Raw genomic sequence first — 127,231 nt, forward strand, 5'->3', positions numbered from 1 at the left:
AGAAGCCCAGTACATGTGGGAGAGTGCACAGAGAAGCAGTTTATTTAAGGAAGGAGTGAAAAGCCAACCAGTCCATCCTAAAGGAGATCAGTCCTGAGTGCTCATTGGAAGGACTGATGTTGAAGGTGAAACTCCAAAACTTTGCCACCTGATGCAAAGAACTGACTCAATGGAAAAGACCTTGATGTTGGGAAAGATTGAGGGCAGGAGGAGAAGGGGAAGACAGAGGATGAGATGGTTGGATGGCATCACTGACTCAATGGACATGAGTTTGGGTGAACTCTGGGAATTGGCGATGGACAGGGAGGCCTGGCGTGCTATGGTTCATGGGGTCGCAAAGAGTCGGACAAGACTGAGCGACTGAACTGAAGTAACAGAAAATCATACACTCAAATAATAGTGTGAGCATCCTCGTGAATAGTGGTACCTTAGGTTGTTAATATGGGGTTAATCTTCCAGGGTTTGGGTGAGGGTGACTCTCCTTTTCTTCCCCTAGGATTGCATCATCAGTGGTTCCTCATTTGGGCTTCCACCAGCCATCATTTTGAATCTTTCCTGTGAGCACCTAAAGAAAACCTCCGTTGAGGAGGTGTGGGGTGTGGGTGGGGCAAAACCACAATTCAAATGATATTATAATGACATTGCAATGTGACCAAGGTTACTAGAGGATGGCTTGAGACCCCCTCAGTGCATGTGTCAGGCTGGGCAGTCTGCTTTAGCCCAGAAATGAGGGGGCCATGGTGAGCTGCTTTGTCTTTTAATCCTGTTATCAGCAACCTGTACCTTTTCATTTGTTCATGGTCCACTGTTTCCAAGGTCAGAGTTTCTTGCTCAGATGCCACTAAGTTTCTGTTTTAGATTCCATTCTGTGCGTCATGGCCTCATTAAGTGCTCTTCCTTCCCTTAGTGCCTGTAGGTGAGGAGGCTGTCCTTGGTCCCCACCCTGTCTTCATGCCTCAGGCAGGTGACTCAGAGGCAGAGCTGGAGCTGAGAAGGAGGAGTCCAGGCACCAGAACAAAATTAAGGACTGGATTCAGTGCAGAGAAACCGCTGGGGAACAAGAGGAAAAACACGTGGCCATCTGGGACTGGGGTGGTGAGGAGGATGGTGCTGTGCTGAGTGGCCTTGGAAGGTAGAGATACTGTCTCTGAAGGGAAGCCAAGTCTGTTTGTAAAAGTGAAGTGAAAGTGAAAGTCGCTCAGTCGCTCCTTGTGACCTCATGAAATTCTCCAGGCTAAAATACTGGAGTGGGTAGCCTTTCCCTTCTCCAGGGGATCTTCCCGACCCAGGGATCAAACCCAGGTCTCCCACATTGCAGGCAGATTCTTTACCAGCTGAGCCACCAGGGAAGCCCAGGAACACTGGAGTGGGTAGCCTATCCCTTCTCCAGCGGATCTTCCCGACCCAGGAATCAAACAGGGGTCTCCTGCATTGCAGGCAGATTCTTTACTGACTGAGCTATGAGAGAAGTCTGTTTACCCTGCTGTGTAATAGGTGTGTCTCCCTCCAGGGTCAGGTCTGCCAGGCTGACTGCACATTTTAACTGGGGTTTCCTAAGCTCTCCTGCAGCACGCTCCATCCCACATGCAGGCCTTGCCTGGCCATCCTCACGCCCCCTGTGGGAACTGGAGCTCAGGGCCCGACACAAGCGCTGGTTCTCTGGCTCCAGCCACGGAGAGTAAAGCTGTCCCGTGTCTCTGAGCCCGCAGTCTCCCATCTCTGCCAACATGTGTGAACATATGGTCGCTTGTCCTGTTAGCTTGCCAGGGGTGAGAGTTTTAGACCCTTGACAGGTCTCAACAGTCAGTAGGGTTTGGAAGTGCTCTTCACCTTCCTTAGCTTGAGCCCTGAAATAGTTTAAAAGAGACTACAGTCACTCAAGGCACCAGCAAACGTGGCCTGTCTCTGCGCGCTCTCCTCACTGTAGCGAGCATTCAGTGGGAAGAGCCTTGGCCTTTGTGAGTAGGTCTCTGGCATCCCTTGCTGCCCTGTTTCCCAGGGTCTCTAGCATAAAGGATGGAGAGGTTTAATTTCTAGTTGTACACATGTAATCAGATTTTGGATTTGATAATGATGCCTAGTTTTAACCTTTTTTGTCACGTTTGTGGAGGGTCATTGTATGATCATTTGGTTTAGATTGCACAATTTTTGTCATCAATGGCTACTACCATCTCACATGGATACTGACACCTGCTTTGAACTGGGTTTGAGTTTTTCTGTGCTTAGATTTGGCTGCCATGAAACATGTCATGCATGTTTACGGCTTGCCTGGAGGTGACACTTTGCTTGACAAGCTAATATCTCTGAAAGCAAAAGTGTTAGTCACTCAGTCATGTCCAACTCTTTGTGATCCCATGGACTGTAGCCCACCAGGCTCCACTGTCCATGGGTTTTCCAGGCAAGAATACTGGAGTGGGTTTCCATTTCCTATTCCAGGGGATATTCCCAACCCAGGGATCAAACTCCATCTCTTGTATCCCTGCATTGCAGGTGGATTCTTTACTATTGAGCTACCAGGGACGTCTCATTTTTGATAGAGTATAACATTTCAATGCACTTTCCAACATAAAGCCTCTACAGGTTTTCCTCAGTAAAAGATCTGTAAAAAAATTATACAAATGAACTTATTTGCAAAAGAGAAATAGACTCACAGACATAGAAAACCAATTCATGGTTACAAAATGAGATAGAGGTGATGGGAGATATAAATCAAGAATCTGGAATTAACATATATATATAAAATTGATAAACAATAAGGATTTACGATTGAGCACAGGGAACTATTCAATAGCTTGTATAAACTGTAATGGAAAAGAATATGAAAAAGAAAACACACATATAAAAATAACTGAATCACTTTGCTATACACTTAAAACTAACACAACATTGTAAATTAACTATACCTCAAAAAAAAAATCTTTATGGAAAGCATGGAAATGTGCTATGTCCAGGATTTCTCTGAGAAAAAGATATCCTAAAGATGGATGGGAACGGTATTGTAAAGACATTTTATTAAACTTTTCCAGATGTTGGCAGTGTTTTGTAACACACAGTATTGGAGAATTTGGAAATAATTGAGACCCTGACAATTTTAGGTCTGGTTGTTGATTCTACCACGTGTAACTCTGGTTATCTAACTACTTTTAAGAGTATTTTAATTTTTTAAAGTTGCTGAACAGCCTTGTTGTTTAGTCGCTAAGTCATGTCCGATTTTCTGTGACCCTGTAGACTGTAGCCCTCCAAGCTCCTCTGTCCATGGATTTTCCCAAGTAAGAATACTGGAGGGGGTTGCCATTTCCTTCTCCAGGAGATCTTTCTGACTCAGGGATCAAATCCATATGTCCTGCTTGTCAGTTGGATTCTTTACCTTGAAATGATGTAGCTTAGGAGTACACACTAAAAAATGAATTAAGGGTTAGCACTAAAAACTCTGCCTCTCTGCCAGTCTATTGAGAGAGTCACACAGGGACTCTACCATTGGTTGTCAATGGTCAAGACTCACTTTCATTACCACTGACTGATGCCAGTTCCTTTTCTCCATGTGTGGCTAGTAGAGGAAATCTCCTTTGGTTTATGCTTTACCAACGGTCAACTGTAAGGAAGCAGATGATAAGACTGACATATAGGGAGAAATTAGGAGTATAAAACAATGTTAAGAAAAAGGCAGCAGACATGAATTGCTTCAGGAACATCCTTGCAATTACGCTGGCTCCAAAATACGTGGTGATAAAACTCAGGTTTTGGAGAAGGCAACGGCACCCCACTCCAGTACTCTTGCCTGGAAAATTCTACGGATGGAGGAGCCTGGTAGGCTACAGTCCATGGGGTCACTACGAGTTGGACACGATTGAGCGACTTCACTTTCTCTTTTCACTTTCATGCATTGGAGAAGGAAATGGCAACCCACTCCAGTGTTCTTGCCTAGAGAGTCATGCTGAGAACAAATACACACAGCTAAAATGTAAATTATAAATCAACAGTTTTTACCCTAAAGTTCTTCATAGCAACTTTATGATTCTAGTTTTCTTCGGAAATATATAGGACAAATTGAAATACCAAAACTTAAGCAACAAATCATATTTATACCAGACATTATTATTCACTCTAAGGAGAAATAATTAGGAACAAAATATTTTATACATATGAAAAGAACATCCTTTTTGCCTAAGGTCACAGTATTTATTTGAATACTTTCAAGGATATTATAAAGTTTATGAATTTGACTTGGGGCGATTTGTAAAACATCAATTAGCTGCAGGTTGTTTTGTTTATGCCTCACATTTGATTGAATTCATGTAGAGTCTGACACTTTGTTATTTCCACTCTTCCTCCATGTTTTATTACTTTTATTACTTAAGTTTTGCTTAACTCTTATAAAATCTTCTATATGTAATTCTTCAGATACATTATGCATGATGCGCTTCAGCCCACAGGAAACACCAGTGTGGTCTTAGGTCATTTGATTTATCAGAGCCTTGATTTCTTTATAATATTGAAACAAGGACAGTTATTGTGCAAACCACTGGAAGGATTCCAGATGATACATACAGAGCATGGTGGCAGCTTCCACGGTGGGGGTGAGGGGGGGTGTTGGGGAGGCGACTGGTGGATCAATCTACCCTATTCTGCAGGCATTCACCCCCCTCCTGGGACCCCTCCCACCTGCACTCCTGGAAGAAGTGGGAAACTGGTCACATGACATCTCCATCTTTCGTGAACGGACTCAACATGGGTCCACAGAGGGTGATACTTACCTTTGGACTCAACATGGGTCCACAGAGGGTGATACTTACCTTTCTTCCTCGCTCATGACTGCTTTCTTCCGTGACTGGTCTTCCTGACAAAACCCTGCTGGACCTGTATTGAACTTGGGAGTAAGTGCTTCTTATGAATGGACCTATGAGTTCAGGCTTTCTTCCTTGAAGATTTAATGTATAGCCCTGAGGAAACCAAGAGGAACAGTTTTCATAGGAAGAGAGAGAAATATGAACTTCAGGGAATGGTTTGCTAAGAGGGAAGGAGAAGAAAGGAAAGAATACCAAAATACAGGAAAAAAGGCATTTTTGCTTTCTCTTCCCTAAATAAACAAGATCATCAATAACAACAAAATTTTAAAAATCAATAATTTGAAGGAAAGTTACATTAAGCGTGAATGTAAAAGACTTCAATTTAATTTATAACTTAGCTTATGAAAATGACAAGTAAACCAATATGATGGCGTAATCAGATTATTCCTTAGATATCCAGGTGATATTACAGGGCAAAGCTGTGAATGCCTAACTCAGGAGAGCTCCCCTGCCGTGAGAGCCAATGGCAGGAGACACATGATACCTGGTGGTCCCAGAGGGATATGCCTGTGTCCTAAGTCCTTAAGTGGTGGCAGTGGGAGATGGGGTAATGACAAAGGGAAGGAAAAAGGATTAAAGCGTGTCCTAAAGGTGCTCATCTAAAAAGACATAGGGTAGTTAGCCTGCAGAGAGCTAAATCTGAGGCGATATTAACAATGATCTGAGTTTGGTTGGGTTTAATTTTGTTCCCTTTAAAACACACACGCACACACCCCCCAGGTGTAGACGGTGGGGGAAAAGGAGAAATAAGACACCATTCCTACTCTCAGGATTTTAACTTTCTTATTGGAAAGCTTATTTTTACATAGAAGACATAAAGACTAATTTAGATCAGATCAGATCAGTCACTCAGTCATGTCCAACTCTGCGACCTCATGAATCGCAGCACGCCAGGCCTCCCTGTCCATCACCAACTCCCAGAGTTCACCCAGACTCATGTCCATCGAGTCAGTGATGCCATCCAGCCATCTCATCCTCTGTCATCCCCTTCTCCTCCTGCCCCCAATCCCTCCCAGCATCAGAGTCTTTTCCAATGAGTCAACTCTTCACATGAGGTGGCCAAAGTACTGGAGTTTCAGCTTTAGCATCATTCCTTCCAAAGAAATCCCAGGGCTGATCTCCTTCAGAATGGACTGGTTGGATCTCTTTGCAGTCCAAGGGACTCTCAAGAGTCTTCTCCAACACCACAGTTCAAAAGCATCAATTCTTCGGCGCTCAGCCTTCTTCACAGTCCAACTCTCACATCCATGCATGACCACAGGAAAAACCATAGCCTTGACTAGACGAACCTTTGTTGGCAAAGTAATGTCTCTGCTTTTGAATATGCTATCTAGGTTGGTCATAACTTTCCTTCCAAGGAGTAAGCGTCTTTTAATTTCATGGCTGCAGTCACCATCTGTAGTGATTTTGGAGCCCAGAAAAATAAAATCTGACACTGTTTCCACTGTTTCCCCATCTATTTCCAAAGAAGTGGTAGGATCGGATGCCATGATCTTCGTTTTCTGAATGTTGAGTTTTAAGCCAACTTTTTCACTCTCCACTTTCACTTTCATCAAGAGGCTTTTGAGTTCCTCTTCACTTTCTGCCATAAGGGTGGTGTCATCTGCATATCTGAGGTTATTGATATTTCTCCCTGCAATCTTGATTCCAGCTTGTGTTTCTTCCAGTCCAGCGTTTCTCATGATGTACTCTGCATAGAAGTTACATAAACAGGGTGACAATATACAGCCTTGACGTACTCCTTTTCCTATTTGGAACCAGTCTGTTGTTCCATGTCCAGTTCTAACTGTTGCTTCCTGACCTGCATACAAATTTCTCAAGAGGCAGATCAGGTGGTCTGGTATTCCCATCTCTTTCAGAATTTTCCACAGTTTCTTGTGATCCACACAGTCAAAGGCTTTGGCATAGTCAATAAAGCAGAAATAGATGTTTTTCTGGAACTCTCTTGCTTTTTCCATGATCCAGTGGATGTTGGCAATTTGATCTCTGGTTCCTCTTCCTTTTCTAAAACCAGCTTGAACATCAGGAAGTTCACGGTTCACATATTGCTGAAGCCTGGCTTGGAGAACTTTGAGCATTACTTTACTAGCGTGTGAGATGAGTGCAATTGTGTGGTAGTTTGAGCATTCTTTGGCATTGCCTTTCTTTGAGATTGGAATGAAAATTGACCTCTTCCAGTCCTGTGGCCACTGCTGAGTTTTCCAAATTTGCTGGCATATTGAGTGCAGCACTTTCACAGCATCATCTTTCAGGTTTTGAAATAGCTCAACTGGAATTCCATCACCTCCACTAGCTTTGTTCGTAGTGATGCTTTCTAAGGCCCACTTGACTTCACATTCCAGGATGTCTGGCTCTAGGTCAGTGATCACACCATCATGATTATCTGGGTCGTGAAGATCTTTTTTGTACAGTTCTTCTGTGTATTCTTGCCATCTCTTCTTAGTATCTTCTGCTTCTGTTAGGGCCTTACCATTTCTGTCCTTTATTGAGCTCATCTTTGCATGAAATGTTCCTTTGGTATCTCTGATTTTCTTGAAGCGATCCCTAGTCTTTCCCATTCTGTTGTTTTCCTCTATTTCTTTGCATTGATCGCTGAAGAAGGCTTTCTTATCTCTTCTTGATATTCTTTGGAACTCTGCATTCAGATGTTTATATCTTTCCTTTTTTCCTTTGCTTTTTGCTTCTCTTCTTTTCACAGCTATCTGTAAGGCCTCCCCACACAGCCATTTTGCTTTTTTGCATTTCTTTTCCATGGGGATGGTCTTGATCCCTGTCTCCTGTACAATGTCACGAACCTCATTCCATAGTTCATCAGGCACTCTATCTATCAGATCTAGGCCCTTAAATCTATTTCTCACTTCCACTGTATAATCATAAGGGATTTGATTTAGTTCATACCTGAATGATCTAGTGGTTCCCCCTACTTTCTTCAATTTAAGTCTGAATTTGGCAATAAGGAGTTCATGGTCTGAGCCACAGTCAGCTCCTGGTCTTGTTTTTGCTGACTATATAGAGCTTCTCCATCTTTGGCTGCAAAGAGTATAATCAATCTGATTTCGGTGTTGACCATCTGGTGATGTCCATGTGTAGAGTCTTCTCTTGTGTTGTTTAAAGACTAATTTAAAGACAATATAAATCAGTAACATTATTGCCTATTTTTGTACTGTTTAGTTTTCTTATTTAAAAGATCATAATGCCTAGGGTAGAGAAGCTAGGAGTTGAAAACTATGGATAGGAAAATACTGATCACCCCTAATCCCTGAGCAACCCCTCTTTTGAGTTCAGATAGCATCTCTGCTCTCCCTCTGGGTTCTGACTTCTTCTCAGCCCACAGATGTGGTCAGACTTTCCTTGTCTTTACAGAGGGGACAACTGTGTCCTCCTCTCTCAGTTACTGTGTGATTAAATACGTTAATATAGGTAAAAAGAGGAGTGCTTAGCATGTACCAGACACCATACACTTGCTATTTTAAGGTTATTATCATTTTTAAAAGTTTATTTATTTTTGGCTGCCCTGGGCTTTGGTTGCTGGGTACCAGCTTTCTCTAATTGCGGTTAGTGGGGGCTTCTCTTGTTGCAGAGCAAGGGGGGCTTCCGTAGTTGTGGTGCAAGGGCTTCGTTGCCCCACAGCATGTGGGATCTTCCCAGACCAGGGATCGAACCCATGTTGCCTGCTTTGGCAGGCGGATTCTTAACCACTGGACCACCAGGAAGTCCTAAAGTTATTATTTATAAAAGAAGCAAAAACGAAATCTGTTGAGTAGGTCCTATCATCCTGGAACCACTATCTTAGCTTCTCCATCCCTGATTCCCTGTCTTGACACCATTCTCTTCCCTCCCCTCAGTGGTCAGGCAATGCAAACCCACTCTCATGCTTTCCTAGGGCAGCTCAGCCTCCATAGTCACCTCCACTCTCTGCCAGCATCCACCTGCCTTGCTACCCTGGTCAGTCGAAGTCCACAACTGAGCCTTTTCACCTTTTCTGGAAATTAAAAAAAAAAAACCCAATCTTTAGCAACAATGCTCTGCCATCTCCTGTCAGACTTTACCCATGGGCATCTAGGCTTAAGCCTTTCCGTCTGCCTGTCTGCCCAGACCTAATCCATGCCCAGTAAGCTCTTTCTTTATGAACTTTATCAACATCTGCTTGTACTGTCAGCCTCACTGTGTGGCTGCTTGTCCTGCCAAACAGATGGCAGAGACCCACAGTGCTTACTTTTGTATCTCAAGAGCTTATATCATGGATGTTGGTCAAACTGAGTTAAAGTCATGGGTTATTGCTTAGGGAACTTACTATTAATATTTGCTACTGGGTCAGGTATATTGTCTTCACTTCTCTGCGCCATTTTAAGGTTCTTATTTTGAGTTGGGAGTTTGCCTTCTTCAGTCGTGATTACTATGCAGTGTTTAAAACTGTGGTCCTCCGCATCATAGGTGCTTCCTAAATCCTTCTGAAATGATAATCGGTTTACCTTTGTAGGGTACTTGACACTCTCCTGCCTGGATGAGCTTGGGTCTCACAGTGAACCCCTGAGGGGGTCCTTACTGGGCAGAAAACGAAGCCACCTCTGTGGTTTCCAGACCAGTGAAGGACATTACTGGTGGAACAAGGGGGTAGCAAGTCCAAGTCTCCTGATTTTAGGTGCCTCTGCCTTTTCCACTATACGCTCCTGCCTGGGGAATGGAATGTGACATTATTCATTGCAAATAGCTTTTCCCATGAGCAATCAGAATGCAGAACACAGAAACAACCTAAATGTCCAGTGACAGGTGAGTGGATAGAGAAGATGCGGTGCATAAACACAATGGACTATTACTCAGCCGTGGTGAAGAATGCAGTAATGCCATGGATGCAACTAGAGATTATCATGCTAAGTGAAGTAATCCAGAAAGAGAAAGACAAATGCCATATGATGTTACTCATGTGTGGAATCTAAAATACGACACAAATTAACCTACCTATGAAACAGAACCGGGCTCACAGAGGTAGAGAATAGACTTTGGTTACCGAGGAGGGATGTGGGAGAGGGATGAATTGGGGGTTGGGGATTAGCAGATGCAGACTATTATATATAGAATGGATAAGCACCAAGATCCTACTGTACAGTACAGGGAACTATATTCAATATCCTGTGATAAACTATAATGGAAAAGAATATTTTAAAAAGTATACATATTGTATATATATATGTACACATATATATAATAGAATCACTTTGTTGTACATCAGAAATTAACACAACATTGTAAATCAACTGTACTCCAATTTAAAAAATGCTCAAAAAAAAAAAAAAGAGAGAGAGAGAGAAGAACACATGGCTAGAAGTTAGGGTAGAAGGAGCTTCATGTAGGCGGGTGGGCTTGCTTGATAGGGACTCTGAAGGGTGCTCAGAGGGAAGATATATCCATGCAGGGGAAAGTCAGGTATTACAATTGCTTTCACTATTTTTCACTTGATAAAACAGTGGTACTTATTTTATTTATTTTTAAATAAAATTCGTTTTTAAAGGTGACACATGAATGGCTAGTATACAAATTACAGTTGAATTTGTTGCCAGTGACTCTGGACACAGGAGTTTCAGAGTGATAGGGCTTTGTAGGCAACACAGCAAAACCCTGAGGCTTTTTATAATCTTTCAATTTCTTTTTTTTTTTAATTTTATGATTATTTATAGCCCAGTGAGGGTCACCTTACTTGGTGGATTTTCTTTTCCTTGTAAAATAACTGCTCTCAGTAACACACCAAGGAGCTGTCACTGAGCCTCTGGATATGACATCAAAGTTATTTATTTCTTGCTTTCTGTGTTTATAGTATGTATTTATGGACAACTTTATTATGGTACAAATCTGTAGCCAAATGACATTTCCCAGTACTGTACCACAAGACAGATTTCTAGTGGTTACTCCTGTGAGTCTTGTAATAATGTTTTACACGTTCTTCTGACTTTCAACAGCGTCCTGTCAGATAACAAAGCTTATAAGAACATCTGTGGTGATGAAAGCCTTGTGGGGCTGCAATTTCTCCACTTGTGCTTCCGAAACCAGCCCTCTGTAGCAAGTTCCACTTGAAGAGGCCAATATTTCTAGGTCATTTATTCTTTTATTGCTTCTTTGCTATTTCGTTCTACTTGACAGAATAGGTTTTAGGAAATCTGCCATGGGCATGCTGATTTCCACTTGGGTTGTTCCGGCTACACTGCATTTTCCCGGCCTCCCTTTTGAGCTACACTCCAGCGCTCATTTCACTGTTCATAACAACTCCAGTTTCAAATCTCCTCCCTGCACACAACACGTCTGCTGTTCTTGGCCGTAAGCCTTCACTCTTGCAGCCTGAAGCCATCACTTAGCATGTACCAGGATTCTTTTAGGCTGTTATTTTTTAAAAGTAAGTGAAAACGAACGTCTCTCAGTCGTCTCCAACTCTTTGTGACCCCATGGACTATACAGTCCATGGAATTCTCCAGGCCAGGGTGGCTTCTTTCCCAGCTAAGCCACCAGGGAAGCCCAAGAATACTGGAGTGGGTAGCCTATCCGTTCTCCAGGGGATCTTCCTGACCCAGAAATTGAACTGGGGTGTCCTGCATTGCAGGTGGATTCTTTCCCAACTGAGTATCAGGGAAGCCCTTTGAAAGTCATGTAGATCTTTATTTACTGATCAGCTTTCCCCCAAGGAAATGAAAGCATTGCTAACTGGTTATGCCATTGACTCTTCCTAGCCTCTGACTTCAGGCAGACTACCTGACTACAGGCAGGCTTTGTAGTCTAATACTGATACTAAAGGGAAAAAATAACTTGCGATTGAAGTGGCAGCAAATTCCTTGTGTGTCCTAGGGAAGGCATCGTGCTTCCTTTGCCCTGGCTCCTGGCATCAGGCACCTGGTGGTCCCCATGTCGTGATGGAATTCTCAAACTGAGAAGGCTTTGCAGACAACAGTTAAGTTTCTCCTGGACCTGTGCCAGCCTAGGATCAAAGCTCTTACTTCTACCTTCTCCCTGGCAGCAAATGGATTGCTGATTTGTTTTCCAGTGACAAAATATGAATGTGGTCAGCAGCCTAATAAAAGAGAGTCATAAACACTGTTAGAGCCCTCATTTGTTTACTTACTAAATGGGTAAATTAGTTTTCTTAACCCCTAAGTCCATAATGACACACAAATCATATTTCAAAAAGTGAAGTCATTTTTTATATATACACCTGTATACCTGAAACTGTCACTACATTGTTAATCAACTGTGTGCTTTGCTTAGTTGCTTGGTTGTATCCGACTCTTTGTGACCCCACAGATAGTAGCTTGCCAGGCTCCTCTGTCCCTGGGGATTCTCCAGGCAAGAATACTGGAGTGGGCTTCCATGCCCTCCTCCAGGGGATCTTCCCAACCCAGGGATCGAACCCAGGTCTCCAGCATTGCAGGCGGATTCTTTACCATCTGAAGCACCAGGGAAGCCCAAGAATATGAAGTGAGTAGCTTATCCTTTCTCTAGCGGAACTTCCTGACCCAGGAATTGACCCAGGAGACTGGGGTCTCCTGCATTGCAGGCTGATTCTTTACCACTTGAGCTACCAGGGATGCCCTAATTGACTATGCTGCTGCTGCTGCTGCTAAGTCACTTAAGTCATTTCTGACTCTGTGCAACCCCATAGACGGCAGCCCACCAGACTTCCCTGTCCCTGGGATTCTCCAGGCAAGAACACTGGAGTGGGTTGCCATTTCCTTCTCCAAAGCATGAAGGTGAAAAGTGAAAGTGAAGTTGCCTAGTCGTGTCCGACTCTTTGAGACCCCATGGGCTGCAGTCCATCAGGCTCCTCCGTCCATGGGATTTTCCAGGCAAGAGTACTGGAGCTAATTGACTATACTATAACATAAAAGTTAAAAAAGGTGAAGGCACGCCTTTGACATAATTCAATACATGCCTCTCATCACGATGCCTCTGAGGTTCTGTCCTCCTTATTCCAATTGCCTTGTCACTCCTTATAGCCTTGTCTGCCTGTAAAATCTGATTCATTCCTCAAGGTCAAGTTAAAGTGTCACTTTGTCTGTGAAATGTTCTAGAATCTTTCTGGAAAGTATCAGTTACTTTTGCCTTTCTGTCTCTAGAGCACTTTGTGGTTCTGCTTATTTTCATTGAGGGGTCCTTTAATGCTAAAGTGTGCTTCAGTTTTAGGGTGTGTGTGTCCTTCTTTGAGGACAGATAAGGCATTATTTGGCTCTGAAAGTTTCTTTACTACTCAGCACTGTGATTTAAATACGCTGTTGGCTGAAGTGTTGACTGCTGATGAATATACAAGGCTGGCTGCAGGAGGTCATAAAGAAAGAGAGATTATAAATAATCAAGGTCCCTAACCTGTGAGAGTTTAAAATTCGAGACAAATTTTGATATGAATAGAACCACTTGAAAATATAGAGAAGATCTTTACTACCACTTTTTGTAGTTTCAGTAAAATCACCCATGAAACAAATCTTTGGACACAGTGAGGGCACCAAGTTTGTGGTCTATATAAGGACAAATTTTATCAGCTCTTGGGGTTTTTAGCTTGGGGATTTATTTATTCATTTTTTAATATTTGCAATATAGACCATATTTTTATACTTTTAAAATGTGGACAAATGAGCGAAACCGGGAAGTAATTACACTACCGTAGAAGCTTGGGGTTTGTGAAGAAAGGAAAATAATTGTGTAGGATTAGATGCACAGTAAGGTGGAAAATGTACTTAAGATCATTGCTCATGTGTGTGTGTGTGTGTGTGTGGACTCAGAAACAACAAATTATAGGATGGACATTGGCTCTGGTGTCAGATAAACCCAAGCTGAGTTTTGGCGTCTCATCTGGAGTGTCCTTTAGCAAGTTTTCTAACTTCTTTCAGCCTCACCTCACTTGTAAAATGGCGATAACGGTGAGCTGCGTAGACTGAGAGGATAACACCTTTTCAAGCATGAGGCAGTTCCTGGCATAGCAGAGGGATCTCTTCTCCTACTCCCTCCTTATATTGCATTTTTAGAAAAAGGCCTGGAAGCCTGGGAGAAACCCTTCGTGGAGGCAGACTGGGTGACACCAGCGGCCCCCCTCAGCCTCTGTCAGCGTCCTGTGCTCCCTGCCCAGCAGTCCTGCTGGTCCATCCCGGACGGACCTCTGCCTGGAATCCCTGAGTGCTCTATTACTAGAGCCCTTTCAGCTTGTGGGGGCGCTAAGGTCAGCCCTCGAGGACAAAGACTCTTTATCACCTGCCCACGCGTCAGTCGCCATTGCTATTCCTGTCATCAGTGGAGGCTCCAAGGGTATTTGAATTGCCCGGAAGGCAAGAGGCAGGGCTCCCCCGTGGTGGCCCTTGCTGCCTCCGGAATGTCTGCCACGCCTCTGCTGCTTTGCGGTTAGTCAGTTGGTTGTGAGTTTAAGGTCCCATGTGGCTTTGAGTGAGAAAAGGAATGTCTTTCAAAAAACCATGGACTGCTGGAAGAGTCTGCCCCAGTTACTCAAAGGTTCCTTTCTCTGCAGTTATTTTCTCTTTCGAGGTTACTGCAGTTAGAATTAAAAGCTGTAATCTTGACTTCAGGGCTGAGTTCTTACACTGGACTTTGCTTTCTATTCTGTACACGACACATCTTTGCATTTAAATTTTGGGGAAGAAAGTGTGTAAGTTCTTTGCGACGTGCATTTATGGAAATCATGAAGCTGTGTAGAATATGATCACAACTTGCACATAGAAGAGGAACTGAAAAAACATTCTAAATGGTAATACTGAGTTGTCTCAATGAGTGATTTCCCCCCCCTTTTTTCATTCTCTATCTCTATTTTCTACTTTTCTGTGTGTGTTGTGCTTAATCGCGCAGTCATGTCCAACTCTTTGCAATCCCATGGACTGTTGCCTGCCAGGCTCCTGTGTCCATGGGGATTCTCCAGGCAAGAATACTGGAGTGGTCGCCATGCCCTCCTCCAGGGGATCTACCCAACCTAGGGATTGAACCCGAGTCTCCCGCACTGCAGGCAGATTATTTACCACCTGAGCCATCAGGGAAGCCCTTTTCTATAGTGATCACATATTCTAAAATGAAGAAACCAAATATATATAGAGAGAGTAAGGAGAGAAAGAGTAAGCAGCAGTTTCACTGTTTTATGGTGATGGATGGCATTGCCTTTTCTGTGTATCTGCTAAAGATTCAATCAATAGACTGGGGTACCTCTGTTGTTACCATGAACTTAGGCAGCTCCCTTCCACCTTCACCCATTTATTCAGCAGGAAAACAGGACAGTCACATCTGTCTTGTTGGATTGCTTTGAGATACAAAGGATATTAGGATGATGAATGTTCTTGAAAAACCACAGTGCTTTATGAAAGAGATGGTTTTATTGATGCTCAAGTGACCTTATGGAACACATTAAGAGCAGTTTTGTAGGAGGAAGAATCATAAAACAGTCAAAGATGTGCATATGGAAGGGAAGAGGGGGCTTTCAATTGGTTTACTTTGATCATTGTGGGTGGATTTTCCACCAGTGGAATATCATCTAGGAGTTTTTAGCTTCTAGCACAACCACACAACCCACACAAGGAAAGCTTTTCTAAGGTGATCTTAAGGAGCCATCACTTGTCCCAGCAGAGTGGGACTGAGTGATAGAATTAAGTCGAGGAGAGTGAGTTACAGCAACAAAAACATTTATGGCTGAAATTTATTACGTTCTAGTCACCATGTTAAACTCTAGTTTAACTCTTATAACATACCTATTAGGTAGATGCTTTTATCACTCATGTTTACACATGGGAAAGCTGAGTTACAGGGAAATTAATGACATCTTCAGGGTTTCCCAGCTTAAAAAGGTTAGTGCTGAGATTTGAACCTAACTAGTTTGCTCTATCTGGAGAAGGCAATGGCACCCCACTCCAGTACTCTTGCCTGGAAAATCCCATGGACAGAGGAGCCTGCTAGGCTGCAGTCCATGGGGCCGCTAAGAGTCGGACACGACTGAGCGACTTCACTTTCACTTTTCACTTTCATGCATTGGAGAAGGAAATGGCAACCCACTCCAGTGCTCTTGCCTGGAGAATCCCAGGGACAGAGGAGCCTGGTGGGCTTCTGTCTATGGGGTCGCACAGAGTCGGACACGACTGATGCGACTTAGCAGCAGCAGCAGCAGTTTGATCTATAACCCACCCTGTTAACCTTGGGGATGACCTGCTTAGTGATAAGGCTCAATTTGGTGGTGGTGAGAGGTGGAGAGAGTGGATGACTCGCCTCTCGGGGCAGAATTAAATTTAGTTTACTTAGTGTTTACTGGGTGTCTTTGTCCTTCAATAGACTTTCTGAACAATCAGTGTGCATTGTATTTGTACATTTACTCTGAGAGCAACTCCAAAATGGAATCAATTATAATACTCCATTGCATACATTTAGAGAATAACCAAGAACGGGATGCTTGCTTAAAATCAAAAGTTGTCTCCTTTAAGCCTGGAAATTAGATCCTAGTCTGATGCCTTAGTTTAGGTTTCGAATTTCAGGATTACACTGCCATCTAGCGCAGACAAAACATTTTCCCAGAGTGTGGAAGCTAGTGAATATACATAAAATTTCGTGGGATGCAACATTAAATGATGTTTACTTAAGGGTTCTTTCATAAAAGAGAAAGAATGATTTCATAATCAAGGATCTTTCTATATATACTTATAAAGGATAACATGGAATTCAGGAACACACTTTCTATTTAATAGGTGGTAATAGTATAGAAGGGAAGGCTTGAGTTCCTTTACTTCATTTAATTTCAAGTAAATTTCTTTAACATATACCCAATAAAGAAATTAGTGCAGTTGTTTTTTTTTTCTTCCATGAGCTTGAAAGTTCCTGTAAGTCTTATGAGTTCAACTGATAATTATTTTAAAAATTTATTCTGCAAATACTTATTAAATGCTACAGCCCATGTTAGCTGTGAAAAGAAAAAGTAGCTTAACGGAGCTGAAAACGTTTTTTTATGAGCAGCCTTTCTTGGCCAGTAGCAGCAGTGGCACCCAGGAGCTTGTTAGAAATGTAGATTCTATGCCCATCTAAAATCTCCGGAATCAGAAACTCTGGGGCTTAAAACCCCAGGAGGCGGTTTTAACAAGCCATTCAGGTGGTTCTGGTATGCCTTTGGGAACAACTGTTAGAAAAGGAAATTATAGTATGTAGAAAAATATGCTGAGGGACCAGAAAGTGAAGTTATTTGGAAGTAGAAGGAGAGGCTCAGGAGGTGTATTAGCTTCCACAAACTGAAGACCCACAACGTAGCAGATGTAGCAATATGTATTGGAGGCACATACACGGTGCAGGGGAGTTGATTTTTCTCTTTCTTGGGGACATGGAAATGCCCATATTAGTATTTCAGAGGAAGCAAAAGTAGCATGCTTGAAGACTTGGGGTAGGGATGGAGTTTGTGTTAAATAACACATTCTTGTATTAATGGTCCATGACAAGAACACATTTATTTGTTAGGGATTTCAGAGAGAAATGGCTTTCCTCATGGGGCTCTATTTGCTTGCTACATATGATTAGGCTATGATTACAAGTATAGAATCAAAATAAGTGGATTAAAAGTAGCGCTTTGATTGTGGACAGATTTCTTTATAGTAAAAATAACCCAACACAAAACTGCGGAGGTCCTAGTTTTAGCAACTCTCTGATTATTAATCACCTCTCAGACAGATTTCTATGATAAATTTCAGGCTCTCACTGTGGCTAATCTGTGGCAACCTCACACAACTGGTATGTGCCCTTAGGCATTTTGGGTCTTTTATTTTTAAAGATAAGAGAGATGGAAGAAAACTTAAACCTAGATACTATTTGGAAACCAGTTTTTAAAGTGCCTCTTCTTTGTTTTAAACTATAATGTAATTAAATGTGGGACTCGTGGCATCTTTAAAGTTATAAGGTAATGGCAATGTCACTTCAAATGGATACTTTTAAAAAAGACATTCATGTAAAAAACAAGGAACTTGTCCTGCTATTCAAGAGTCTTATTGGGCATCTCAACAATTGTGCCCCATACCAGGAAATAAGAGGAAAGATACCTCTTGGCATTTCTACTGCCTACTATATCTTAATCCAGTGTTTTTCAAACCATGAGGTGCAACCCATTAGATGGTCCTGAAATCAGTTTATTGAGTTGATCATCATCACTAAAAAATGTAATAGGATAAAGCAGAAAATAGAACATACCACAATTACATATGTAAGTACTGTCTTCTGAAACTTCTGTTTCAGCTGTGCATATTTATCAAATCCATTTAATCTATCTTTCAAGAAATGCCAGAACCATCTTTCTCAAGACACACTTAAAAAAGTTGTTTTTGTCCATAACCTCGTCACTCATTTGCTTGTGTGTGTGTGTGTTAGTTGCTTAGTCGTGTCTGACTCTTTGCAACCCCATAGACCGCAGCCCACCAGGCCCCTCTGTCCATGGGATTCTCCAGACAAGAACACTGGAGTGGCTTGCCATTTCCTTCTCCAAAAGAAACTATAGAAAGAAAGAAAGTGAAGTCACTCAGTCATGTCTGACTCTTTGCCACCCCATGGACTGTAGCCTACGAGGCTCCTCCATCCATGGAATTTTCCAGGCAAGAGTACTGGAGTGGGTTGCTATTTCCTTCTCCATGTGACTTGTTTGCTTAACAGCCAGAATTAAAGTCCAGACTCCAAGATTTTCAAGATCCCCTACTCATCTCCTCCCCTATGGTCCTCCTAATTGCATTTTAGAAAGTATCACCATCTACTCAGTTACTCAAACTTCCACTCCCCCATCCAGTCCTTTTCTAATGTACCACTCGTCAGTCTTACCTCTCCACTCTCGCCTTGTCTGAGTCAAAATTTACCCTCTCAGATAAGACTTTTCTCACTCCTCAGTCTCGACCAGCCTCCAAACCAACCCCTCTCTTCTTCTAGCACACTTTGCCATCTTTTTTAATTTTGAAAATGACAGTTTCAGCTTGAATTATCTTGTTTATTCTTGTAAACATCTTTAGTATCTGTCTCCCCACAAGCTCAGTTGGTAAAGAATCCACCTGCAATGCAGGAGACCTGGGTTTGATCCCTGGGTTGGGAAGATCCCCTGGAGAAGGGATAGGCTACCCACTCCAGTATTCTCGCCTGGAGAATTCCGTGGACTATATAGTCCCTGCAGTCACAAAGAGTCAGACACGACTGAGCGAGTTTCACATACACACATCCCCACCAGCATGTAAGCTACCCAGGGCAGGGATCTGGTCTTGCTCTGTCCTATTTATGTGCTGAGGTCAGTTCAGGGCTCATGGTAGAAAAGTCAGAAACAAATACTTACCAAGTGAGGAACCTCTCTGGTGTTCCAGCAGTTAAGATTGTGTTTGAAATGCAGGGGCATAGGTTCAATCCCTGACCAGGGAACTACATCCCATATGTCACAACTAAGAGCTTGCATGCTGCAACTAAAGATCCTGCATGCTGCGATGAAGATCAAAGATCCCGCATGCTACAACCAAGACCTAGAGCAGCCAAATAAATAAAGAGGAATATATATATATATATTCACCAAGTGAAAGAGTTCCAGAACTAAACTTGTTATTCCTGAAATATTCTATTTGACCTTTCTGTCATGATTTCTATTGTTTCTTCTGCCCCAAATGTACTGTACCTGTTTGTTCTCTTAGTAGGCATCTATTCATCCTTTAAGATTTCATCTCCTTGAGAGTTCCTGGCTCAAGATAGCAGTGTAGGAAGATCTTGAGCTCACCTCCTCTGTCAGACACACTGAATCTGCAACTACACTTGGAGTAGTTTTCTCTGAAATGCACCTTCAAGTTGGTTGAACAGAGCCTCTACAAGAAGGGATAAAAGGGAAGCATTGAGATGGATAGGAGAAGCAGAGACACAGTCACACACACACACACACACACACACACACACACACACCTCGCTCTAGGAGCAGTGATCCAAAGTGGAGATGTGTCTAAAAAACAAAAACAAAAACAGAATTTTCCTCTAAGGAGTGAGGGGTTCATGTTCCACATTAGGAACCCCCAAATCTTATGTCCTGCAATAGGAGAGAAGAAGTCTTCAAATGCCTGGGATTGAAAAACAATGGGAATTATGTCAGGAAGACCATAGTTCTGTAGGGAAAGAAGAATCCATTCTTAAAGGGCTCATGCACAGATTCAGTCACCCTGGGATCCAGAGTAAGAAAACCAGTTTGAAAAGTGTCTGAACCGTACATGAAGGAGCCCCACTTACTAATCCTAAAGCATCAGCTGTATAGACAGGGACCTGTTGTGACCCTCTCTGGGATATTATTCTACCTACTAATGCAAGTGCTGATAGGAGCCACTTTGTAACCCTCCTGCTAATGTGCTAGTGCACCTGCTGAGTACCCCCAAGCATGCCAATGCCACAGCTATGTCATAGCTGAGCTAGCTGAGAGCACCCTCCACGCCCACACCCATGCCACAGAAAGTAGGCATGCCCAGACCACACCGGGGATGCCTCTTGAGCACCCAGCTCTGGTGGCTAGGGTAGGTTGTACTTCTGGGCCCTATGGGACTTTAACCCAAGGCCACTCCTTCAAGATTGGCAGAAGTAGCTGATTTGCCTAATGCATAGAAACAAGTACAGAGAATCAGGCAAAATGAAGAAATACAGGAATAAGTCAAATAAAATAACAAAGCAAAACTGCAGGAAAAAAATCTTTATAACATGGAGATCAGCAATTTAGCTGATAAAGGATTCAAAATATTGGTCATAGGGATGTTCACCAAATTTGGAATGGAAGAATGGATGGATCACAGTGAGAATTTCAACAAAGCGACAGAAAATATAAGAAAATATCAAATAGAACTTATAGACTGGAAGAACACAATTACTGAACTGAAAAATACAACAGAGGGATTCAACAGCAGACTGGACAAAGTGGAAGAATAGATCACTGAACTGGAAGACAAAGTAATGGAACTTAGAGCAGAAAAGAAAAAAAGAAATTAAAAAAGTAAAGGTACTGGAAGAAACACAAGCTGGAATCAAGATTGCCAGGAGAAATATCAATAACCTCAGATATGCAGATGACACCACCCTTATGGCAGAAAGTGAAGAGGAACTAAAAAGCCTCTTGATGAAAGTGAAAGGGGAGAGTGAAAAAGTTGGCTTAAAGCTCAACATTCAGAAAAAAAAGATCATGGCATCCGGTCCCATCACTTCATGGGAAATAGATGGGGAAACAGTGGAAACAGTGTCAGACTTCAGTTTTCTGGGCTCCCAAATCACTGCAGATGGTGACTGCAGCCATGAAATTAAAAGACGCTTACTCCTTGGAAGGAAAGTTATGACCAACCTAGATAGCATATTCAAAAGCAGAGACATTTCTTTGCCAACAAATGTTCGTCTAGTCAAGGCTATGGTTTTTCCTGTGGTCATGTATGGATGTGAGAGTTGGACTGTGAAGGAGGCTGAGCACTGAAGAATTGATGCTTTTGAACTGTGGTGTTGGAGAAGACTCTTGAGAGTCCCTTGGACTGCAAGGAGATCCAACCAGTCCATTCTGAAGGAGATCAGCCCTGGGATTTCTTTGGAAGGAATGATGCTGAAACTGAAACTCCAGTACTTTGGCCACCTCATGTGAAGAGTTGACTCATTGCAAAAGACTCTGATGCTGGGAGGGATTGGGGGCAAGAGGAGAAGGGGATGACAGAGGATGAGATGGACACGACTGAGCGACTGATCTGATCTGAAAGGTACTCTAAGGAACCTTTGGGACAACATCAAGCAGACTAGCATTTATTCTCAGTTCAGTTCAGTTCAGTTCAGTCGCTCAGTCGTGTCCGACTCTTTGCGACCCCATGAATCACAGCATGCCAGGCCTCCCTGTCCATCACCAACTCCCAGAGTTCACCCAGACTCATGTCCATCGAGTCAGTGATGCCATCCAGCCATGTCATCCTCTGTCGTCCCCTTCTCCTCCTGCCCCCAATCCCTACCAGCATCAAAGTCTTTTCCAATGAGACAACTCTTCGCATGAGGTGGCCAAAGTACTGGAGTTTCAGCTTTAGAATCATTCCTTCCAAAGAAATCCCAGGGCTGATCTTCAGAATGGACTGGTTGGATCTCCTTGCAGTCCAAGGGACTCTCAAGAGTCTTCTCCAACACCACAGTTCAAAAGCATCAATTCTTCAGTGCTCAGCCTCCTTCACAGTCCAACTCTCACATCCATACATGACCACAGGAAAAACCATAGCCTTGACTAGATGAACATTTGTTGGCAAAGTAACCTCTCTGCTTTTGAATATGCTATCTAGGTTGGTCATAACTTTCCTTCCAAGGAGTAAGCGTCTTTTAATTTCATGGCTGCAGTCATCATCTGCAGTGACTTGGGAGCCCAGAAAACTGAAGTCTGACACTGTTTCCACTGTTTCCCCATCTATTTCCCATGAAGTGATGGGACCGGATGCCATGATCTTCGTTTTCTGAATGTTGAGCTTTAAGCCAACTTTTTCACTCTCCAGTTTCAGTGGTTCAAAATAGCAAAGAAGAGAGAAGGCCATAAAACTTTTTTGAATAAAAAAATGGTCGAGCACCCCCACCATAATTTTGGGAAGGAAATAGACATCCAGGTCTAGGGACCCCAGAGAGTTCCAAATAACTTGAACCCATAGAGACAGACTAAGACATATTATAATGAAAATGGAAAGAATTAAAAATAGTGAGGGAATCTTAAAAGCAAAAAAAGAAAAATACTTTGTTATAAACAAGGGAAACTCCATAAGACTATCAGCATATTTTTTAGCAGAAACTTTGTAGGCCAAAAGGGAGTGGCATGAAATATTTAAAGTGGTCAAAGGCGGGGGGCCTTAACCAAGAATTCTCTATCTGGCAAGTTATCTTTCAGAATTAAAGGAGAGATTAAGAATTTTCCAGATAAGGAAAACCTAAAGAAGTTCATCACCACTAAACAAGAAATGTTAAAGGGACTAAAAAGTCATATCTGACTATTTGCGAGCCCACGGACTGCAGCACACCAGGCCTCCCTGTCCTTCACCATCTCCTGGAGCTTGCTCAAACTCATGTCCATTGAGTTGGTGATGCCATTCAACCACGTCGTGCTCTGCTGTCCCTTTCTCCTCCTGCCTTCAATCTTTCTGAGTATCAGAGACTTTCTTAATGAGTTGGCTCCTTGCATCAGGTGGCCAATGTACTGGAGTTTCAGCTTCAGCATATGTCCTTACAGTGAATATTCAGGATTGATTTCTTTTAGGATTGACTGGTTGGATCTCCTTGTAGTTCAAGGGTTTCTCAAGAGTGTTCTCCAATATCACAGTTCGAAAGCATCAATTCTCTGGCATTCAGCCTTCTTTATAATACAATTCTCACAACCATACATGCTTACTGAAAAAACCAAAGCTTTGACTAGATGGACCTTTGTTGGCAAAATAATGTCTCTGCTTTTTAATATGCTGTCTAGATTTGCCATAGTTTTTCTTCCAAGAAGCAAGCATCTTTTAATTTCATGGCTGCATTCATGGTCCTCAGCGATTTTGTAGCCCAAGAAAATAAAGTCTGTCACTATTTCCATTGTTTCCCCATCTATTTGCCATGAAGTGATGGGACAAGGTGCATGATCTTAGTTTTTTGAATGTTGAGTTTTAAGCCAGGTTTTTCACTCTCCTCTTTCACTTTCATCAAGAGGCTCTTTAGTTCCTTTTTGCTTTCTACCATAAGGGTGGTATCATCTGCATATCTGAGTTTATTGATATTTCTCCTGGCAATCTTGATTCCAGCTTGTGCTTTATCCAGCCTGGCATTTCGCATGAGGTACTCTGCATATAAATTAAATAAGCAGGGTGACAATATACAGCTTTGACATACTCCTTTCCCAAACTAAATAGAAACAGTATTAATAAATAACAAAAGACATACTAAAGTAAAAAATCTTACCAGAAAAGGTATTTTAATAGTAAATGTAATGGCTTAATCACTTAAAGGGAAGTATGAAGGTTAAGAGACAAAAGTTCTAAAGTGAACTGAAACTACAATAATTAAGTGATGCATTAAATGAAAACATATAAAAGGTGATGTCAAAAATATAAAACCTGGTGGGGGAAGTAAAGATGTAAAGTTATGGAACATGTTCAAATTTAAGTTATCAACTTACAACAGACCATGATATACATAAAATATTATAAGTGAACCCCACAGTGACCACAAATCAAAAGTGTATAGTAAAAACACACAAAAAATGAGAAAGCAAATTAAACATTATGCTAAAGAAAGCACTCAAACCCTAAGGGAAGAAAGAAAGAGAAGAAGAAAAGGAACAGAGAAGAAATATAAAAATGGCCAGAGAAGATTAACAAAATGGCAGTAAGCACATTCTGTCAATAATTACTTTAAATGCAAATGCAATACATTCTCCAATTAAGATATACAGTAGCTAAGTGAATAAGAAAATAAAACCCATTGATATGTTGCCCATGGGAGACTCACTTCAGAAGGAAAGACACACTCAACTGAAAGTGAAGGAATGGACAAAGAGATTCCATGACAATGGGAAGGGGAAAGAAACTGACAGAGATATATTCATATGAGACAAAATAGACCTTAAAACAAAGACTGTAATAAAAGTCAAAGGAGGGCATTGCATAATGATGATGAGTCAATCCAGAAAGAAGATATAAGACTTATACATATATATGAACCTAATATAGGAACACCAAAATAGATAAAAGTTAGTGAACTTATAGGAAGAAATTGACAGCACTACAAAAATAGTAGGGGACTTTAACACCCTATTTATATCAATGAATAGTGAGCATCATGACAAAAAATCAGTAGGGAAGCTTTTGCCTTAAGTAGCACATTAATCTGGAGAAGGAAATGGCAACCCACTCCAGTACTCTTGCCTGGAAAATCCCTTGGACGGAGGAGCCTGGTAGGCTGCAGTCCATGGGGTCGCACAGAGTCGGACACGACTGATGCGACTTAGCAGCAGCAGCAGCAGCACATTAATCAGATAGACTAAATATCTGTAAATAAGGAACAGAGGAAGAAATACAAGAACTGATTAATGTATATTCTGCTGCTGTTAGATGGCATGTTCTAGCAGAATACATATTCATCTCAATTGCATATGGACCTTTTTCCAAGATAGATCACATTAGATCACAAAAAAAGTCTCAATAAATTTAAGAAAATTGAAATCATATCAAGCATCTCTTCTGATCACTATGGTATAAAATTAAAAATTAATTACAAGAAGAAAACTGAAAAAAAAAGTGGAGATTAAACAATATGCTACTGAATTACCAAAGGCTCATTCAAGAAATCAAAAGAGAAATTAAAAAATACCTAGAGAATAGTGAAAAGAGAAATATGACATACCAAAATCTATGGGATACAGCAAAAGAGGTTCTAAGAGGGAAGTTCATAGTAATATAGGCCTATCTCAGAAGACAAGAAAAGGTCTCAAATAAACAATCTAACTTTTTATCTATTAATAAAAGATCTAGAAAAAGAACAGATGAAGCCTTAAGTTAGTAGAAGGAAGGAAATAATAAAGATCATAGCAGAAGTAAATGAAATAGAGACTAAAAAGACAGCAGAAAAGATCAATAAAACTATTAATAAAAGTTGATTCTTTGAGATGATAAGCAAAATTGGCAAGCCTTTAGCTAGACAAACCAGTTAAAAAAGAGTGACTATTCAAATAAAATTAGAAATGAAAGAGAAGTTATAACTGATACCACATATATACAAAAGACCGCAAGAGACTAGTATAAACAGTTATAAGCCAACAAAATTGAACAACTTGGAAGAAAAGGATAAATTTCTAGAAATATACAATCTGCCAAAACTGCATCATGATGAAAAAAAAAATCGGAATAAACTGGTTACTACTAATGACATAGAAATCAGTGATCAAAAATCTTCCAGTAAACAAAAGTCTAGGACCAGATCTCTTCACTGATGAATTCTACCAAGCATTCAAAGAAGACTTAATATCTATATGTCTAAAATTCTTCCAAAGAATTGAAGAGTAAAGAATGCTTCCAAACTCATTTTATGAGGCCAGCATAACCTTGATACCAAAACCATACAAGGACAACACAGAAAAGAAAATTACAGGCCAATATTCTAGATGCTGAAGAATTGATGTTTTTGAACTGTGGTGCTGGAGAAGACTCTTGAGAGTGCCTTGGACTGCAAGGAGATCCAATCAGTCCATCCTAAAGGAAATCCGTCCTGGGTGTTCATTGGAAGGACTGATGCTGAAACTGAAACTCCAATACTTTGGCCACCTGATGAGAGGAACTGACTCTTTGAAAAAGACCCTGATGCTGAGGAAGATCGAAGGCAGGAGGAGAAGGGGACAACAGAGGATGAGATGGTTGGATGGCTTCACTGACTCGATGGACATGAGTTTGAGCAAGCTCCAGGAGTTGGTGATGGACAGGGAAGCCTGGCGTGCTACAGTCCATGGGGTCACAAAGAGTCAGATACGACTGAGTGATGGAACTGAACTGAACTGAACTGATGTAGACACATATATGGACAATTAATTTATGACAGGGGATCCAGGGAGAAATGAGAGTCTCTTCAATAAAGGGTGTTAAGAGAACTGGACAACCACATGCAAAGAATGAGACTAGACACCTGTCTTACACCACACACAAAAATTACCTCAAAATGGGTTAAAGAGTTGAATACAAGACCTGAAATCACAACACTCCTAGGAGAAGACATATACAGTAAAACTCCTTGACATCGTTCTTAGCAATGCTTTTGTGGATCTGACTCCAAAGGCAAGAGATACAAAAGCAAAAGTAAACATACGGGGCTGAATCAAACAAAAAGCTTCTGCACAGTGAAGGAATCCATTATCAAATGAAAAGGTAACCTATGGAATGGGAGAGGGTATTTACAAATAAAATATCTACCTATTAGAAAGGCTATTCTCAAAAAGATAAGAAATAAATGTTGGCAAGGATGTGGAAAAAAAAGGACCCCTCTTAAACTGATGATGGGACTATAAATTGGTTGCAGCCACTAATTAAAAACACATACTTACCCCCATGTTTGTTGCAGTACTATTTACAATAGTCAAGATATGAGAATAATCCATATCTATCAATGGATGAATGGATAAAGAAGGTGTGTTACATAAATACAATGGAACATTGTATACTTAGCTATCAGATCAGATCAGATCAGTCGCTCAGTCGTTTCCGACTCTTTGCGACCCCATGAATCGCAGCACGCCAGGCCTCCCTGTCCATCACCAACTCCCGGAGTTTACTCAGACTCACGTCCATCGAGTCAGTGATGCCATCCAGCCATCTCATCCTCTGTCATCCCCTTCTCCTCTTGCCTCCAATCCCTCCCAGAATCAGAGTCTTTTCCAACGAGTCAACTCTTTGCATGAGGTGGCCAAAGTACTGGAGTTTCAGCGTCAGCATCATTCCTTCCAAAGAAATCCCAGGGCTGATCTCCTTCAGAATGGACCGGTTGGATCTCCTTGCAATGCAAGGGACTCTCAAGAGTCTTCTCCAACACCACAGTTCAAAAGCATACTTAGCTACAAAAAGAATGAAATCTTGGCATTTGTGACAACATGAATGGACCTGGGAAGTACTATTCTAAGTGAAACAAAGAAGAAGAAAGACAAATACTATATGATTTCACTCTTATATGGAGTCTGAAAAAAACATCAAACAAACAAAGGAAAAAAAAATCATAAATGCAGAGAACAAATTGGTGGTTACCAAAAGGCAATGCCAAAGAATGCTCAAACTACCACACAATTGCACTCATCTCACACGCTAGTAAAGTAATGCTCAAAATTCTCCAAGCCAGGCTTCAGCAATATGTGAACCGTGAACTTCCTGATGTTCAAGCTGGTTTTAGAAAAGGAAAAGGAACCAGAGATCAAATTGCCAACATCCGCTGGATCATGGAAAAAGCAAGAGAGTTCCAGAAAAACATCTATTTCTGCTTTATTGACTATGCCAAAGCCTTTGACTGTGTGGATCACAAGAAACTGTGGGAAATCCTGAAAGAGATGGGAATACCAGACCACCTGATCTGCCTCTTGAGAAATTTGTATGCAGGTCAGGAAGCAACAGTTAGAACTGGACATGGAACAACAGACTGGTTCCAAATAGGAAAAGGAGTACGTCAAGGCTGTATATTGTCACCCTGTTTATTTAACTTATATGCACAGTACATCATGAGAAATGCTGGACTGGAAGAAACACAAGCTGGAATCAAGATTGCTGGGAGAAATATCAATAACCTCAGATATGCAGATGACACCACCCTTATGGCAGAAAGTGAAGAGGACTAAAAAGCCTCTTGATGAAAGTGAAAGGGGAGAGTGAAAAAGTTGGCTTAAAGCTCAACATTCAGAAAAAGAAGATCATGGCATCCGGTCCCATCACTTCATGGGAAATAGATGGGGAAACAGTGGAAACAGTGTCAGACTTTAGTTTTCTGGGCTCCAAAATCACTGCAGATGGTGACTGCAGCCATGAAATTAAAGGACACTTACTCCTTGGAAGGAAAGTTATGATCAACCTAGATAGCATATTCAAAAGCAGAGACATTACTTTGCCAACAAAGGTTCGTCTAGTCAAGGCTATGGTTTTTCCTGTGGTCATGTATGGATGTGAGAGTTGGACTGTGAAGGAGGCTGAGCACTGAAGAATTGATGCTTTTGAACTGTGGTGTTGGAGAAGACTCTTGAGAGTCCCTTGGACTGCAAGGAGATCCAACCAGTCCATTCTGAAGGAGATCAGCCCTGGGATTTCTTTGGAAGGAATGATGCTACAGCTGAAACTCCAGTACTTTGGCCACCTCATTCGAAGAGTTGACTCATTGGAAAAGACTCTGATGCTCGGAGGGATTGGGGGCAGGAGGAGAAGGGGATGACAGAGGATGAGATGGCTGGATGGCATCACTGACTCGATGGACATGAGTCTGAGTGAACTCCAGGAGTTAGTGATGGACAGGGAGGCCTGGCGTGCTGCGATTCATGGGGTCGCAAAGAGTAGGAAACGACTGAGCGACTGATCTGATCTGATCTGATCTGAAAGAGGCAGAGGGTTGGAGGGTCAGCAAAATGGATAAAGGGTCAATTGTGTGTTTTTTTTTTTTTTAACTGAGAAACTTCTCAGTGCTCCTGGATTGAGTTCATACTTGTTTTCAGTGATGGTGCAGCCTCTTTGACTTGTTATTTCACAGTCATTCTTACATTTGACTCCCCACTGAGCCATGATCTTCCTCAGGGCAAGGTTGTATTTATTCGTACTTTTTCTCTCTTCAACTCCTGACACTTGGTAGCAGTGACATATACTTGGGAAGAAGTGTTTGTCGAATGACTGAGTGAACATGAAGAAAGTAGATGATCAAGGAAGATGATTATTTGTGATGATGTTCCCTAATTTAAACTGTAAGTAAATGAAATTCTGGGTGGATAGAAAGGAAAATATCAGTGTGTATATATGTTATGTAGAGCACAGTGTTTTGAGGGGGGTTAAGAGAGGTTAAGGCACAATTATTCTGTATCAAATACTTTTGTCTATAAAATGGATCATTTAAAATATCAAGCTGTCTTGGTGCATTTACAGCCTGACATAAATAACTAGATTTCATTTCCATGTGGTTTTTCAGGATTAGAACTATAAGGTACAGTGAGGCAATAGAGTTAATGATGAAAAAACTTGTGTACCTGTGACTTTAGGCTGCAGCATGACCAGATGGGAATAGTGCAGGGTTTATACTGCTCCCTTTGAGACCCTAATGGCATATGAGTCATTCAGTCCTGTCCAACTGTTTGTGATCTCATGGACTGTAGTCTGCCAGGCTCCTCTCTGTCCATGGGATTCTCCAGGCAAGAATACTGGAGTGGGTTGCCATTTCCTTCTCCAGGGGATTTTCCCGACCCAGGAATGGATCCTGGGTCTCTGGCATTGTAGGCAGACTCTTTATAGTCTGAGCCACAATGATAGTGGTTAATGTCATATTAGGAAATATGACTAATAGAAATTGGGGGTGGGAGGAGGAGGGAAAAAGTGTCCTTAAATATGCATGTTAGATAAAAATATCTTTTTATCTTTTAAAAATATTTTATATTTATATATATATTTTAAAATATATTTTTTCTCTGGATTTACATTTTTTTCTTAATAGAGTAGCTGCTTGCTCTTCACCACCTTAAATAAAACTGCCAAGCTGGAAATATACCAAACCACTTATAAGCAAACCCATTTTCTTCTCTATTCTTTTATCTTTTTATTAAAAGTTTGCCTTCAGATCCCAGCTATAGAAGATTCTTCAAAGTGAGATGGGGCAGGAGCAAAAGCAGAGGTGAGATTTCTAAAACACTTAACAAAAGAATTTCTCAAAAACCATAATTCCATGGGGAAACTTGCCAGTTCTTTCCTGGAGTAATATATTAGAGGACTTGTTTAGCAAATAGATAACTTCAGTGGAGCGGGTGCTTTTGGAGAAAGCCCTTTTCCCTATGGATCTAGGGTTGGCTTACCTTGTGTGATTTTTGGGATGTCAAGATGTCTCCTTTGATGTCCTACCAGTAGAGGGTCAATTCTATTTTAATCATAATTTTCTCTGAATTTTATTAAAGCAATTTTAAAGTTTATTGGCAGCAGATAAAAGCTGATATTACAACCTGGTCTGTGTTGGTTTCTGCCATATAAAGGAGACCTAACACTGATTTTGTATGGGAAGCATATGCCCCGTGAATTACACAGAGCATAATTAGGTTACTAACAGGAGAATTGGGACCCATATGGCCCTTTAGAAGCAGAAGTCAGAAGGTAGCAGAGATGAGGATTTCTGTGCTTTCTAACTGAGATGCTGTGCAATAGAAGGTTCTTTTTATAACTAGAAACCAGTGTAGGATTTCATCATGTCATTTGGCTCATTCAAAAGCTTTTTATGCTGTTCTAAGAATAGCTGTGATAATGCAACCCCCACTTTGATCGCTTTGACCCAGTTTGTCATATTTGTGTAATAGCACTTACTGGGTTGCATCTTGATGTCACTCTTTATTTACTCATGGAAATGTGGGCTCTTCTAGGTCAAGGGCTCCAGCTTATGCAGCAGAGTTTTTATGTCCTCAGTGTGAACACACTCTTACTTGAGAGTGAGTCATTGTTGATGTCTCTAAAGACTAAGTGAGGTTTATCTAGAGAGTCAGTTCTCTGGGCTAGTAAACTGCTCCATTTATATAAGATACCCCCTGGTTGACTTTTAAGAGTAGGCTAAGGCAGGACCATCTGTAATTCTGTGACTCAACCAAAATGGCTGCCCAGGGAAATCGTCTTGGATAGATGGAAGGAGAATGACAGGGATGCATGGAAAACTCCAAACAACATGAGGAAACGGATGTCCCAGCGCTGTGGGGAGACAGGACTCCAACAGGTAGGTCACGAGTAGAAAAGCAATGGAAAGCAAATGGGTGGTGGAGTTTGCCTAGCTCGCATCTCCTTAACGAAACCCTTCAGTGAGCTGAGGGAGGCAGAAGAGGAAAGAATTTTTTTTTTTTTTTTTTGAGGTGGGGCAAGGGGAACAAAAAAATACATAAGAAGAAACACTGTTTATTTTGCAGTGAAACAAAAAGTTAGTTTATTTAAAAATTAAAGAAATGTCGAGGAAGCAAAACTACTTCATGCTAGATACCATGGCTCATTAGGACTTTTAGATCCTCTGTCCCTGAAAATCCTTGAGTTTGGGCTGGACCGTCCTGAGTGGGTGGGGTGGGGACTCACTCTTGACCTGCTCAGGTTCTGGGAGAAGGTGGGTATGTCTGACACGGGACTGATAGAAATCTCTCTCTCCAGATCTGTGTTCCTTGTAACTTGCACTCAACTTGTTTTTAGAGCATAAGATGTCACTGATTTCCAAGAATATTCTGCTCAACTAGTACTGTTACCATAGAGTTTAGGAAGAAATAAGACCTGGGGCTTGAGATTTTATCAGGCTCTCTAGCCAACAAGTGCAGAGAGCTCACAAGTGTTGAGTAAATTAGCCGTGCAACGTTGAAGTTACAAGTTACTTCATTTTCTGTGCCTCAGTTGTCTCACCTCTAAAGTGGAAATAATGTTAGTCTTACCTTATAATGTCACGAACACTAAATGTTATCAGGCTTCAAGTACTTTCAGTAGAGGGGAACACGTGGTGAAATATTAACTCAATGACAATGACTCAATATTAACATCAATGACAATGATGATGGGAATAATGATGGTTCTCCTGAACCAGGTGCAAGACTCTGCTTGTATTCCAATTTAATTCTCTAAACAACTATTTGGGGGTAACTATTTTCAACTTGTTTTGCAGTTAAGGCAACAGAGCGACAGACATATTAACTAATTTGCTGGAGGACATCTAACTGAAGTGTGTCAGAACAAACGGAGATTCAGAACAAGGTTGACTGGGCACCGGGGCCCGTGTGAACCCCCACATCCCTACTTTGCTCTAAAAGCTTCCACTGTATTCCTATAGCAGTTCTCAAAGTTTCCACTGTGTCCTTATAGCAGCTTGCCTGTGAACTTCTCCACATCCTGATTTTTTTTTCTTTTCAGCAAATGTTCCCTTGCTAGTCCCTCCTTCAGTATAACCTCGTTAGCTTTGGGGACACACCCCTGACTAGGCCTGGCCTTACTGGGCGGCATCTCCCCACCCCTTCCCTCTGCTTTGGCTTAAAGTAGCACCAGATGCCTCTGGTCCACTCCCTTTGCTTTTAGCCCTCACAAGGGCAGGAGGGACCAAGGCTGGCCTGGAACTCAGCCCTGGGGTGGCACTGAAGGGGTCTTGGGGGAGTATCGACTCCCCTACAGTCCCATCTTCACTGGGACTGTTGACAACGAAGGAAAGCCAATTGGGAAAATGAAGAGCTTATGGTAAGAGTTTGAGATGGAGAACAGTGGCGGGGAGACTGGACTGGGGGTGCTCAGAGTCAGGGGTCTGTGTTTTTACAGTAGTGTTAACAGGGGAGGAGAAGAGTGGGGGGAGGGGAGAGGCGAGAGGAGGGAGATGGAGAGATAGACCAGAGAGCAAGAAAAGAGCGAAAACGAGAGAGAAGAGAGACAGCCGCCGAAATGGAGAGGCAGAGAAAGATAAAAGAACGCAGAGACAGAGATAGAGGTGTAGAAACAGCAAGACGTGTAGGTATGGAGAAAGCAAGGCAGGAAAAACCAGTCATCTCGTGATCATTTTAGAATAGGAGTTGGGAAATTGAGAATTCATTAATTCTCTCAATTGAATTTAATAAAGAAAATGGAAAAAAATAAACTAGGCTGAGGACCAGTCACCTGCATTCATCTGGTGTGCCACTTTTAAAATAGTGACATAGTCCCCACCTGGAAGGACTCCTGTTTGAGACATTTTTCTTCTCTCCTCTTTAGGAAAATTCCGGTTCTCTTCTTTGTATGCAGTTTCCTGGGGACCTGGGCATCAGTGACTGTCAAGCGTCGCCCAAGTAAGAGGTCCCAGTTTCTCGATTTCAAAATACTACCTGTTCCCTGAAAGGACTAGGCAGGTCTGTGGCTGAGCGAGGCAGCCAGGGTCCTTCCTTCACACCCTCCTTCAATCCTGCTTTGGCTGTGGGTGTATTTTATGGCCGTGTTCAGTGCTGCATATGGAGAAGTCCTGGCTGTGACCACAGTTGGGCAGGAAGCCTAACCTGTGTCTAGCCCAGCACCTACCTGGTTCTGTTAGATGGATGGGTGGATGGATGAATAGATAGAAGCCAATAATCTGAGGTCAGATGAGGTGTAAAGAGTATGTTTGACGGACTGAAATTGCAGGCCAAAGCTATGTAACTGGAAAATGCTTTTTCTGAAATCTAGGAAGTGTCTGTCACCAGGTGAGTCTCAGAGGGCACTGGGTTTGGACAGTTACAAGAAGGCTTTTGTGTTGTTGAAAAAAGTGGCCCTCCCTACAATCTTTTACTTGCTAAGAAGCACCAAATTTCATTCTAGGATTTTTCATCCTCCTTGTGATTGAGGGTTTAATTCGCATGATTTCTTTTTTTTTTTAATTTTATTTTATTTTTAAACTTTACATAATTGTATTAGTTTTGCCAAATATCAAAATGAATCCGCCACAGGTATACATGTGTTCCCCATCCTGAACCCTCCTCCCTCCTCCCTCCCCATACCATCCCTCTGGGTTGTCCCAGTGCACCAGCCCCAAGCATCCAGTATCGTGCATCGAACCTGGACTGGCAACTCGTTTCATACATGATATTTTACATGTTTCAATGCCATTCTCCCAAATCTTCCCACCCTCTCCCTCTCTCTCAGAGTCCATAAGACTGTTCTATTTCTTTTCTTCTCCTCACTACTCTCCCCCATTCTAAGATGCTGGTAATATTCTAGTTGGAACACTTATTTGATCTCTTAGAAGAAATTTATGAAATCAAGTACATTCTCTCTATTTATGTAGGCTTAGGGAATCCTGAGAAATTCTCAGCTCCTTCCTCTACTTGACAAAGACTCTTAAGAACTCCACTCTTCAGAAGTACCATTGAATTGGCTCTGGATTCTCTTGGGATCTCTAAAATTTGTGGTGCTTAAAGCAATATATTCTAGCCCAAACCAAATAGGGTTCTGACACTGTGCCATTCAGAACATCATGCAGATGTGGTTCCAAAAAGAACAAATTCCAAACTTCCCCAAAGGGAACATGTTATTAAAGCAACTTTATGTCTTCAACCCAGGATGGGTTGAATATGAATAAGTTATAACCACAGAGTTGTAGAGTTAAAGCCAAATATACTACTAGTCATGAAGCTGTTTAGTATAATATTGCACTTTAAATAGTTGCTCAGCTCTTATTATTATTGGTATATTCCTATGATCTCTGTAGGGGTTGAGGGAAGATGACATGCTATCTCCTTTGCAGGGTTCCCTGTTAATTCAAATTCCAATGGTGAAAATGAACTCTGTCCAAAGGTCAGGATTGGACAAGATGATTTACCAGGTGAGTAGCAGTGTATCATATTGACAATGCATGCTTTCTATGAATCTACCTGATACATCTTTTATTTGGAAAGGCTCTGGAGAGGAATGAAACTAGTCTCATTTCACTTTTATCTTGTGTTCCCTTTCTGTAGGATTTGACTTGATTTCTCAGTTCCAGATAGATAAAGCAGCATCCAGAAAGGCTATCCAGAGGGTAGTTGGATCAACTGCCTTACAGGTGGCTTACAAGTTGGGAAATAATGTAGACTTCAGGATTCCAACCAGGTAATATAAAAAAAAATACTTGATTTAGTTATTAGCTTCAAACACAGTTTAAAAAATGAAAATCTATCCCATGTTAGAGAGTCTTTCCCAGCTCAATATTTCTTGGATCATGATTTTATTTAAAGATGAAGGAATTTATTTACCTACCTATCTTTAGTGCCCAAATATGTGAATGCTTTTCATGTTTTCAGTGTGTAATTTACTTTCCATTCCAGGAAAAAAAATCACTGAGACTATTATACATTGATTCAGGACATGTTCTTATTACTTTGCTCTCTGTTTTTCTATAATTTGTCTGGTTTTTGCCTGAAAGGACCCTCTGTGAAAAGTGCCAGGGGTTAAGCATAAATTTAACTAGAAACCACCCAGTGGTTAGAAGGCTCACAATGGAGCTGTTCAAGTATCCCGGTGCTGAAATAGATCCACACATCCAATGCTTGGCTCCTGGCAGGACCCAGACAAAACTAAAACTAGAATAATGATAAGGGAAACAATGGCAGTGATAATACTTTAAAAAATCCTGTGTCTCCTTCTTTGGAGCTAAGCTTTTTCTTATTTAAATCATTTATAACCAAGATGTTTTAATGCATGTGTAGGTATTGAGTCATGACATTGTTATGAATGAGCTTCAGGGTTTTCAGCTTTATATCACCTAAATACCTTAAACGTGATGTTGATGCTGAATGAATGTTTTAGGTAAAAAATGTCGTTAAGATTTCTTTAGTACATGAACAAGAAAATTAAGACATCGATAGAAATTAAGATGTAAAGGTAAATAATGACTAATTAGAAGAGCAAAAGAATATCATAGAAATGCTAAGTGTTAATAATAATGAAAATTTTGGTAAAATTAAAATATTCTGATATAGTTCCAGATTGCATATAGAAATTCATGTTTTGAACATGTTATATTTTATAAAACAATAATAGTACACTGTATAAGCTCTTTTTCTAGATTTACTAATCAACATTAAATAGCATCCTTATTACAATTTTGTGGTGGGGACATTTTTATCCATATTTTATGGAAGAGCAAACTGAGGCCAGAAAGTTGAAGTTGCTTGCATAACTTGTCACAGGGTGAGGAGGTGCTGAGAGGATTGAAATCCAGACAGAATTGATTCAGTGGCTGTGCCTTTAACCACTACCCAATAGTAACCCTGGAAACCAGTTGCCTTTGGAAAGATTAACATTTGGATTTTTCATATATTTTCTTTTCATGTACAGAAGAGCTGGATGTATTCTTAAATAAGTTTAGAATACTCTGATTTTTATTTCTTTAATAAAATAATTGAACATGACACCAGATCCTTAATGCTGACCTTTCTTCTCTAAATTTAAGGTACTGTCTGGACTGTCATTAACTCTAAGTTCAGAGGTGGAGGCCACGCAGCCTTCCTTCCTCCCCCTTGTCTTTCTTGTTTTTCTTTAAGCACCAAAAGTGGTCACGAAATATTTTTCATAGGCTACAACTAATGTCCCATAGTCTCTATCATTCTGACTCCCTGTCCCCACAAAGACTAAAGGCTCTTGTTTTACTTATTAAGGAAGAAGGAGGAAGGAAGTAGAAGAAGAGAGTAGGAGGAAAAAAAAAAAAAAGGGAAGGAGGAGAACCAGGGCTGAGATGGATGGAGCCCCTTGGGCAAGTTGCTTAAACTGTCTTTGACCCAGTTCCCACAGGTTAGAATTAGGAATAATACTAGCAATGCCACCGGTTGCCATGAAGAGTGAATATTGCTAAACTGAGAGGGCTCCAGGAGAGCCGGGTGCACAGGGGCATTGGTGAAGTGTTTGCTGTAATAGTGGAGAGCACTAGAGGGCAGAGGTGCTGATGCGGCCTTTTCCTTAGTGGACTCTTTCTTTTTGAGTTGCCCTGCACCAACCAAATGAAGTCGCTCAGTTGTGTCTGACTCTTTGTGACCCCATGGACTTAGCCTACCAGGCTCCTCCGTCCATGGGATTTTCCAGGCAATAGTACTGGAGTGGGTTGCCATTTCCTTCTCCAGGGGATCTTCCCAACCCAGGGATTGAACCCAGGTCTCCCGAATTGTAGGCAGATGCTTTACCATCTGAGCCACCAGGGAAGTCCAAGCAGTCCTGCTTTAAAAAGGCAGAAACTGGAATTGTTCTCAAACCATGCATGCAGTAGACCATCTTGACTTTTAAGGGGATTTCTGTGCTGGAGAATATAGGCTGATCTTCATGGGAGGAAGACTATAGCACATGGAGCTAACATGATAGAATCATAATTTGTGGTTATTTATCTTTCCATTTTTTAAAAATATTCATGACCACATAATTTTGATGCTTTTAATTCTTTATTTTAGGCATAAGAGTTTTACATTCTCATCTCGTGCTTCAGATATGTTGTGTTTGCAGCAACAAATACAATTTTTAGCTTTTCATGGGTTAAGGTCATAAACAAATGTTCCATGGTCCAAGGACTTCTTATCTTTTATTCAAACTGTATGATTCTCCTCTTAAGATATTCTGTACAGATTGTAACATAATGAAATTAATCATTTGTAGATTCAGCCTCTTTTAAATTATGTATGCTGTCGAGTTTACTTATCGATGTGCATAGCATATTTTTAAGAACAGAATCTTAAGTATCCAAAAAAGACAATAGGACTAACTGTTCTATGAATTAGGCTTGTGAGAACTTTAAATGGTCTTAGGTATATACAAGTACATGTACGTATATAACCAATCTGAACACTAAAAGGAATTTTCTCTTCTCATCATGTTTCTCCTCTTACCTTTTAATGCATTAACTTAGTTTGAAAGATTAATAACATGACAATCTTGATTATATTGTATACACACATATTATATTCACATATATGGAGAGAGAGAGAGTTGGATACTCTTGACTTAATATGTCCATAAATGAATTGTTTTCTAGTGACCCCAACCACCTCCCATTTAAAAAAAAAGAAAACAACTTGACATGACCAAGTCAGAAGTAAATGAAGACATTTTATCATATCCTACCTTCAACATAATCTCTTTGCTTATTTAGCAGGAAAAATTTGATGAAGCACAAATTGGGAGACATCCCTCAGTTAACCTCCTAATGTCTTTGCAAAGGAGTCATGTGAAGAAGTTACTGTGGCCTCTAGAATCAAAACAAATAGAGCTGTTTTCTTTGATGAAATTCTACGGCCTTCCCCAGTACATCTTTAAACAAATAATAGGTGACACATAAAGTTTTTTAAAAGCCTAGGAAGTCAATGGTTTAAGTAAGAGGAGACAAAGCATTAGGGTCTATCCTTTTTCTTGGGAAACCTCACACCTCAACAACTATTTTTAACTACCTGTCCCAATTCTTTAAGTATCCAGTTAAATTCACATCAATTATTGAAAAGAATACTCAAAAGACTATATCTGTTATTTAAATTGCAAAATTGCCAAATTTCACCATTGAATAAAACTTTAAAAATGTATCTCCTAGTTCTAAATTAATTTAGTTGGTTAAATGAGATGTATAATGTTCTGTAAGGTTTTATAATTACACAGTAGGCAGTATCTTAAACTGTCATTAGTGAACCTCTTAGTTTAGAGGGCTCTCTGGAATAGGTATAGTCGAAAAATCTTAAGGGAAATAACTTACATTAAAAAATATTGAAATATGTATGTTAAACATCCCCATCTGGGGAAAATAGGATAGTAAATAGTTGCTGTATATGTTTTTTCCTCTTTAGCTCCAAAGTGAATCTTTTTAAATGTACATGTTTAAACCTCCCATGCACATGACAGATATAAAATATATGTAGAGAATTGAAAGGTTTTCAAAGAGAATAATAAGCATCACCAGTGACCAGTTAAAAATAAAAGCTGCAAAGGAAACCCACCCAGTCTTATGAATAAAAGCCAGTCATGTTAGAAAACAATGGCTAAAAGAAGTACTTGGATGATAAGAGTACTCAAAAGAAAATTTTCCATTTTTTGTTAGTTTTGTAAACCTAACAAAACAATGACATTTGTTGACCTAGTTGGCCCATTTTATTGAAGATTTGCAAAAATATTTGAAATGAAAGAAGTTATATGTTTGCTTATGCTATAATAAAGATGATAAAATTTTATAGCTAAAGACAGAAAATCATAGCAAGTTGAATATTTTCACTTATAGCTAAATATTCCTGGAACTGACATATGTTTTGGTTTAGGAATTTCTGACCCCAGCAATATGTCTTAATGTAACTGGCATTGCACATATGGCAACACAATGCATTTATATGTGTTGGGGCTTTCCAGGTGGCTCAATGGGAAAACAATCTGCCTGCAATGCAGAGACCTGGGTTTGATCCCTGGGTTGGAAAGATTCCCCCAGAGAAGGAACTGGCAACCCACTCCAGTATTCTTGCCTGGAAATCCCATGGACAAAAGAGCCTGGCAGGCTACCGTCCATGGGGTTGCAGGAGTCAGACATGATTAAATGACCATGACCATCACCATATTAGTTTGTAATAAATAAACCACTATCCACTTAAATATTTCTTCTTATCTTTTCTTCTTTACACAGAAAGTTAAAAGTGAAAATGAAGTTGCTTAGTGATGTCCGACTCTTTGCGACCCCATGGACTGTAGCCTACCAGGCTCCTCTGTCCGTGGGATTTTCCAGTACCGAAAAATAATACTGGAGTGGATTGCCACTTCCTTCTCCAGGGGATCTTCCCAACACAGGGATCGAACCCCAGTCTCCCACATTGTAGACAGACTCTTTACTGTCTGAGCCACTTGGAAGGCTTCTTTACACAGAAGAGGACTATAAATTGGAGTATGATCTGAAGGAAGGTTATCTGAGGCTTTGGGTCCTGGTCCATAACTGTTTTAAGCAATGTCAAACAAAATTAATTGGTATCTAGTTTTCCTAAACTTCCCTGGTGGCTCAGATGATAAGGCGTCTGCCTACAATGCAGGAGACCTGGGTTCAATCCCTGGGTTGGGAAGATCCTCTGGAAAAGGAAATGACAACCCACTCCAGTACTCTTGCCTGGAAAATCCCATGGACGGAGGAGCATGGTAGGCTATAGTCCATGGGGTTGCAAAGAGTCGGACATGACTGAGCGACTTCACTTTTCCTAAGATTTATCCTTCGCTTAATAATTTCTCTATGCTTATGAGGAGGAAAGTAGAATGATACAACCTTGAAGATAGAGATGTGAAGGTGATATTTACATTTACTAGGTCCTGATTTTTAAAAGTGTGGTCTTCAGCCTTGAGCCACTTGGTTTCAAGAGAAGACCACCTAAGTAGCTGATGCTGCTCCAGACGGCTGCCTCCAAAGATGAGGAGGATGCAGGAGGGACACTGACATCTTATTGCTGCCACTTAAAGCAGTAAATTAGGAAGGGGCCACCGTTTTAACTGGCAGATTGGGGAACAACTGGGTTGCAATAGAGAAGTAAGAACTGGTCACATTTACCTTGTCCCATGTCCACTGACAAGCAACCAGCTGTCACTTTAACTTCATACTTTGAAGATCCTGGAAAAGACAAACATGCTCAGTGTGAAGGGACTGATCTCACATCTGCAAGTGACCGATCCTCAAAATGCTTATGTGAGTCTAGGTTATATTTAGGGAGGAGAAGATCCAAACAGTCATGAAAATAACAAATAATCTTAACATGTTACATCAAAATAAAATTTTAAGAATCTGCTTTAATTAAACATGTAAATTGGTAGAGCTGATTTGGACTTCAAATGTTCTCTTCTGTCATTTGTGGAAGAAAGTGGCCAAGAACTTTGCAAGAATGTGTTTTTTGGCAGAATGTGTTTTTGAGGTGGGATTGCTGAACAGTAGCTCTTTAGGTAGCATAAATAGTAACACTGTTGAAATTATGTGGCATTTGGGGACCTTCCTTAGCTATGAGGGAGTTTTTTATTTAATGTGTATTTTAAGATGGAACTTTAATGCACATGAATGGACTTCAGTAAAGGTCTTTATGAACAGTCATAAAAGAACAGCTAGCACATGGGTTTCACACTGCGATGTTTCCATAGGTCTAGAATCTAAAATAGCATAATTAGGAAATATGGTAATACACCTGAATACAAAAAACAAGAGTTATATTTACTGTCTTACAATTTTACTCAGGCATTTATATCCCAATGGGCTGCCTGAAGAATACTCCTTTCTAACCACTTTTCGGATGACTGGAAGCACACTTGAAAAGCACTGGAGCATTTGGCAGATTCAGGATTCCTCAGGGAAGGAGCAAGTTGGCGTGAAGATTAATGGCCAAACAAAATCTGTTTCATTTTCATACAAGGGGCTGGATGGAAGTCTCCAAACTGCAGCCTTTTCGAATTTGCCCTCCTTGTTCGATTCCCAGTGGCATAAGATCATGATTGGCGTGGAAAGGAGCAGTGCGACTCTTTTCGTTGACTGCAACAGGATTGAGTCCTTACCTATAAAGCCAAGAGGTCCAATCGATGTCGATGGCTTTGCTGTGCTGGGAAAACTTGTGGATAATCCTCAAGTTTCTGTTCCGGTAAGTATACAGCCATACGCTAAGGGAGATTAAGATGAATCCAGAATGGTGAAAATTAAGACCTCAGCATCTTTAAAAATCACCCAGGTATCTTAAACAATGGGCAGTTATTCACTTTTAAAAGGTTTTTCAATCAGTTTTTTAAAACGTCTTTAGTGCCTCTTTTGAGCGTAGCATGGAATGGGGAAGCAGAGCCAGTTGAGTAGACAGCTCCTGGTCCCGAGTAGCTGAAAGCCTACTTGGAAGATGCTACATGACCACCTGGAGCACCCAGAATCCTTTGAGGCAACCTGCAAAAACCCACACTGGTGTGATACATATTATGTATAAATAACCAATGGCCATATTCAAAGTAAGGTTAAGATGAATGGTAAATTTAGTTAATCAAGAATCCCATTCTTCTCAGAAGCAATGGAGCTTGACATGGAAGGATTTGAATTGGTAAAAGAAGAGGAGAAAGTGCATTCTAGCTGAGAGCAAAAGAATGAAAGGAAAAAGAGATAGAAAGGAAATAAACCATGTTCACAGATCAGGAGCCTGGATGGTTTGGATGAAGTGTACATGTAAAAATGTGAGTATGTGTGTGAGGGGACGTAGAGGGGCAGAGGTAGTAATTGCAGCATGTGAAAGGTGAGGTTAGGAAGTCATATGGTATCTGACCCAGAAGATGTAGAAATGATGTAGATGGCACTGGTAAGTTGCTTCAGTCGTGTCCGACTCTGCGACCACATAGACGGCAGCCCACCAGGCTCCCCTGTCACTGGGATTCTCCAGGCAAGAACACTGGAGTGGGTTGCTATTTCCTTCTCCAGTAGATGGCACAATATTTCTTTATTTAGAAGTGGTCAAGTCTTGCTTGACATATTATGAAAGCAAAGGATTTTAGAGCTCTGTGATTTTGCCATAGAGACCTATGGACATAAAGATAAGGGATTACATAAGCACACGTAAACTTGTGCCAACTAGTACCATATAGTTCTATCATTTTGAATTGTTAAACTTGCACTGAGTTATCCTTTAAAAGGATATTATATAATATTACAGAAATTTAAAAACTAAATCTTACAGGGCAAGTGATCTTCTGGAAAAAACTAAAGAATTTAGAGCTCAATAAATAAGTGCTTGATCCTCTACACTCTCTGCTCTCTCTCTGGTACAGAGTTGTTAAATTCAAGTCACAGAACTCATATCATGGAGTGCAGCAGGGGTGACACAATGATTCTGAATGGTTCCTGCACGCTTCTCCAAAGAAAGAAAGGTTAGCGGGCATCTCAGTAATGGAATTACTCAAATAACCTATTTTCAAGGGAAGAATTGTGATTAGTGTGAAGGGTAGTGTGAAATGTCTATATTCTGTGATGGACAGGAAGCAATTTATAACTGCCACATTACCGCTCTGGCTTGTAGACACTCGAGCAAGTATTTCTCGAGCTAATGAGTTATCACACCTCAAGTGGCTGGGTTAGAAAGCCAATGGGACCACCGGTGTGCCCTCTTGAAATTTTGTGCAGCAAGATCTTTGCAATGGCACTGGAGTGGTTTTCAGACAACACAGCCTCTGCCATGTTTGTGTCACTTCTGGACCATGAGTGAGGGGAAGGGAAGGAGACTTTAGAGTACATTTTCACTGTGATGAATATCAATTGGGCACTTGTATAATTGATTTAATTCACTGTTCTTCAAAAATATGTCATTATTATAATTCTGAAATCTACATGCTGCTGCTGTTCCTGAGTCACTTCAGTTGTGTTCGACTCTGTGCGACCCCATAGACAGCAGTCCACCAGGCTCCCTCATCCCTGGGATTGTCCAGGCAAGAACACTGGAGTGGGTTGCCATTTCCTTCTCCAATGCATGAAAGTGAAAAGTGAAAGTGAAGTCGCTCAGTCGTGTCCGACCCTCAGCGACCCCATGGACTGCAGCCTACCAGGCTCCTCTGTCCATGGGATTTTCCAGGCAAGAGTACTGGAGTGGGGTGCCATTGCCTTCTCCAAATCTACATGCTAGGAATCTACATGCTAGGAAGCTGTTAAGCTGTCTAATGGCCATAGCAGTAAAGTCGTAGTATTATTAATTATGTTATAGTCTAGCCAGTCACAGCTAACTGTGGGTTATCTGCCAAGTATAGTCTCACATCATGGTGGAGAACAGTTAGGACCAGTTATCTTTGATTTTATTCTGCCATGTGCAGGAATGCAATGAAATATCTGGCAGCTGGAGTTACGTTTGCCTTTGGTCCACCAAGGAGCTTTTCAGAATCAGCACACTGTCCATGTTAAAAGTGTTTGCAACAGGCATGAGCAATTTTTTCCTTTCATACTGAATTCTGACTCCATCACAAGGAAACACAAAAGAGACTTGAGCCTAAAGTCTCATTAAAGTTCCGTATTTGATGATGTGGTGCAGTGACTAAAATAGATCAAGGTTATAGGCCCTCCAAACCCTACTTACACCCAAGGATAGGCAGTGACAATGTCAACTTCAAAAGTGAAAGTGAAAGTGAAGTCGCTCAGTCGTGTCCGACTCTTTGCAACCCCATGGACTGTAGCCTACCAGCTCCTCCGTCCATGGAATTTTCCAGGCGAGAATACTGGAGTGGGTTGCCATTTTCTTCTCCAGGGGATCTTCCTGACCCAGGGATCAAACCTGGGTCTCCTGCATTGCAGGCAGACAGTTTACTATCTGAGCCACCTGGGAAGCCCAAAGTTGTCACCAAAATGTATTCCTCAATTTTTACCCTGTATAAGACAAAGAAGTAGAAGATTCTACATAAGTAAACCCTATTTATGCCTTTTTAGCATCTTAATACCCCTAATATACCAATTTAAAGTTTTAAAAGTGCTTTTTTTTCTCTCTCATTAACTTACTTTATCCTTTCAATAATTTCATAAGATAGCAAGCACAGATAGGATTAGCTCCATTTTTTCAGTTGAAGACACAATCTCATGTAGATTTCTTGGCTTGTGACAAACATCTAGCCTTCCCTATTTTCTCTGTGCCAACTAACTTCCCTTTGAGAAAAATAGAAATATGTGTAACCACATATCGTTCTTTATAAAGGATATCATCATTTTCATTTTGGAAGGTATTTGTGATTTGCATAAGTTTTTAGAATCTTCTTTGCAGGACAAATAAGATTCTTTTCTAAAAGAAGGAAGTTCACACAGTGGAAACATGTCCTCAGACATCGGTCACACTCGTGCTCACTTAGTGAACTCTCACTGTGTGCCTCTATACTGGGTGCACGGGCTGCAAGCCACAGGTCTCCTTCTCCCAGGTCCTGGGGGATGAGTGGCTGAGACGGGTGAGCAATGATAATGGAACCCGACTAGGACCAGGAAAGTGGATGAAGGGACAGTTTCCTCATTCACATCAGGGCAGGCAGGCATAGGAGTGAAGTCCAGGGCTGTTTCCTAGGGGAGGGGCCTGTGAGAGGAATTCAGGGGTGAACAGACTTATCCAGGATGAGATAAATCCAGTGTTCTAGGGAAAGGGACTCTCACATGGGAATTCCCATATTTATGAACTCTCCTCTTTTCTAGCTTCATTGATTTCCCCGCACTCCTCCTCACTCTTCTAGACTAAGAAGAGTCAAATACTCATGTGAGTCTCCAGACAAACCCAAATGCCCATGAGTTGTCCCTACACTCTTGTTTTTAGTTTGTGGTCTGTGATCTGCTCCCTTTAGCTGTAATCTGAAGTTGCTGGCAGTTACTGGTCCCTTGGAAGACTTACAGTGGTGAATGATGCTATCTGAGTATTCTGAGGGGTAGGAGACATGAACTGCTGGGGCACTTCCCTCTGGATTGGAGACAGCAAATATTCAGTATTACTTGTGAGAAATTTTAAATTAAAGTGAAATGTGCCAATAGCACAAAAGTGACAAGTTGCAGAGTATTTTTCCATTTTTCTTCATGAAATTGGATTCCTTCTAATCTTTGACACTCTACATGAATACTTTTTTCAGGATCAGCACTTGCTTTTCTTTAGAAAAGCAAACATTCCTTCTAAAGGTATTAATTGATGTCAAAAGGTAGCCCTCGGAACTGCATAATGAAAATGCAGTGGAAAATGACATTTGATGGAGCGCTGACGCTAAGAGACTCATTTATATTGCTCTTGTTTGTGATTTCTCCCAATCTAGCCCAACTTTTGTCTCTTTCTCTTTTCTAAATTGGAAAAGGGAACCAATTTAAGGAGGTTTCAAGACAGCTGCTCACATGCACTACAACTCAAACGCCTTCACATCATTCATGGTTATTTAGTGGGCTCAGAGCGTTTATATTTTTCCCAATGTACTGCTATAATACATGGTTAGTTTGATTTCATAGCAATAAATTCCATATTTTCTATTTGCCTTTGTGCCCATATTTTAGGTTGGTGCCATTTATTTCTCTGCAAAGCTCAGTTTCCTGGCATCATACCATAAAAACATGTGATTTTATGGCAGGTTCTTTACTGTTTCTTGTCAGCAAGATTGCCCAGGAGAGTTATTTGGCACAGCTCTATTAGAAAACAAAGTTAGCCTTTCTACCTTTTCAGGATATGCACTAGGGGTTTGGGCTTATTTGAAAGCCCAAATGATGAAAGCCCAAAGGATGAAAGTATATATGGCTTTATAAATACATGATTCAAATCCTTTATCTTATGCATGTTTTGAATAAACCAATGCAGAAAACATGATTAATCAGACAGATACAATGCTTTTAAAAGTATATTTCAAATGGGTTGCACTATGTTACTTTTGTTAAATTCAGAGAAAATATGATTAGCAAAACTCGTGATGCAGAAGCCACATCCTTCTCTCTACCCCACAGAATTAAATCATACTAACTTCCCAACTGTAAAAACAAACAGAGCTTCATGAATGATAACATGGGAAAGATAAACTATGAGGTTGTGATTAATATCATTTCTGGTGTTTGAAAATATTATAGGAAAGTTATGTTTTTAGTGATTTAAGAAATGCATGATATCTACTGTACAAAATATCTAAGCTATTAAGTTTTATTATTATGTTGCTTTTGACAGGTACTTTTTAAAAATCCTCTTTCAATTGAAAGTATTAAATACAAGAGAAATGATACTGTTACCTGTACATGTCCATCAGTTCAGTTCAGTCGAGTCGCTCAGTCGTGTCCGACTCTTTGCGACCCCATGGACTGCAGCACGCCAGGCCTCCCTGTCCATCAGCAACTTCCAGAGTCCACCCAAACTCATGTCCATTGAGTCAGTGATGCCATCCAGCCACCTCATTCTCTGTCGTTCCCTTCTCCTCCCACCTTCAATCTTTTCAAACATCAGGGTCTTTTCAAACGAGTCAGCTCTTCGCATCAGGTGGCCAAAGTATTGGAGTTTCAGCTTCAACATCAAAATACTTTTTATAACTCTTTGGTGTTGTGATTTGATGAGAATATTTTTGAATGCTGTCAAGTTTTTCGAGATAAAGCCTGCTACACTGTAGACCACATTAACAACATCAGCTAGATTTTCCACTAGGTGGCAATGAAACAAGAGGAACACACAGAAAAAAGAGCTGCTTGCAGAGGAGAAGCCATGATGGGCACAGATGCTAAGGATAACTAGAGTAAAACCTAAATGATGGACAAACTTGCTTTCAATGGAAAATTGAAAATATGAAAATTTTTACTGGCCTCAGCTATGCCCAGACTGTTGCAACTGAAAACAATCAGTGTTATTAGTATTTCTATTTTTCTTAAAATGTATACAGGCTAAGAACATACAGAAATCTTTGTCATGTCTTCCGGGTGGCTAGAAGGCAAGAGATTAATTCAATGGCATTTTTACTTCCCTTCATGTCAGTCTCTGTGTGGTTAGTTTCTTAGGTTACAACATGGTTTCCATAGAATCCTGGTCTTTCAAAGATATACAAAACTAAGTCTATGACTAAGTCTATGTAGTTCAAACCTCTCAGTTTATACATGAAGGACTTGAAACCCAGACAGGGGAAGAGGCTTTCCCTAAGCTGTAATCAAACCAGAAGGCAAATACTATCAATTCTTTCTTTATTTTTTATCAATATCTATGTGCACATTTAATATTCAACAACTACTTATTAAACATCTGCTAAGTTATAGGCAGAAATTGAAGCTACAGTGGTGCTTGCACTCATCCTAGGGAGAGGAGACAGAGATAGGTGAGTAAATGCGTAGATTTATATTATTACCAGGTGGTCATAAATGCTATGGAGAAAAAAGAAGAAAATTGGAGTGCTTGGAGAGAGGACCTCCTTGAGGGAAAAAAAACACAAACAAAACATTTAGTAGAAACCTGAAGGAGCTGGGGGAGTGAGCATATATATGTGATCTAGGGGAGGAGGATTTCAAGAAGAGAGAATGAGTTAAAAACCTGGTGTTGGTGTTGTCCTCTGTGTCTGAAGCAAGCCTGGACACCAGCGTGTCTGGGATGAGATGGAGAGAAGCCTGTCCTGAGGCTAGAGAGGGACCAGACACGAGAGTGGGGAGCAGGTCAACACGCTGGCTTTCTGGCCACGAGTGAGATGGAGAGCTGGCAGATGATTTCAAATAGATAAACAATGTGTTTTCTTCTTTTTAAAACATCTCTTTGGCTGAATTTTGACAACGTATTGTAGGGGGAGAAAAGGACAGGGCATTTAGGGGCTTCTTAGGAGGAGATCCTTTTTTTGAAGTATAGTTGATTTGCAATATTGCATTAGTTTCAAGGATGCAGTAGAATGAGTCAGTCTTTTTTGAGATAGTCTTTTTTCCTCTATAGGTTATTATGAGATGTTGGATGTAATTCCCTGTGCTATACAGTAAATCCTTGTTGCTTATCTACTTTATGTATAGTAGTTTGTGGGCTTCCCTGATAGCTCAGTTGGTAAAGAATCCACCCACAATGCAAGAGACCCCAGTTTGATTCCTGGGTTGGGGAGATTCGCTGGAGAAGGGACAGGCTACCCGCTCCAGTATTCTGGCCTGGAGAATTCCATGGACTGTATAGTCCATGGGGTTGCAAAGACTTGGACACAACTGAGCAACTTTCACTTTCACTTGTATTAGTTTTTAGATTCCACATAAAAGCTATATTTGTCTTTCTCTGTCTGACTTACTTCTAAAAGCATAACATTCTGTAGGCCCATCCACGTTGATGCAAATGCAAAATTTCATTCTTTTTTTGTGGCTAATATTCTATTGCGTGTATGTGTGTACCACATCTTCTTAAGCCAATTGTCTGTTGATGGGCACTTGAATTGTTTCCACATCTTGGCTATTGTAAATAGAGCTGCTAGGAACATTGGCTTTACATTTTTTCTGGGTATATACCCAGGATTGGGATTGCTGGATCATATGGTAGGTCTATTTTTGCTTTTTTCAAAGGAAACTCCATACTGTTTTCCTTAGTGATTGAGCCACTTTACATTCCTACCAACAATGTAGGAGAATTCTCTTTTCTGTACACCCTCTTCAGCATATATTACTTGTAGACTTTTTGGTTGGTGATGGTCATTCTGACCAGTGTGAAGTGATATCTAATTGCAGTTTTGATTTGCATTTCCCTAATAATTAGTGGCATTGAGCATCTTTTCCTGTGCCTGTTGGCCATCTGTGTGTTTTCTTTGGGAAAATGTCAGAAGACCTAAGTAGACCAACTCATTTTTTGATTGAATTGCTTGTTTTTTCCATATTGTGTTACATGAACTGTTTGTTTATTTTGGATATTAATCTCTTGTAAGTTGCAGTCTTTGCCAATGTTCTTTCCCAATTTCTAGTTTGTCTTTTCATTTTATGTTGGTGGTTTTCTTTCTGTGCAAAAGCTTGTAAGTTTGATTAGGTCCCACTTGTTTTCTTTTGCCTTTATTTCTTTTGCCTTGGGAGGCTGATCTAAGCAAATATTGTTATGATTTTTGTCAAATAATATTTTGCTTATTTTCTCTTCTAGAGAAACCATGTTATGGTTTCAGGTATTATATTTAGGTCTTTAAGCTTTCTTAAGTTTTTTTGTATATGGTATGAGGGAATATTCTAATTTCATTGATGCTTATGTGGCTGTCCAACTTTCCCAGCACTGCTTGTTGAAAATACTGTGCTTTCTCCACCGCATTCTTACATTCTTTGTTGTAGATTAACAGCTTACTGACTGGTTTATTTCCAGGCTCACTATTCTGTTACACTGAGCTATGTGTTTGTCTTTGGGTCAATACAACACTGTTTTGATTACTGTAGCTTTGTAATATAGTCTGAAGTCTGGATGGGTTATATCTCCAAATTCTCAAGATTGACTTAGCAATTCTGTGTCTTTTATGGTTCCATATAAAATTTAGGATTATTTGTTTTAGTTCCATGAACAATGTCATGGGTATTTTGATAGGGATTGCATTAAACCTGTGGATTGCTTTGGGTAGTATGGCTATTTTAACAATATTAATTCTTCCAATCCAAGAGCTTGGGATATCTTTCCATTTCTTTGTATCACCTTCAATTTCCTTATCAGTGTTTTATAATTTTAAGAGTATAGCTCTTTCACCTTCTTGGTTTAAGTTTATTCTTGGGTATTTTTTCTTTTGATGCAATTTTAAACAGGATTTTTTTTACTTCCTCTTTCAGACATTTTATTATTAATGTAAAAAACAAAAGATTTCTGTATATTAATTTATATCCTGTTATCTTGCTGAATTCATTTCTTAACTCTAATAGATCTTGTGTAGAGACTTTAGGGTTCTCTATACAGAGTATCCAGAGAAGGCAATGGCACCCCACTCCAGTATTCTTGCCTGGAAAATCCCATGGACGGAGGAGCCTGGTAGGCTGCAGTCCATGAGGTCGCTAAGAGTCGGACACGACTGAGCGACTTCACTTTGACTTTTCACTTCATGCATTGGAGAAGGAAATGGCAACCCACTCCAGTGTTCTTGCCTGGAGAATCCCAGGGATGGGGGAGCCTGGTGGGCTGCCATCTATGGGGTCACACAGAGTCGGACACGACTGAAGTGACTTAGCAGCAGCAGCAGCATACAGAGTATCATGTCCTCTGCAGCTAGTGACAGTTTTGCTTCTTCCTTTCCTATTCAGATACTTTTATTTCTTTTTCTAGTCTGATTGCTGTGGCTAGGGCTTCCAGTAATATGTTGAATAGAAGTCATAAGAGTGGTCATCCTTGACTTGCTCCTGAATTCAATAGGAAAGCTTTCAACTTTGCACTTTTGAGTATTATGTTGGCTGTGAGCTTGTCATAAATGGCCTTTATTATGTTGAGATATGTTCCCTCTGTACCAAATTTGAAACACATTTTTTTTCATGAATGGATGCTTAATTTTGTCAAATGCCTTTTCTGCTTCTATTGAGATGATTGTGTTATTTTAATCCTTTGTTTTGTTACTGTGGTGCATTGCATTGATTGATTTGTGTATGTTGACCCATCCTTGTGACCCTAGAACGAATCCAACTTGATCATGGCATATGATTCTTTTTATGTATTGTTGGACTTGATTTTTTAATATTTTGTTGAGGAAAACAAAATATTTTGTTTTTGTATACATATTCATCAAAAAATGGCCTGTAATTTCCTTTTTTGGTAGCATCTTTATCTGGTTTTGTATCAGGGTGATGGTGGCCTCATAGAATGAGTTTGGGAGTGCTCTCTCCTCTTCAATTTCTTGAAACAGTTTGAGAAGGTATAAGTTCTTCTCTGTATGTTTGGTAGAGTTCCCCACTGAAGCCATCTGGTCTTGTATTTTTGTTTGCTTGGAGTATTTTATTATTATAGATTCTATTTCACTTCTAGTGATAGATCTGTTCAAATGATCTGTTTCTTCTTGACCTAGTCTTGTCAGGCTTTATGTTTTTAGAACTTGTCCATTTCTTCTAGGTTCAATTTTTTGGTAATAACTGTTCATAGAATACTCTTACAACTTTTAGAATTTCTGTGTTATTGGTTGTTATGTCTCCTTTTTCATTTCTTTTTTGTTTAATTATGTCTTCTCTCTTTTCTTCTTTGTGAGCCTGGTTAGAGATTTGTCAATTGTGTTTGTTAAGAGGAGCTGTTAAGAGACTAGTACAATAGTTCTGGCAGGGATGGTCTGGGTTAGAACAAGCCTGTAGTGATGGAGGTGGTGCAAAGTCATCAGATCCTGATATAATATTTTTGGAGTAAAGCAAATGAAATTTTATGTGTAAGAGAGAAGGAATCATGCACGATTCCAATATTTTTGGTGTAATTGGAAGCATAGAGTCTCCATTTATAGAGACATAAAAAACTGTGGGGGAAGAGCAGGTGTCAGTGAGAATATCAGGTGTTGATTTGGAATATCTGTTTGATAAGGAGATTGATACCTTAGTGAAGATGCTGAGCAGGTAGTTAGATATGTTCTGGAGTTCAAGAGATAGGTCCAGCAGGGAATAGAACTCTGGGGGCTGTAAGTATATATGTATTTAAAGCCATGGACCAAATGAGAGTTGAGTGTAATAGAGAGACTCTAAAGTTGAGGCCCAAAACGACCAACATTTAGAATTTACTGAGGTGAGGATGATTCTGTCAAGAGCCCAATACGAGCAGCCCCTGGTGGAGGAGACAGCCAGGATGTTGTGGTACTTGGAAAGTTGGTGGAAAATAGTATTCCAGGGAGAATAGAAAGGTCAACTCATTCAAATGCTGTAGATGGGACAAATAAGATGAGGACTTACAGTTAACCACTGGATTTAGAAACCAATGGAGCTGATCTTGAGGAAAGATCCACTGGAGTATTGGGAGTGAAAGCCCAGTCAGAAAGGGTTGAAGAGAGAATGGAAGGGAGAGGAATTGGAAGCAATGAACATGGACCACTCTTTTGAGCTCTGTATGAAGGGGAGCAGGAAACAAGATGGTAGCTGAAGGGGCATGTAGCACAAAAGGAGGATACGCAGGACACCTCGCCAGAACTCAGAGTGCAACTCTTCTTGTTACTCTGCTACGGTAACCACCTTAGGCCTCAAAGGACCAGCATTTATTACCACATCATCTTCCTCAAATGCCCTTCTATGGCAATCCACTCCAGTACTATTGCCTGAAAAATCCCAAGGACAGAGGGGCCTTGCAGGCTACAGTCCATGGGGTCGCAAAGAGTCGGACGCGACTGAGTGACTTCACTTCCCTCATCTCATCCCTATAGCAAAAAATCTTTGATGACAATCCTGTAATTATCTACTCAATAATATTCAAATTATTTTCCTTAGAATTCAAGGGGGAAAATTCTTTGCTACAGCGAGTCTGTCCCTTCTCTCTGCGTAACTTTCCTTGTGCCTAATTATTGTCACCTCCTTCACCTTCCTGATCTCTGCTTAGGAAAACCTTACATGCCCTTTAGGTCCCTACTCAAGTATTCCAGATTATATGACCCCCCGCCTTGTTGATGGCTTTAGCCAGAAATATATCTTTCTCATCTTTGTATTTATTGTCAAAGCGCTTTTCAGCTTAGTTAGTGTCCTATAGACTAAATGTTTTTGTGTCTTCCATAGTGAAGAATGTGAAGCATATGAATGTGTTATATGAAGATATGTTGAGTTAAAAATGAGCAAATGTAAAACATATTTAACCACATTCCAGCACTATGTCTGGAACTGCACGGCCTAATCTACATAGACTTAGGGGGATTTTCGATTTCGTGGCAACTCAGAGCCTCCTGCTCAGTTGCCAGGAAGCTTCACCCCTTATGATGGCAGAAACCAGTATTTCTTCATTAACTAAAAAGCAGCATGAAATCTGTGAATTTAAGTAATTTTTTTAAACCTTTTTTGTACTGTCTAGAAGGCAATGGCACCCCCACTCCAGTACTCTTGCCTGGAAAATTCCATGGACAGAGGAGCCTGGTACGCTGCAGTCCATGGGGTCGCGAAGAGTCAGACACGACTGAGCGACTTCACTTTCACTTTTCACTTTCATGCATTGGAGAAGGAAATGGCAACCCACTCCAGTGTTTTTGCCTGGAGAATCCCAGGGACAGGGGAACCTGGTGGGCTGCTGTCTATGGGGTCGCACAGAGTCGGACACGACTGAAGCGACTTAGCAGCAGCAGCAGCAGCAGACAAATGAAACATATCTCATGTTTAAGAATTTATCTTTGAAGAGCTAGGTTTTAGGCATTGTATATAAAATTCAATAATTCAGTTTGCAAAAAAAATTAAGCCTTGTTCCATTCTCCTTAATATTGAGCTAAGTCCCATAGTTTGTCATTAGAATTCTCTTTCAGGAGGAAAAGATAGTTGTCTGCTATTAGTTTTTATTTAATTTTTATGAAAGGCCTAAGTACTTTATTAATATTTATTGATAGCCTAGAAAAATAAGTAAAAATCTCTAGCCCTAATAAGAGTTAAGAGTTGGGGCCAAAATTCCATGTTTTAATGTGTTGTCCTCTGGACCCTACTCTAGCTTAGGGAATCGAATTACACCTTTTATGGAAAAGAATTGGGTAATGATGAATTTGGGCTGGTGTAAGGTAGCTTACACTCACACAACTATTTTTCTTGAAACAATGCAGAAAAATTTTATGTTGAGAAGGATAGGTTGGCCTAGGGCACTTTATGTTCTGCTTAAGAGATTTATAAAAAACATTTTACTTTTTATTTCTCTTCTAGAATTTTTTCTCAAGTGTCCCATACTGTAATTCCATTGTGGAAAGGAAAATATCTGTGGTTTGTCTAGAATATTTCTTTAGTGCTTGGCTTCTACTGGGACTTCAAAAGTAAAAGACTAAATTAAAATATTTATCACACATATTTCATCCATGGGTATTCAAAGAGAAGAATGATTGCAGGTTTGAAAATGAGATGTGTGGAAATCAACGTTTTAGATGTATAATGAAAGTGACTTTTACCAGGACATTCTGCCAATCCGCCTTCAAAATAATTAACATGGAAATTGGAATTAATATTGCATGCCCCCAAACAGTTATTGTATAGTGCGTAGGTGGTGGTTATGTGGAAGCAGAGATGTGTTCAGAAACCTCTGACCTGGCTGGCACTCTGTCACAACCCGCCTGTATTCACAGATGAATTCCATTTCATTCCCTTTTATCCTGCATCACAACTGCCCCAGGCATACTTACACAGCTGTACCCATTTATCCAGAGAGGATTACACTTCTGAGAAAATAGCTTAATGAATTATTTTGCATTTGCAAGAAGTAACTTAAATGAACTATCTGTACAACGGATATAGGTTTCCTGGTTAATCATATAATTAAACTTTCTCAAGGTGTTTAAGGTATGAATTCTTTTTGAGAATCAAAATATCACACGCATACAGTGAATGCCAGTTTGGTATCAATTTCCCAAGGACTTAGTGAATAACATTGATGAGTGGTCTCTTCTATTCTGAGAGTTAGGGATGGGGAGACACCTTTTCTTATTTTGGTAAAATACTTATCTGGTCATTAAGGAAGAAAAATCACGTTTCTTATATGTCATATTTTGTCATACACGTGAATATGTAACTGCATATAGAAGCAGCCGCTAATTTGAGGAGCAACAGCAGAAATTTTGTTTCTGGATATATTTCTATAAGAAGCATGCAAATAGGGAATTCTTTCGTCTTATGGAAATTTCTTAGTCTAGTTCTGAAGTTTTCTAGTACCTGTTGGAAACAAATTCATGCAGTTTATATTTCTAGATCTGTCTTTTCTATTCATCTTTAATGCAAATGTTCAATCACTAAGTGCTGGGGTTACCTGCTTGAAAAATCATACTTCATTCTGGAGATAGGATGTGTTCTTCCGGGAGGCTGACCTTATTTTCAAGTCAGGCACATTTGGAATTCCAGTTCTGACATTTACTAGCTATGTGACCTGTGGCAAATGATTTAACCTCTCTGAGCCCCTTTACCCATATATGACTGGCCTCCAAGAGCTGCTGGAGGTGGTGCCTCGTGTTTAGCAATTATTAAGGGAAAGGCTGGTCCATTCTTTCTTTTATCTTCCTTTTAAAGCTTCCACTGCAGTTTAGAACAGAACCAAAATAAAATCCCTCCCAAGCAAATGACTATTCTTATTAAAAATAAAGTGTTTAATTAAAGTGATTCCTTAGCTGCAGGATACTGTGTGGTTTGGAACGCAGTTCCTTTGTAGGATGTCAATATGCTATTGTAAAATAATTCACATCAAGAATACATAACTGTGTATACTGATCTGTCATCGTTTTCATACAATTTGTAGATACCTTTCCATCTCAAAATATGTCTTGATTTAGCTTTCTTTTCATCCCAATTAATTCATTTTCCTAGTTGTCCACATTTTCTGGAGAAAAGGCATGGGAGGGTTGAGGGAAACAAGAAAAACAGGAAGAGGAGAACTCCAGGGCAATTAGAATCATATGAGAAGGGGCATCAGCGTGGGAACGTCAAAGCTTCATGTCTTATTTTCACCCCTTTATAAAATGCAAAGCCTCCTTTTGTTTAACTTTCCCTTCCTCTGTGGGTAGAAGGGAAGGGAGTTCATCTTTCATTCTTTTCAAACTTCCCTTGGGTACACCAATCTTTTTATACCTTCTCGCCTGAGGCTTTCAGATTCAGACCTGGCCATTCTTCCTTTTTTCTATTTCTTTCCTATCCTACTTTTCTCTCTCCCTTAGCACCTGCTAAAATGTAAGAAGCTGTCAGGACACCTGACTTTTAGTTGTCTAGGAAATTTATCTCTCCTCAACCAATGAAAATGTAAGTATTATGCAAAGTTCAAGTATTTTTTATTTTCTTGTTTTTTCTCTGAGTCTTAGATTTCTCTCATTCCTCCCACTTCTAGATCTTATTTGCATTTTAGGCAGAGACACCCCATGGCCAATATCTATCATGTATATTCTCCCAGGGACCAAGTTCCCTTTTTCTATTTCATTCCTGGTGCCACCTCTTTGCTGTCTGCTTCTAATCTTTTCCTGAGTGAAATCTTATTGAATATGTCCTCTGTGAAGTTCAGTAGGCCTCGGTTCCCATCCAGACTCTGACATTTATTGGCTTGTGCCTAGAACAGTTATGGCTTCTCTCTGAGACTCAGTTTAATAGAATCTACCTCTTGATGGTTGTGGTGGGAACAGAAATAGGAAGTAAATATCCCTGGTGGGTTTCCTGCCTAGGGCTCTGCTGGAGCAATGCAGAGCTAAGTCATCTACATCCAATGATGGGAGAAACGTGGGAAGGATTTCCAGCCCATTCCTCCTGGAAAAACTGTATTCAAGGAACAAGAGTCCTAGTCCGCTGAGATGAATTGATGACCTGACTCAACAGTTGGACCACATTTACCATCGCATCTCCCTTTTAAATGACCCACTTCTGTTCTCCAAAGAGACCTAACTGACTGGCTGCTGTCTTTCTCCAGTTTGAACTTCAATGGATGCTGATCCATTGTGACCCCCTGAGACCCAGGAGAGAAACTTGCAATGAGCTGCCAGCCAGGATCACGGTGAGTCCCTAGACTACCTGCAAAGGCCACTTGGCAGCCAGCTTACCTCTCTACACCGCCGCAAACTCTCCCCGTCCTCACTGTTTGTCTGAGTCCAGGCTTTTGCTGCACAGGCCAGATATTGAAGAAGCGCGGGTCCCACCCACAGTCTGACGGGTAGAAACCACTTGCACGGGGGAGGAGGGCGGCGGAAGGGGTATGGACCCAGCTTGGGTGGCTTACGACCCTCCCCAGCCCCCGGACCCCTCACCCCTCAGCCTCTCTCCAGGAAAATGCCCGTCGACTACTCAAGCCCTCGGTGGCACACAGGCCACCTGAGAAGACTCTGGGAACCTCGAGAGGTCCCCAGGGGCGGGTGGGGCGGAGGCGGGGAAAGGGTTAAGGGGGACTGTTGTCATTCTATCCGTCCTCTGGACCGCCAGCTCTCCTCCAATCCCCGGGACCCTCTCCGGGGCCGTTCATAAACAGGAGGAACTCACGCCTCCTGGGCCGGCGCCCCCTCGCATCCCCGGCTCCCGGGGGCGCTCTTGGCGGGGACAAGCGCCACTGCGCGCTCGGCGGGCATGGCTTGGGCGGCGTCGCGCCACGGGGCCCTCGGGCTACGACTGCTGCTGTCGGGGCTCTGCTTGTGCGCGGCTCAAGTAAGTTGTGCGCGGGTTTAGGGGGGCAGCCTTCTCACTGTCTCCCCCCTCTTCTCTTCTTTCCTCCAGACCATCGACCAGGTAAGCCCGGGGCAAGAAGCCCTGGCGTTTTCCAAGTGCTCGCAGGGCGAGGCGGGGGTGCCTCCGTCGGGGAAAGCGCGCGGAGATGCGGAGCATCCCGCGGGCCGCGCGGCTCCGTGCATCCTCGGGCCATGCATCTGCAGCGAGCAACGTGGGAGGCGGGGGCCCGAGGGGACACCCCGAGGTTCCGAGAACGGGCGCCCCCTCACCGACCGGGCCCCACACTGCAGGCTCGGGCCGCAGAGGCCCGAGGAGGATGGAGGCCGGGGCTTTAATTTTCAGCCGTGCTTCCCTCCTCCCTCCGTCCCCTCCCCGCCCCTGGTCCCGGGCGGCCCGGCCCGGGAGAGGCGTGATACCAGGCAAGCCCGTATCCCGCCTGCGTGGACTCGGCGGCCCGGGCTCACCTCGGAATTTCGGCTGCACTGGGCAGGGGGGGGGGGGGGGGGGGGGGCGGCGCCGTTTGAGGTTTCACTTACAAAGACCCCATTGTAACCTGTCTGGTCACCGGGAGTTTAGAAAAACCAAGATTTCCTGATGAAAGAAGCCTTTTTTTTTTTTTTCAATTCAGAAGAGAAAAAACCTAAAATTCCCACATTTCCTAAAACGCGTCCAAACTTTTAGAGGCCAGCCTTCCGTCGAGCGCCATCAAAGCGGAGCTATTTGCAACAGATAAAAGGGGTCACAACCGGGGGTTGGCCTGAAATTTGGCGTCTTTCTGAAGCGAGGTGCATAGACATCCTCGCAGAGGAGGATCTGAAGAGAGGCCGGGCCCTCGCCGGGTTTCTCGGCCTCGCCTGTCTCTCCCTAAGAGGGCCCCCCAGTTTTCTTCTGAACGCAGACAGATCTACAAAACCATCCTGGAGTTGATCTGGGGTGGCGCGCCTCGGTTCTGAGCTGCCTCACTTTATCCAAAAGGCTGACCTGCATTTCCTGATTAAATTCAGGAATTCAGTGATCACCATCTTCATGATCCAACCCCATGAGTAAGAGGCCCCCTCTTCCCCACAAAACCCGTTGGGTTGAAAGCTCCATAGACGGGAGGACCCCACTCTGGGGGCCCAGATTCTGCTCTCACCTCACTGTCAGCCTCGTTCAGAACCTCGAGGAGGGGAAGCAACCGCGGTTCCTTGGAAGTCTGGTCTACGCGTGTTACGCTGGGCTTGAACCCGGCCTCCACGAAGCACTGTCTTTGCGGGGAGGCGGCGGGCTCGGGCCCACCTTCTTGTGCTTGCTCCCCGTGCCCCCCTAACCCGCGTGTGCTCTTTTGTCAGAGGGGCCCCCCAGGTGAGCAGGGTCCTCCGGGGCCGCCGGGTCCCCCTGGAGTCCCGGGCATCGACGGCATCGACGTAAGTGCCCACCTCCAGCCCCTGCTCCTCTCCCAGCGGCCCGGGTGGGTTTTTTCCAGAGGTCCCGAAGCCCCCTACCCAGAGGCGGGATGGGACGTGGATGAGGGCTGGGAGTGGGGCCTAGACGCCTGAGGACTGCGGAGGGAGGCGGTCCTGCGTCCCGTGGCCCCTGGAGGTTGATCACAGCTCCGTACCACCTGTCCTGTCCCTGTCCCGGAGGGGCCCCAGCACCCTCCACTCACCCACTGCCCTGCTTTCCCTCTTGCCTTCCAGGGTGATCGCGGTCCGAAGGGTCCTCCGGGCCCCCCGGTAAGTACATCAGCGCTTTGGCTCTCCACTTCCTTCCTTCCTTCCATCCAATGTGGTCTGCAGACCACACTGCATCCGATGAGGCTCAACTTTGCCCCATTTTCTCCCCCCTCCTCTCCCCCTCCCTGCCAGGGTCCCCCTGGAGAGCCGGGGAAACCAGGAGCTCCAGGCAAGCCTGGCACACCGGGTGCCGACGTGAGTAGTGGGTGCTGGGGGCGTGAAGCCAGGCCCAGTGTGTGTGTGTGTGTGGCGGGGGGGGGGGGGGGGGGGGGCGGAGAGAGAGAGAGAGAGAGAGAGAGAGAGAGCAGCGTGCAGGCGGTTGTGGTCCAAGCTAAAGCGAGACTGGCTCTGATCGTGGCGGTGCCCTCGGGCTCGGCGCTGAAACGCGGTTTCTGCGCGAGCGTCTGCGGAGCGTGGAGGGGCCCCGAGGAGCGCAGCACTGGCCTGTCCTCCTCTCTGCTCTGGGAGCAGCGGTGGGTACCCGTTTCTGCCTCTCAGCGGCTACTCCCCACTCACCCCATTGGGGGGTGCTGGGGCTTCGCTCTTGTCCTTTCCCCGGCACTCACTAAGTGAGTTTAGGGAAAGGGCCTGCAGGCAGGGGAGGGACAGAGTCCCCCTAAGCCCCGAGGAAGAGACCAGAGAAAGGCTGGGGGAGAGCCTGCCCGGGGCGGGAGAGTGGGGTGGGGCTGGTCCTACACTGGACACGGGGCACGCGGACACATGTGCACCCACGGCTGATTCATGTCACTGGATGGCAAAAAAAGCTGCAGTATTGTAATTAGCCTCCAATTAAAAAAAAAAATCTAGAGAAATCCAGCTCAGAAGACTCGGACTTGATGGTTTCTAGAATGTAAGTAAAAAAAACAAAAAAAAAACCCAAACCTAGCTCTCTGTCTTTCCTCCAGCGTTTCCTTGGTTCACAGTTACTGACAGAAACAAGCTGACTAGGGTTGCTTGAAGCCGGGGAACCAGCAGCCGCCCCCCAACATACCCAGTCACACACCTGCCTCCCGCCATGGGAGGCAAGCTCAGATGCTGAGCTGTGTGGTAAACCCGACACTAGTTAACATTTCTTCAGGGAAAAGGACTTCAGGGCTCTCATCTCCTCTCTCCCTACACTGGACTGTTGAGAGTTTACTGAGGGCTACTCCTTGACTTTCCGGCTGGGATACAAAGTAAAGTGATACCTGGACCTCTGCTCTCAGAAAACAGACAGTGCTGGATTCCGCAAGTTATGTTTCAAGTTACCAACTTATATGATTTCCCCAAACTAAAGACTTTTCTAAATCAAAGCCCTTGAAAACCTATGATTATAGATTCTGAGAACTTTTGGCTAGAGTTTAAGACAGAGTCTTCATTTTGAGAAAAAGAAAAAGAGCTAGATGTTAGTGGTTATTAAGATGTGCTTTCTTTATCAAGATTAGTATAATGGGGATATTTGTCTATGCTAGGGACTAAACAGCAACACAACAACAATTCATTGCTTTAGCAGACTGACTTTGTTTTATACTTAAAAGATCCTAGTTTGAACTTCCTATGTAGGCAAAGTGGCAGTGCATGAGGTCACTAGGGACTAATGTTTGGATAACGCAAACTGAATATCAGCCCAATATTTGCAAAATATGAACAGAAATTATATAACTTGTTTGCTATCAAACATCTCTTTGAAACACAGTGAATTAGTTGGAACTGTTGCATCCAAATAAAAAAGTCTGATGAATGCAAATAAACCAGTAGGTTAGGTTTATTTCTGCATTCCTTTCAACCTTGGACCTTGTTTTATGTGAAAAGAAAATGGATGATTAAATGACTTTATTATTATTATTATTAATTTTTGGCATGGTTGAAACATAAATGAATGACCTGAAGTCTTGTCTTACGATTGAGTTGAATAATTTCAGACAAAGGACTAGACTTGTCTGTGTCTGGGTTTCATGGTGCTTTTGTAGCAGGCTCAACAAATTCTTCTTCCTCTAGTACCATAAAATCATAAAGACAATGCCTGGTTTTACTTTATAGTTTCCACGCTTAAACAGAAATAGGATAAAAAAGAAAATTCTTCAAAGTCTTTAGAAGTACAATGTAACTAATAATTGCTAGTACTTTTTTATGTTGTTTATAACTGCAGTATCATAGCATAGATTTCCATTTCCAAATAAGATTTCCAAAGTTAAAAGGTGTAAAATAGTAAGGTTTCTTACATCATAGAACTTTGGCTCTGTAAGATCCTCAGGGAGAAACTGATAAGGGCATTTAATCAATTTTCTGGGATGGCAGAGAAAAGCAACAGAAAAAGAAAAAAGAAAAAGGAAGGAGAGAAAAAAGTAAGAAGTTCATGCATGTGCCAGTATTTTAGACATTTCTTAGAACTAAGCAAAAAATTAACTATACTAATGTGCATTTGTGTAGAACTTCTTTTAAAGTGCAGTCACAAACATGCTGCATTTTTTGGTAGTGTTAACACATGGTTAATCAGATGTTTTGTTTGGAAGAATCTGAAAAGAATACGGCTTAAAGGTTATTATCCTGAATTAAGTGGATTTTTGACAGAAAAGGTAAATGAGTCATGGCAGCTAGTCTTGTAGGATTATGGCTTGGGTCTCCTGAACCGAGTGGTGGAATGCTGGAAGGAAATTAATAGTGAGGGCTGCTTGCTTTGCCAAGCAGCAGTGGGAAATTTCAGAATACAGTGGCCTTTAATTTTATCCCGTATAGAACCTTATCTTCATAAACATTAATATGAAAGCAATTTTTTCTGCCACTGGCAATATATTCCTCTGTCACTTCTTTGACAGATAAGAATGATTGCAAATTGGAGTTTTATGCATATGTTTGTAAATGGAAGTTGTGAGAGACTTACATACATATAAAACTCTTCTTTTCTTTAGTTTAAGTTGATTCTTTTCCCTTATAGACACATAACATTAAAGAAATCCAAGCTTGGTTGCAAGCTCTGTACTCAAAGGACAACTGTGCTGTTATCATTAATAACTTATACTCTTACAGGCACTTATGTTGTGGCATGCTTAGTGAGCTCTAAGAGCTCTAAAAGAGTATTTTTTTTCCATTCTTATAGCATCTGTCTAAGATACAGAAAAGAGGAATTAGAATTAAGTACATGAGTTATAGTTCAGTTACGCTATTTTATAGGAGAGAGATTAGAACATCCTCTGAATGTATTACAACTATTATCTGTGATGTTATATGATTAGGATAGTGAGTAATAAAGAAGTTATTCTGAAAGGCAGTGTAAGGGGAAATAGTTAGGCATCAGAGAAATGTGAGGGGGCTGTGAAGCACAGTGCCTGTGGTTAATACCCAGATTTTTTGCTTGTTTTTTTTTTTTTTTTTTTTCAGAATCTCTTCTGAATGAGATTTTAAGCTCCCAGAGAGCAGGAAATGTTACTTCATTAGCTTCTAGGATAATCTGACTACATAATAATGATAATAATAAGAAAAGCTAACATTTACTTAGCATCTGCTGTTCCAGGCATGGTTGTAAACACTCTGTGTACACTATCCCAGTAAATCTTCAAAGTTGCCATGTGAGATAGATATTAACATTATACCCGTTTTACAGATTAGGAAACTGAGGCTCTATGCAGTTGAGTAACTTGCCTATAGTGGCCTAGTACTAAGTGGCAGAGCTGGGATTTGAACTAAAAATAAAGATGATGTGGAGCGACAGGTGTGAAATCCCTCCACCCAGTAGGCTAGCCCACATCTCCTGTTCAGTAGCCTTCTGTAATCTTCTGTGCTGCGTGTGTTAGATGCTCGGGCAGTGTGCTCAGATTGTAATGGACATGGAGTCCTGTCCTCACAGAGCCTATGCTTTAATGCATGGCTGTGCCACAACACAGTTCACTAGATTGGACGCCAGAATACATTTTCATTAACTCACGGCCTCCTTGTGATTAGATGTGGTTTACCATGTCTGGCGTGCTGCGATTCATGGGGTCGCAAAGAGTCGGACACGGCTGAGCGACTGATCTGATCTGATCTGATCTACCATGTCTTATGGAAGACAGTTGAGACAAGGAGTATCTGGAAGCAGCCTCCAGGTTATTCAGCCACTCTGCTTCTTTATTATGTAGCTGAAGTTCTGCCTTATGTAGTAGCTGCTGCTGCTGCTGCTAAGTCGCCTCAGTCGTGTCCGACTCTGTGCGACCCCAGAGAGGGCAGCCCAGTAGGCTCCTCTGTCCCTGGGGTTCTCCAGGCAAGAATACTGGAGTGGGTATGTAGTAGCTACTGCCCTCCAACTTTGCCAGTGGTTTTAGCTCCTGAGTAAAGGTGGTTAGTTGGCAGTGTGTGTGGGAACTGACCAGGACGGGTCTTGGAGGGTATATGCGTGAAGTGGGCATTGGAAGTCCCTTTAGTCAGACCTGCCCTGAGGTTTATAAAACCCTTGTGCCATATGTATTTACAGAGAGCTCCTGGGGTATGGTTTATTTGCTCACATACAGAAGCCAGTGTTCCATTACCACAAGTGCTCAGCAACTAAGATGTTAAGGCCTGTTCCCAAGTTAGAGCATTGTAATTGTACTAGAGAGACTGAAAATCAAAGTCTGTCAAAAATCCTTCCATGTGTGTTTAATAGCTTTCTTCTTTGGTAAATTTCCAATAATGAATTTTGTCAACTCACTCTTTTCTATTTCCTTTGATTCAGTCTTTGGAGTTACGAAGGAAATTAATTGATGCAGAGAAATGTAAAAATGGTGGCTGGTGAAATAGTTTTCTATATAAGTTACATGAATGCATTTTATTGATATTTATGCAGACTGACAGATTAAATATGCACTTTGGTGATTCATTTTTAAGTCAGACTTACATATTTTCAAGGAATTCCTCAATATCATTTTAATTTTTTTCAAAGTCTTGCTAATAGATTTTACAAGTTATTTCTATATACATGTGTATATGTGTATGTGCATAATGTATGTATATATTTACATATATAGGTACATATAATTGTATTTTGTAGGGTATAATTTCAATATTGTATTATAAATGACATCTAAAATAAAGGAAAAACTAAAAAGATAAAAATGTGTCTTCATCCAATGTGGAAATTAAGATATACATGTAGTATTATCATGGTTTGATATCTATTTTATATTAGGATGATGATAAAATGGTTGGAAGTGATGCTTGAATAACTACTTTAGCATTACATGTGATGTTATAAAAGTGTTTTACAGTAATGGACTTAGAGTCTACATACTGAGTGGCACACATGAAAATGTATATTTAATTGTAGCTATTTCACTAAAAGAGATAACCTAGAAACATACTCTCAAATGATTCAACTTTAAAAGTTAATGTTTTCCATAAGCAGTTGTCATTGCTAGGAGATAACTGAGGGGCTTTAGGTAGCTAAAAGGCAACAATGAGATTGATTAGTTTTAATCACTATTGAAGGAACATTTTAACTCTCAAGATGTTATTGAGAGCTACAGAGACATACATATATAAAGCATTTTGCTTTATAAATGAACTCAAGAGATGCATAACATGGCTAATGGCAAAGCCAAGTCCTGTTGTCCCATTCAGTTCAGTTCAGTTCTGTCACTCAGTCGTGTCCGACTCTTTGCAACCCCATGGACTGCGCAGCACGTCAGGCTTCCCTGTCCATCACCAACTCCCAGAGTTTACTCAAACTCACGTCCATTGTGTCAGTGATGCCATCCAACCACCTCATCCTCTGCCATCCCCTTCTCCTCCTGCCTTCAATCTTTCCCAGCATCAGGGTCTTTTCCAATGAGTCAGCTCTTTGCATCTTCGCATTGGGTGGCAAAAGTATTGGAGTTGTCCCATTAGACTTACCTATTAGAACACTGTAATTATTACTTCCCATTTTTTCAAAGCGGAGACAAAAAATACTAAATTATCAAATCCTGTGATAAACAGTGCATTTAGTAGGAAGTTATGAACAGGATACAATTTATTAACAGAAAGTAACTATAACAGTCAGATGTAATGTCAGACATTACCTTTGAGTGGGAATATAGAAAGGTTTTTCTTTATAAAGACTTGCACCATACGTAGGTAAACTATCCTGCATGTAATTAATAAATAAAATGGAATTATCCACTTACTGGCTTGCCTAAGAATGTTGTATTAGTTCTAATACCATCTTGCTTTGTTAGGGATTAACAGGTCCTGATGGATCCCCCGGCTCTGTTGGACCAAGAGGACAAAAAGTAAGTTAGCCACCTGGTACTAATTGCTGGTATCAATTAAATGCGGAAGCATAATTTTATTGTAGTGTTTCCAAATCAGTTAACAGATTAGTTGTGAAGTGGCTGAAATACACTTGTTCAACCAAAATCATGTTTTATAACAGTTGAACTAAATTGCATTCAAACAGTAAGATGGAGTGTTTTAATGATTTTAATATTTATGAAGTTTGCATACTTACATACTCATGCTAAAAAAGCTAAGTACAATGGAGCTATTTTTATTTTTAGGGAGAACCTGGTGTGCCAGGACCTCGTGGATTTCCAGTAAGTAAATGTGATTTATAGTCTGCCTTTAGGTAAAGTTCTGCCATTGTGAAATTTTTTAATTTAGTTTTCTACATAATATACATCACAAAGAGATATGGCTATCTGCTATGACAAGCATTCTGACTATGAGTAGAAAATTTCAGAGCAATTGGAATGTATGGTGTAAAATACGTACATCTGTTTGCAGGTGGCATTTACCAATGGAAATTACTCCCTCTCTGTTCCCATTGATGGAAACTGTATCTCATGTAACAGCAGCAAATCTGAGTATTTGGTGTTTAGACCTCGGCATCACGCCACTTTCTTCACAACTGGTTTTATGTCTAATGAAATACCAGCCATGTTATCACCCACCTGCTTCCCTGGCGAGTCTTTTTCCACATTGCACAATCCACCAGACTTGTGTTATTTCTAGCCAGAGGAGAACTGGATTCTCAGCCTGCTGGTTTTTTTTTTTCTATTTGTTCTTCATTCCTTTTTTGTTCTTGCTATTAATCTGTGTTTTTCCTCTTTGTTTTCTATTTGCACTGCTTCCTTTGCCATATTTCATCTTTTCCATTATAAGTCTATTTTCAGAGGTGAAGAGTTTGCTGGCTTTCCTCCCACATTTTTAACTCAGAGCTCAGCATCTTATAGAGATGCCTTTTAAAAAATCCATCAAATCTCTAGGTCTCTTGATAATGAAATAACTTATTGATTACTTTGGTATCTTCAAGCATAACATTTATTTCCCACATTGATCCACATATTATAATGTTCAAATAGAAGTAATTTTTCAAAGAATGCCTTGAAAACTCCCCATTTACCATTGAAACATATTGCTCGTGTGAAATTCATGCTTGTTGTGGCTGCCTAAATAATTAGAAATAATAGCATCATTATCAGAGGATGTGATTCCCCTGGATGCTTCATATATGGATGGATATTTTAGAAAATATCTAAGTCTATCTTAGATATTTCTGTCTAGAAAATACGAAGTCTGAAAGTACAAGCTGTCAGGAATATGGTGTCAGAGACAACTGTGCATATGAGGGATTCAAGCCCACAGAGGGGAGAGAATGGTGAGGAGGCCCAAGGCTGGGAGACTGAGCCTGAAGGCAGCGGTGCTCAGTTTTATTAAATTCAACCAGCACAGAGTCAGAGCTCCTTGTGTGCTGGGCCCTGTGCTTGGAATTGAGGCTTGGAGGCTGCATAAGGCATGGTTTCAATCCCTGGTTACGCACAGTTTGATGTTGCTCAAGAGATAGTAAATGTAAGGGAGTGGGAGACAGAATGACTGGTTTTAAAATAAAATTCAGCATAAATGAGGATCCCACTGGAGGTCATTTCAGAAGTGACACCGTTTTGTTTTCCATTTCTACTAGATTTGGTGTCTGGACACATAGCCTTACCTGTCAAGGGATGTGTTCCTAAACACTTTGGTTCTCCCCTTCCTCTCTGTGCTAAATGTTTGGGCAATTTCCAAATTCCAAATTGGAATTTGTTATAAATTTTATAGCAATGTTGTCTTACTTTTAATGTCGGTTTCTTATAAAACACGACAAATGATATCATTTCTATGTGGAAGCTAAAATATGCTCCAAGTGAACTTCTTTACAAAACAGAAATAGACTCACAGGCATAGAAAACAAGCTTGTGGTTACAAAAGAGGAAAGGAAGGGAGGGATAAATTAGGAATTTGGGATTAACAAATAGAAACTGCTGCTGCTGCTGCTGCTAAGTACTTCAGTTGTGTCCGACTCTGTGCGACCCCATAGACAGCAGCCCACCAGGCTCCCCCGTCCCTGGGATTCTCCAGGCAAGAACACTGGAGTGGGTTGCCATTTCCTTCTCCAATGCATGAAAGTGAAAAGTGAAAGTGAAGTCACTTCAGTTGTGTCTGACTCTGTGCAACCCCATAGACGGCAGCCCACCAGGCTCCTCCGTCCATGGGATTTTCCAAGCAAAAGTACTGGAGTGGGGTGCTATTGCCTTCTCCAACAAATAGAAACTACTGCATATAAAATAGATAAACAACAAGGACCTACGGTATAGCACATGTTCACTATTTTGTAATAAACTAAAGTGGGAAGGAATGTGAAAAAGTCCAGTTGTGATATGCCTCTTTGTGAGGAATGGTAAATTCTCCTGACAGCAAGCATGGATGACCTCTTTACTTGCTGTGCTAAGTCACTTAGTCGTGTCTGACTCTGTGCAATGCTATGGACTATTATAATGTTAGGCTCCTCTGTCCATGGGATTCTTCAGGCAAGAATACTGGAGTAGCTTGTCTTTACTTTGCTTTTCTTTAAAAAAAAAAAAAAATGTTTGAAAAAAATACTACAGGCTAGCTACAGGCTAGACATCAAAAGAACATTTGAGGAGCTGAAGCAAGCTTCTTCATTTAGAAGTGGGGCCGAGTTTGCTGGGTAAGGATACCCAGTCCTTTCTTTTCGAATGAGCATTTTATGTTTATTTAGGGATAGACTTTGTAGTTTATTTTTGAACTGAGTTAGTTCTGTATTTGCAGAAGTAACTCTGTAGGTACTTCTGTAACTACTGTATTTACATGAAGTATGGGTCCTGTATCACAGCAACTTTTATTTTAACCTTTTAGGGCCGTGGTATTCCTGGACCTCCTGTAAGTATGGTCTCTTGCTTTGTTTCACGTAGTCTATGAGAACGGCCTGTTCTCAGATCCCAACCTTCGTCTCCAGTCGGCGCTCTATCAGTGGTGTTGACAGTGTCCCCCCTTAGGGATCTTCGGTGGCTACTATGACAGCACCCCTATTCTACTAAAAGTATTTTATTAAGAAATTGCTGTTAATTTAAGAAATTTCCATTTTAAGTAATTACTCTTCGGTCAGATGAGTTGCTGTCTCATTGGAAGCCAAAGCTAGCACAGACCCATCATTCTGAGTCAGTTGTTTATTGTATTTGATATCACTTGTCATAAATTGTGAAAACATCATAAATCACCATGTCCCTCTAATTTGTTGATTTCAGGGTCCTCCTGGGGGAGCAGGACTCCCTGGAGAGCTTGGCCGTGTGGGACCGATTGTGAGTACCAGACACAGAAACACAGCGCGTTGATAGATGTTTGCTGACTTAATAGGAGGTGTTACCGGGGACGGCAAACTGCCCTATGTGTGTTTCCCCTGCAAATCCAAGACACGGCAGATAAGTTGAATTCCAGTTTATAATGCGGATGGGGACCAGGGTAATAATGCTATCTCATTTTTGTAGAGTGATTTTAATTTTTCCCCCCAAAGTTCTCAGCTGAACTTTTCTTCCCAACTTCTAGAATTAGTGATTAAGCCAAGAAGTGTCGCCTTCATTTTACAGACTCAGTTGGGATTGGGATCCAGTGTCTTTTGTATGAGTTTCTCTGTATGAAATGAGTGAATAGTCTAAAATCATTCCCAGGTGCATTTATGTTAGCATCATAAAATCATAATCGAACCAACAGAACATTAGTCAATTGAGAGCTGAACTGCATGGGAGAAGTTGATGTTAATATTCAATAAATATTTCAAAAATCTTGAAGTAGTGATGCTATCTGAAGAATCGATAATAGTAAATCCATTGAAAGTAGGAGCCACATATATACCTATCTAGTTTCTCTGTAGGTGCTGCTGTTTGATAAATTTATTTACTGAATGCAAGAATGTGTATAAAATGATTATAAAGTGGATTGTAAGATGCTTTTGGAAGGACAAGGTGTGCGGGGAGGAAGCGCTGGTGATTAAGTCTAGCTGGAATCCACTTTCATCTGAATGGCGTATTTAGCCATCTTTGCTCTTCTGTAGCATTTGCAAGTGAGTGCGGTGACCTACTGAGGGACAGCTTCCGGGTAAAGAGTCCAGCGCTGACTGGCCCTGAGAGGTTGCCTTCCTGTTCACAGTTTCAGGCCGGCATGAGCTGCCCTTAGCTGGGCGGCGCTGGCAGTAGCGACTATTCTGGTTCCCCTGAATATCAACTAGAAAAATGCATAGTGTTTCCAGAGTAAAGTGATCAGTGTATAGAGAAGAACTGGCTCTTTTCCCCAAGTCTACCTCTGCCTTCTCTTACTTCAATGAGGCAGGAACTCCTTTATTCTTCTAGCTTTGTGGGACTAATTGGATTGCGGGTCACCCACTGATTTTGGTGGCAGGCCTATGCAGGCTGAGCTCTGCAGGGTGTGTTGGAATGCCAGTTTCTCACACCTCACCTGTTTTGTGCACTGTGTCTTGACGTGTGTATAACCGCTGTGTCACAATTTTCAAATAACTTAGGGCGACCCTGGGAAAAGAGGACCACCTGGCCCCCCTGGCCCCCCGGGACCCAGTGTAAGTTGTTTGCAGTTTGAATTTCTCTGTGTCTGAAGGTTGGGATTATAGAACCCTAAGAGCCAAAAATGAAAGGGCTTTTAAATTGAATCATTGTCCTAAAATTTCAAAATGGCTATGATATTTTCACTCATTCAGAGCATGATCTTTTAAGGCCAGTATAGTTGAGAAATCACAATAATTTGAAAGGTGATTTTCAAGGGAATGGTTTATACATTATATTTGAAGTGCTTTGAGGCTTTTGACTTCTCAAATAGTCAAAACTTGGACATATAAAAGGAACATTTTCAAATGAACTAGTTTTTATCAAGGATTTACACAATGAGCAGTTTACAAAATGAGGTTAATTGGGAGATAATCCATATTTTTAACATGATTCAGAATTGTCCATATTTTCTATTCTGTCATTTTACTTCTCTTCAATCCTGTGAAAGAAATAATGTACTAAAATTTAGATTTCTCCAAACAGAATAGACCCATGAGTGAAGTTTCTAGAATATTAGCATATCTTAGACTATTTATTCCTTATAGCTTATTGAAAAAATACATTTACTATATTTGTCAAATGAACATTTTATTATTAGTAGTGAATTAAATATTTCACTATATTCTTAACTTTAACATTTTCTTTACTTTAGGGAACAATTGGCTTTCATGATGGAGATCCATTGGTAAGACATTTTCCTTTGAATAAAATACAGTTTTAAGTCAAAGATCAGGAATTCTCTTTAGAAGATGAATTCTCTTTAAGATGATCTTGCTAGAATACATTGTATTTTCAAGTTTTATTTTACTCAGATCGGAGAGCAATTTGTTGGGCTGGTGGACTGGTCACTTATACATACTCACACTAACTTTTTCATTATAGAATTATCTTTCTTTTTCCATAATCTTTTTCACTTTATGGAGGTGACCTGCCTTTCACCAGAGCACTCCAATTTTAGAAGATCTAAGTCCACTAATACTCTCTGAGACTTGTTTTACTTATAGACTGATATTCGAACAGTGTAGGAAAACTGAACTAAATGCAGTTTTGGTCCATTTGTTGTGGGGGACGTGACCTTTAGGACAGAGCTGTTGGATTGGAGGGGGAGAGGTTGGTCTGCAAATGTTTTATTTCTTGAACAAATTGAATCTGAAATAATATGGAAAAATAGTAGTATTCATTAAATCTGGATGGTGGATACATGGGGAAAGGGTTTGTTATGTTCTCTGTATGTTTCTGTAAGCTAGGAATATTTCTGAGTTTACAAGTAAATAAAAAAGGAAAGAGTAGTCAGAGTTATTTAATGAATAGGCTTGCATTGGGATTCTGCCCCTGGAAACCCTAAAAGATGTATCATTTTATCACGAAGCAGAGGCTCTCAGTTACTCTCTTTCTGTTTCTCTGGCAGTGTCCCAATTCCTGCCCACCGGGTCGTTCGGGATACCCAGGTCTGCCAGGCATGAGGGTAAGACAATAATGTCCGTGCTGTATTCTGTCTTTAAGAGTATGATCCATACGAAAAACAGAGGCTTTCCTTGAAGCGTTGACCTTGCTCGTGCACAGACCCCACTCTGATGGGTTAGGCAAGTCTGTTGCTTATTCGGTGGCTTTGTCTGTGGTCCTTTTTCAGTCCTGGAAGTTCCCACTGGTACTCTGACAGCTATCCCTAACAAGACACAGATACTTGGCTATTCAGTGCTTCTGTTTCTCAGGGAAGATATATCAATGAAATGCACTGGATTGAGAGACTCTAGAACGCCAGATGAAGGTTCAGAAGTTTACTCCAATAGTGAGAGACGGGGGCCAGGGACTGTACATATAATGTATTTCAAACTGTTTTAGTCAAAATAAATTGGAAAAACTGTGCAAAATAGAGGGGAAAAAAAGACACTTTCCAAATGTGTTTTTCTCTCATGCTGCCATCATAATTGCTTCAAAATTACCCATTGGAATAAAGAAATAAATACCAAATGCTGGGGTTAATCGGCTTTCTCTCTCTAGTCTATGAGTCTGAAATGATTTTGAAAAATTCCGGATCAGGGGAGTTGTGCCAAGATCCAAAAGACTCCAAGGCAATGGGTTTCCCATTGCAGTTTTCTCTAAGGTTAGCTTGAGTGTGTGCCCATAATGCAGAAGACGGGGTCCTGGATGGGTGTCTTATTTTTCATGGAAACTTGAACCTTGGAACAAGAAAGGTTTTCAGGACAAAACTCTAATAGACAATGTTTGGAATGTTTATTTCACATTTATTTCATGTTACTGATCCAAAGTGTTAGGACAGGTGTCCTGACAGTGAAAGATGGGAGTTTCTTGTGCTTTGCAGCCTTTGCTGACTGCTGTTTATAGCTGTATATTTGCACTTAAAAAGAGACATTACTTTGCTAACAAATGTCCATCTAGTCAAGGCTGTGGTTTTTCCAGTAGTCGTGTATGAACGTGAGAGTTGGACCATAAAGAAAGCTGAGTGCTGAAGAATTGATGCTTTTGAACTGTGGTGTTGGAGAAGACTCTTGAGAGTCCCTTGGACTGCAAGGAGATCAAACCAGTCCATCCTAAAGGAAATCAGTCCTGGGTTTTCATTGGTAGGACTGATGTTGAAGCTGAAACTCCAACACTTTGGCTACCTCATGTGAAGAGTTGACTCACTGGAAAAGACCCTGATGCTGGGAGGGACTGGGGGCGGGAGGAGAAGGGGACGACAGAGGATGAGATGGCTGGATGGGATCACTGACTGAATGAACATGAGTTTGAGTGAACTCCAGGTGTTGGTGATAGACAGGGAGGCCTGGTGTGCTGCAGTCCATGGAGTCTCAAAGAGTTGGACACAACTGAGTGACTGAACTGAACTGAATTTGTACTTAAACTGTGCACAAGAAGAGGCAGAAAGTTGTACATCTGGGGAAGCCCTTCTGCCTCGAGTAAGGCCATGGGTGCAGAGGAGGAAGAGGGTTTTCAGAGGAGGCTCTGGAGAGCAGGGGGCAGCTGGTCTGGTGGGTCAGCGGTCCACCTCTGGAGAATGAGTTACTGATGTTGGAGGAGACCCAGCTGTAAGAGGAAGTTGGGGAAGAAGGGATCTAGACACCAGCAGGCAGTGTCATTATCTAGTTACTGACCTAGGCAAAGGAGAGTTTGTTATTTGAGGACAGAGTTTGTTAACTGAAACTGATACCTATTATGTACAGTCGTGTAGTACGCATGGTGTTTTAAAATTCTTCTAAGGCTGTCATTTCTTTGTGACATAACCTTTCTCTTAGCAGCACGTTGACTTACATTTAGGGGAGCAAGGTCACTTTATGAGCCATCTGACCACTTTCTGTGTCAAATCCAACACATTTATTTATTTCTCATGTATTTTATGAGAAATAAATATGTATTTTTGCATTTGTTAGGGTCATAAAGGAGCTAAAGGAGAGATTGGTGAACCTGGAAGACAAGGTCACAAGGTAAGGACAGGAATATTTAGTGGGTACATTGTGATTAAGAGGTTGTAATGACCTTCATTGTAAGGGCTTATAAGGAATAACAAAGCATGATTTTTGCCCCTTCCTTTTCCAATGATGATTGACAAGTTCTCAGTAGATGCATCAATATTCTGACTAAGCATCATATCCTAAGGTTGTTCAGTTACAAAAAAAGAACAAAGAAAGCACCATACACTTTCATTCCTTCCTGTGTTGCTATCCCTCACTTTCCTTTTCTAATCAATAACACTCAGCTCTTTTCCTTGATGCTTTTGATAGTCAAATGTTATTCAAGCTGGTTGTTCCGCTCCACTAGACAAAATTTTATGACAAGTGTAAAATTTTATGACAAGTGTTGCTGAGACAAGCAAACAGGGAATTTGATAATTGGCTTATAGCCTCGCAAGTTCTGAAATAATTTTTGTTTCTGACTTCATTTCAATATAACTTAGGCTTTGAGTCATCTGGAAGTTAGCAATAGCACTTATATTGTTTTTTGGGTAGAAACTTGGAATCCACAGCACAACTTATCGTGGAGCTAGCGTGTCCTGCAAGGCTGAAATTTAAAGTAAGGTGACCTATTTGTCTTTTTTCGTCCACTAGGATGAAATCGCCTTAGAGTAACTAAGAATTTGACTTCTTATATGGTAGAATACTTGTCCCTGTAAATTCCATAATATTTTTACAAAGTCAAACTGTTCTTATTAATGTAGGTCATCTAGACTTTGTTGAATATGTCCATTTACACCTTTACAGGCTGGCAGAAGTCTGTCTTTCAAGGTTAAGAGCTTGAGAAGAAATTTATTAATATCTTCAGGCACTAATATTCTTGAATTCCTTCGGAAAAACTATTGAACAATCTCAGATAATGAAGATAAATAAACCAATTTCCTGTACCATATTACAGTGTGAACTTACATTTTAAAAGTCTTTTATTACTTAGGCTCTGAATAGTTGAGCCATTTTATTCATCTGGCATATCACAGGTGGATTCTTGATGACAAACTGGAGAAAATTATAAAAACATCAAGTATTTTGGATGTTTTTCTGTGTGCCCGTTCCTCCATTGAATTTTTAAATTTGTAACAAAAAAATCAACAAATATTTATTAATCCCTGTTATGTGCCAGGGTTTATTCTAAGGGCTAAGGGCACAGAAATGAATAAATATGTCTGATGTGGCTAATTTAAGTATGAGATATCCATATAATGGAATATTGTCTAACCACAGAAACAGAATATTAAACCACACTGAAAGACACCTCGAGGTGATATGTATAGTAAAGCAGATTTAGTGGACTTCTGCTGTTTTGATGCCCTGAATCCTTTCCTCTCTTTTTGGTGACCCCTTCTCTTTGGGAAACTTCCACTTCCCCATCCCATGGGGTTTGGGAATGAAATAGTCAATCAGAGGTCTCTCTACTCACCTATGAAACTAGTATTTTTGAGACCTATGCAAGCCAGTTATCTGAACTTCTTAAGTGGGGAACCTGCAAAATTCTTGGTGTGGTAGGTAACTGGCCAAAATTTTCATGAAAAAACTTTTCATAGTTAAAAATTGTTGACTGTTCCTTTAATTTATTTCACATGCCTATGTCCCTCAAACTTTCAGTGGCTGTCTTTGACAATTGATCTATGAAGATAATATAACTCCTTGAAAATGAAACCTGAAAGGGCTAATGGATGCATTTAGTTGTGAACTGAAAGCAGAAAGATGAAGAATTAAGACTAGGGTCTTGAAGTTTGCTTTCAGATTCACAATTCTGCATTGAATTTACTCCACAAATTAGTTAATGAATATTTTAAAAAATTGGTTATGAATCTAAGAATGAACCATCAAAAAAACTTTCAGTAGAATGATAATAAATTGCTATTCCTAAATTTGTCATTTAGCTTTATGGTTATTGATTAGTTACTGTGTGCTTTTCGCCTGTTGGTAAAATATTTAAATCGACTATGTTACTCTAAGTTTTAACAAGAATCAGTAGGAAAATACCCCAAGATCTACTAATGAAAAATTATAATCACTGTTGTTTTATACTTAGGTGGGGAAATACAAGTAGTATTTAATTATACATGTTTTGATTATCCACTCCATGAACTAACAAAATACACTATAAAAGACTCTCAGAGTTTATTCAGAAATCAAGTGTAAATGATTTAGGTATAGCCTAGTTCTTTGCTTTGTGTGGCCAAATGTTCTGTATTAATACTGCTACTAATTTCTTTTGGTATTTCTTTGTGTATGTGTGAAAAAAAAAATCTCCAAATACAAAGTTGCAGCCTGTGGAACAAGAAAATGAGTGAATTGAAGCATGTAATAAACAATAGAATTGGATTTTAATCTACTATTATGTACATATATTAAACATCAAGATATTTTTCTAATAACTAACTTCACAATTTAAGTTATTTGTTACCATAGGAAATGTAGGGTAGTGTATCTATTATAAAAAGCAAAATCCTAGTCAGAGAGAAAATGACTTTTTCAGAATCCATAAAGTAATCTTTCTGAAAGAAATAGTAGTACTTGGATTTCTGTTTAGAATATCCTAACATTTAAAAATATATCAGAGGGACTTCCCTGGTGGTCCAGGCCCTGGGACCGACCCAGTGCAATTCAGGGAGCCTGAGTTTGATCCCTCATCAAGGAGCTAGATCTCACATGCTGCAGCTGAAATCTGGTACAGCCAAATAAATAAATAAAGTAAAAACACATGTATCAGAGATCATATAACTGATATAAAAAGTCAAAGGAATAACTAGAAAACATGATGAAAGAGGAGTCCATCGGTAGTAGCCACCAGATACTCAAAATACCTTAGAACACACTTAAGTATTCAATCTGAAGAAAAGAACAAAACTTTATTGATGGAAAGAAACAGGAAACATTTTGACCAAATCAGAAGATATACTGAGTTCCACAATGGAAAGATTCAGTATTGTAAAGATTATTTCTGTATATATTCTATTAATTTAATGAAGTTCTAATACAAAGCAAGCAGCCTTTTTTGGTGAAGATCCGCCCAACAATTCTAAAGTTCATGTCTAAGGGTATACATTTAGGAAAACCTGAAAAAGAGTAACTGTAAATGAAAAATAAGAGTAAATTAATTCTCCCAACCAAAGATTAAAATGTGTTATAGAATCTCAATAATTAAAATGTTGTGGTGTTGACAACATCATATAGTAAACCAGTAGAGCTTAATAGGAAGTCTACAAACAAGTATATTTATCAATTTAATACATGTTAAAGATGAATTTTCCAACCTATGTGGGGAGAATTTATTATTCAGTAAATGCTATTGAATAGAGTGCCAGTAAGAAGGAAAATAGAAGGGGAAAAAGGGGAAGCAAAGACAGATTTTCTCTTCTTGGGCTCTAAAATCACTGCAGATGGTAACTGCAGCCCTGAAAATAGAAGATGCTTGCTTCTTGGAAGGAAAGCTGTGACAAACCTAGACAGTGTATTAAAAAACAAAGTCATCACTTTGCCGACAGAGGTCCATCTAGTGAAAGCTATGGTTTTTTCAGTGGTCATGTATGGATGTGAGTGTTGGACCATGAAGAAGACTGAGCGCCAAAGAACTGATGCTTTCAGACTGTGATGCTGGAAAAGACTTTGAGAGTCTCTTGGACAGTGAGGAGATCAAACCAGTCCATCCTACAGGAAATCAACCCTGAATATTCATTGGAAGGATTGGTGCTGAAGCTGAAGCTCCAATACTGTGGCTACCTGATGCGAAGAGCCGACTCATTAGAAAAGACTCTGATGCTGGGAAAGATTGAAGGCAAAAGGAGAAGAGGGCAGCAGAGGATGAGACGGTTGGATGACATCACTGATTCAAAGGACATGAACCTGAGCAAACTCCGGGAGGCAGTGAGGGACAGGGAAGCCTGGCGTGCTACAGTCCATGGAGTCACAAAGAGTCAGACACGACTTAGCGACTGTATAACAACAGGAAGAAGGAAAAAAGAGATTTCTACTTTATGTTTATATAAAAATAAATTACTGATAATTGAAGATTTCTACATAAGAAATTAAATGATATGTATAAAATTACTAGAAGAAAAATATAGATGAATATTTATTTATTTTTGGGAGGCAGATAAGGCTTTTATAAGGGTGACACCAAAGGTAGAAGTCATGGAAGAAAAGACTGATTTAAATAAATTAAAAAATTGTGCATGGTGTGAAAACTGTAATAAAAAATTAAAATGAAAATCATAATAGAAATATAGTTTATGGAAAAGTTTGTGTAGTGTGGTCACACTTCCCTAATAATACACCCACCACACACACACACACAGTACCTGAATGCATACACACCCTTCCTCTGTGTCTCAGTGTCTGTCTCTTCCTCCCTCCCTCTCCTCCTCTCTCCCTCTTTAGGAAAATTTTGGAAAGAATAGCATCTAAAATGTTACTGGTGTTTATAGTTGAAAAGTGGGATTGGGGTGACTTTATTTCTATACTTGTTTGTATTTTCTGAATAGTCTTCAGTTAATATGAATTACTCTTATAAAATGATTTAAGAAAGTATAATAGACTAATTCAGGGGGTGCAGAGTTAGACTGAGCCCACTTCAGGTCAATTCCTGGAATAGCATTTGAAGCCCTACTCTGTGTTGCTTTTCAGGGTGAAGAAGGGGACCAGGGTGAACTGGGAGAAGTTGGAGCTCAAGGACCTCCGGTTAAGTATTTTTCAGTCTTACGCTGCATGATCCCAGTGGTCACTGGAGGATGTCATTACTTCTGCAGTTTGGGAGAGGACATGCAAAAATATTTCTGTAAAATTCACAGTTTTTTCACTTTTTATATAAAATACAGCATCTGTCAAGGAACATACAGATTTGTAAAAAGTATGCTTTTTGGAATATTTATGCAAAAGCTCTCCTTGAGAGATAATACATGTCATTCCCATGTCTCTGCTATTGACTCAAATATTTCTGCAATTCTTTATGATTTATGTTCAGAGTCAGGAAGTGAGCCGCAGTCAGTAAGGGAGCCTCTTTAATCTGATTTGGCCACATCTCATTTTGTGTCCTGAGCTGATCATCTTGAAATGTATATTTTAGGCCGTTCCTAACTGTTCTACAGAGACTGTAGACTGGGACTGACCTGGATGTAAAACAGAGCTGGTGTAGGGGCAGTGAGAGCACAGGGAAATGACTGGCCTAGAGCCCATTTGTCTTAAGCCAGTGTGGACAGTTAGCAAGTTGTCTGGAAGTGGCCAGCCCGCTTTCCTGATGGCGTGTCTGCCCCTGTTGTTCCCCAGGGAGCATGTCTACAGCATCTGTTTCTAGATCCCTGCAGCTGTGGGGCCAGAAGTCTAGAATGGTAACATTCAGGATTGAAGCGGATTCTAGAAATAACACCTTGCATCCTCAGTTTGAGGATTACCCACTGCTGTGCCTGAGAAGGGATAATAAGATGGGCTCCTACTGCCCCAAACTGAAATTCAGAGTATCTTTTATTGTAGAAACAGTGTAACAAAGAGTGATAGCAAGTGATTGATGGAGACCCCAGCTATATCTATAGGAAGAAGCTTTCCTGGGCTACCTCGGGAGCCCAATTGCCTTGGATGGCATACATTGGTGGGGACAAGTTACTCCAAGGTTTAAAATCACTACCCTGTGACATGTAACCAAGTTACAAACCACAGAGGAGGCAAAGGTGGCAGTGAATTCTGTGTGTGAGTTAAAAGTCAAAAATACTTTATCATAATTCTTTTATGCTAATGGTATTTTCTTTTTGTGTTCAGTCATTATTCCAGATTTGTATAAATCTCCAGAATTTTTAAAAAAGAGTTTTATCACCAGCAGAATTCCTTTTGGATTTTTCTTCTAACTTAGGAAAGCGTGTCTCTCTTCTCATTGTTACTTTTGGTTATGATAGCATCCTTCTTCTGGATCAGCTTTTGTGATGACATCAAAGCATATGTGCTTCAGCTCAAAGAATGTACTTCTCTCTCTTTTTGTTTACTTTTCAAGGGAGCTCAAGGTTTGAGAGGCATCACCGGCGTAGCTGGCGAGAAAGGGGAAAAGGTAAGATGATGGTGCTGATCATCAAAATAAATACACCTAAATGTTTATGTTTTGGGCCGTTTAAGAATATCTTCTTATCTTCAACAGCATCACATTTTTTTTATCTCTTATTGGGTGCTTTGTAGAAGTTTGGTTAGATTCTTACATTTCTGTTATAAACATAGATGATAGAAATGAGTCATCCACAGGATACTTGTTATGTACTGTGTATCTGAAGTTATTGAGGGTAAGCAGGGGTAAGCAGGCTGTTGTATGTCCTATCTTGTTATTGTCAGTAGCTGACACTGACAGAGTACCTGGGGTGCAGGGCAGAGGCGGAGGAGGGTGGAGAAGGGGAAGACAGAGTGCCTGGCCAGACGGAGGAGGCGTGGTCATTGGTGGAGAGGGCAGGGCGGGGGTTGCTTGGCTGAGTGGATAACAAATGTGAAAATGGCTCAAACTTGAACGTTCATGATGAGCTCAGAAATGTTTCTTGCTCTGTGTGCGTGTGTTTACATGAGTGAGGGGGTGTGTCTAACCCCTCGGATTTTAAAAAAACGGTCTGCACTTTTTAAGAAAGTCTACTAAGAAAACCCGTTTGTAGGGCTTCAGAAAATTAAGAGAGAAGGCAGCGGCAACCCACTTCAGTACTATTGCTTGGAAAATCCCATGGACGGAGGAGCCTGGTAGGCTGCAGTCCATGGGGTGCCTAGGAGTCGGACACGACTGAGCGACTTCACTTTCATGCATTGGAGAAGGAAATGGCAACCCACTCCAGTATTCTTGCCTGGAGAATCCCAGGGACGGAGGAGCCTGGTGGGCTGCCGTCTATGGGGTCGCACAGAGTCGGACACGACTGAAGCGACTTAGCAGTAGCAGCAGCAGCAGAAAATTAAGAAGAAGGCACTTTGCCCATCACCCCGTCTGACCCTCACCTTATTCTTCACAGAACCTCTGAAACTAATCCTTGTTGCTCTAGACAGAAGCACACAGCCTGTCATTCACAACCAGAAAAGGAGAACGTGCACACTGCAGGCGCTCAGTAAAAGAACTCCAACCTTCTAAGAAAACAGATGCACAGTTTTGTGGATTGAAGGAATTGCTTTGTGAATAAGCAGTGAATAATTCCTTCAGTGTCATTTTTTTTCAACTTTTTCTCTGTCTCTTTAGGTTTTCTCATTGTACTTGGCTCCCTCTTTCATCTCCTGTGGAACGTTTCTTTTCTAAAAGCATCCTGTTTTTAAAAACATACTTTTATATTTCTGTATTCATGTTACCTTAGGTCACATTTTGTCGGTGCTCTTCTGTTACCAAGTAACAAATCCCATTTATTTTGAAGTTGCGGATACCCAGGCTTTTGCTTGTTTTCTGGGTTTAAATCATCTCCTAAAATATGTGACCCTTATTTTGGAATCAGTTACCGTTGTTGATGTGCTCTTTATTTGAGGTATTTTGCTACTTGGTAGTTTTCAAAATTTTCTCATTGCCTCTGACTGTGGTCAGATTGCTTTCGGTAAAAAGAAAAAAAGCTCTTCTGGTGACCTCAGACCCATGCTGTGGTTACCTAGTAACAGCAGTTTAGGTCTGAGCTGGTGCTGAACAGCAATGAGAGAGAGAGAGAAAGAGAGAGGCATCAAAGCCTTTCTGTAATACGAGGGCCGGCTCTGCTACCTCCGAGCAACACGAGCTATGAATTCAAAGGCTTTTTCAGGTCTCCCAAACTTCTTCCTTCCTGGTGGATGGAGAACACTTTCTGCTCTATTCCAGTTTTTAGGGATGAAAGAGTTTCAAGGCTCTGTAGGTATCTCTGCTTCTTCTTTGATTCTACCCATGCCTGAACCTTCTATCAAAGGTTTTCTAATTTTTAATTCTTATTGCAGACACCATCCACCTGGTTTTCTTGGCTTAACATCTACCCAATACCTTTGTGACTGTTTTTTTTTTTTTTTTTTTTTTTTAATTTCTTTCATCATCTCCTTCTCCCAAGCCTGTTCATTAGGAGAGGGATTGTTCTCTTCAAGTGCCCATCTGCCTTCTCATACAAGTGGTAAATGAGAAAAAGATTTCAACAAGGGGAGGGGGCTGTATTTTTACCATGTAGCATAGATGGAGAGCACTAAAATCCCCATATTTTTGTTTTGAAATCATGTTTTGATCCTTATAATGAAAATAAGGAGGGGATGTGTACCACAGATAAGGAAGTCAGAGATAATTTCAGGATAATTAGATTTATCAAGCTCTGTAGTTTTTAGCCAGCATCACTTGGTAGGGTGAAGCTATTGTGGAGAAAACAGATCAATTCACTTTACACAAACTGAACCTACTGTCTATTCAGGGTGGAAGAGGGGATGCTCACATCTTTTTTGCACTTTATTCCTCCAAATCACAAGCCTGGAGTCCTGATTCTAAATCTGGGTGGGAATCCAGAGTCACGGAAATCTCTCTCCTGGGTGTGGCAGCTGCGGGGTCCAGGGCAACTGCTATTTAGGTGGCGCCTTGGTCTTCATCATCAATGAATTCCCACTGCGGTCCTAGGAACCCCAGAGCATGATGATCAAACCTTCCCAATAGGCTTTCCAGGTTCTCTCAGTAAGTAGCTCACATCAGCAATCAGGAGTGGGTATTGTGTTTGTTCATTTAAGATATCCAAGGTGGTATCAAAGATTGGGTGTAGTACTTTTGATGGAATGAGAAGATGTAAACTAGTGTTTTCACCACTGAGGTTTCTGATTAAATACTCCTTGGGTTCACTGATGAATATCAGGATATACTGCAACACAAGACACAAAGCCTCTTTCTTATCTGGCTGTTGAAATTCTTTAGAAAGACTGAAATACCCTTAGCATGCATGACTGATCTCGAGTTCATTTTTGTTGTCTTGTTTATTTGCAGGGTGCTCGGGGTTTAGATGGAGAACCTGGGCCTCAAGGGCTCCCTGGTGCACCTGTAAGTACTTTTCATGGGATCCACTGATAGATTTTTTAGCAATGATCAATGGTAGATTTTTTTGCTATTAATATATGTATGTATGTATGTGTGCAGGTATCATTATATATGAATCAAGTGGAAAAATGGGCAATAGTTTTTGTATTTACTAAAATTTTAAAAATTAAGTCAAGCATCTTTCTTTTTTTCTTTTGTAAAGAGAAATGTTCTTCTGACTTGACATGGGTCTTGTTTTTCTCATAAGTTTAGTCAAATTGTTTTTTTTTTTTTTTTTTGCTTGCTGTGTTTTTCCCTTTCACTCTGGTTGCCAGGATGCCAGGAGTCACAGTAACTCTCTCATTTTAATTTCTTGGGTAGTTCTATGCTTTTCCTCTCATATGATTTCTGATCTAATTATTTGATATTTTGATGGCCATGTGTAGATGTGTCCTTATTGTGGACTGCCTCACACCTTTTCTGGAAGTAAATAAACCAAAAATGGTTCATTGATACTCACTCATACCACTTTAAAAAGTTGAAAAGGTGTAAGTGAAATAGAATTTCCAACTGTCAAGGTCCAGTGGGAAAGAAAGAATGTAATTGGGGGATAACCTCATAAGATCAACCTGCAGACATGGTGTGCCAAGCAGACCTTAGAGGAAGGTGGACCTGCAGACATGTGTGAGGTGGGATAGAGCAGCAAGGACAGGTGGGGAGCAGCCCTGTTGGGGTGATGGGGTTGTGCTGCTGTAGGGCTGCCACTGCCTGAGTGTGGAGCTCCTGTTAGAAGATGAGCTGGAATAGACAAGGCAGAAGCTCGTTATAGAATGTTTTATGCCAATCCGGGCAATCGTAAGTGATCTGGTAGCAATCGGAAGCTGTTTGAGGTTTCAGAGCAGCTCAGCAATTCAACCAAAGCCATATTTTAGGAAGACACATCCTCTCATCTGTTACCGCCTGACCATGTATCAGCATCAGCTGGATAGTTCTGACAGAAATCATTATTATTGACTTGGGAAGTAAGTAAAATACAAAGAAAAGGTTGGCAACTCATCCAAACCTCAACCCACCATGATAGTCAGTGAGGCTAGAGGATGTGTGGACAAAGTTCCTGATGTCAAGGCTACCTGCAGTGTGGACCCTGATTTTATTATACCTATTTATCCAAAGAGTGCAGAAGCATTATGCATTTACAATGAAACCGATTGACATGTAAGTCTTGGTGATCTTTATGGTAATATCAATTTTTAGGAGAATATAGTTTTTATAAAAAGGTTTCTTGAGGCATCCATGATAAATCAAAGCCATTGAGATGAAAGAGCAATGTAAGATAATTTGGATAGAATTTTATCATTTCAAAAGACTATCAATAAGTTACTTCTGCTCACATGAACACAATTTTATTTTCATGCAGGGTGACCAAGGACAGCGAGGACCTCCAGGAGAAATAGGTCCCAAGGGAGACAGAGTGAGTCGAATCTGCGTTAATCACCACCAGCATGGAGGTCGTGCGGATCTCCTTGACGTGACCTGAGTACACGTGGTAACTGTCTCTGTTCTGTCTCCTCCCTCTGCCCTGCAGGGGCCACAAGGTTCTCCAGGAATTCCTGGTCTCCCTGGGCCCAAAGGGGACACGGTAGGTCCTGAGTTGTAGTAGTCATCAAGCTCTTTCTTCAAAGTGGTTATCGTAATAAAACTCTAGAAAAGAATGAAAGGAAGAGGGATGTGTTTCTAAGGGAAACTGTGTTTCTTTGTGCATCTTTAGGGCTTGCCAGGTGTGGATGGCCGTGACGGGATACCTGGAATGCCGGGAACAAAGGTAGGCATGCAATTTAGTCTCAGGGTGATGAGGTGGTCTCCTCCCTGGCCCGCCAAGGAGCTTCCATCACTATGTCACTGGGACATTTACTGAGCTGGCTTTGGCTTTTTTCCCTCCTTCTAGTTTTTTACATCAAGGGTCAATTCAAAATACTTTTTAGAAGTCAGAAAGAGAAAGGCAAACACCATATAATATCACTTACATGTGGGATCTAAAATATGGCACAAATGAACTTATCTACCAGCCAGAAACAGACCCACAGACATGGAGAACAGACTTGTGGTTGCCATGGGGGAGGGAAGAACTAGCAGTTTGGGGTTGGTGGATGCAAACTATTATATATAGAATGGATAAACAATAAGATCCTACTGTATAGCACAGGGAACTATATTGAGTCTCCTGGGATAAGCCATAATGGAAAAGAATATTAAAAAGAATCTACACATGTGTATATTAGTCACTTTGTTGTACAGCAGAAATTAATACAGCATTGTAAATCAACTATACTTCAATTAAAAAAAAACACAACAAAAAGAATGTTTGCTTATTTTCAGAAGCTCAGTAAAACTGCCTTGTTGATGAATGTAGGCAGAAGGAAATCACATATTTTGATGGCATTTCCATCCTAAGTCCTATCCCACCTTCCCATCCTGAGCAAGGTCACATTATAAAAGTGCACGTAAGGTCAGCTATGCAGATAACCCTTTTGCTTAGAAGGTTTTTGTCTTTCCTTTTCTTAAAGACAATCGTTCATCCAGGTTCAACAAAAACTTTTTTTTTCAGGGGGAACCAGGGAAACCCGGGCCTCCTGGTGAAGCAGGTTTGCAGGGGTTACCTGTAAGTATTTGAGTATTTAAATGTTGATTGTTTTATATACATATTTTGAACATGCGCATTTGGGGGAGAAAACATGTATGTTTTGATAAGTTCTGGGGAAGAAAAGATGCTTTAATTTTGTGTTTTTACAGTTGTACATTTTTGTACTTTTTCTCCAAAAAACTAGTTATTTCTCCAATAACCACACTAAGATTTAGCTTTATATTTTGCATCCATTCCTCTGTTTAGTTCACTCAGTTTTCTTTATATCATTTCACCAACCATGAGCTGTGGTCTGGGCTTCATACTTCCTCCTACTTTAACTAGTTCTGAAGCCCTAGGACCGGGGTTGAGCCATAAGGTTGAGAGTATGTTCGGGGAACCATGTGAGCCATAAGATTTTTCTTTAGATTGTGTGCTATTTTGAATTATTCAAATTGGTGTTTTCCTGCATTACTGTGGCAGGAAGTTCATGTGGATTAACCTATGTGTTTTCTTGGCTCTTTGGAGGCACATATTTCAAGTTAAAGGGGCTTCTTGGTAGTATTGAGGACTGCCCTCTGGTTTATTATGATATCTGACACTTTAAAAATAATCAGAGAATATTAGGCCTCCAGATAGCACCAAATCTCAGTTAGACCCAGGATTTTCCTGCCATTCTGTTTTTCTACTTGCAGCTGAGCTTTACTGACAGGTTCCTGTTTTGTATTCTGTACATGAAATCATGCCAGGAAGAGTTCCTGTTGACCTGAAAATAGTACCAGATACTAATTTGGAAGTTCATCCTTAAAAAGTAACTTTAGTTTAGAGCTAGAATTTGCTTCCAGGGTGTTCAGACACAACAAGCCAAAGTCTTGTGGCTTGTGGATAGGTCTGTATCTTGTGGATAGATCTGTAGTCTGTGGCTTGTGGATATTGTGGATAGGTCTGTAAGTTCAGAATTGGGAAACTCGGGAGGCCCTCCCTGGCACTGCAGCTTTGAGGTTGTCATGATGCCCTCAGCCCCTTGGCAGTGTGCAGTGGGCTTGGCATCTCACGGTTTTCAGATGAGGTGATTGAACACACGTTCCATGTGCATTCTTTCAGGGTATACCTGGACTTCCTGGTGCAAAGGGTGTTGCTGGTGAAAAGGTAAAAGATGAAAACTTTGCAGTTAATATTTTTCTCTATTTTTATTCTTTTACTGAGCTATTTTATCATTTAAAATAGTTCCAACCTGCCTTTGAATTTATATTTGACCTTAAGGAGAAATCAAAGAGAACTGCAGCTGCAGAAAGAGTACTTTGACAAAGTGTTACTGATCAGACTTCCTTCTTGAAAGAGTCATCCTTTGCCACTGTAAAACAGAGGTTTCATTGCTCTTTACCACTTAAAATAGGGAAGGTATTATTAAACGACAGAGGTTTTGTCAATGAATATTAAAATGATTTAGCTGAAACTTAAAGATATTAAGCATATTGTTCACAGAATAATCAATGTTAGGTGCTTATATGCAAGCACTTAAAAACAATAGTTAAAAGAAAAATTTGCAAAATATAGCTTTACTTTAAATAAAACAGATTCACTGTGACTAATGTAGAATTACGTGGCTCCAGCCTTTCGGTCATAGTGGCCCAGACAGTCTTGAGCTGAGGTGCCCCCCAGTAGCAGACCATGAGCAATTGATGGTGGAGATGGCATCCCAGATACCTGCTCTCCCCGGAGCTCGCGGGCACCTCCCTTGTTTCCTCATGCTGGCACGATCCTGTACAATTTTAGTGGTGTCATTGTTAGGTTAAAATGGCTCAAAGAAGTGTATTGGAGGTGGAAATGATAAAGAAAGGCATATATAACTAATATTGTAAAAAAAGAAAAAGCCTCTCTTATTCTTGTCTGGCTAAAGGCCTTCCTGTTTTGACATTTGACCTTCACTTTTTAACATTTTTGACACCTTATCATACTTCCAGGAATGATAAAACAGTATCCTAAATCTAAAGAACTTTGATGTATACACCAAGAAAGAGAGTCCACATCCTCCCAAGTTCTCAGGGTAAAATCAGGAAGTTAATGCTGTCTAAGAGTAGGAAAGACCCGGTCTGCGCAAGTCAGGATGATCGTTCTGCTTATTTACTTTCTGAATTAGTCTGAATTACTGTGTTCTACCTTCAGGGTAACACAGGTGCTCCAGGGAAGCCCGGTCAATTGGGGAATTCTGGCAAACCGGTAAGATCCTAAGTTCCCTTTTCAAGCCTTGTAACCTGTTGTCATGGCGAAGCAAAGGGTTGGGGAGTTTAACTCTTTCTCTGCCTGCCTTCTTCATAACAGGGCCGCCAGGGGCCGCCCGGAGAAGTGGGACCCCGAGGACCCCGGGGCCTTTCTGTGAGTATTCCTTCTCTGCAGACCCCTCCCAGACTGCCTCCTCTGCTCCCCTCTCTCTCCCTCCTTTCTTCCTTTATTCATTCCTCCAGTCACTCATCCACAAATGCCTTCTGACATTTGCTAATCCCGATTAACCAATGAAACAGGAATGCTATTTAGATATACAATATGCTTTTTTTCTCCAGAAAGTGGAAATAAAGATGAAATATTTAAAAAAAAGAAACATGATGAACCTTTCTACTCTTGTCCCATGTTGAAGGAAGTATTTTACGATAATATAAAACAGCTCTATTGAGATATTCTTCATATACTATATAAGTCACCCGTTTAAAGTGTACGATCCATCGAGGTTAGTGCATTTGCACAACTGTGCAGCCGTCACCACAGTCTGCTTTAAAATGTTTCCATCACCTCAAAAAGAAACTCAGATCCACTTGCAGATTCAACATTTCCCCTCCTTCCCTTTTAACACTAGAAAACCAGTCATTCACTTTCTATGGATTTGCCTGTTCTGGAAATTTCATATAAATAAAATCATGCAATATGTGGATTTTTTAATGACTGGCTTCTCTCAGCATAATGCTTCACGGTTCTTCTGTGCTGCACCATGTATCAGTACTTAATGCCTTTTCATTGTCAAATAACATTCAATTCTATCAGTTCAGGTCAGTTCAGTCACTCAGTCGTGTCTGACTCTCTGCAACCCCACGGACTGCAGCACACCAGGCCTCCCTGTCCATCACCAACTCCCGGAGCCTACTCAAACTCATGTCCATTCACTTCTATAGACATACCTTATTTTAGTCATCCATTCAGCCATTGATGGGCATTTGGATTATTTCCACTTTTGGTCCTTATGAATAATGCTGCTGTGAACATTTTTCTACAGGTAGAAAATGTAGACTTTTTTGTGCAGACTTGTTTTACTTCTTTTGAGTACCTATGTAGGAGAGGAGTTTCTGGGTCATGCAGTAACTCTGTTAATCGTTTGAGAACCTACCATGCTTCTTTCAGTTGAGTTTGTGCATTTATTTTGCAGCAAACATAGCTATGTACATTTTCTCACTAGATACATTCCTAGTGATCTTAGAGAATGACCTTAACCCTTAGAGAGGAACCGATGCACTCAATTTTAACTTTAAAAGATTCTTCCTTGTCTTCATTTTAAGTTCTTGTTTTCAAAGCCTGCTGGGTAACAAAAACAACTCCAAGTGAGGACACAGAAACGTTTCCAGGCATCATTGTTGCTTGTTTTCCCACTTTATTTTTTTTTGATTGAAGGATAATTGCTTTGCAGAATTTTGTGGTATTCTGTCATACACCAACAAGAATCAGCCATAGGTACACCACCGTTACATTTTAAAGAGCGTTTCTTGAGCATGTGAGTGAGGGTTTTCGTGCTTCAGAAAAGTGAAATACCCCAGTTGAGAGTGGAGCTTCTATCATATATCTGTCCACTGGCTTCTATCAGGCGGTTTCCGGACGTTTCTCTGCAGCCAAAGAAGCTAGCTCCTGCCCCTCACGCCTCACTTACCCTTTTCTCCTCTGTTGCTGGAAGTCTATGGATTTCTAATTAAAATACTTTCCCTAAGTTGACTGTCAAAGGAATGAGGTCAGAGCTCGATCGCATTTCTAAAATCACAAGAAGATTGAACACTGTGGGGGAGGGGCTCTGGAGCTTTAGAAAAGTGGACTGCATGTGTCATATTCGTGTTATAGAGCAGAAAATTGAGTGCAGTGCTGCTGATGGCGGGACCCCTGCAGATGGCAGGGCCCTGCTGATGGCGGGACCCCCTGCAGATGGCGGGGCCCCCTGCTGATGGCGGGACCCCCTGCAGATGGCGGGGCCCCTGCTGATGGCGGGACCCCCTGCAGATGGCGGGGCCCCTGCTGATGGCGGGACCACACACTAAACACAAGCCTCACGGGTGGAGCAGGCTTGGCCCATCCCCAGCTCCGGGCCATGGGGTGTAGAAACCAATAGACTTAAGCTGGGCTGCAGAAAGAGATGGGTTGGGGACGGTGTTTCATCCTCTCATGGTGGGGAGGCAACTCAGAGGGAGTGATGGCTGTGTAAGTTTTCAAGCCTCACTGCAATTTTGATGGTTCAGTTTCTGTAAGCATCTGTATTCTTCCCACCATTGCCCTTGTGTGTGCATACTTAGACACTTGAGTCATGTCGGACTCTTTGCCATCTGGGCTGTAGCCCTCCAGGCTCCTCTATGCATGGGATTCTCCAGGCAAGACTACTGGAGTGGGTTTCCATGCCCTCCTCCAGGGGATCTTCCCAGCCCAGGGATCAAACCTGCGTCTCTTACATCTCCTTCGCTGGCAGGCAGGTTCTTTACTGTTTGCATCACCTGGGAAACCCTGTCTCCTCACTGAGGCTTGAAGCCACGGTATTCCTCCTCTATCACGTTCCTACCTGCAGGGGGACCTACTCATCCGACCACCGCGTCTTTATGGCCTCCCATCTGCCTCTTCTTCTGAAGCCCGTTTCCCACCTCTCCCCACTCCTGGCCCTCCTGCGCCAGCTGAGGCGGTTCCCTGCTGCTTTCTGCATCATTTGCTGACTTGCCTTCCCTGCTCACATCTTTCCTTCTCTGCCCGTGTCTCCCAGCAGGATGCTGTTGGTCTTTAGGCCAGGATAGTTGTTCCTGCTCCAGGACTCTGGCACAGGGGGAGTGTCCTGCATCGCCAAAACTCCACTGTGTCCCCACAGTCCTGGGAGCAAACTCAAAAGCCTGGAGAAGCATAGGACTCCACATCTGCATGCATCTCCAGGATGATCTTTGTAAAGCACAGTTTCCGTTATCTCTTCTCTCCTTTGTTTAAAAACCTTCAGTGGGTTTCCACGGACAATGAAAGAGTCTGAAATCCTACAGCATCTGTTTGTACCCTAGTTTTATTTCCCCTTTCTCCTTTGCTCAGAGCCCGTGTTCCAGCTAAGCTTGACTTTGCTAACTCCCAAACACTCTTAGTTCCAGCTAAGCTTGACCAAGCTAATTCCCAAACGCTTCTTAGTCTGCCTGTTTATACTTTGTGATACCCTGCAACTGGGCTGGATTTTTCCCCTATTTCTTTAACTCAGCATCCCATGTGTCCTCCTAGATATGACTGAAGTGTTAGTTCTGCAATAGAGTCATCTCTTATGATGCCCTACTCCTCTGAGAGACATGATCTCTCCTTATTCTGACCCTGTAACCCTTGGTCTCTTGTTGCCCTCATGGTGTGGACACTGCAGAGAGGCAGGGACATGTCTGATCCATGTTTGTGTCTCCGTGTCTTTTTATTCAGGGCCCACTCTAAGGTTGTGCTCGATAAAGATTCCTTGAGATGCATTGGATGGGAGGGATGATAACTCAAGCCATGCTGCTTCTGTTCATGATAACTCACTTCTCACCTACTATAAATTTTTCAGAAGAGTATTATGGGAGGTTATAAATATTACCATTCTGGAGCAGAATTTTAACACCAAACCTACTTACCGAAAGAGGCATTTGTTCTTTCATTTTACATCATTAAATTCATTTTCATAGGTAAGTTCATGCCATGTCAACTATTTTTCACAACTTTGATCAGTTTTTCCTGCAAATCTCAAGGTGGGAAGCTGAGTAGAAGAAATGAAACCCACTTCTGATGTCCTATGAAAGAATCAAGGCTAACTGAAATATGTCTTTGAAGTTAAGTTGTGTTCCCCACTTTCCTCACCATTTCACCAACTTCTGCCAATGCCACAGCAAAAAATATTGGCGTTTTGGCCTCTCTAGTGAGTACACATGAGCACATGTCTTTCCCACTTGGCTTGTGTTTCTGGCTTTTTCCGTTACACTGCTCTGCAGGGTCTACACCTGCATCTGGGGGACTCCGGTTTAGAGCCAGCAGGTGGCTGGGACCTCTGCTTTGGTGTTACTGAGTAGTGGCTCCTGGTCCATTTTTCTCTTCCAGGCTCCTCAGAACTTGTCAGAGCGTTTGTCTAGTGGGTTAGGTTTGCTCTGCTCTTGTGATTTTGACTGGGATGAGTGCCATGCTGATCTAGCCCAGGTTTTCTGAAGTTGATGCTCTCCTGGAGTGTGTGTAGAAGCCTGTCTCCTTTCTCTTGAAGTCCCCTACCCCAACCCCATCAGCAGTAGCTTCAACACAGAGGTCCCACTTGGTATGCTGTTGAGTGATCTGCGCCACCTTCCTGCCCCACCAGGCTCTGGAACACTCCAGAACACTCCTGTCAGTGCTTTATGGACCAGCTGTGATGGTTACAGTGTGAGCAGATTGTGGTCTGCCTCTGTGTGTGAGGAGATATTTAAACCTGCATTAGAGAGAAGTATAAACTATCCAATGTGGTAAAACTGCATAGATTAAAAAAATATTTTTATGGCAAAATTATCCTTGTAGTAGGATTAATATGATCTGCAAGTGTTACTATGAAAATGATTTGTAAAAGCAACAGTCTTTAGGAATCATAACTGATCTTCTAGGTTAAACATATTTTTGCCAGAAATCAGCACTTAGGGTATAATGCAGACTAAGTATGGTGATAGTTTCCCTCTTCCGAAACTGCAAAGGTACTGAGGATAATGTTCATTCTTCAGCTAGTTAGCATTTAGGGTAATCGAGCAGATGTATCAGCCAACACAATCTAGAGCACAGCAGAGTAAAGCCCACTCTTTTGGTAAAATAATTATGACAGCCCAAATGTAATAAAATTGATTCTTTTCTGTGATATTTTAAAGTCTGATAGTTCCATTTTAAAAGGGAGACTTCTGTATTGAAGTATCCATTTGGATTTATTGAAATGAGCTTTGCAAAGTAGCTGCTAGTGTTTGCTTATAAAAAGAGTGCCTTCTTGGTGATCAATGGTCTTGACAGAAACTCAAAAAATGAGGACTAGAGACATTTTTCCCCAAGCATGACTTGTGCTTTTAAAGAAATTTGGGAGGTTTGAAAGGCAAAGAACATGTAATGAATCATTTGATTGAAAACCATAGTTTTGACTGATGTCTTTATTCCTTGGATAAAACCTTGGATGAGCATAGTAACTAGCATATCTGTGGTGTTTACTATGAGCTGGATATTGTACTAAGTGCTTCATATATCTATTTAATCCTCTCAAAACCCATTTAACAGATGAGGAAACAGATAAAGAGCTTCCCTGTAGCTTAGATGGTAAAGAATCTGCCTGCAATGCAGGAGTCCCAGGTTCGATCCCTGGGTCAAAAAGATCTCCTGGAGAAAGGGATTGGCAACCCACTCCAGTGTTCTTGCCTGGAAAACCCCATGGACAGAGAAGCCTGGCAGTACAGTCCATGGGGTCGTGACTGAGTGGCTAACACTATTGTTACTAGCACAGAAGGGTTGAGTTGCCTGCCTGGACTGAGCTGGTGCACAGCAGAGCTGGACTTCAGACCCGGTCCTAGGGCTGAGTGTCCAGATCCTCACCTCCACCCTCCAGTACCTCCAAAGTCAAGGCTGTGCTGGATATCATTTATTTGAAGTTATCTTGGCAAATTCTAATAACACAAAACATATTTAGCAAATTTAAGAGTTTAGTGTTTATGGAACTTCTGCAGTGAGCATTCAACAGAAGTCTAAGTAAAGCTGGTGAAGACATTCAAACAGAACACAACCCCCAACAGATTCCTAGGTCTTACCCAGACCTTCAGAATCAGGACTTGGGGCTGAAGGGTGGGCGGTGGAGGGGAATGGAGAGGTGGGGTGGTGAAGACATCAGTGAAATATATTTCTAACAACTGCTTAGGGGATTCCGATGCTCGGGCAGAGTTGGCAATTACTGGTAGAAATCTGCATCTTTTTTAAAGCTTTGATTGACTTCTTAAATAGAGATGAATTGGCAGATGTATCTTAACATGTTGGAGATACATATGGTGGCTCAGAGCACTCAAGAGAAAAAATAGAGCATTTTCTTAATGGTCTTCACATTTTCAGTGGTAGGATTTTGCCTTTTGTTCTGGTTCCTTCCAATTCTCTTGTTAAAAGCCATGACTTTTGTCATGAGGTTTGCAATATCAGCCATGTGGCAGAATAACTATTTCCCTACCAACCTCCCTGGCCACATCTGAAAATATGGCTTCACTACAGCTGTTGAAACATTAGAGATTTATCATTTATTTAGCACACATGTGGTTACCAGGTTAGGGTGAATGGCTCCCTGCAGGATGTATTTAGTTTAACCTATGTTTTTAAAGATTACTGTTTCTGTCTTGATTGCTCATGCTCATCTTAGTTACAGGTGAAATTAAAGAACTAAGGGGAAGAATATGCATGTTTTTAGAACACATAGAAATCTTCAGAATGGCCATGAGAATATCTTGCCCTAACATTTATAGCTGTTTGGTCATTGTGAAAATAAACATTAACTTTTTCACAGTGAAATAATTTCTATAGAAATGCCTAAGTTCAGAATGGCATAGGACAGAAGTAAAATGAAAACAAAGCCCCACATGTCATGTATTTGTGCAGGGGCGGGACAGTGAGTGCTCACCATGTCACCCACCCCTCCCTCGGACCTGTGTGTGGCCCTGTTGTGGCTGTGGGTCAGCCGTGTGGGCTACCTAGGTTGGGTTCTGAGCTCTTTATTGGTTTTACCAAGGGCTGCTGGGGCTTGGAAAAGACTAGGAACTGGATAATACCAGCTCGTGAAAGACAGAGAAAATAAGATTCTCTGCTGGAATTGTATTTGCCTGAATTTGCCTGGAATTGTATTTGCCTGAAAAGATGATTAATCTCTCCAAAAAGTAAGTGAAAGTTACATAATCCTTTATTTTCGTTTAGCCCTTTGGTTTGTGGAAGACAAAAAAAGGTATATCAATCATCTTTGTCTGGGATAGGGTGGCATAATGGTTCATTTACTTAGAAATGAATACTTGAGGTTGTGTCAAGAACCTTGCTTTCCCTTTCTGACATGATTAATTATCTTTTCCACCAGTGACTATTAGTTGTTCTGTGAATTAAGGTCATTTTATCCCAATGATGTTTAGGATTTTAATCAGGATGCAATTCAGAAATAATTAGAAAATGCCAGTAGAGCAGATATACTGAAGAAAATCTACCTTGAACTTCAAAGTTCTGGAGCAAAGTAATGGGGTAAAACCCAACCTTTCTGTGTAGAGACACAAAGAAGAATCTATTATAGTGGCTAGCTTTCACCTGACTTGCCTCTTTCCAGCATCTGTCCTCATGAGGCACTGCTTTGGGCTTCCAGGCTGCTCATAAGGGTTAAGGATCAATGTGTCATTCAGATTCATACATTAGACAGAACATTCATATGAAAGTTTTTGTAAAACACTTAACTGTCCTTCACTATCTCTCGGAGTTTGCTCAAACTCATGTCTGTTGAGCTGGTGATGCCATCCAACCATCCTCTGTCACTCCCTTCTCCCCTTCTCAATCCTTCCCAGACTCAGGGTCTTTTCCAATGAGTTGGCTGCTCTTAACATCAGGTGGCCTAAGTATTGGAGCTTCAGCTTTAGCTTAAAGCACTTAAGAACATTTTGTTTAAATCACCTATAAGTCATAAGAAATGGCTGTCATGAAATTATAGCTCATAGAGGCTTGTAATTTGGCTGACATTTCTTGATCCTTTAGAGCAATTGAAAATGCAGAAAGTTTATGGCTCTTGACATTTTGTTCTTTTTATAGATGAATGAATAGTGTATGGGTCAAATCAGGATAATCTTATCAGAAGCACTTATAAATATCAAGCATTAATATGAAGTTGTCATATCATTTTAAACACAAACAAACTCAAAAGACTACTTTCATTTTCATGTACATCATCCAGGAAATGTAATTATTTATCCAGCAACCTCAGCGTTCAACTTAGTTGAACTTTCATTAGAAATGAAACAAGCTTTTAGCAGATTTCATAAAAGTGTATGAAATTCTCAGGGAAAGAAATGGAAGAATTCATATGATTCCTTTCCTCAAAGAGCTTAGTGTTTCCAATAAAAAAATGAAATTAGTTCACAGAATGAAATTAGAGTGTTCTTCTGGTGCAACTACATTATAAATTGTACTTTCCAAAGTCTTTAATCTTTTAAGACATATGTAGAATGAGTGGCTCAAAGAATTATTTCGGAAACTTTATGAATTTCCTCTACATGTGTCCTTTTGAAGTTGCAGAGGTAATTTAAAGGCAAACATCTCTGTCCTGAGTCTTTTCACTCTTCTGAGGTTCAAGGTCATTTGCCAGCTACTGCTTTAAAATGTACTGTAGACCTGAGATTTACTCTGGGTTTTAGACAATTATGTGGAATTCAAAATTTTACTATGCCTATACCTCTAGAACACATAGTCTAAATGAGAGGATAAAGCGTGTACACAAATAACCATAATCTAAGTTGGATGGTGATGTACGTGCTGAAAATTCCTAATTGCTACTTCCTGTAGATGTTTCAGGAGTGATGTCTATCAAACAGTCTCTATTCACAATGAGCAGCGTTAGGCCTTTCAGAGCTCAGGATGAACACTGAGGAGGTTGCAGACAGTTTATACAAAGATCTCTGTCTTCAGTCGAAGACGGGGAGAATACTTTGGTGACCTTTATATATGTGTAGACAGAAACCTAGGTAGCTTGATTGCTTTGTTGATGTAGTAAACATACATTTGCATTTCGGCAGACTGCCTGGTTGACTGTCCTGCTTGTGTGTTTCTAGGGCAGCAGAGGTGAAGTAGGACCAGTGGGACCCCCAGGGCCACCGGGTAAACTGGTAAGTAGCATTTCTAGTCCTCAGCAGTGGATTTGCTTTATGCAAAACATAATAAAATTTTACAAGGGAGCAAAGAGAGAAAAGCAATTTGCAACAGGTAATCGAATCATCCTTGTTTGGTTTCTGTTCCTATGTGAATGTGTGAAATGTAAATGAGGAATTTCAAATTAAATCTAGGAGACCCTCAGAGGGTATTTTAATCAGTGTGGTTTGTAGCATTTATTTTAAAACTGGGGGAGATACGAAGTGCTCCATTTGGCCATGGTTGTTCTTGGACTGGGAGAGAACCGTGTGTGAAAGCTGCCTTTCACTTCTCCAGCGGTGATGTTTACACAGCTGGGGAGGCAGGGACTCAGCTCAAAGAGCCCACTGTTGGGAAGGGGTACAAACCCGGGAATCGGGGAGCTCAGAAGTGGGATGGAGGAGGGCCTGACTGTCTTCTCCTGAGATCTGGGAGAGTGGGAAGTCTGAGCAGCAGTGTTAAGCCAACCGCAGCACTTCTAGGCATGAGTTTCGTCTGGTGTGTGTACTTTCAGCATCTCAGTAACAGCGGGTCTGGGGGATGTGTTTTATTTCAGGGTTCTCTTGGCAGCCCCGGCCTCCCTGGCTTGCCTGGCCCCCCTGGACTTCCTGGGATGAAAGGTGACAGGGTAAGATAGCCAGCCCTCTGGAAAGTTCCTTATTTGGAAGGGTGATTTCTACTATGTTGAGAAACCAAGCTTGCTTTTGGCCCAATGGAGAATTTTTCTAGACATTGCCATAGAGAACTATCAAGAAAGATTTCTAAAATTACAGAGAGCTGGGATTAAGAAGCAAAACAATCTATTAATCATTTATCAGATGGAAGAAAAATAAAAGCCGAGTAAAGGAAAAATTCCAGCTGTAATCACACTTCCTATTCAGTTCTCAATTTCTGCTCTTACCCCTCACATTAACATGGATGTGGTCAGAGGGCACTTCAGGTCGCCAGTGATTTTGCACAGTTGTCAGTTTCTCCAGGTCTGATGCGACTCTGGCTAGACAGTGAGGAGATGGAGATTATTCATCCTTGTTCCTGTTCACCAGCCCAGTAGGGGAGTTGGTTCACTTGAGATTTTATAGTTAAAAACCTCAAAATACTGAAAAAGCGTGTTTTATTCATTGCAGGGTGTAGTTGGTGAACCTGGTCCAAAGGGTGAACAGGTAGGTCCGGGCATTGGAATCCTGTGAAACGTGTGTTTAACGTGTGCTAATGTGTTTCACCAGCAGGGGGCACGGGCTGATCGGCTGGTGTGGGTAGAATGTGGAGGCTCCAAGGGCTTTATTTATTCATTTATTTAAATTTCTTTATTTAATTGGAGGCTGATTACAATACTGTAGTGGTCTTTGCCATACACTGACATGAATCAGCCATGGGTGTACATGTGTCCCCCATCCTGAAACCCCCCCCTTCCTCCCTCCTCATCCCATCCCTCAGGGTGGTCCCAGTGCACCAGCCTTCAGCACCCTGTATAGTGAGTGAGACCCAGGGTCTAATTAGGTCTGTAACCTTATCTACTGTTTTAAAAATCCAAGCTAACGGTGGCTCTGCCTTCCAGAATACACACTGTCCTTCCTTTGAAGAGAGTGGCCCTCGCTCTCGTTCACCAGATGGGTTTACTCCAGTCTGATGGAGCCTCCATAGCCTCATTACAGTGTTTTGGTTTTTCTTCACTAAGAACTTAGCAAATACAATGCATATGAATTAGAGTTAGTTTTTGTCCTGAGGTTTTTTTTTTTCCCCCACTTATGAGAGCCCTTTTTAAGTCTTACCTAATTATCCAATTGCTGACACAGTCATTCATCCTTAACTTTAGCTGAAACTCAACTTCACCTTCTGGCTTTTCTCTGGTCTGTGTCCTGGGTTGGACTAGCCCCTGACAGCTAGATTGGAAAACCATTAAGGACATGTCGTATTTCTGTGTGACCTTGGGAGCACTGTGGGAACTTCTGAATTTTTATTAGTGTTGACTGGGTAAATTTGAACCAAGGGACTAAGAACTTTTAAAATGTGACTTTTAATTTTTAGGGTGCCTCTGGTGAAGAGGGTGAAGCTGGAGAAAGGGGTGAACTCGTAAGACATTTTTCCTGGATATCGGTGGAGCCTCATTGATTTTGAACTGTATCAGATATATTTTCTTCTTCTTTTCTCCTGCCCTGCTATCCTTGCTGACTTCTTTCAGGGCTAAGATGTTTCTTACATAAACTCGCAAACCACCCCCCAGAACTGAGCCAAGGTCAAGTAAAATGCAGGGGAAATACCCTGGCGTTGGTAGACCTGGCCTAAAGCACTGGGAGGACCAAGAGTTCCCTTTAGAGGGCACATTTGCTCATTTTTTTCCATCTAGAAATTCCAGGTGATTCTTATATGACTACAGAACGTCTATGAATAGTGCCTATCATGGAAACAAAACTAAAGCTTTATTGTGGTTTATATTAATAGTTTATTGTAGATAGAAAGCTGTGGTCACAAGCTTGACTGTGGGTGTTTTCCACGGTCTTTTGGAGTCTAAAACCAACTCCAGAGGAGGCTTCTGCTGAACCTCTAGGAAGGCGGGGAGAAGGAGAACAAGTCATCACTGCCTCCAGCACTTCTATCTGCCTGCTCTTCCTTCCGGTTACAATGTAATCAAACAGGACCTACCTAGTGTGGAAACTTACATTTAGAAAAGGTTCTGTGGAACTGACAGAATTCTCAGAAAATAGTTTCAGAGAGTTTTTAGTTCAGGAGAAAATGCTGAATAATATTTTATTCAGGTTTTTTAGGATTTAGAGTTAATATAAATGTAACATCTGAATTAGACAAAGCTTCCTAACTATTAGATAAACTAGAAAAGGATGGTTTCAATTTTATATTCTGTTGAAACTTCATTTTATAAGCTAAGAGAATGTTTAAAAATCATCCTGTTTTGTAATGAACATGCACCAATGTGCTAACGTGAGCTGAATTCATACCTAGAGCTAGTGGTAGGAGATATGCAAGCTTTTTTTTTTTAAAGCATGCATATTTGATTTGTTAGACTTTGAGGGATTTTTAAGAACACTGCTAGAATTTCAAAAATGAAGTCATCTGATTTAGATGTCTATTATGTTTTATAACAGCATGCTAGTTTAATATCTTTTGACTTACATGTTTTAATTCTCGACACTTAGCGTTTTAGATCTGGATGGAACCTTAGAGAGCCCTGATTCAACCCTACTATTTAACAGACGAGTTAGCCAAAGGTTGGGGGTTTACAGAGTTTACAGAGGGTCATGAAGTTAAATAGCAGAACTGGGACCAGAATCCAAATTTTGACTCATATTTTTTTCCTGCAGTGTCAGGGCTCTTCTGTTCATGGCTTTCTATTGACTTTGGCAGCATGATAAACTTTTCAGTGTTTTTTAGTAAACTATCAAATGTGAATACATTGTTCTAATATGATTTCATTTTATTGATTTAGGGAGATATAGGATTACCTGGCCCAAAGGGATCTGTAAGTATAATGAATAGTAATGGTATAAAAATAAAATATCAATAAAGCCATAAAACAGAATGCTTTGCTTTATGAAATCATTCTGTAAAATTCAATTCTAAAAGGACTTACCTTTAAGGAAGTTAATGTCGGAATTTATGCTTTAAGTAGTGAATTAGTTTAAAGGAGAAAAAACTCATAACAGTGTAATTGGATCTGCCTTTTGACCTAACCACTCTAAAGGAAGTTTTTTTCCATATTATAAATGGCTCACTGAGTATATATTGTAATTTCTTCCACAAATGGATTATTTTACAAGAACTGACCTGTGCTTTGCAGTGACAAGAATATAACTGAATTTCATTGTCGGTCATATCATTGCAAATATTTCAGTAATTTTCATAATATCCTGTGTGTTCTAGTTGGAGAAGTAAGATATAGGCATGGTACACAAGAAAATATGGATAATTATTAGGGCTAGAAAATGATCATCTCCTTTAGTTTATCACTTTTCAGAAACTAATCTGATGTTCAAAGAGATTAGATGTATTCAGAATTATATAATCAATTAGTAGCAAACCTAGAATCTCTTGCTACTTTGAAAGGAATATACACCCTAATACAATAACAAATTTAAGATATTATAAGGAGAAAGGATGAAGCTCAGACTTCAGTGTCAAGGGCATCTATCAGGAACTTCCATTAATCCCCAAGACCTTCCTTTGTCTGGACTCCCTGCCACTCCTCTCTGTCCAACAGATGTCAAGTGACATCTAGATTAAAAGATAAAGCTTACATATCTATCCCTCTTGTGCTTAAAATCCTTCAAGAATAGCATTTGTAGAATAAAATCAGACTCTTGGCAAAGAATATAAAGCCTTCAATGAAGTGGTTGCAGCCTCACCAGCCTCATCTCTGACCTCTCTGGATGTCATCTGTTTGTGGTTCTTTTTACTTGGCATATGCTGTTTAACAACATGTGCTGTTCTCCTAGTTTGGGGCACTCTTTCTCTTTCCTTAGATCAGCACTTCTTACCTAAGCATTTAGCCCAATCCTCTACCCAACCTTCTCTGGGAGGACACACCCAGCCTTGGTTACAGTGTCCCACCCAGAGCTCTTCACGCAGCCTTGATATGGAAAGTTTTATATTATCTTTCCTGTGTGCATACTGGACTTCCCTGGTGGTTCAGACGGTAAAGAATCCTCCTGCAATACAAGAGACCTGGGTTCGATCCCTGAATCAGGAAGATCCCCTGGAGAAGGGAATGGCTACCCACTCCAGTATTCTTGCCTGGAGAATTCCATGGACAGAGGAGCCTGGAGGGCTACAGTTCATGGGATTTCAAAGAGTTGGACATGACTGAATGACTAACACACACACAAATGCACACACCTGTGTACATACAACCTCTAAACACCATGTGACAGTCAAGCTTCAAAGAACATCTTTATGCCTTAGAATCTTCAACTGAAATGGTTTAGGATTGATAAACACTGTAAAGGGTAAGCCTGGATAGAATCTGAAATGGAAATCCTACCTCACTGTCTAGAAATAATCAGTAATGTTCAAAGGTGAGAATTCAAGTTATAAAAGGAAAAGGTGGATGAACAATGCAGGTGTCAAAGTGAGTTAATTTCATTTATTTATTTTTCTTTTCTTTTTATTTTTTAATATAAATTTATTTATTTTAATTGGAGGCTAATTACTTTACACTATTGTATTAGTTTTGCCGTACATCAACATGAATCCACCACGGGTATACACATGTTCCCCATTCTGAACCCCACTCCTACCTCCCTCCCTGTACCATCCCTCTGGGTCGTCTCAGTGCACCAGCCCCAAGCATCCAGTATCATGCATCGAACCTGGACTGGAGATTCATTTCATATATGATATTATACATGTTTCAGTGCCATTCTCCCAAATCATAAATTTGGATGCAATACTAGGAATTAGCTCTTGATTGATCACCTCCCTTCCCACCCCATCTTTTCTGTCACTACCCAGGGAATACTGATGAAATTAAAATGTAGCATCTGGGCTTCCCTGGAGAAGGCAATGGCAACCCACTCCAGTACTCTTGCCTGGAAAATCCCATGGGAGGAGCCTGGTAGGCTGCAGTCCATGGGGTTGCTTAGAATCAGACACGACTGAGTGGCTTCACTTTCACTTTTCACTTTCATGCACTGGAGAAGGAAATGGCAGCCCACTCCAGTGTTCTTGCCTGGAGAATCCCAGGGACAGGGGAGCCTGGTGGGCTGCCATCTATGGGGTCGCACAGAGATGGACACGACTGAAGTGACTTAGCAGCAGCAGCAGTCTGGGCTTCCCAGGTGGCACTAGTAAAGAACCTGCCTGCCAATGCAGGAACGTAAGAGATGCGGGTCCAATCCCTGGGTTGGGAAGAGCCCCTGAAGGGGGCATGGCAACCCACTCCAATATTCTTGCCTGGAAAATTCCATAGAAAAGGATCTGGCAAGCTATAGTCCAAAGGGTCACAAAAAGTTGGACACGACTGAGCACACACACACTGGACTTTTTTAGAAGTTGCTATACCTTGCATTCTAGTGACCTGACAATACCCAGCTTTAGTTCCACGGCACATCCTTAGCTTTCTCCCTTGAACCTGACTCTCAGGGAATCTTTTTAAGCCATAATTTCTTCAAGAAGCAATTTTGACAAGTTGGCTTCGATGAATATCATTTTTTTTTTGTACAAAGAGATTGGAAAAAGCATACTCCCTGAGCTTTCTTAAGATGTGTCTGGTGGAAGCATCACTTCATTACCATTTTCCCTTCAGTTTAAAACATCTGAACGTTTGAATGAGTTGATTTTTCCTAGAGAAACGTTGGTATGAAAAGGAAGCTGGACGGAGCAGCTTTATAAATATCAGATCTAGAGCAGTGGCATTCCCCCACGCTCTTTCACTTTTATCTTCTCATTTTTATTCTGTAAACAGCAGTCACTGTAACTGCTATGCCACAAATTCCACTGGAGGTAGCGTAACAAAAAATGAATTAATTTAGTTTCTCTTTAAAACAGTTTTTGTAGATGAGTACTGTAAAGATGCTTTTAGTGGTCTGCTTTCAGAAGAAAAATTTAACTGGTATATGGTTTCATTTTAAGGAAATAATTGATTTTTTTTTTAAGCATCTTTATTTTTTTGATAACAGTTTTATTTTTTTATAAATTTATTCATTTTAATTGGAGGCTAATTATTTTACAATATTGTAGTGGTTTAAGCATCTTTTAATATTTAGATTTTTAACTTCCTGTATCCTTAGATAAATTATGGACTCACTCTTTTTGTTCTGGTATTTTAAATGCAGCATTTTAAATGTGTTGATTTAATTCACGTTAGTGTTTTATAATTCCTGGATACATCTGGCTTCCTCAGATTCTCCAAAGAATGTTATAAAGGCTAAATAACTTATGTTCTTGGAAATATCTTTATGCTTTCGTTTTGGTGATACACAGTGTAACATGTCTTGTGAACTCAGTAGTCTTTCTGTGGCCCCAAAGAGCTAACACGTTTAATTAAAAACAAACTTGCTCGTAGAAATGGCTTAAAGTATGAAGAACGTGATTTTAAACTTTAGAAATAATATCTGGGCCCCAAAGAAAGATCTTTAAAATGTTTACTTGAATTGGAATTCTTAGAGACTGGAGAGTTAATCGTGTGGCATGACGGGTGTTCACCTTGAGGCTTCGTAACCTCAAGGTGCTTAGATTTTTAACTTGGGAGGCAGTGTCGGTGAACCTACAGTTTCATGTCAGTGCTTATTTCAATCTGAAGCAGGCGCCCTCCTTGTGTTCAGCCTGGACTTAACGTGCGTCCCTGTGTTCCAGGTGGGGAACCCTGGGGAGCCTGGCGTGAGGGGGCCCGAAGGCAGCCGGGGGCTTCCCGGAGAGGAAGGACCCCGAGGCCCGCCCGGCCCGCGCGGCGTGCAGGGGGAGCAGGGCGCCACCGGCCTGCCCGGGATCCAGGGCCCCCCGGTGAGTGCGGGCCGGCTCCGCAGTTTTCCTCTGGAGGCGCCACCCCTTGGCGGGGCTGGGAGCCGGGGGTTGGGGGCTGGGGGGGGGTGCTGGGGGGGCTGGGGGGGGCTGGAGGGGGGTGCTGGGGGGCTGAGGGTGCGGACAGGTGTTTTAGCTCCGCAGCGAGCGTGGGGCCAGTTCTCCTGTAAATCCAGCCACTGGTCCCTTGCCCAGCCTGTTGGTTTTCCATTCAACAATGCCCCCTTTGTGGGCTTCGATAGTGGACAAACTGGCTTTTGTCTTTTCCGTCCCAGGGCAGAGCACCGACTGATCAGCACATCAAGCAGGTTTGCATGAGAGTCATACAAGGTAAATAAATCGTCATGGCTTGACTTTTTGTAGGCTTTAAAGGCTGGGGGATTTTCAATAGTATTAATTTCACTTCTGTTCTGTACAGTTTGTTGCCATTTGCTTATAGCCTCAAGGAAAAGTACTACATTTCTGGGTCAGCCTACACACAGGCGCACACACACACACACACACACATGCACTTTCCCCCCTCCTTTGGAAAACAAATGCTCAGGCTCTTTCCCTTCTAAATGTCCTACCCCTTGGTGTGTCCCTGGCATTGACCTAGGCTCTCTCTGCAGATTATATGAGAAATGATCAGTAGACTTCTGCCCTTAAGAAGCTTAAGGCCGTTATTTCCATTCATGCACCACATAGGTAGAAAATCTATAACTGGAATTTTGCCAAAATGGTGATATATACTTTCACATTTCTTAACCTTTATCTAAATTCATCTGTAGTTATGGCAATTCCTATTTATTATCTGATTCTAGTTGGAACTAATTCTGTCATGAAGAAACACTTACCTTTTATGTGTTCATGAGATAGTCTAGCTTGTCAAGTAGATGCATAGAGTTTTCCAGGATGAAATTGTCACCTCTATATTTGGAAACCAATATTGAAGACATCTTATTTTGAAAGGATATTTCCATTTTAAGCATTTCATGTTGAGAAAAGTATGACTTTATGCTAACCCTCACTTAAATAAGGCCCACCTAGGGTATTCACATGTGACCAATTTACAAATTTTGGTGAGAAATATGTTTCGAATTCCATTTTCTCCTTCACACCCAAAGCTTTAAAAAATATTACACTAGAATATTTCCCTTAGAGTATTTTAATGGGAAAATGTTCTTATTCTCTGGTTTTAGTAGATGATTCTTGATCTATTTAATGGTTCCTGAAAACACCTACACAGTTATAAATTTTGAAAGACAGATTGTGACCATTCCCAAGAAGCAGGCTCTCATTAATGTCTGGTGTATCTTCCAGGCATGAAAAAAACTTGAGAAGGAGAATTATTAGCAAGTCATGGATCCTCAGGATATTTCACGTAAAGTAGTATGTTCAAGCTAAGCACATGAACCCAGGTCTCAAACGATGTCTTAGTACTAATTCTGGGCAATGTCCTTGGCTTTGACACAGCTTCAGGATGTCTGCTTCCAGCTGTGTTGAGCAGCTCACTTCCTTCTCATCCTGGGTTTTCAGATAACCAGCCAGGTTCAGGTGACACACTCATCCTTTTGGACACACAGGGTCCTGAAGGTTAAGGTTCTCTATCCCTCTAGCCCCTCCCCTGCCTTAAGGCAGCAGGACCAGCTCTCCCCGCAGAGGGCTGAACACAGCGGCATCAGCGATGCCTCGGGGCAGAAGCCCCGGGGGAAAACCAGCCGAGTTTTATTCATCCCTCACCCCCAGTTCTGAAGCTCTGGTGACGCATTTAGAAAAAAGGCACCTGAAATAGTTCGCGTTTCCCTTGAATCGCCTTCATGTTTCTGACTTCCGTGGGTGGTTTTGTTTACTGCCTTGTAGAGCACTTTGCTCAGATGGCCGCGAGTCTCAAGCGTCCGGACTCCGGAGCCTCGGGCCTCCCTGGACAGCCTGGACCCCCTGGACCCCCGGGCCCCCCTGGAGAGAATGGCTTTCCGGGCCAGATGGGACTCCGCGGCCTCCCGGGCATGAAGGGTCCCCCTGGCGCTCTCGGTGTGAGGGGCCCTAAAGGTAAGGCCTTTTACTCACGTGGAACCAGGAACACACACTGGCCATTTTTTTTTTTTTTAGGTGAATTCACTTGTCCTGCCAAGTGCCAGGTGTCTGTGACGTGAAATTATTGTTCTGTTCTGTGGGGCTGGTGAAGATTAAAAAGCTGTCATTTGGTATTTTCTTGACCTTGGTGTGTGATGGCAATAGACCCTATACCAGAATTCAGGTTCCTTGACTTTGGGTCTCGATCTTTTCCAGTCATGCTGCTTTGGTCGTAGTTCAAGATAAACTTCAGGATCGTTCAGATTTTTTCTTTGTTTTTTGAGACCCTGAAATCATTGTAGAGGTATTCTGAGATGGTGACTGGCTCTGGAGTGTATCTATTACTTCAACTAATGAGGCTTGTTAGCAGGACGTCAGAAAAATCTCATCGCAAGTTAAAGCTGTCTCCCTCTTCTTTTATTTATTTGTTTTTGGCCATGCCAAAAATATGCATATGGGACCTTAGTTCCCTGACCGGGGATCACACCCATGCCCCCTGCATTGGGAGCGCAGAGTCTTAACCACTGGACTACCAGGGAAACCCCCTTCTCCTTTTAAAGAGTGACATTGTATATCTGTTTTGATGGATTATTTTTTTTCAGCTCTGAAGTACAACTGTATTCCTTATTTAACATGTTGAGAGGGTGTGAGAGAGTTTGTTTCTCCTTTTATTTAAAGCAAGTTAAGCTCTTGAAACCGGTGTCTTGTAGGAAAATAGGATTGTGAGTGTGTTAGGTATTCTGCAGAATTTGCAGAAGAATGGGATGCCTCAGATGGTGCTTGCTAGTTCAGGTGAGTAGGTCAGCTTGGGGCCAGTGTACCCCAGATAATTGACCAAAAGGATGAAAAGTGTGGAGTTTCTGTATCACGATGAGTGACTGACAGCTTTCTGGGAACTTCAGAAAGACGTGTTGTCAAAAACAAGAGAGGTTTCTGAGCCATACAGCAAATTGTCATTAGCTATCTATTTTACATATGGTAATGTAAGTTTCCATTTGACAGAAAACAACAAAATTCTGTATAGCAATTATTCTTCAATAAAAAAAAAAAACCAAGAGAGGGATTTCTGTTTTTTAGACAGTGATGCTCCAATTAGGGATAAATATGGTGCAAATGGTCAGAGGTCAAGCAAGCTGTCTTTCTGGATCTATAATTGAATGGTAGATGCATTTAACTCACAACACCCTCAGCTGGAACAGCATTGTACACTAATTTTTTTTTTTTTTTTTTTTTTTGGTGTGTGAAGAGCTGCGTGTTAAAAAAAATAAAAAGAGCCCTAATAGGGGCCTGTTGTGAATTTGGCACAGTTGCCATGTTTTTGGAGGCTGGACAGAGTCATCTATGCAGAGAGCTCTGAGTTCAGCTTACAGAGAGCTGGACCTCTTCTCTGAAAGGATCCCTTAGCCATTCATCTCGGTCCCGCTCTGAGCTTCTGTTCAGGAGTTCATACAGGAGGTACTCCCTGTGATAACGCCGCACTCACCCGCAAACGTAAACTGTTCTAGGGAAGCCCATACCGTGGTCGGACTGTTGGCTTAGCTGTCTCTGTTGTGCCCAGGCCCACGGTGACTCCTCTGCCTGCGTGTGGTCACTAAAGGGAACCAAGGAGCGGTGATTCACAAGAGTGGTCCCCGCAGCCTCAGCATCACCAGAGACCTTGTTCGGAAGGCAGATCCTCCCGCCCACCCAGGCTCCCTGAGGCAGAGACTTTGGAGAGGGGCCCCCAGCGGAGATGTGCTCGTGCGGGGCGGTTGCCTGTCTTCCCTGGGAAGGACCGCCTTGTAGGGTGATGGGGATCACAGCCCTGTTTTCTCCGGCTCTAAGGAAGCCTCCATTTGGGGGCTGAGCTTAACCTTGAGTTCGTAGGAGCCGGCTCCTGAAGTCCCATCTTCTGTCTAAGGAAGGAAGAGATCTGTGTGCTCGCTGAGTCAGGACGGCCTGCCCAGGGGAGACAGCCCGGGCTGCCCACGGGACTTACCTGAGGAGCCTTCAACACTGCCCGTGTGTGCAGCCCCTTCCCAGATACTGCGATCTACTTGGCTTGGTTACTTGGTGCTAAGTCACTTCAGTCTTGTCCGACTCTGTGTGACACTACGGACTGTAAGCCTGCCGAGCTCCAGCGTCCATGGGATGCTCCAGGCAAGAATCCTGGAGTGGGTTGTTATGCTGTCCTCCAGGGTATCTTCCATACCCAGAGACTGAACTCACGTTTCCTCCGTCCCCTGCATTGGCAGGCGGGTTCTTTACCACCATCCACCTGGTTACTTGGTGTCAGACTTTAAAAATATTCTGCAGGTGATCTGAATGTGCACGCAGGACTGAGGAGCACTCCTAACACACGTGACATGACCTGAAAACTGCCTGGGAAGGTGGGAGTCACAGTGCAGAGTTGTGTCTGGGTGGGGCTGGATGGGCCCCAGCAAGTGAACCTTATTTTGGAGGAAAGAAAACTATATTTCTATATTTGAAACCCGAGAAGTGTCTCTGGCACTGAGTCCATCCATCAAGCAGAGTTTGATCGTATTTGGGACTTCCTCCTGTTTCCTGCAGGATTCATGACATAACTTACAAACTAGAAGTGACGCCGTTCTTTTCTTTTTTCTAAAGAACGTTCTCTCCCTGCCCTCCTTCATGCCTTTCTTGCCATTGGGTTCCATTAAAGCAGCATCTTCTCTCAGTTTTGCTTCTTAAGATTGGGATGTGGGCAGAAAGGAATAATCAGATTTTCTATATCATTCAGTGCTGACACACGTTTGAAGATGTACGGTTCTAGGTAGCTGGCCTTGACCTTTCTTGTCCTCCACAGACATTAATAGTCCTACTTAGTAGAAAACACATGGTGTTCTAATGCCCAAAGCTTAGAGCTCAAATTTTCCCTGAGAATAAACACTCCACCACTTGAAACTTTACCATTTTACTGATCAGAGAAGAGATGTGTTTCTTTGCCTTTTTTTTTCATCCTTAATAAGAGAAGGGATGATGGGAGTCTGGGTTTGCCATAGTCACTTTGAGGGTGTTTTCCAGGGAAATTCCTAAGCAGACAAGTTTAACTATTAATAAACCAGTTTTACTAACCTTTTAACAGTTCAGGATGTATCTTAATCAAATTACTGTTTTTTTCCTTAAAAGTTACTTGGAAAAACACAGCGAAACATTTTTAACAGGAGCTAGTAGAAATAAGCCTCAGACCACACTCAAAGCTTCCATTGTGTTTGAGTATTTTGTTTGTTTTTGCCAACATGTCCTACACACTTCTACGCAAACGTGTTAGGGCTGTGTGCTCATTTCATGAAAGGTGACCCCTGACTGGCCCTGGGTTCACTTTGCTTAGAATTAAATAAGTCTTTCTTGTCATAAATACTCTTTATAAATGTTTGTGGTTTGTTAATTTTAAGCCCCTTTGAGACAGGCTGTTTGTATTTTAAAATCTTTTAGTGGACCTCAAGCAGACATGTTTCTGTATCAGTGACAGCTAGGGAAAGTACACCGGCACACCTGAGCCTCACCTTTTCCGGTGTTCATCCTCGATTGAGGATGGAGCAAAGATTATAGCTTCCAAATAGATGGATTCAGTGGCAGTTTTGGAGCAATATGAATTTCTCTAGTTTCCCCCACTCTGAACATAAAAAGCTATTTTTCTACTCAAAGTGTCTATCCCCTTCCTCCTGTATCCAAAGCATCTTTTATAAGCTTTTTATATGTCCTTTCTGACACAACAGGCTAACAAAGGTGGGCTTTAGCTCCCAGGCCAGATCTCCTACATTTTGGAGGAAGATGTGGCCAGTGTTTGCTGAAGCAGAGTAACCCTGCGGGTAGCAGAGCTCACACACCGTAGCTGCCGCAGGCTGTGGTGTGGCTGTGTCCTGGGCCTGTCGAGAACGTGTTTTTCCATGACTGACCTCCAGAAAGAGCATCGAAGCTAAGACAAGGGTCTTTAATTTGTAAAAGATGTTATTTCTACATATCATACAGTGTTGTTAATTAATGTTACCATGCTGTGTTCCCTTCATTCCGCAGTGTCCAAATATGCTGGCCATTCCATCCAATGAGTTTTCACTTTCAGATCCTGTATTTTTCAGTTCTAGAATTATGCTTTTTTGTTAAGCGTTTTCATATCTCTCCAGAAATTTCACATCACTTCACCCATTATATCCATCTTTTCCTATGACTTGGTTTACACACATATATAAGTTGTTTTAAAGAGGCAGTGGTCTTATTCCTTGCAAACATTTTGAAGTTGGTGTGGCTTCATGCTAGAATGTGCTTAACTGTCACTATCTCCGTAAAAGTTGCATTTTAATTTATAATCTTCATCCCGTGTTTTCAGAAAATGTGGCACTTTCTCACTGCCAGCCTTGAGAATTACAGTGAAAAGACATTTAAATTGCCAAGTTAACAAGAGAGCATAAGCTGTTAGTTTTTAAAATGCTAATTGTCATATCTTCCTACTATAGTAATGTCATATTGATGATGCGTGTAAAAAATAGCTAGTTTATATATGAGTTCAAGCTGAGCTTGAATATTATGTATATCCTTGCATAATATTTATAAAATTTAAATTATCTTCAAAATGTTGATTCATCATAGAAATGTTCACACAAGGACATTAACAGCTAAAGTCAAAGTATGATTACTAAATATTCATTTCTTAATTAGAGATTTTTGACTACTTGACAAATGAACAGATGGTTGTACAGATATTCTTCCTGTTTTCTTTCTGTGCATGATTTTGTTTTTTAAATTGTAACAAACCTGTCGATATTTAATGAGGTTGGATTGATACGAGTATTTGGATAAAAAGATTACGTACAGAACTTATTGTGAAAAGCCATTGCATCTTCTAAGGATATAGTATAATAATAGCATGCTACTTAGCTAATGGGGTAGTAGAAGTTGTCTTCTACTAGGCATAGTCGATGTCCTTTAACACCTGTTAACTAAGGTATTAGGGTGCTTTGTTAATGAGGCCAGGTTTCTAAGTTTGGCCTCTGCAGGGGCCAGGATAATGAATGCAGGTTTTGTTCTGTGGCTGCTGAATTCCTGAATTCAATCAGCGGTCTTGCAAATGCACATGGTTGGCTGCAATCCAAAGTACCTTCCCTATAAATAACGGGACAGAAAGGAAACATAGGCACTATGACAGCGCAGTTTACATTTTGAAACTTCATTAATTTATTTTTGGTGATGCTAAATTTACATGGTTCAAGAGTTTTTAAATGTATAAAAAAACACTCAGTGAAGAGTGTCTGTTCCATCCCTGTCTCCTATCTGCCTGGTTTCCTTTATCCTTCCATTAGGGAATCGCTGTTCTTAGTTTCCGACATACCCTTACCAGAGACGCTATAAAGGATCTATGAATATATATATATTTTCCCTATGTCCTTTTAGCAACAAATCACATTGTCCTTTAGTAAGCCATCTGGGCCTTGCTTTTTACACTTAACAGTGTCTTGGGCATCATTTCACAGACCTTCTTCCTGATTCTTCTTTACCCATGCATAATATTCCACTCCGTGGAAGTTCCATAGTGTATATATCTCTTTAATGGATATTTAGATTGTTTTAAGCTTCCGTTCAGTTTTCTTTCTTTCTTTTTAAAGAGTTACTTATTTTTTTGTCTGCGGCGGGTCTTTGCCACTTTGCACAGGCTTTTCTCTAGTGGTGAGCAGGGGCCGCTCTACTTATTTCTTTCTTTTTCTGCGGCGGGTGTTCGCCGCTTTGCACAGGCTTTTCTCTAGTGGTGAGCGGGGGCCGCTCTTCGTTGTGGTGGACGGGCTTCTTGTGTTGTGGAACACGGGCTTGGCAGGCGGGCTTCAGTCGTTGTGGTTCATGGGCTCTGGGGCGAGGGCTCTGTACCGCGGCGCACAGGCTCAGTTGCTCTGTTGCGTGTGGACTCTTCCTGGACTAGGGATGGAACCTGTGTCTCCTGCAGTGGAAGGTGGGTTCTTAGCCACCGCACCCCCAGGGAAGTTCCCTCAATTTTCTCTCATATTGGATTTGCATATTTCTGATTAAACTTCTTTTCCTAGTTATTGATGATTTAGTCATCATTACAAATGAGACTTTTGTTCACTGCATCTTATAACTGGCTGTTGTTTATATATATAACAAACATTGATTTCCATGTATTTTGTACCTCGCTGAATTCTCTTATTGTCTATAGTAGGTTTTGAGCTGATTTTCTAGGGTTTAAGAAAACAGTCATATCACCTGAAAGCATGGATGGCCCAAACCAAATAATAATAGTGATAAAGTGGGCGTGTTTGTATTAATAATGTTCTGACTTCAGTGAAACTGCTGCTTGTGTTTCTTGTTAAGCTTTGTGCCAGCTTCAAGATTGAGACAGATGGACTTTATCATGTTAGGGAAGTAGCTTGGTACTTATTTTATTGAATGTTGTATCAGTGGCTTGTCAGCATCTACCGATACGATCATTTGATTTTTTTCCCCCTTAGATATCTTAATTAACTCGATTTTTGCCTCGCTGTGTACTTAGGAAGACCTAGTTAGTGGCAACCTCATAACTTTTTGGTTTCTGAATGTAGGCTTTGCTTTAAGTTGAATTTATGTTTATGCTTTATGTTCATTTTTATAGACACATAGAAAAGTAACATTTCTTATGACACACAGGTGATGCAGGAGAAAGAGGGGATCGTGGCCCCCCAGGAAGAGGTCCCAAAGGTTTGCCAGGAGCTCCGGGTCTCCCAGGTAAGGATGAAGGCAGAATGAGGTGGGAAGTGGTATCGAGCAGGTGGTCTGGACTGGATCACACTGTAAAGTATGGCTCTTTGATTACCTCTGCTTATCATGTGATAATAACGACCGGCATCGATTTTTGAAGACCACCTTTAATGAAGAGTTAAATAGTCTATAAATCATGTCTGTATTCTTTGAGAGAAGAATACATGCCTTGAAATGTTACTTTCTTAAGTAAATACATTAAAAATTGCTGTGGAGGTCCAGCCATAATGCACTAAAATTCTGGATGAATGGGGCCCTGTCCGTTTCTAGCCCAGTGGTAGTTTCCTCTTCTTTTTTTTTAAACTAAAACGTCGGAGCAACAGGAAGACAAATCCAAGTTTTCAGCTGTTCATGTTGTATAGGGAATAACTGAAATTTTATTCTGAAAGCTTTTCCTTCAAACATGCAGACCCTCCAGAAACCCATATCCCAAAATAAATAAACCTGCACATTCCTACTCGCAGGAGTCACTCCAAGAATGTAGCCCAGCTGGGTAGACTGAGGTGACACAGTCGTGTCTGTATGACAGCGGGCACTCTCACTGGGTGTCTGCTCTCCTTACACACCGGCTACTCTGTGGCTGAGGTCCAGGCTGCCCCACGTGAATCCGCTGGATGCGACCGCCAAGTCCAAGTGCAGAAGCAGCCTCCTGGGGCCTGAAATCCAGTTCAGGTGAAGAGCGTGAATAGCCTGAGCCTCCAGTAAACGTTCTGAGCACTTCGGGGCCAAGGCTCAGGAAGGCCCCCTGAAGTCCCTGGGGAGACTGGTCAGGGGAGTTGGCTTATGCATAAGGAGGGTGGCCCACACTCCTGCCGTGGATCTGCAAAACTTGGTTGAGGGAAATCTAGCAAAGAAATGATCGTTTTCTAATTCTGCTGGAGGCTTACATAGTCAATCATGGTTATAATTGCAGCCCCCAAACATCATTGCTTTCTAATTATCCATTTCATTACTCCTGGTGATCACTTTCTCATTTAAAATAATTTTTAAAAATATAAATGCATTTGGAGATAGCTCAAACGCTGCCTTTCTAAAATGGTAATTGGTGGGCCTGTCAAGATGTTTTCACAAGTTGATGAATTTTTGTGATTGGAAAAGGAGGCCTTTGTGATCAGGAAAAGGAAAGAAAATCTGGCTGGAGTTGAATGGGACCCAGGGAAGATTTTAATAAACAGTAAAGTTGAGGTGGCCAAAGTACTGGAGTTTCAGCTTTAGCATCATTTCTTTGGAAGGAATGATGCTAAAGCTGAAACTCCAGTACTTTGGCCACCTCATGCGAAGAGTTGACTCATTGGAAAAGACTCTGTTGCTGGGAGGGATTGGGGGCAGGAGAAGGGGACGACAGAGGATGAGATGGCTGGATGGCATCACTGACTCAATGGACATGAGTCTGAGTGAACTCTGGGAGTTGGTGATGGACAGGGAGGCCTGGCGTACTGCTATTCATGGGGTCGCAAAGAGTCGGACACGACTGACCGACCGAACTGAACTGAAAGTCTGGATTCATTGATGGATGTCTAGCAGAAAGAAAAGGAAAACAGACTTTACTAAGGGCTCATCTCCCTTATTTGTGGTAGGAATAGAATGTTTGAAGGCTAATAAAATAACATCACTACGATTTACCTAATTATCTGTGTATTTGAAAGAGATCCTGACAATTTCTCCTTCTCCCATTTGTTGACAAATTACAGTTCCTGGATCAGCAGCTTGTAGTACTGGCACAATTTACCAAAAATACATTATTGTATCTGGTGACTTCTGCTTTCAAAACAATCTGTTGATAAATCCCATTTTGCATTTAAAAATAGGAAGGTGGAGACCAGCTTGTATTTGTGCGGTTTGCATGGTGCCCCGGGACCCTTGCTCAGTCTGGAAGGGGCTCCGTGGGTTTGCTTTCTAGGACACCAGTCATCCGTGTGTGGGCGAGTGGTCAGGTAGGGCAAGTCATCCCCGGCAGCTCTCCGTGACCCTCAGCTGGTCTTCCTTGTGAAAATGACTATATGTTAGTCTTGGAGTTACGGCTTAAATCTGGTTTGTTAAAGTCAGGTTTGTTCAGGACTTGGAAGCCTGTCCTCTGTTTCCTTGCTACATTTTTCCAGCCCTCGCCCCTCCCTTCCTGGTTCTACCCATCTGTGTTTTTCTGTGCTTTAGGTACATTTTCGTCGAGGGGATATTTGACGTTACTTAGGGTGAACTCAGAGTTACAGATTAGTCTTTAAAGAATTGAGGCTCACTGGCCGAAGCACGCAGTCGGGTCTGTGTCTACATCCACTTTGAGGCACCAGCTGGATCGTTGGTTTCGGGTTGGCTCATATCCCCGTGTCTCTGCCTAAACGTACTCAGGGGACAGTTTCTCAAATCCATTCAGTCCCTGAGCAAGAGGTTTTGGGGCCATTCTGCCTCTAAATCGAGTCCTCTGAGAGTGGGCCCTTGGGAGTGTGGGCTCTGTAATTCAGATATCTGGCTTTACACCTTGACTGTCACTTCCGAGCTTTATGGCGTTGGGCTAGTTCCTGACTGGCTCTGTGCCTTGGTGTCCCCGCTTACAAAACAGTGATAGTAATCAATCCCATCTCCCAGAGAGTCTAATTCTGAGAGTTAAAGAACAATCAATCCACAAAAGGAGCCTAGGACAGTTTCTGGCTATAGTGGATGCTCCAGAAATGCCAGTTATTCGAACTGTTATTAATGTGACAAATGCACTGTTGCATTTCGAGGTGGCTGAAGTGCAGAGCTGGACCCTGGCTCAGCCTTTGTGGCTTTTTCTCGACCTTCTGTCAGTCAGCACTGCCCCTAACACCTCAGACCCTCCGTCCGCTGAATTGCTGTGACTCCAGACCGCAAGTGCAAAGCGTTGGTCCCAGGAAATCACGTCACCAAGCAGCTGGGCTGCTTTAAATATCCTTGGGAGACCTTGGAGTGTGGGTAAGAAAGTGATTTCTGGTCTCTCACAATCCTGACAGGAGGTGGACTTTGGAACCCAGGGGAGCCTTCACCAGGGCTGTGTTCAGGGACTCGTCTGGAACCTTGTAGATAACACACATCTTAAGTAAAGGAGGGAACTGGCAGAATAGGATATTCTGTGACCTGTTGTTGAATTTGGGACTCGGGTCCTTCTAAATGGAAAGAAGATCGTTTGGTCATTCTTCTTTGTGCTACTATAGCTGATGTATTGGAAGAAATGCAATACCTTCATTATCTGCCAGTTGTCAGAATGGCTCTGCTCCTTCTGGACTGTTTTCGGCCTCTGTCTGGGCTCCTTCTGTCAGCGTGTTCACTGTGAAGTATCGTGTGCCCCTTGAGGGTGTGATGGTCCATCGTCTGATACAGACCTTGGGTTCTTATCATGACAATTGCAGGGACTGTCGTCTTGGCTGTAGAGCCCTGTCGTCTAAACGTGGACACAGATCGTCCAGTTTGCGTCTCACAGCCAGAGGTGGGCAGGGCAGGTCTGTAAGAAGGGCGGGAGGTGGAGCTGGGCTTCCCGGGCATGGGAAGACCCTCCTCATTTAGGAGGATCTGTGGATGTGTTAATACCTGGAAAGCACTTAGCATAGCACCTGGCTTCTGGCAACCATTCTGCAACTTTAGTTATTATTATTCCTCCTTTTATGTTTGAGGAAACACAGACCTACAAAGGTTACGGGCCTCGACAGAGATCTCTCAGGTAGTAAGTGACAAGGCCGACATTCACGTGTCCAGGTTCTTGCTGTGGACAGAGTGTCGTGCGGGCGGTCCAGGTGTGTGCTGGGTCTGTCTTGCCATTCTGGCCCCTGACTTTGGCACATTTCCTTTTCTGCCCCTGTCCCAGAGCTGTGGGGACCACACTGAGCAAGGCCTCTGGGACCTTAGACCCTGCCCCCTGCCCTCACCTCTCCCGTGTCTGTCTCTTAACAGAGACCTTTGGTGAGTGTCTCTTCACCAGTAACTCTTTGCCTGTTGCCACTGAACTTGTTCACTGGGGACCAGTTGCTTCCCACTCTGGGGATATGAAGAAAAGATATTTAAGAGTGGGCCCTGACTTCTTTGTGTATCTAAGCGTGCTGGGAGAACGAGGACCTTAAATAATGGTTGTGTGTGAACGTGACCCGGACGTTAGACTGACTCACACTTATTGCACCAGGTTTCTTGTTCAAGGTTTGCAGATAGATGAGCTTTACCTGTGGATCCTGAGTTAAGAAGTCCCCAGACAGAAAGGGCACACTCGCTTTAAGCTTAAGTCTGTGTGTGTGCTTTCTAAGTCGCTTCAGTCATATCTGACTCTGTGCGACCCCATGGACTGTAGCCCTCCAGGCTCCTCTGTCCATGGGATTCTCCAGGCAAGAATACTGGAGTGGGCTGCCATGCCTTCCTCCACGGGATCTTCCTGACCCAGTGATTGAACCCAGGCCCTTTACATCTCCTGCGTTGGCAGGAGGGTTCTTTACCACCAGTGGCACCTGGGAAGCCCGGGCTTGAGTCTAGCATAGTCATTTACCCCTTTTCTTCGGCTGTCCTGTCTCCACTCTTTTATTGGGGTGTGGGGATCTTACGTAAACAAACCACTTTATACACTAATGCCTGAAACATATGTGCTTTGTCAAGTGCTCAGAACCAGGTGAGAAATTCCCTGTTGAATGCTGGAAATGATTTCCATGTTTTGTTTTGTTTTAAAACCTGTGTCTTAGTCCCTTTTATTGCATTGCAGGTGTTATTAGGGCCGAGAGGCTGGGCCTCTGTGTAACACGACTGCCCTCTAGTGTTAGTACAGAGAATTATACAGACATTCATTTTTTAAAAAATCATGAAAGGTTTGGCAGTAACATTTTATAGGTCCTTGAAATTTCAGAAAACTCTATTAGGCTGTTAGTGTAGCTCAGAGGAGAAGGAAATGGCAACCCACTCCACTGTTCTTGCCTGGAGAATCCTAGGGACGGGGGAGCCTGGTGGGCTGCTGTCTATGGAGTTGCACAGAGTTGAACACGACTGAAGTGACTTAGCAGTGTAGCTCAGACACCCATGAGGCGGGCAAAGCAGAGTGAGAGCAATTTCGATTCGTGCTTTCTCTTCAGCAGTTGAAAAGAGGTTTCCATATTTCTACAACTATATATATATACACACAAACACACATATGTTGCATATGTATGCATATATATGCATATGTGCATAAGTATACATATACCCCCTCCCTCGTGAACCTCCCTCCCACCCCTCCTGTTCTCCTCCAGGTCATCACGGGGCAGCCAGCTGAGCTCCCTGTGCTATACAGCAGCTCCTGCTGGCTGTCTGTTTAGCTCGGTCATGTTTATGTGTCAGTGCCACTCTCTTCCTTTCCCGCTCTCTCCTTCCCCTGCTGCAAGACCGTGCTTTTTGAGCCCTGAGGGCCAGACGGCTTCTGCTGCAGCCCGGACCTCTGCTTGTGTAGTGCCGAGCTGCCAGGGTAGTGTGCAAACAGCGGACACGCTGTGTCCTGATAACACTGTTCACAACCCCGGCGTTGGCTCATGGGCTGCCATTTGTCCAGCCTGACCACTTAAAAGCATTTATATCTGGCCTCTCTTTTTAAGCCTTAAAAGACCAACTGAACCTTTAACTGTCTCCGTGCCAGGAAATCTGAATAGGCTCTGCTTAAAGTCAGGGTTCTGCTAAAGCCTTGTCAACAGGCTCCGTGGGTTAGGGGTAGACCTTGTCTTGAGAGGGAAACACAGAATTACCTGCTTCATCACTTGTTGTAGTCAAATGAAGGTTTATGAGATAAATGAAGGGAAATTACTTATATCTGCTTGTCTACAGCCTTGAGATGTATAGAGTCAGAGATAAGTATTCCCTTACAGCTTCGCTACATTTTGTCCTGTAATGTGGCTTTTTGTGGACCTAATAGTAAGTATAATGGGAAGAATGTTATGTGTAAAGCAGTGTCTCTAATGTAGTTTCCTTCTAAAAGTATGTGGGCTGTGTAATAAGGCAGATAAAAAAGACCAGATCACTGCAACAAGACCAACAGAAGGCAAATGGGATAAATAAGCTTTTTCTGGGCTCCAAAATCACTGCAGATGGTGATTGCAGCCATGAGATTAAAAGACGCTTACTCCTTGGAAGGAAAGTTATAACCAACCTAGACAGCATATTAAAGAGCAGAGACATTACTTTTCCAACAAAGGTCCATCTAGTCAAGGCTATGGTTTTTCCAGTAGTCATGTATGGATATGAGAGTTGGACTGTAAAGAAAGCTGAGCATAGAAGAATCGATGCTTTTGAAGTGTGGTGTTGGAGAAGAGTCTTGAGAGTCCCTTGGACTGCAAGGAAATCTAACCAGTCCATCCTAAAAGAGATCAGTCCTGGGTGTTCATTGGAGGGACTGATGTTGAAGCTGAAACTCCAATACTTTGGCCACCTGATGTGAAGAACTGATTTATTGGAAAAGACCCTGATGCTGGGAAAGATTGAGGGCAGGAAGAGAAGGGGACGACAAAGGATGAGATGGTTGGATTGCATCACTGACTTGATGGACATGGTTTTGGGTGGACTCTGGGAGTTGGTGATGGACAGGGAGGCCTGGCATGCTGCGGTTCTTGGAGTTGCAAAGAGTTGGACACGACTGAGTGACTGAACTGAACTGAAAATAGGGACAGAAAACCAAAAACTGCCAAGAAACAGGGAAAGGAACTAAATCTAAGTGAATATAATTGAATGTATAGATTTTGTTTTCACCTTTTGGCTTAATAGCCAAGTTAAGACCATGGACACGAGGAGAAATGAAAATGTTAGTTGCTCAGTCGTGTCAGACTCTCTGTGACCCCATGCGACCCGCCAGGCTCCTCTGTCCCTGGGATTCTCCAGCCAAGAATACTGGAGCAGGTTGCCATGCCCTTCACCAGGAGATCTTCCCGACGCAGGGATCGAACCTGCATCTCCTGCATTGCAGGCAAATTCTTTACCATTTGAACCACCAGGGAAGCCCGGACCCAAAGGAGGATCTCTGTAAACACTGTGTTATCCTGGCACACAGGATTCCTTTTACACGCCTCTGGTATCACCACCTTTGCAGGCATCATGTGACGGCATGCTGGTGCAATGGAGAGAATGCTCGCAGAAATGTGTCTCTTTGTTACGGGGTCTGTGACTCCACGCCTCACTGGTTCAGGGAGGAACCGATCTTTGGACTTGACAAAAGAAAGAACCACCCCCCACCCCAAGAGCTTAGGGCAGTGTGTCGTTCCTGTTGGGGTAAAGCTCTGATGAGAAGGATTTCAGGGAGCTTTGTGGGGTGCATTGCACAGTCTTCTAAGAGACACGAAGCAATAATTTTCTAATATTCATCAGGTGCATTCAGACAGAGAATATAGTTCTCAGGCAGGCATCATCCACCTTGTGGATGAGGAGACAGGAGATGAGTGACTCGTACGGCAGAGCTAGGCCTTCCAGCCACCTGTTTGCATCTTCCAACCACCCAGGGGCACGTCTCCCTGCCTGGAACTTGATCACCTGCTAGAAATAAGGGCGGCTGCTACAGGAGTGTGATCTGAAGAGATATAGCGTGAGGCGCAAATGCAAGTTGGCGTGTATGATTTTAAATCTGCTAGTAGCCAAGTTAAAAAAGTCAGAATCAGGTGAAATTCATTTTAATGATTAATATACATATGATGATGGAATAATTGTTTAACCCACTGGGTCCAACATAATTTCATTATGTAATAAGTACAAACTGTATCGATGAATTATTAACAGATTGAGGTCCAGGTGTGTTTGGCATCTGAGTTGGCCTGTTCCTGGGCTCAGCAGACGTCTGTGTGGAGAGGCTGCTGTATCCCGCAGATGGGAGAGCGGATGAGAGATTCCGGGGTCTCCTAACACTTCATTTTGCAGTGACTCAACTGCCATGAAGGGATCCTGTCCCACCATCCAGATCTAGTTTGGCCATCCCATCGTTTCTAAAAGCATCTCTCCAGGCCCTCTGCACACACTGCCGGGCCGGGGAGGGGCCCCAGTGCCTTCTGCGTCTGCGTCTGCGTCTGCAGGTCTCCTGCTCACAAGCGTGCCTTCTGTGTATTTCAGGTGACCCGGGTCCTGCCAGCTACGGGAGGAATGGCCGAGACGGCGAGCGAGGCCCCCCCGGGGCGGCAGGCATCCCCGGTGTGCCCGGCCCCCCAGGCCCCCCGGGTCCCCCTGGTTTCTGCGAGCCAGCGTCCTGCACCATGCAGGCCGGTCAGCGGGCATTCAACAGCAAAGGTCCCAATCAGTGAGGGGCTTGGTGCCACGCGGCTGTCGGTGGAAACCATGCCTGAAGGTGCCTGGGGGAGAACGGCCCCTTCAGTTGTACCCTAGGAGTCCCATCTGACCATCAGGTTTAGGACAATGGTGCTATTCAGCAAATCCTCTCTCCTTTCTCTTTGAGGGGAGCCACAGAGCAATGGATCAGACAGATAGACAACACCCCTCCTTTTGAGTGAATCGGCAGTCCCGTCCCCAGGCTCTTGAACTCACGTGTGCTATCCTTGTGTGGTACGTCACGGGCCGCTGTGCCAATAAACAGAGACCGCTGTTTGATTTACCTCAGTTGCAGTAACTTCCATTTTGTAGTGAGCGCGTGTTCTCAGACGCTCGTTCACGCTCTGCAAGGATTTACCAGACTAGTTAAGAAGCAGCCCCATTCCTGTCAACAGAATCGGTGCTTAAGATCCCCATCACTGTGCTCCTGGGGACTCTGTAGTTGCTGTGCCACTTGGGGTGGTTTCCTTACACCCGTGGGGTTCTCAGCGTCAGCTTGCCTTTCTGCTGAACTGTACTGTATCCAAACCCATTTGTATTTTGGGCTCGTCCATGTGAAAGCAAAGAAAGAGTCTTAATAACCCACATTCAGTAGTTTTAGTGATGAGATTATTTATTTTCAAGGTTTGAGGTCACGTCTCTTGTACCAAAGAAGCAATAAATATGGTTTCTTACTCTCTTGCATGTTTTTTTATAGCTGGGTTCAATGAAAAGAAGTCACTTACAGTTATTCAGATACGTAAAGCTTTTTAAATACTGGCATTTCTGTAGGCCTGTGTTTATGATGTTAGTGCTTTGTTCTACAGAGAAATTAAAAAGCCCTTACTGCTCCCCAGAGGGTGTGGCCTTGCGACAGAGTTCTTTGTGTGTTTGTGTGTGGTGGGGGTGGAGCGTGGCGGGTTGGGGGAGGCGGTAGGGGAGGTTTCATGGACCTTTGAGAAATAAAATGAGAGTTATGAACCCATCCTCCAAAAAAATGTACAAATACACTTGCACAAATCTGCGTGCATGCTATGGCCGATTGCATGGGCCCCCCAAGTCTAGCCTTGCTCGGGTTCTGGGGGAGAAGCTGCTGCCTTCATTTCAGTGCTGTCCTGTTTAGAACTTCACTGCACAAATGATTTATGTTGTACTCAATATTTTCTTATAAACTGTATAAAGGCAGCTCAGCTAAAGCACTGTATTCTTATCAATACATCCCTATGGAGACCAGGTATTGCCTGGCCCCTCAAGCACTCCATTACTATTTACATAATCACACTGGCCTGCTGTTTTGTCAACATCTGTATTAACATAGTCAGTTTGTGTCACAGGGCGTATGATCACCTGTCCCAGGCAAAGCACAGTGTGCCAGTCAGGATCTTCTCTGTCTATGGAACTCCCTTCTCTCAAGTCACGGGGAGTGAGCCCTGATAGGTGTGATGCCTCTCCTCACTGGTGAAGCTTTTCTGCCCTCAGTTGGACTCTCAGCATTTTAAAATCTTAGCCCCACTCATTTGGTTAAATCAATCAACATGGAATGGGTATCTGGGTTTCTTTAAAGCCACTCACAGCCTTGAGTCCCATGCTCCTGGTGTGTAAGGGGAACAATTCTGGCTTGGCTGCGTAGGTCGGTGCCATCTGCACGCCAGGGAGGACGGTCCTCCTCCTCGTGGAAGAGATAATCTTTGCAGACGAGACAGCGGGCATAACTGCTTACATGGTCTCCATATGGATGGCAAACCTTTTCAGGTGCTGTGACATACAATCCAGTAAATGCAAAGAAATCGCCTTTATTTTCACCAAGGTGGTTTTATTTTAACTGGAGTGACACAGTCAGATACAACAAAAGAAAAATTAGATAAATAAATACGTTTCTCAGTTCTGATAAATAGGTTTATCAGATTCATAAGAAAATTAAAAAAAAATAAAATTTCAAGGAAAAGTAGAATCAACTGTTCTACAAACTTGATATACAAAAGGCTGTACAGCAAGCTCCATAGACACAGCAAACTGGAAACCACCACTTACAAAGCGATTGTGCGGAAATGAGCACATCCCCAACAGTGGGAGTAATCCATCGTAAATCCAGTTCAGAAACAGCTTACAGAAGCAGTGTAGACTTGACAGAGAAATTGCAAAGAAAACATGTCACTGATCCTCTCCATGAAAGAATGTTGATAAATCCTGAATTAGACCAAATCTCTCTCTTTAGCAAAACAGAAATCCTCCAGACCTTGGGGCAGTTGGAAGGTGTCCGAGTTGCTGAGAAAAGTGTGGGGTAATTACAGGTGGTTAGAAACGTGCATGTTACTTACTCAAGGGCTGATGATCTAATTCTAAGCCAGTGCGTCTGTGACACTGTGACCTGATTTCCATCCCACAGATCTGACAGGTTGGGTAAGAATTGTGGAAATCACTTCCCAGTGACTGAGCACATAAATTCCCCAGCACAGTTTGGGATCATTAACTTTGTCTAGCAGAAGGGGATGAATGAGTAGTCATATCAGTTTCATGATTGACTTTATTATTTATGGACACACTATTTGAAGCTAACTACATGAATATTGCTATACTTAAACATCATAAATAAAATCTGATTTACTTGCAACCTGAAATAAGCTTAATGTAAATCCCTACTTTAGAAGAGAAATCTCTGTATTCTTTATTTTTTTGACTCGTAAAGCTTCTCTGATAATTAACATGTCTGAGTTTAAAAATAAACTAATACAAGGGGAAGATCACTAGAAATACACTCACACTAAATATCAAGAAAATGGTTTTTAAACATTTTCTGGGAGCCCTGGCAAAAGGTGTGAAAAAGCAATATTAAGAAAAGCACTAGCCAACAAGTAATCCTGCTGTTTACAAACAGGGAATGGATGTAAGTTATTTAAAGTATCTTTTTTAGAAAAAGAGCATTTGTTTTCAATAAATATAGGTCAAGTCTCTCTTTTTTTTTCTAGAGTAAAATTGATACTTTTCAGCTATGTACTGAGTCTTTCTTTGTTAGTGAGCTTTGATCCAGGACATGGCAGCATTAATTCATATGGCTCAGTAAATATTAAATCAGAATTGGTTTACCATAAGAACGTATGACTATAGATACACATGCCCAAAGGCTCTTTAAAGAACTAACTAGAGGAAGTATAATGCATTGGTTGGTACATTATACATACAGTTTAATGTATAATGTACATTATACATACAGTTTAATGTATACATACAGTTATCAGGAAGAGGATGCTGACGGATCCTATTTTTGATCTTAATAAACGGGAATCCATGCTAACTTTCCCCTTAACAATCCCTTCACATCTCGCTCTTGAGGCCAAATTTTCTAAGAATACCTACAGAGAAAGCGAATGATGGGAACTGGCTCCAGGGAACTTTCTTTTAAGATTTGTCTGAATTTGTCTCTGGCCTCCACGTTGGAGATTTTTGTGTGAAAAGACTTCAGACTATCCCTCAGAGAGCACACGATTACCTTACTCTTCACGATGGACCTGAGGGTGAGGATCGTTAAGAACTCGGTAAATCATTTCCCAGTCTAAGCAGGAATCTAAATCCATCTGCAGGGTTTGATGGGATTCATTTCTGTTAAAGAGACATGCTGTGTATTTAACCTAATGGCCCATCACTCAGGATGGAAGACCTTATGTTTCTGAGAAAAGTTAACTCTGACATCCTTCATCTTGCTCAAGCCCACATGATTTAGTGAGATCACCATGTGTGACCAAAGTCACAAAGGCCTGGATACTCTCTTGTTTCTGCTTTTAATTCTCATCCAAATTCATCAGACCAAGCTTTTTATGAGCTGCCACGGAGCTGGGCTGTGAATGTAATTCTTAGAAGCTAAGTGTGGATTCATGTGAGAAACGAAAGTATGATTACGAGCATGGTATTGACATAAGCCCTGCAACAGGCCAGTCTGCACGCCCCTCGGCATCCGTGGGCTCACGGAGGCGAGAGCTTGGGAGGTGAGTGTGCCTGCAGCCTCCCTGTGGCTGACCCCGTCAGCAGGGCTGAAATGTGGAGCCTCAGCTAAAGAAGAGATGCTGCTAACAACGGAACCTCAGAACTCCCTGATCCGGGGTCAAATCCTTTATTGCTGAGATAAGTGACAAACTCATTATGCAACACAAACACACAGGAATTGACTCCTCAAAGCAGTATAACCACGTGGGATTTAGCATAAACCTAGCGCCATTCCGCTTAACAGCAGTATGTTGAATTAAACCTTACATAGCTTGATGAGGTAAGATAGAGAACACAGAGAATGGACAAAAAATGCACCCAAAGTCTTATTTTAAAAATAAATAGTTTAAAAATATGTCATAAAACAATCTGAATTTAAATACATTAATACACTGAAAAATATTTATCCCTAAAATGTACTTTAAATAAAAGAGCAAAATAAAAAGTTGTGATGCGGTTAGCATCTTTACACCCATATACCTGTCCTTGTCAGGTGACACACATCCTTCTGTTAAACTCAAATCTTACTAACTACCCCCTAAATTTAGTGAAATCTTTTACTTTATTAGTATTCTCTTTTGACACATTTATGAAGCAAGTAGCTAACTCCTGGAGCTGTAACCTATATCACTTACTATTGGCTCTGAAAATGAAAGTTGCTCAGTCATGTCCAGCTCTTTGCAACCCCATGGACTATACAGTCCACGGAATTCTCCAGGCCAGAATACTGGAGTGGGTAGCCTTTCCCTTCTCCAGGGGATCTTCCTAACCCAGGGATTAAACCCAGGTCTCCCGCATTGCAGGCAGATTCTTTACCAGCTGAGCCACCAGGGAAGCCCAAGAATACTGGAGTGGGCAGCCTATCCCTTCTCCAGGGGATCTTCCTCACCCAGGAATCAAACCGGGGTCTCCTGCATTGCAGGCAGATTCTTTACCAACTGAGCTATCAGGGAAGACTATTGGCTCTGAACATGGCATTTTTTTCCATTTAGATTTTTCTTAGACAGCTTGGTTTTATAAGCCTGCCCTAAATTTGAGAGTCCCTTGGACTGCAAGGAGATCCAATCAATCCATCCTAAAGGAAATCAGTCCTGAATATTCATTGGAAGGAATGATGCTGAAGCTGAAACTCCAATACTTTGGTCACCTGATGCAAAGAACTGACTCATTTGAAAAGACCTTGAAGCTGGGAAAGATTGAAGGCAGGAGGAGAAGGGGAAGACAGAGGATAAGATGGTTGGATGGCATCACTGACTCAATGGACATGAGTTTGGGTGAACTCCGGGAGTTGGTGATGGACAGGGAGGCCTGGCGTGCTGCGGTTCATGGGGTCGCAAAGAGTCAGACTCGACTGAGCGACTGAACTGAACGGAACTGAAATTTGAGGTAAATTTTTGCTATTCTGGGTCTGCTCTTCTGGAAGAGTTTTCTCTGTGTTCACCTGGTTTTCCATTCAATTTAACTAACTCGAGCAGTTACTCTGGCAGAATTTTGCTGAGTGAAGTGTTTGGGGTACCACTCCAGCCACAGCACACAAGACTGAGGTCATTAATCTGTCTTATTTCCTGAGACTCCCAGTAGTTAAACACGTTTCATGTCATGAACGCTTTACCAGTCAACTAATGAGTGAATACAATTCAGTGGGCTAAGTCAGTTTGAAATAATAGGCATAAAAGACAAAAATTCAATTCAGTCTATACCTCTCCCTCTTGGAAGGCTGTGTAAGCTGTGAGAGAGAGGGCTATAATGGGGGGTCCAAGCCTCCACACTAGCGTTTAAGAATGGATACTGGGAAACAATGACTTGAAACGCTTGTGTGTCTGAAGAAGGCGGACACAGAAAAATGTGAAAAATAATTGAACAACAAGAGCAATGAACAAATCTGCAAAACTATTCTGAGACTTCACTGGAAAAACCTTAAGCATATAACTTAACCTGAAAATTCTCAATATCAGGATATTATTCCCAGTGTTAGGAAAGTTTAAATGGTATTTTGAAAAATAGTGTTTCTTATCTTAACTTTTGTAAATAGTGATACATTTCTAAGAAAATATAATTATACAAATCTAATTGTAAACTTTTAAGTACTTTGAACAATATGAAGATTTGGACATTGTCTCATTCTATGAATGGTCTACTTCTTGTGATAAGCTAAATTCTTTTTATCTGCCAAAAGAGATTTTCTATCCTGTTTAATAGGTAACATGATTACTCAAGTGTTTTCATGTTAATCACTAAAATATGAGGGTAGCATACAAACTAAAGTTACAAATAGTAAATTTTCAAGTTAGCTAGCCATATAAATACACTTATGAAATAAAACTGAAACAGTCCACAAATCAAACATTATTGTGCCTGCTTCATAAAGATACTTAAAGTGAGGAAAACATAAATTAACAAAAAAATTACAAAACATAAATTAACAAGAAATTATTTACAAAAGTAAAAAAG

General features: G+C 41.6%; 1 protein-coding gene across 1 annotated transcript; it reads left to right on the top strand.

Moving 5' to 3' along the window:
- Positions 1-31,211: 31,211 nt before the first annotated feature.
- On the top strand, positions 31,212-121,660 carry COL9A1 (collagen type IX alpha 1 chain). Its single transcript, XM_044924570.2, has 39 exons — positions 31,212-31,259; positions 32,211-32,266; positions 33,245-33,318; positions 34,746-34,823; positions 34,957-35,089; positions 41,190-41,586; positions 56,902-56,985; positions 57,450-57,626; positions 58,979-59,053; positions 59,327-59,362; positions 59,495-59,557; positions 65,509-65,562; positions 65,830-65,865; positions 68,465-68,488; positions 68,854-68,907; positions 70,122-70,175; positions 70,814-70,846; positions 71,570-71,626; positions 73,551-73,604; positions 78,261-78,314; positions 79,615-79,668; positions 82,540-82,593; positions 83,987-84,040; positions 84,155-84,208; positions 84,338-84,391; positions 85,175-85,228; positions 86,294-86,338; positions 87,356-87,409; positions 87,512-87,565; positions 96,238-96,291; positions 96,870-96,941; positions 97,438-97,473; positions 98,339-98,383; positions 99,753-99,785; positions 103,616-103,762; positions 104,056-104,110; positions 105,623-105,811; positions 112,466-112,543; positions 120,611-121,660. Exons 1-39 carry the CDS (start codon positions 31,212-31,214, stop codon positions 120,796-120,798), a joined length of 3,015 nt encoding a protein of 1,004 aa, XP_044780505.2. The 3' UTR covers positions 120,799-121,660.
- Positions 121,661-127,231: the final 5,571 nt, after the last annotated feature.

Source organism: Bubalus bubalis, chromosome 10 (genome assembly GCF_019923935.1).
Source record: "Bubalus bubalis isolate 160015118507 breed Murrah chromosome 10, NDDB_SH_1, whole genome shotgun sequence".
Lineage (NCBI taxonomy): Eukaryota > Metazoa > Chordata > Mammalia > Artiodactyla > Bovidae > Bubalus > Bubalus bubalis.

Coding starts and splice junctions, on each gene's coding strand:
- COL9A1 (XM_044924570.2), top strand. CDS start 31,212: ATGAGGAAACGGATGTCCCAGCGCTGTGGGGAGACAGGACTCCAACAG. Junction 70,847..71,569: donor TTCATGATGGAGATCCATTG/GTAAGACATTTT, acceptor TTTCTCTGGCAG/TGTCCCAATTCCTGCCCACC. Junction 105,812..112,465: donor CGGTGTGAGGGGCCCTAAAG/GTAAGGCCTTTT, acceptor TATGACACACAG/GTGATGCAGGAGAAAGAGGG.